Source organism: Melanotaenia boesemani, chromosome 19 (assembly GCF_017639745.1).
Source record: "Melanotaenia boesemani isolate fMelBoe1 chromosome 19, fMelBoe1.pri, whole genome shotgun sequence".
Lineage (NCBI taxonomy): Eukaryota > Metazoa > Chordata > Actinopteri > Atheriniformes > Melanotaeniidae > Melanotaenia > Melanotaenia boesemani.
The window spans coordinates 18753157-18873091 of NC_055700.1; the positions used below are offsets into that span (position 1 = coordinate 18753157).

The window sequence follows — 119935 nt, forward strand, 5'->3', positions numbered from 1 at the left end:
TTTGTTCCCTTTTTTCTTTACCTTATTTTTAACATGTGAATTTTGTGAACGTTGTCATTTAAAGGCTGGTGAAGATGACAGTTTGCAAATAATCTCATCTTATAATAAAGCATAGCCATTTAAATGTTTAAAAGTGTCCAAAACTGTTTTTATATACAATATTTAAATCCAGCTCATTTCAGTCTACAAAATTACTCAAACACAAAATGTTAATAATCTGATATAATAGAATAAAGCCTTATAAACATCTCAAACAAATTCTGGTATTAATGTTTTCAGGGTAGACATTCTGCAGGTAAACCTACTGTAATAGACTAAATGTTAAATTGGCATGGCATGGTGAAACAGAACTCTTTAATACCTCCTTTTGTCATGAGTTAATTCATTCTTTACACTAAAAGGTTGTAATTACCTATAATTCAGTTTTCCATTATCTTCAAAACCAAACTAAATCAAAGATTTTACATTTTATGATAGTCATAATGGTCACAGATGATTTTATCTAGCAACCTACTTCAATTCCTGGAAGCTCTATTTGTGATACCCCCACCGGTGTCAAACACGTCTCTCATTTTGTTTGTAAGGATTTTATTTTGATAAATACTTCCGGATATTGAATTGGCTACTGTGTCTGACTTGGGGTGCTCTCGCGCGCGACACAACTGCACGCAGCTGGCAGCTGCCGCTTTCATTTCTTCGTGCTCGAGACTCAACGGCGGAGCTCGCGCTTCTCGCAGTCAGGGGAATCCTACCTTAGCTGGACTGGAGATAGAGAGAAGAGTCACATCTCTTACTGGAGCCCCGAATGTGTTTGTACCAAGTTTTTCTTTTCTTCTTCTCTTCTTTTTTTTCCTCTAGAGGAATAAAGTGCTCTGATGGTCTCAACTGTTTCCACCAGCGCCGGTTTTCATGTGTTCAACAGTGAGGTAGACTAATTCGGTGACGTTTTACAGTGTGGGCTTGCGATTTATCTCGTGGATGCGGCGCTCGGGGTCGATGTCTGAGCCCTGCAGGATCAGCCCGTCATAGGGCATCATGATTTCTCTGGTTCTTCAAAAGTTGATGAGGAATATTTCCCCTGAGATGCTGCTGTTGGTGCCGATGTTGTGTTTTCTACCCCTGACTGGAGGGGCTCCTTCTCTGACTCCCGAGCAGCTGGACATGGGGGTGGTAAGTTTTTTTTCATTTATTTTTTTATTTATTTATTTTTTTTGCCTTACCTACTTGCAGAAGTTTCCCCACCTTGTCTGGTTTTTTCTTTTTCGTTCTTTCTTTATTTTTTTATCATGCTGTTAGTAGGTCAGCAGGTTTTACCTCCTCTCCTATTTAGGTTTCTCTTGAACGTCCAGTAAAGAGCAAATTCTGTCCTCTCCAAATACTTGCTCTGAATTTTAACATCGCTCTGCAGTCCATTTCACAAGGCAGAGTGGCAGTACAGCATACAAACAGCAAGATTAAAAACAAAGAAAAGATGTTCACTCGTTCTCATGAACAGGCATCATCTCATTAAAGCGTGAATACCAAATTGTCTGTAATAAATAAATGCATGTGTAGGGATTTGTTTTGTCCTCAAAGGCTATTCTAACATGTCTCAGGCTACATAGACTAAATCCACGAAGGATACTTTATTAATTCTTTATCAACCCCTGGAAAGGTTTAAAATAGAAAATCCACCACTGCTGTCAATAATAAAAATCAGAATTAATTCACACAAACAGGCAGCTTCATCACTAGAGGATGCATATAAATCCATTTGAGCTGTGACTGCTTATGTAAAGACGTTAAACTTATTCTTACCCAGTAATTCTTGCTCTAAAATGCATTATTAATTACGATGCATTATATTTTTATGTACATATTGGTGATGCAGTGTGAAATCCTCTGTGCACCGGACTTATATCACAAATCATCACAGAATAACTGCATGCATGGTATACAGTCAAGAGTATTTGCAGTGTTTTGATGGACAACACGCAAAGCTGGATGTAATTCTGAGAGTATGTAACACTTTTATTGGAAAGGAGTCCATTCAAGTTGTTTTTTCCCCAGCTGTAGTATTTTTCTTTGGTGTCACTGCTGGGGGCACATGAATTTTTGCTGCTACTCATTCCAACTGTAAGATGTCTTGCTTTGTCTCGGTTCTTAAACCTTTCTTTTTGACACTTTTGCTTGGGGATTATGTATTGTTTTTGTATTTGTTTTGTTTTTTTTTTCCCTTAAAAGCACTGGAATAGATCATTTTATACTTTATTACTGGAGGTTTTGCATCATTTATTTTTACTTTTAAGCATTGTATCATTCCTGTTTTTATTTGCTGTCTTGCTTGTTTATGCATCATACACATTGTCACAAAAACAGTTGTAGTGTAGATCTATTTAGGTCCTCATTTCTACCATTAGAAGGTAAGAAAATGAAATTTTAACTAGCCCAAATACAAGGTAAGTAGGCGTTCTACAGTAAAACCTGTAAATGCAAACAGCACACACGGTAGACCTGAAAGCTCACATTGCCCACATTTTCTCACAGTTGAGACATGTAACGGGAAACATCAAGCTATGAACTGTTGGAATTTAGCTTTGAATCAGTTGCTTCCAGAAGAATGAATGAAATATATTTTCTTTACATTTCCTTTTCCTTCATTAGTGTTTTAACTCCTATAAATTTAAGACTGAAAGTAGTGAAAGAAGATATTTATTTTAGTGACACAAAGTTGACTAAGAATTAACATAAAAAGTGAGGGGAAAGTTAAGTCTATATGTAGGTGGTGCAACTTGTAGTCAACCGCTTACGGCTGCACAGTATCTGTGATGCACATGTAATTTGCAGGATCATATCAGTATCACTTGCAATATATCATTCTAATGTATTTGCAAGGGCTTTTTATTTCACTTTTACACCTGTGCATGCTAGTTTATTGCAGAACAGTGATTCCTCTGGGTGGAGAGTGACACAAAAACTGGTAGGGAAACAGCAATGCTGGTTTTCTTATTTTAAATGCATCTTCCTCCTCATGCTAAAATACATGTACATGAAGGTGAAATTGGGTTGCTGGAGTTTCTTTCATGTAACTTGTATTCTGACTTTATGAAAAGGATGCAAATTTTGGCAACCTTAACACGAGCACTGCAGAATATGAGATGTGATCATGACAAAATAATTTAATCATCATTATGACAGGTAGACCAGCTGTAAAGTTGCATCACATTTTTAAACCTCATTTTGGATTCATTTTCCAGAAATGACTGAAATGCTGTGCCAGAAAACTCAGAACAGAAAAATCTCAACTTTTAACATGTACGGATGAAGTGGACAAAGACTGTGTTACAGGCTGGAGCCGCTCTAAACAGCCCCTCAGATAACGTATTGAAATTGAAAAGCTACAAAGACGTAATCCACCTCAGAAATGACTACAACCATGAGGAGATTCTGCTTGTTTAGCTGTGCTCGTTCTCACGATCGGCATGCAGTTCTCCGCATAACACTGGAGCAGGGGAACTATCGGAGGGAGTGTGCTTTACTTTGTGTGCATGCACATGCATGTGTGTGTGTGCATGCATTGGGGTGGGAAGACAAATTACATGCTCTTGTGTGAATGAGACAAATGACATAAGACGGTTGAGTTTTTCATTTAAAGTATAAACCTGTTCTAGAGGAAAGATAACCTTAAATGATATCTGCTATGATCTGACACTTTATGAAAAATGAAATAAAATTGAAGTTAACTTGATCTTTATGGGGACCATGCAATGGACTGGTGACATGTCCAGGGTATTTACTCTGTAGGGTTGATGAAAAAAGTCTTTTAGATGCATCGTGATTTGGACGATTCTGAATCGATGTATAAATGTTCCTCATCATTCATTAAACTGTTATGAACAACAAAAGGGGGAACTCGAAACTGCGAACCTGCAGTGCCAGGACAGTCTGTGACGTGCACATAACAAGCACGAAGTCTAAGCATGAAATCCAACTGATGCGGATCAAAGAAGAAAACTCTGGTTCACCTTCAAATGCATGTGTAGGATGGCAGGTGGCTCTGGCTGGGAAAAATGGCTCGCGGTCAGATGTGGAAGAACGCCGTTAAAGTTCTGATGAGGACAGGACTGCTGAGATTTGATGCAGCTCCAAGTTTCTGAGCATGCTTTAGCCTTTTTCACACTGGAAGTCCAAATAATGTCTGGAGATTCGAGGCACAGTGACATTTATGTGGCGAGCAATAATTGAAACTGTTGACCTTATTCTTATCAGGTTAAAATTAGAATATTTTTGTTCATATAAACACACTCACTTGTTTGCCGCTGCATTTTCTCCAACACACAGCAGAAGATTATCCAACAAATGCTCCAAAATAGTAGCTCCAGGGAGGAGAGCACAGGACTCAGGGTGTGACAAAAAGTATACTGAGGGAGTCAGAATGGCACAAGAAATGTTTCCTTTTATCATCATTATCTGCAATGTTATTAGTTGGTATGCTTGCTTTATGTGAATCTGCCTGACAGTTACCTTCTCTTCTAACACATAGCCTTTTTAAAATTTTACTCCAGGGAGCTGCAGGGTAAAGTCATTTGCATTTTATTTTATCCACACCGCCTCTGAATAACATCTTGAAAATGTCATAGCTGGAGTGCATGCAGTAAAACAGCAAACACATCATACTGGACGTTGTTGTCTTTATACTTAATAGCTGTTGACTTAATAATACCAGACCAGTTTTGTGCAGAAACTCTTAACACAAACTCAACGGGAGAAGCGCAACAATGACATGAAAAACACACCCGATATGAAGCTGTTATCATAGCAGAGAAAATAATAGTGGAAGCTTTTCTAGATGTTTAGATGGAGGGGTTTGCTCTGCAGCCTGTAGTCAGAAGGGCTTTGCTCTTGCTGTGATATCTCAGTATTGCCAGTAAAGTAAATATGTTCATATATGCTCAATGGACTTGCAGTTAATATGCCTCCAGGCAGAGTTCAGGCAGATCATGCAATAGAAATGACTATCTACTTGGTCTGAAACCACACACAGCTTCTTGGCTAATGAAACTCTAGCCAACCATATATTTTGGATGCTGTAAAGGTTGGAAGTTATTGGATGTTTTTAGCTAATTATTGCTTATAATGTTGCTGTTTGTCTTTATTGGATTTTGTCATTCATGTACATTCAAAACTAGTTCCAACAGTTTAAAACTTTAGCATCCAACTCTCAGTCAAGTTTGCAGGTGGTACACCGCTACTATACATCTCAGTCTCCTCTTTTGGCTCCTTTTTAAATATACATTTATTTAAGTCTGTCATCATGATGGGATGTATGTATGTTCTTGGCCTATTTCATGTTGACTCCTTCATGTTGATGTCCTTAAAAAATTCATGTGGGAAGGGGCAAAACATGCAAACTCCACGCAAAGGACTGGTGTCTGGTATTCTGTCCCACAGTTCCTTGCAGCAGCATGTTTCAAAGTGATGCTTTGTTATTTCCATAGACTTTCTTTGTGAAATTCATACAAATAGGTATGAGGAATGAAGGGTGTGTGAGCAGCCTGTGACAAAATCTTTTAATTTTGTGGCTTTTTAAAAAAAAAAAATCTTTCATTTATCAACCTTCATCATCAGGTTATGTTTTGGATAAGATCAGATCATTTTTATTTTTTTTATGTTTATGTTTTATTTTTATGTTAGATGTAGCACCTAATGTGCTGCTGCAAACACACACCATATCTTAGTGTGAGTGCAGTTAGGTTAATGTTTTAAAATAGTTGTTCTTTCTTTCTTTCTTTCTTTCTTTCTTTCTTTCTTTCTTTCTTTCTTTCTTGCTTTCTTTTTTTTTTTCTTTCTTTCTTATTTTTGTGCCCCAGGCATCTTCCTAATATTTGGTAATACTGCTCAGTGTACCACCGTGCTGCTGAGAGTAGCAGATGTGGAGACAATAAGAAAACTACCATTTTTTATTAAACTAAATTTCCCATGTTTATATAGCCAAGTTCAAAGTTCAAAGCACTGCCTTTATTCTTTCCTTTGTATAGCTTTATATATCACTTTTGGATAAAATAACTTTTCTAAGGATCACATCTCTTATTTTCCAAAACTTCTGCACTTGAATTCCGCATCTTGTCGTTTTTGCTGTTTTTCTCTTCTGTATTAGTGCAGCTGGCTAGGTTGACGTTGTGATGTGATGTAGTATGAGGACAGATGGGTCAGTCTGAACTGCTTGTAATAACAATATGATGGAGTTTATATATTAAGGGTTGCAAGAGGTGAAAGCTAAGCTGCTTGTGGGCAAGAGGCGGGGTAAATCCTGGAAAGGAGGTTTGGTCACCAGTGAAGGAATCACTTCAAAATACTAGTATGTTGCCAGGTGGCAGCAACTTGTAGTAGGTCAGATCACTGTGTTGATTTCCTAAAAGTTGCCAACTTTTGTGAAGACAATCCACTGACTTACAAATCTTTTAGAGACTTTTATTTATTTATTTTTTAAACGCTGGTTTAGAAGCTGTGTTACTCAGGAAATAATCGTATTTTTTTCCACATCTATGACGATGAGTATCCATAGCAACAGAAGAGTAGCAGCAGGATCGACTGTTTGAGCTCTCCAAAATCAAACTAATGGGCAAAATAATGTTCCAAATCTCATGTGAGTTAAAGAGGAAATTAAAGGGATGCAGGGCAGATGTAACCCCCAATTTCCACCGGGTGCGTGTGTGCCTCCGCAGCTATTAGCGGCCATTTTAGCCAATGGCTTGGTTCACACTGGGCGTGCCACGATGCGTGTCAGAAGCATCCCGTCAAGCGCCTTCTCGCTGCTCTCTGCTAAACAGAGTCTCTTTTTGACCAAACACGCATCCACAACACGTCAAACTTAGCAGTCCCCGTGTGTTCAGGAAATCAGACATGGGGGCAATGTAAAAGCTTTCAGTAATTTTCAAAATAAAAGCCCCCGTGCAGATTTGCGCTAGCTGAACCATGTAAACATTACGCTATTAATCGGTCAGGGTGTCTCAGTGGTTTTCTTTTTCATCATGGACGACGAGACGTTTATCCTGGAAGTGGAAAATCACAAGAATCTCCTGTGATTTTGTGATTTCGCGGATCCAGCTAGGGAGGCTTCACTTGTGGGTGCTCCACACATGACACGCTCTTGGTGTGGCTTGACATGCCATGGAGGTTGAAAGAAAACCACGGTACACAGGCACCCAGTGGAAAATGAAGGGTAAAGCAGAGGAAATTAAACCATTTATTCCAACATCTCTGATGAAACGCTTGAGGTCATTACCGTAAAAAATGGACAAGTTCAAAGTGCTAACAAGGACACAGAAGGAATACAGAGAATGCAGTTTTATGTGTTTCACTGAGACATGACTTCAAGAACATTCAGGAACACATTTTCAAGTGTCTCAATGCTACATCAAGACTGTAGGAGTAGATTGAGATATCAAAATGAGTGCAAATAGTAACATGGAGATATTACAGTGTTTATTCACAACAGATGGTGTCATTCTGGATATGTCACTGTAAGTGAGAGTATCTGCACCTGGATCACCAAACGCTTAACTGTGAGTATCTGTCCAGAGACTTTACATGTCATTTTTTTGGTAGTGGTTTATATGATTTGTCCTGTGGCATCATTAGCTCATTGTTGCTGGGTTACAAGCACAACATCCTCATGCATTCATGGCAATCTCTGTAGATTTCAGCAACATTTTCCTCTCTGCTATGCTTCCAGTTTGTCAGTTTGCTCCACCAGAGAAAATAAGATGTTAAATTTATTTTATGCAAATGTAAGAAATGCAAAATTCAGCTTAAGAACAGACTGGAAATGCAACACTGAGGTCATTTTCAAGAAGGAATAGATGAGACTTGTTGAGGAAGCTAAGATCATTTAACGTCTGCACCAGGATGTTGCATATCTTCTAAATTTATAAGCCTGTTGTGAATGTGCAATCTGCTACAGTATGGAGCCATCTGTTGAGGCAGCAGCATCAGAACCTGAGACTTTAGTAAACTGAACAAACTGATTAAGAAGGTTGGATCTGTGCTGGGGACCACTCTGGAGCTGATTGTACAGATGTTTCTGAAGATAATTGAACAACTGTTTGCACCCTCTACACAACACAGCAATGAAAAGAGTGTATTCAGTGAGAGGATTTACCTTTTAGGTATTAATTTGATTGTATTAATATGTTCCTGCATGTTCTTTTCTTATCTTTCAAAGTGACCAAATTGCCAATAACATGCTTGTGTCTAACTTCCTGCATGGCTCATTTGCCCTGTGTGGATGGGCATGGCTTCCCACAAAAATGAACAAGTATTATTGGATCTGAGAGATGCGTCTGGATGCTTTTGAAACTGATTGTCTTGAGTGGCTGCAGTCATCCATGTTGCAGCCATCTCTGATTGAATTCAAGGGTTAGAGTGCTGCATGCGTGGCATGGCCAGTTAGTGATCGTTTGTTTAGCTTTAAGAAAAGATGTATTTCCCAGCACTGCAGCCTATATTTCTCAAAAGACCAGGCACTTTGAAAATAATAATAATAAAATAATGGGAGTAGCTTTCTTCACTCTTATGGTTCACTCTAAAAAGCAAAATGTGGGAACCTCTTGTGCCCAGAAACCACAAAGACTTGAAAGGGCCTTTCAAGTTCATAATTTTGAACCTAGCTCTACAATGAGTAACCATGTGGAAAGATCTTCTTGCAAGTCCAGGACAGGTCTTACATTTTTAGTTTTTTTGGGGTGCTAAGAAACGGTTGAACAGAAACTCTTTCTTCTATTCTCTTGAGAGACCACAGAGATGGAGTCCCTTTGTAGAAACTCTGGAAAAGGGCTCAGTGTCTTTATGCGACTCCCTTACTCTGGAGATTAAGGGGGCAGGAAAAGTTAACATCATAATTTGAACTTGTGCAAAAAGATAAATTAAATGTAACTATGACTTTCAGCATAATTAAAAGGTAAAAGTTGAGGCAATTGCCACAAATTTGATTTTCAAATCTACCAAAGTCATGTTATTGGAGAAAATGTGAATTAGAAATTTTGGCTGTTGCTGGCCACCTGAAAGATGTTTCACATGCACTGTGAAAAAATAATCAGATTTTTGTATTTGATTGTGCGTAACAGTCAATCTAAGCAGTCTAATCTAACTGCAACTACTTATTCATCATGAAAGACAGAGAGTATATCACAGTAGACGGCTCAGATGATTATTAGTTGGACGGTGACTGATTCTTGTCACTGGGGAGCCGGAGGACACAGAGATTATCATTTTGCGCCACTGGAAGGGCCATAAAGTACAGATAATATCAGATGACTGAACATATAAATATTTTTTCCACAGCTGATATGTGTGTGTGTTTGTAAGCTGTGTTAACTCAGAACATGAAAACATTTGTGTAAAAATCAGTCATCTTATGGCAACGATCACTCTGCCCTGTTCCCTTACACTTGGCATTTAGTTAAGAGTGGGTGTTTTATTTATTGGGTGTGTCCTCTCAACAACCACACTTTGAGCTTTTTGGAAACTCAACCATTCAGTCAAGCAAAGATCAGAAGTGTTTATTGTATGGGATACGCTACTATCTAGCTACTTTCTCCTGCTGCATAGCTCTGATTTGTAATTTCAGCACTTGAGGGAACTGAGTCATAACATCTGAAATGTAATGTGCTTTTTGTTCTCCGCACATCATATTGCGTTTCTCTTGAGGAGTATTTTCTCCACCGAAACGTGACTGAGCTTCCCGGAGCAGTTATTCACCCGGAAACACACAGCTTCCCTTTTGATCACAGGGTGTGAACTGATCAGATTGGCATAAAATAAATTCCCTGAATTACTGTATATTCAGTAGAGTTTAAATTAAAGGAAGAAAGCCAAACGTCACACATCTGAGTAATAATATGAGAAATTTAAAGACACAAGGAAGGACTCTCACACCATGCTAAGTACCCCCCCTCCCCAACTTCCTCACTTAAAACATATTGTCCTATTAACACTTTATCAATTACATTTAGGAGCACTGAGAAATGAGAAGTAAAAGTATCTGTACATTTTTAGGAGCAGGGCTGAGATAGAAATCTCTTAATTCATAGTATCAGCTATGATGTAGTAGTATTTCTTCTAAATTTACAGCCCAGCACAGCTATTTTTTGCATGGTTTGAATTTGCATAGTGGTTGGAAAAAATAATAAAAAGGGTTCACTAATATGTATAATGCATTTTGTAATTAGGTCAATTATGTGCCGAATGGCAGCAGAAGCAGAACAATGACTCAAGTGGTGTTTGGCTCCAAAGTGAAGTCGTAGCTTCAAATATATTCATGCAAGGATATCCACTCACTCTGCTGTTTAAATCCCATCTCATTTTCTTCAAGTGCCATTATTCCCCCTACCCAGCAGCAGTAGTTCAGGAGCTTTTAATATAGAAAAACAGATGGAAAATGTTCTTATTAATAATTCAGTTTTTGTTCAGAAAGGGTGTAAAAGGGTTTTTCATTCAACCAGTCTGGCCACCAACAGTTCCTCAACCCTCATTAGCACCTCATTTTCCCGAAATTTGCTCACATTTCCTTTGTCTTAAAGACATCCTCTTCTCTCTGTGTCTCCCTCCTTGCATGGTGCTCCTGCACTTCACATAGCAGAATTTCTTCTGTGCTGCCTACCAGCAAATCATGATTCCTCTGATTACTCTAGAAGCCCAGGGATAGAGGGCTTAAAGACAAAACTGGATGCGGTAAGAGTCAAGGATTGCTGCACTGAAATAAATGAGGGTCAAGAAAAGAAGACATAGACTTACTGGATTTGTGTCTGGAGAATCAGATTGATCAGTGAGCATAATTTCCTAAAATATTTTAAGGCCCTCAGTGACTGATAGTTAACCTAACAAGAGAATGAGTGATGAAAAGGGGTATGTGATAGTGATTCCTTAAAAAGACTGAAATCATACTTAAGGTTTGAGTTGCCATATGATTTACCTTTTATACATCACCTATTAACCAGCATCTTGTTCAGCAATAACAGGGAAATAGTTTTGAAGGTATTCTCAGTTTTAGTTTTTAAGTTCCTGGAAAGCAACCCCAAGGGGGCACAAGCCAGTGCCATCCTTGTTCTGGTACCAAGACCCTGTTATATGCAGAGGGTTGTGTCAGGAAGAGCGTCTGACCTAAAACGTAAACCACATCAATATGTGAATCGGTTCAGTTTCTTGGAGATGAAGATGGAGGCAGATGATTTGATGTGACACCTGAAGGGAACAGCCGAAAGGAAAAGAAGTAATTTCCTGAAAAAGCAAAACAGAAAGACACATCTTTGCTTACTTGTGGCATATACTTACAGTGTGTTTGAGGAACAGTGGTAAGAATTACTGGCATTCAGTGGTAAAGATGGGCATAGCAATAACTGTAAATGCCAAGCAAATGAACGGTGGCCATCAGTGGCCAAAATACTTCCAGACGAAAACATGTTTTAATCAGTGAGTGTATCCAGTGGCCTCAAGTGCAGTGATGACAGCACAAAATTGTGTACATGTGTACTGTCTTCTTCTATGTACCTTTTAAGGCATTACTCCTTCTTAATAACCTATCAAACAAACGATGTACTTCTGTTTTAAAGCTAAGGAGGTTCTCATTTCACACACACAGTTGTTTGTCCATTCAGAAAAATGGTGGCATAAATATGGCAGCTGCCATGTATGTGGAGATATAAATGGCTCATTCTAAGAGAATAAAAACATGCCAGTTATTTTAGTAAAGTGATTAGAGGAGTGACAAGCAGACTCTAAAGTGGCGCCGGTCGAGACCACTTGAATGTTTGCTGGCACCATCATAGTGGTTGCACACTGGCTGCTTCAGCTTTCAAAGTGTGGTACCATGTTATTATGACCATTCTTAAATATGGTTGCGACTAGTTTCTAGGTTCTCGGCACTGATGGATTAGATACCATTAGAAAGTTTGTAATGCTATATTGCATGTTTCTGTCATTTAACATTGCTTTTGTTACCTGCTGCACTTTTAATCAAACACTGTCTTGAGATTTGAATCCCAACCAAGCTTCTTTAGATAAGTGGGTGGTGCTTGATCAGGCCACTAGAGATGACTGGGCAACCTCCCATGGTTTTGCTTTTACAAGAATTTGATATCAAGCTCCAATTAGCTTGCTAACTAATTGCTGGTTATTTTATGGGAACTATAATAGAAAATGCCAATAAATGCACAAATACATTTTTGGAATAAATGCTTTCTTTCTTTTCAATGTCTCATCTGTTATAATTTCTCTTGTCAGAAACTTCAGTATGTCGTGAGCAGGAAAAGATGAGAGAATGAAAAATACTAATGCTAGTTATCACCAGTACCTGTTCGCAGGTAGCTGTTTTTGATTTGGTGATGTCTATATTCCACACTTTTCACTGACCAGTCAGATTTAAAGGGCTCCTGACAAACACTGATTGTAAAAATGATGGAGGTGAGATCCTGGATGAAGGCGGTTTTGTAACCTAGCAACCTTAAGCATTTGAAAAAAATGCACTGAAAATGAGGTCATGAGCGCAAAAGAATGTGTTTAGAGCTCAAGTCTTTGGCACATGAACCTTTAAGTAGCCTTCAGTCCCAGCTCATGATGTATAAAACTGTCAAACATTAAAGCATTAAAAAATAAATTAAAAGATTTTAGTTTCTATCTTAGTCTTTGATAAAAATTCACAGCCTGGATCATTAAGATACTTTTAGAACTGCTGTCCCACTTCCATCAACCAGTGTGACCTCCTGTGTGTAGAAATGCATCATGGGAATCATATTCAGGGCGAGGAGATTATTTCAGGAACAATGTCATGTGGGAGATGATTTGAATATTAAGGAGACATTATTTCTCCATAAAGATTGACAGAGAGGGATTGTTCAGCATGTTTCATAGCACATTTTCAGCTTTGCAGGGAGAGAAAACTGATTCCTTCAATCAGCTCTTATCTAATATGTCACCTCAGCCATGTTCAGTCCTGAAGTTCTCCAGAGATGCACAGGTTTCTGGGAGTTCATGATTTCCTCAGAAATCAATTCAAAAAGGATCTTCGAAGCTCTGACACCTCATTGGGTTCTAGTGTAGGATAGGAGTGTTGAAAGACTTCTGCACATGCTGTCAGACAATGATTACATCAATTTGTCAGTGAAGTTTGGCAGCACGTATCCAGTGCTTAATTAAGTGTTGGCTCAGTCTTGCAAGTTTTCTTGCAAGTTCTTGCAACTTACTTTATATAAAGTATGGTTTTTTCATACACAGCTGGATGTATGCACACCAATAAAGAAATGTATCCTATATAAATGTATTAAAGCAGAATGCACACATAGAATTTATATCTTTGTATTCATCTACTAAAAGCTTTAGGCCATGTTTGTAACTTCCATGATCTGAATTGATCTTACAGGGCAGATACTTTTCTACTTTATTTATTCAAGTCAAGCACAGTCCAGAGGAAGAGTTCAGATGCAGGCAATTTTTTTCATACTTTCATACTTTGATCCCAAATACTTAAAAAAAATGCAGTTAACTCATTTTCATAGATCTTCACTTCTTCATGATGTCAAAGCAGAAACAGATTTTGTGGGGGTGTTCTTGTCAGTGTGTTAAAATCAATAGACTTAAATTAATATAAATATTCAGTCCTTTCACTCAGCACAGCTTAAAGAAGCATGACAGACCTTAATCATTGTGGAACGATCCTGCATGCTTGGCACACCTTTCTTCATGGACTGTTCCTTATTCCGCGTGGCCGAAATGTTAATCTTAAATGAAATTAAATGAGGAACATCTGTTCATAGCTGTGGTGGAGGAAGTAAACAAACACTATAATTAAAAGTGCAAATAAACAGACAAAAATGTACTCTAGTAAAAATATATTAACCTTTTTTATTGAGTAGAAGTATGTAAGTACTTGCTTTTAAATATACTTAAAGTATTTAAAGTAAAGTATTTGCAGAATATGTTGGCTAATCCGGTGGTCTACCCATTAAATATTTCATCATCACCATGTAAAAAGAAACATCCACAAACACATACTCACATGCTAGACATCAACATTTAACCAACAAGCATAAAGAGCTGCAATCACATCATTTATAACCAGATAACCGTACCGGCGAACTGTCAGAAAGTGATAGTGACAGCAGGACGAATTCAGTTGTGTCCTAAGAAAGTGCTAATGGCCCTAAAACATACGATTGAACATATCACAGAATCAGAAACCTTTCAGAGTGGATTCAAGTTTATAATGTGTCACTTGTATAACATGCATGTGACTGCGGCCTGTTATAGCGATTTTACGTTTTCTTATTAGATTATTTTATAGAGGAATATGGGAAAAAAAACACAATTATGCAATTTCCTGATTTTGTATTTTTATCAATTTATGATAAAAGCTAGAGATACTTTTACATACAGACATGCAGTTATTGATACTTTCAGATGCTTGTTTGATAAATTAGAATCACCTAATCTGTGTATCTGGCATCACAAAGTGGAAAAAGGGTTAAGAAAATAAACTATATAAATAGATCATAGTAAGATATATTTTCTGATGTTAATTTTTCCTTTTATTATCTGTACGGTGACCTTGAGTGACTTGAAAGGCGCCTCCAGATGAAATGTATTATAAGACTGTAATCCCTCTTTTCTATTTCACTTATAATGTTACTGTAGTTCACAATCTAAATCTACCTACGTAGATGTGGTACAAGTTTTACTTGGAAGTGGTTTTGTTTTATAAAGAAAAAGAAAAAAAAGAACTTTTGGGGAAAAAAGGCAATAATACACACAATTGATGAGGCCCATTACAGAGATATGAGAAAAGTGTGTTGTTTAGCCAAAGCAGCCTGCTGTCATTTGCATGTGATGTAATTAAAGTAAATTGTTGTGCATAATAACGCAGTGCTCAGTTCTCAGCCTTTTTAAAATTGGAGTCAGTAGATTTATTAGCATCCCTCTCCTGCTGGCTTTAGATGGCTGCTTGGATTTAATCAGCTAATATTATGAAATGCAAAAGTACACAAACAGATGTGAACAACAAAGTACCAACAACCAAATTATAGAACAATACAGACTAATTCTCCAACATTGCTAATTTAACCATATTAAATATTGAACTTTTTGTGTAAATGGACCTTACTGTTGAAAATGGCTGAATGAAACACTTAATTTAGTCTTTAATGAACATTTCATCTTGCCTTTGTGTTTGCTGGAAGTACTCATCTATCTCAAAATAATCAGTGTGTATTTGGTTTTGGCAGAAGCAATGGATTGAACCATGTAAACTGTGTACATGGAGTTACTGTTCAGCCCAGATAAACATGATCCTCTTCTCTTCCTGTCAACTCTTTGTTTTCATGGCTTACTGTAACTTAACTAAACTAACTCCATGTGGCCTTTCTATTTTAACTGAAGCAGCTTGCCCCATTCTCCACATGCTCCAGACCAAATATCTGGTTGCCAGTGCTTTTACTGACTCTTGTAATTATGGTTGTCTCTGGAATTGCATTGCTTGCATGATGAAGTTCAAGTAATCCTGAAATCCTTTAAACCACCACATATTTCCCTGTGGATGAGAGATCTCATGCTCCAACTCAAGACTTGAAAAGAACAGATATATGTACACATCAGGGATCTGGGGACAAAGTTATTCCTCCTGGAAAGTGACTGTTTTATCTTATTGGAAAAAAGTCCTTCCTTATTACTGATATTTGTAAAATGATGGGAGATGATATACAATATATAATCCTCTGTTTTTACCCCACCTTTTTGTTTTTTTATGTTTTTTCATTTGTTTGTTTAGTTATTTTTCTTTTAGTGACTGGTCATTTATTTCCAAGGACTGTAATGGAAATCTCCAATTTTATAATGCAACATTAAGAATCAAATATGTGCTTTTAGACTTAAGGAACTGTGTACTTCCTGTGATTGCTGAAGGTAATACACCCGCTTCTTTTGTGTTTTTAAAGACTTCTTATAGGGCTGGACAATAATTCAATATCAATATATATCGCAATATACTTTGACGGTGATATGAGTTTTGAACACATTTCTGATATTTTGATATACATACAGTATATGATTACAACGTTTGATTCTAGCCGAACAGGGAAATCTCACGATGATCGGGCAAAATCGGGACAAAAACAGCCCAAATATCGTTATGTGTACACCAGGCTTTAGGGACTTTGTCCTGTCCGTTTTCACTCCCCTCTAACGACTTTTTTTTTTTTTTTTTTTAAAGAGACTAGCATCAGATCTAGCGACTTTTTCTTTTGGGGACTGTAACATAGTTTTACTTTTCTCAGCAGGAGATCAGCTCTGTTTTATCATCAGGTTGGAAATGAAATGTACAAAGCTGTTGCTGGCTGATCCCGCGCTGGCTTACTGTCAGATATTAATGTCTATTAATGCAGAATGTGGACAAAAATATTTAAAAAGTTAAAAAGTGTTGACATGTTCCAGACTCCTAATTAAAAAAGAAATTGCACTTACTAAAATTAAACTTAAAAACAAAGAAAATATTGACTGAAGAATTGAGTTTTATTTTATTATATACAATTATATTATATACAAAAAAACAAATGAATTTAAAATAAAAAGCTCCTGATTTTATTATATATATACTACACTGTTGCCTGATTATATGATCAGGCAACAGTGCATCTGAAGCATTTCTACTCATAATATGCTGATTTAGAAGATGAAACATCAATTGTTGCTCACTCTCTTTTTCTGTTTATTGTAGCAGTTCTGAGTACTTTTATTTTTAAGCCTAGTTGAAGCATCGTTGTTAAAATCTTTAGGAATAACATAAGGCTGTATTGTAGTTTAAAGTTAAAGATATTGATACTGAGAAAGATAAAAATTTTATTTGACCTTTGATGGTGATTTCAAATTTCTTTGTTTGAAGGCTAATTTAGCCTTGCTAAATACAAATAAATGGTGAACATTAATTTATTGTACAGTTTTTATTTCTAAAATGTTATACTGGAGGAGTTCCATAGACTAGTTTTACAGGTCTTTGTGGGCATTTTTGGCAATTTTTCTGAACCTTTTATATTGTTTATATCAATATCAGAATTATATTGTATCGACCAAAATTAAGAAATATATTGTGATAAAAGTTTTGGCCATATCGTCCAGCCCTGACTTCTTAGCTCATCAGAACACAGACTTTTACAACAAAAGAGAAACCATCAAATCATCCATCCATTTTCTTTACTGCTTATTTTAATTCAGAATCACAGAGAAGCTGGAGCCTTAGTCATTAGCAGGGTAGGTTGCTAGTCAATCTCTGGGCCAATTAACCTAACATGCATGTCTTAGGATTGTGCAAGCCCAACACAAACAGGTCCCTATTCAAGCAGGGACCTTGGTGCTAACCACCACACCACCATAGTTTCTCCACCAGTGGGGAAACTCACTGCATAGCAACTGGTCCAGATAATGGAGTGTTTGTTAGTTGGTCAAATACTGAAACCTGGAGATGTCACCTGAAATTAAAAGAAGTCTGTACAAACCCTTGGAGAATGTCATCTTTGTTAAAACTAATGCAAACAGTTTTAAATTGTTTACCAACTGCAGGTTGCCTTTAGTGAAAAAACAGCCCTTAAAGGAGAGCTCTCCCATTCCCCATTATTCTCAGGAAAGGGCCATTTTTTGTGAGTTTGACATGATCTATCCTACAGCCTGAGATGCATCCAATCAATGAAAGCCTTACCATGTTTTACTATATTTGTTGTTCATTATCATTGTTATCTTTTCCTTTTATTGGAATTAAAACTAGGGAATGGTTTAATAAGAAGTACAGGATGGAAATCATGCTCTCTAATCATAATCAGATTGTTTTGTTTATTGTGTGTATGTGATCTGCTTATCCCTCATTTTCAACACAAGAAATATAAAAATGGTAGTTTTTATCTGTCCCCTGAATTAAACTTAAAAAAACCCAAAGCCATGAGAGACCTTCAAAGTATTGTCTTGAAATGGCTGAATTGAAAAAAAATAAAATGTGTTTGAATGTGTGCTGGGAATAAAAACATGAGCTGTTTTTCTTTTTTTTTTTCTCTGCAGCAGAATGCATAGCGATTTATATATATATATATATATATATATATATATATATATATAAAACAAAGCTTCAGATGGAGAATGTGAAGTGTACTTTGAAATGATCCTTATAAATCCTATGCTTTCAATTTAAGCAACATTTTCTCTGTGTGAAATGCAGAAAGAAAAAAAAAGACCCAGAAACAATTTGCACAACTGAAAGACTTTTAGTGTTTGGATAATGTCTAAGAAAAATGTGTTTATTAGAATTATAATAAAAGCTTGTATGCAGTAAGCATTAGGGCATAAAACTCTCTGCCACAGAGTCGAATCTCTTCGTCCCACCGCAGTAAACAGTCACAATAATTTGGAGAGTGATGGTTACATTCAGTATTGTATCTTGAGGTGCCTATTAGCTCAGCAATTATTCACTGGCTAATTAGATGTTTGTTAGGTCTTTTTTTTTTCTTTTCCAGCTTTTCCAGCTCAAGGGAGACAAACAAAAAGAGTTATTTTTCAGTATGTCTCACCTCCAGTGACAATTAAACTAATTAGATATCCTTTGCCAGAGAAAAAGTGATTTGGTGATCAGACTTTGTTTTTAAATACTGAGAATTCATTGAAAATCCTGAACAAAGAACGGAAGTGCCAAGCAGCCTTTACACTTACACATAAAAGTAATGACTGTGTTAGTCAAGTGTAAAACAACTGATTATAAATGAAGAGGAGGGAAACACTGGCCGTGATCTCACGGTGATGAATGCTCCCTGAATTGGAAGGATGCTTTTTTTCAAAAGTAATATCTAATCTGAAAAAATGCAAGAACAATTTGCTCTCATCCAGTTTAGTACATCTAAAGAGATCCAAACTGAGGGCACCAAAGATAAATAGATGAATAATTTTGGTGATGATAGCGGGACAACTAGGATGCATTGGGTTATTGCATATATAAATATACACCTGAGACCTGAAACTTTAAAAGCTAAGTTTGGTTTTGTGCACCAGAATTTGAATGAAATCATTTTTTTAATTTAAGGAGAAGGAAAATAGTAGATTCTTGCTTGTGATTCGATCATGATTGATAAGTTGGAGAAAAATTTTCAAACTGAGCTCCATAAGTTCCCCAAGCACATGCTGCAGGCTTAACAGGCAGATACTGAGCACTGTTATTTTTACACCAAGATGAAATTACGTGTAGCAGAGGGAGGCTAACAAAGTTATTAGCCAAAGTAATTTGATGATTGTATAGACAGTCACATAACTCCTTGATCTTGTTTGGTTTAACCGGGTTAAATAAACAGATAATTTCTCTGTGGGTGTTTGTAAGACTTTTTCCTTTAGCATTCATTTCATATGGACAGGTTTTTTTACTCGATTTGAACTGAAGCTAACCCCAGCACACTTAGACAGTGTTAACATTTCCCCAGATCTGCCTTAAAAAAATCAGTAGCAATCAGTTTTGATGTATTTTAGATTTTACAAATTGAAATAGAAAAAAAGGAGCTTGTTAAGAGCCAAGCACGGTGCAAACTGGTTATTGGAATGATATGTCATCATTCCAGCCAACATTCACATCAAACATCACACATTCCCACCTGGTGCTGGAGGGTTTGTCAGTGCCAAGCAGATAATGCTCCAAATAGTGTCAGAGCGCACACTGTCCTTGTCTTGTTGAATATTCACACAGTAGAAAAATATGCTGACTTTTCACTTGGTCTTTCACATGAATTTAAAGAAAATCCATGAATGTAACACAAGCAGCAGCCATGTGTTGTTTATGTAGACTGGCTGTGTACCGTAGTGTGTAGAGCAGAGATCTCCCACGCCGGTCCTTCAGGTTTTAGATGTTTCCCTGCTGCAACACACCTGACTCAATTCAAATTGCCATTAACAGGCTTGTGCAGAACTTCTCACATGTCAGATTATTTTTGAGCATTGTCTGCAAAGATGAGCCATTGTTGCACCTGTTTATGTACTCATTATCCCTAGAAGATGTTTTACATGTTTAGGGTTGAACTTTGATAATATTTTACATTTTACCATCTAAAATTAGTGTTAATTTTATGTTAACTTTTAATAAATTATAGACTTAAAAAGCATCTTTTTTTCAAAAAGCTGGTAATGGCTGCCGTACCTTGAGCAGCTCTGTTCTTCAGTGACCAGATATGTAAAAGATATTTTTATAACATCTGTTGCCGTGTATTTTGTTGTATATATCAACAAGAGGTTGCTGGAGGGCATTGGACTTTTTAATGCATTTTTAATGCATTTTATATTAGAATGAAGGTGCAGCTTTACATCACTGGAGAAACCACCAGACACTGTTTCTAACTGTGTTTGTTTAAAGCTGCTCTGTTGTTTGAAATACTGCTGAGGTTAACAGAAACCATGTAGCTCCATAAATTCTGTGATACTTCTTAGATCTTGATCTGCTTTCTCCCATATATCATATCTAGTGTTCTTATCGCTATTTGTTGAAATGATACAATTATCATCCAGAACTGTAGGCTTTGTCTCTTCTTTATCTCACTTATCCTTCTTTGTTCCATGAGTGCAGACTCTGTCTGAATCTTTTTTTTTTTTTAACCATATGTGCTGTTATCAATCAGCGTACGTTAGATGAGAGATTTTTGCCTAACAGTCCCGTTCTGAAAGGGTTTGTTGGTGAATAAAAGATGATACAGTATGTGCTGCGGCTGTTGAATTAATTAAGTAATTTTGTTATTTTAGCAGGGTTAGGGTTCATGAGAGGAAACAGCAGAAAGATTCATACAAACTAAGTGGTGAATGTGTGTCAGAACAGCCTCACCTATTATTTTATAGGTGAGGTTATAATGCTAAACACTGGCCTCTACGATGGAGTAGCCTGAGTCACTTCCTCACTATTTTCAGCTAATACATTTTGATTAATGGTTTTTTTTTTTGTATTTAAATTTTTCTTTTCTTTTGGCCATATATTTGTATTTGATTTTGAATTTTGTCTTTTATTTTTTTCCACTCTATCTTTATCAGGTTCTGTGGTGCTGGGCACGCTCACACCAGCCATTTGCTCAAAAACTATGGTTCGTATGGGGAGATGTGAAAGTGCAACTGAAGTGTGGTGCGGATCAAATAGGCAAACTCTGGTCCGGCTACAAACATGGTTCTCGGTACATACAAAAAGCCGATTACAACAACCAAAACATATGTGCGTGTAAAACAATGGTTGGCTCTGGCCAGGAGAAATGTCTCGCAGTCAGACCATAAAAGACCGGTAGGATTTGATGGAGCTCCACGTTGTTGTCCTGCATTAGCCAATAGATGAGCAAGTTGTCTTCTATATGTTTGTCTTGTGTTCTCTTTTAGTAATTCTTATTGCAGGGCCTCCTGTGGTGAGGAAGGAAGTACGTTATTCAACAAGTCCGGTTTGTTCCAGTGCAGCATAAAAGCAAACTTAGACCAAAATAATGTCACAACCCCCAAAATGAACCAAGTCCCCACTCGTACCGAGTCTTTGACTATGTGAGTGCGCCCTTACTGTCCCGGATGCCAGCTCCATGTAGATGCTAATAGCTGTGTAAACAGAGCACATGGAGTTAGCATTATGATGGCTGAAGGTAGCAAGAGTAGCAACAAAAAGCGGACACAGAAGAACTCGTGGCTAAACAGCATCTCAGCTACTTGGAACTATTTTGGTTACAAGAGACATGACAAACTACATTCACACGTAACTGTAAGACATGGCAAGCATCAGCGGAAACATGGTTAATCTACACTGCGACATACTGTAAGGTTGTTTTGCAAGTGAAACATTAAAGTGGCATCAAATTTTATTTATTGCAAATCATATTGTCATCTTAACTTTAAATAATCTTATCACATATTATTAAATATTGTGTAGCCCTGCTAGATGGTACATTTTAGTGATGCTGTGGAGTTTAAGCAGACAACACAAAGGCTAAAGTGACAAAAACAAATACATTTTCACTGCACTGGATAATCCACCTCTGTCTGATGTGGGAAACAAGTCAGATTTCTCCTTTTTAGAAAAACTTTTTTTATTAAAAAACAAAGAAAAATATAAAACTGAAGTATAGCTCACCATTCAAGAAATGCCTCCAAGACACTTCTGATTGCAAAAATTGCTGGAAGACAACAAATTTTACAACTGATATTTGATGTTTTTTTTTTCATTATTATTATTAAAATAGGGATGTTAGCATGAGAAAGCATTATCATCAGCTAATAATCACATTTTCAGATAAAATAAATCTTCGCTGCTGCTTACAATGCTAGAAAGCTGTCATTATTTTTATTTACTTATATATCTATTTACTTTAGATATAGGAAATGCAATGCTAACATCACAAAGTAACATTCCTACAATAGTGCTCCTACATTTAAAGTTTAATCTCTGTTGTGTCATAACCTGCATGCTTGTTGTTGTTTTCATTTAAAGTGCATTATAAAACCATAAATCTATCATTTTTGCTGGGTATTTTTAACATTGTTGTAGTCTTGAAACAACAAGGAAAAAAAAAAAAAGAGTCACTGAACCCAAATATTTTCCCCTGACTACCAAACTGTCATGATTGTAACACAAGCTCCAGTTGGATTTTTCGCCTACACAGTTTCATAGCTATGCAGCTGTGTTGTGCTCTGCCAGACAAGCATCTTATTACCTTATGGCATCACAGTGTTCTCCAGAGGAAGTGAGTTGAGAACAAACACACTGCCATCCCCCTGACATCCAGCATGGATATACACCAGAAAGGGAGACATAGAGGAATAGCAAGTATGCAGTAATAAAGTGCATCATTTGGTGGATTATAATGGCAAGCTGCTGGTGTTAGTCTGGACGTTGGAGCATTGTCCCATGCAGGTCAGCAGTATTGCTAGAGTTCAAACTTTGACCCCATTTCCCAGACTACAGCTGGGTTGAATTGAAACACCCACTGCTCCTTATTTTATCCAATTAATCTTTCCATTCTTCAAGTTTGAAGTTCTTGCTTCTTGCTGTAAGAGCAAGTAAGAGCTGTAAGGGCTGTGGAGAGGTCGGCTGATTCTCAGCCAGGGTGTCATTTCATTATAGGCTTATTATTACTGTAGGTACAGTACAGCTCCTCTCTTCTCTAATGAAACAGCACAAACTCAGACACTTCATGTCTTTCTGCAGGTGCGGCACACTTGCGCATATACACACACATACAGCAGCAGCGCCCAATTTCTTCTGCCCCTCTGGTTAATACACTTTTTTCAGAAAACCTTTCAGCAGATTCACAAGAACTGCTCATCACCAAGTGGTGATGTGGGGGTTTCTAAATAGTATCTGACTTCTTTGTTGCTCTATAAAGACCTTTTCTTGTTTTTGTTTTCTTTTTAATGCTGCTCTGTAACAGGAGACAAAGTTTGCTTATAAAGTGAGAGGTTTGTTTGACAGTTCAGAAGATGTTTTGCTTATGTTATCAGACATACTGCAGCTGAGGTGTATGCAAACCTGAAGACAGCACGTGTGAACACACAAACACAACATTGGCTACTTTTGACAGTGACAGCATCCCAAATCGCATGTATAGCTGTGGAGATTTGTGCTAATTGGATTGTTTAATATATTCTTGAAGCTTTTGTAACTTTCTACACTTAAGATTTCCATCAACTAAACAAGGATTTTCAGACGGCTGTTGCACCAAATGCACAAGTGTATTATGCAGGTTGAGGTCGATATCAATGGGGCGTGAAGCTTTGCAAACACGGCACAGTACACTGCCCTGATTTTCCAATGGGCTTTGTGGTAAAAGCTGACCTCCTCTGACTGAGACACCGACAGAAGAATGTCATTAGAGCTGACTTTCTGGAGACTGAGGTATTTCCAGCGCCAGCCCTTCCTTAGCATCCTGTCTTAACAGGGAGGGGGAAGCTTGCACAGACACACCTACTCTAAGCAGGGTCTGTCACGTGGAGAGATGATGATAGGTCTGTTCACCTCAGTCCTCTTGCAGGTATAGGAAGGTATGTAGGACCTTACACAAAAGGCTTCACCACTGTTTATGTCTTATAGTGAGATAAAATAAAAAAAATTTAATACAGATCTTTTCATCACTTGTTCATAGATATGCAAAAAATCTAAGCCTTATGTAATGCTAACAACGTGGTCTATGGTTTTGAAAACAGTTTGAAAATGCTCTAAACTTTTACCAACAACCCTAAAAACCTCCTCTTGACTAGACCTATTATTTCCACCTCCTGACCTAAATGATAAATGGGGTGCCCTGGGATGGACTGGTGCCCTGTCCAGGGTGTGCCCTGCCTCTTACCTGCTAAATGCTGGGTTAGGCTCCAGCTTTCCCACGGCCCTTAATGGACAAAGCGGTATAGATAATGGATAAATGGGGTATATCTTCATACCTACAAGGTCTCTATGTATAATCTTAGTCTCAAAAGAAAGCTGAAACGTGAGATTACTTTTGCAAGTGTCAGAATTAAGATATGAGTAAATTCACTTGGAACACAGTGTAGAAAATATAAATGTAAATGATATCTTCAATATAGAAAATCCCATTGCTTTCAATGAAAATCAGAGGATAGTAGCACCATTCATTTAGGAATTAGAAATAAAATGTCTGATGAGTAACAGTGCAAAAATAGAACCTTAAAAAGTGAACATGAGCAGTTTTAAATATGTTTAAATAGAAATCTTACGCAGGTAAATATCTCAGAAACCAATCGGTCAGTGTTAATAATCAATACCGGTGCCAATAGAGAAAAAGACCCAAAATACAACCTTAGAAACACCATGAGGATCCAGAAAGTGACCCACAATATATTATATCGTGGGATAAGTGAATAAACTAAATTAATTATTAGTTACTATATTAACTACTTGAGCTTTATGAATTATTTCAAACAAAGGCAAAATCACAGGAGAAAACATTAGCAGCATTTTTTTAGAGCTGGAATAAAACTTTTGACAATTGTTATAGTCCAATAAAATTGCCTGGGCTTCGAATTGTGTTTTGTTTGGGTAGTAATGCTTGGTAGAGTCTTTTAGCCAAGTTTCTCCCCATCGTTTTGGTATGCTACATGTGGGGACTGGTGCATCGTCGCATCTGCAAAGATCTGTACTGCATGTATCTTGTACTGTCACCAGTACAGGGGGCTCTAGTAAACAAGAGGTCAACAAAGTTATGAGACTGAAGAATAATACAAATTTGTCTTTCAGTATATGGAAGTTGAGAAAAGTCTTATTTTGGGCAACATGTCATTTGAAGTCTAAACAATTTAAAACACAACCCAAAACAGAAAAAAAAGAGAGAGAGACTTTCGCATTTGTCCTAAAGACTTATCTAACTGCCTGCTCTTTGATCCTACCAGAACTTCAACAATGTTACGGGGACCATGCACAATTATGGTTTGCACATTCTGATGTGGAGCAAACCTCAGTTCTGTGTTTCGACATTTCCTAAAATGGACTTTCTGCTTCATATACTACTAACTGTAACATACCTAAAATACATTTTTAGGTTATAATTTAACACATGGCCATTTTCATTTGCTTATTTTCTTGGTTTTAGGGGAAGGAAAATCCAAAATGGAACAAGATCTGTGTTTATATGAGCAGTTGCCAATGTCCGTGAGCAAGTACTGCACCATTACTTAAACCCTTCAGCCCATAAATCACATACGAGATCCATAAATACACCCATGTATCCAGCAGTTTATTTGAACATGAAGCTGACATAGCTGCATTCTTTCCTTCACATGAAAGCCTTATGATAAACCTACACAGACAAGGAGAAAAGAAACACATCTAACATTAACTTCCCACACTTTGTTCAGACTGAAATCCACTCAGATTCACCCTCTCCAACCTGCACTTAGAAAAAAAAAGTTAGAAGTTATTCTCGGCAGAGAGCTGCACATGTTGACAGTTGAGCAGATCTGTCAAGAAGTCGAGCATGTGTGTCTGCTTATGTGCATATGTATGCGTGTGACTTTGCATATTTCCGTCTCATTGTGGCATGTGAGATGAATGTCTCAGCGGGGACACCAGGCAGGCCTTATTCAGACCTTCTGTTTACGGGCTTTGGCTGAGTGCCATGCCACATTACCGACCACAGAGAGAGGAACTTCAAAGAAGGTTTGGGGGTTTTTTCCCCCCCGAGTGGAGCCGCTGAATCTTCAGCCTGCGAAAAAATAAAACTTCAGTTACAGGGGCATGTCCTAATTGACTAGGAAAAAAAACCTTCCATTTTTTATCTTCAAACCGAGCCTGATTTATTTTTACTGCACGCTCTGTGTGAATCCATCTCGGGGGGCTCACATAAAATATGCCATTCGCTGGATAATTTTGTCCAGCGTTCATCAGAAGTCCACAGGACTCCTGACAGCTGTGGAAAAACTGACACCTCTGTAATGTGGAGTTGTATAATGTTTTCTGTACTTTGATGTGACCTAAGGAACATTAAAACCCATAAATAGATGCTCAGAGTTAGTTTATTGTTTTCTCTTTGACAACTGCACTTTTAACTTTTAATGAAATTCATAATTTGAACTAAAATTGACTCAAATTCTCACTGGGCTTTAAAAAAAACAAACAAGACGGGAAAGGAAAACATGGACAGCAGCACCATCGTAAAGGATTCAGTAAATTGGAAAGCCAACTTTTTTAATTTAAGTCATGTTACTCTGTGAGTTGGATTGGTAAAATAAGCAGCAGTGAAACCAGATCCACTGCCCCAGCTTCTTTTTCTTAGCATATATCAGTGGATTCTGGCTTGATGGAAGGGGGTCTCATCTTAGAATATAACTTCAGACTTCTGCAGTCCTGTACTTGTACTTCAGTCTTGCCTTGCGGAGAAAAGTGATTTTCTTTCTGCCTTTTTTAACATGAGGCCATTGTCTAGACGTCTTTGTCTAACAGTGCATACAGAAGCACTCACACACACTGCTACTGCTGTGCAAGCTAAGCATTGCCTGCTACCCATTTCCATCACTGATTCCTCAGGACGAGACAGTCCTAGCATTTGATGGACACTTGGATGTTCCGTTTCCTGTGTCAACACAGTTGAAGTTTTTAATGATTTGGTACACAGTTCAGATGCAATAGCTTTAGCAGTCATTTCTATGCATGTGAAGCTGTTTTTTAGGCAAACCAATGATGTCTGTCTAGGTTTTTCTATTTAATATCACTCAGGGTGATTATGTGGCTGCAGCTGACTTATATTCAGTGATTCTGACTGATCAGGATCAAAAGTATGATAAAAATTAGAATTTACTTATAGAGTCAACCCATCCACAAAAGAGAAAATATTCATCTGAGTGCTCTTTCCAGATAAACAGAAAGAACGTGAATCACCAACATGAAAACAAAAGCAGCAAAGTGAAACACAAAATTTGAGTCACTTCCAAACCTTTGGCCAGGACCGTGGTGACAGTCTGAGATGATGAGTCAAGAGTCGCTCCTCGCATGGCTGCTTTGTTGCATCAGTATGTCTCTGTCTAAATTATGAACTGTGAAAAGCTTTTTCCTGTAATGCTTGAAAAACATGCATTGGCTGATATGAGTTCCTCTGAGCATCAAATGGAAGAAGATCACAGCAAACCTTTTTTTTTTTTGTTCTTTTTAGTTTTTTTCATAACATATCCAGTGAAGACATCACTCTATCATTGATGTGTTCCTCAGTGCATGTTATATACTACAATGCCCACTGGAAAGCATGACAGAAAGGCAGAGCTGGAGTGATGGCATCTGTGGAGCGAGATGTCCATCAGAGTGTGCTTTAATACTGAACAGGCATCCAGTCTGCTGGAAATCATAATAATAAGAAGCATTGAAAGTTTTTGAATGAAATAAAACAAGAGAATTGTAGAAACAAGGATTTTCTATGACAACAGATAAAATTATCATGCTTGCAGAGATTTCTAAGTTTGAATTAAGTTAAGATTCATTTAACTCATATTTAGTAAAGACAATTTTAGGTACTCTATATATACTAATGTTTACTGTGTGTGTGTACTAATGTGTGCATCTGTACTAAAACACATAAAATGCTTATGCAGCTGATGGTTTGCTGCACAGAACCAGTTGGGTTAGACCTCCTGAAAAACTCTTCAAAAGAAATTATTGCATGGATTAGGATGATGTATTTGTCTACTACCATCACATAAAAATAAAAAAACTTTATATAATCTGATCAGTGAAGCACAAGCAGAGCCAGCAACTGAACAGAAGCTGTCATTAGTTACTGAGGTCACACAGAAAGCTCGACCACCAACTGTGGAACACAACACCAACTGGTCTGAACTGTGCTTTGTAAGGATTCTTTGCTAATCTTGTGTAATTTAGCTGCCTGAGAAACTAAATGTAATGTAAATATTATTTGGGCCGTGTTTTTTTTTTTTTTTTGTATGCCTTTTAACCCTTGCATGCATGAGTTATTTTTAAACAAGTGCAATATTTCTTCACATAAATTATTTTACTCCCAAGGATATTGGTCAGTAGGTACATTAATGTCCACTGAAGTGGCTCGTGTGTAAGCCTACATCCGCATCCATGCATTTACTAAAACAGAGCTTTTGAATTGGTGTCCACTTTAGAGACCACAATGTATGAAAATGTTCCGCTGTAATCATTCTCCAAGAGGAAGAGCTGTGAGATTACATGCTGACAGCCAACTTGCACATGTTCCTATAGAGCACTAACGGGGTGCAGACACAGACATGATCTACACATGTGCCCTTGAAAACATAATGGGGACAGCAAGAAAAAGAGCTCCTTTTGTATTTTAAGTGGTTGTACAAAGGTCCTGGGCTTTTGTTGCTGTTTTTTTGTTTAATGATGTCTCAAATCTTTTCTATTGGTAAAAGGTCTGAACTGCAGGCAGGACAGTTCAGCACCTGGACTAATGCTTTTGTGATGGATGCAGTATGCAGTTTAGCGTTGTCTTGCTCATTTTAGTTATAACTTCAAAAAAAGTCTTATATTTAGAGAGACTTCTTCCTCTTGTTGGAAGTGGGCACGCAGCGATTTGGTGCATCACCGCCACCAACTGGAAAGGAGTGTGGATCAGATTGTCAGATTCTACATAAATAGTGTGATATATCAAATGGATCATACTGCGGCTTTAAATGTAAGGTTTGAAAACTCTAAAGTGAGAAAGATAATGTGGTTTTTGGTGGATTCTGTTCACTACTGTGACAAGGTACCTAAATGCCCCAAATGAGCTTCTCTCACTGAGATAATGGCAAATTCAAATTTGTAACATGGCACGAGTAATAACTTTGTTGTTCGTTTTTGTTGTTGTTAAAAAAACAAACAAATCCCCTTTGCATTAACTTGGTCATTTTAAAAGGAACCCCAATTTGAGAAAAGCTCTCTCCAGCTCCTCCCAAAATGCGCTGCTTTTGGGTGGATGTTGGTCCTTCAGGGAGACAGGCTGCACCGTGGTGAGATGCAGCAGCACAGCTACCCCGTTTGCAGAAAGAGACTCTGCAGCACCTTCCGGGTCACGGAAATCCGACAAAATAAAAATTAAAATCTATTTCTGTCCGTGGGTCATTTCACTAGTTTAATTTCTTCAAAAAAAGTTTTAAAAAGTGCAAAAACAGCCTGGTTTTAGTTTTTTTTTTTTGTTTCATCTTCATAGAAGAATAAAAGAAAAAAGCTGATAATCTATATTTTGATTTTCGATTTTGAATTAAATATAAAATGAACGACTGATACACGGACCCACATTCTGGCATAATGTCAAATTTGAAATTTTTAAGTTTTCATTTCTACGTGATAAATGAATGAAATTTCTCACAAAAAGTGTCTGAGATTTACTTTAATCTAGAATATATAAAAATAAAGTTAGCTGGCAAGACTAAGAACAATACGGTATATTTAAGATTAACAGAACAAACTCCTTCAGTATTACACCCGTTCTAAATATACAAATCATGTTTTAGCTAATTGATATATATATATATATATATATATATATAATTAAAGTACTGTTTAATTAAAACTGACCCAACCCTTTGTCAAAGTGGCTGTGAGAAGTTATCCCCAGTGACTTGGAGGTTTAGGATTTTAGTCACGGGGTGGTCCCTGCCTAATCCTTAGGTCACTTTGCCCTGTGTGCACAGTCATGTCATTAAATGCTTTACATTATATTGGTGTTTCTGTCAGTTACCTCCAACGTGGCAGCCTTAGATCAATCCCCTCTATTACCAAGTCTGCCTGAATCTTTCCATCCTTCCCTCTTTCATTGCTCCATATTTAACAGGATTGACCAAATGGCAAGCTCCATTAGCCAGGCATGTCTAGGTCTCTTAGTGTTGAAGATCTAGAGGGAAAGTGGCACCATTTCTAAATCTTTCCTCACTGTCAGTCAGTTTTTCTCCTCTCCTCCACTGCCTCAGCCAGCAGACTGAAGTTGTGTCTCAGCTCTTTGCAGAACCAGCTGTCTTTAAGCCTTGGATTAAATGATTCACTTAGCAGCCGCATGTTAATCCTCGATGTCATACTCTCGCTCTCACACACACTTTGTTGGCTCACATGGGGGCTCTAAATTGAATAATATTTGCATTATATGAGAGCGTCTACATATAATTAGACGCTGACGTTAGGCTGTGATTGGATACTTTGTGCAAAAAGCATGCACATTTAAGAGAATATCCATACCAAAATTCAGCAATGTGTTTCATTATAATCATGTTAGATGAAGGTACTTGTCTAATGAGGTGACGGAGTGTTTTAACAAGCTGGGGTGTGTGCCATCTGCTTGCAACATAGTGACTTTGAATCCAGCAGATGACTATTAGTGTATCACACTCCGTGGCGGTCTGTTCAGTTTTAATACAACGCATGTAGAGTATTGTGGAGCAGAAGTCATCTTCTTTGTTGTTGTAAAGTTAAAATATTTGGATTTTAAAAACTTTTATGACATTGCACTAGTTTAAGCAAAATGCAGGGGAGACTGTTACAACACATCATATTATTATACTGAAACTGAATATTTTCTTGTTAAAGTGGAAGATAAACACTAAAACTCTTACTCACAGAGATTCTGGTGGCAGTCATGGCAACCACATTGTTTTTGGTGCTTAGTCATTATTTTTCTCTATGCTTTTCCTTAACTCTGTGCCATTACCCTTTGCACATTCAATATAACTTATGACAACTTATGATTTTGTATTGAACCCTAAGAATATTATATCGGTAAAGGCAGCATTTGGTGAGGAGGGATACCAGACAAACAAACAAAAAAAAAAAGATAGCCAGTGCTCCTCCGTGCTGGAGGAAATACAGCTTTCATGAGGTTTTTCTGGCTTTACGCTCAAAAAGCAGCAGCTAGCTGTGGTACACCACAGGATTGTTTGCTCTTACTCCCTCCTGCACTTTTGATTGTGCTAAACGCCTGGCAAAGTTTACCAATGACACAACCCTGCCAGCCTTACAGATGTGAGGCCACTCTATGATATTTGGACTTAAAAAAAAACACACTTACAACCCCTTAGCTTGACCTCTGTAAAAAGGGCTCCTTTTTTTTCAAGACACCAGCAGGTATAAGCTTTTAAAGGGAAAGAGAGACCTTTCATAGTGCGTGGTTGGGATAGGTTGTAGTTTCTTATAGCCTTTACTTAGCAAGGACAAACCACAGTGTGCTGTTGTACACAAGGCAGGGGCCAACCAGCTGCTTACTGCTGAGCTTGGGATCTGCATGACAGCAAAGCCAAGAAATCAGCAAGAAAGTGGTCAGCTGACCCTTTTCACTCGAGAAGCCATCTGTTTTTGAAGTCCCCTCAGGAATATGATACTGTTCTATCTCAGCCAACCAATGTCCTCCACATCCTTATGCCCTATAACACGCTTTATAGCTCAGCAAAGACATCAGAGATGAAATACAGCCCAATCAGTTTAAATTCTCTTAGATGGTGTTTATTCCTATGGAAAGGTAAGAACCCATAACAATGTGGGTCTGGATCAGCTTCCTAAAAGCTGAGCATTTGCCTTAGCAGAAGCTTAGGCTTCTAGCAATTTTTACAGAACAACAGAACACACATGGTCTCCAAATGAAGTAATTCATATGGTTTTCCATGAATTGCATATGCAAACTTTCATCTTTCAAATATGCTTTTAACTAACACTGCAGGCACTTTCACAGCTTCCATTTAAACTGGTGGCAACTGAAGCTGTTGGTTGCATGTGTGAATGTCCCTTCTGGTGCTTTTCTAAGAGACAGTAATCTGACTAGGTCACATCTAGTAACATATACGCATCTCTTCCAACAGCACAAATGTGAACAACTACAGCAACATAAATGGACAGATGCACAGCAGCAGTTGGTTAATTTGACTTATGATCAGCTTCACAGGAATTAAACAGAATGCTTAAATAAATAAACTTTTTGCTCTTTGGTTTTCCAAAGAAATCATTACCTGTAGCATTAAGATGTTTTTATTTCTTAGCGTCTGAGCTAGAATAACTAGAAAAATGACATTTAAAAAAACGTTTTAAAGTGAGCTGTTCTTTTCTCAGTCTGCCATGAGCAATACATGTGAAAAAAGCTGTTATTCCAGTAGGTTTTATAGAGTTTTGTGTGGTGCTGCAGCTCCTCTCCTAATAAACAGCCATGTTATTGGGTTAAATAAATCGTGTTTATCTTAAGTTGATAACAACTACATTATTTCCAATATAAAATAAATGTTCAAAATGCCTAAATGTATCAAAAAAGGGATTCTTTTAGTTCCCTCCATGCAACTTTACAATGCTTTACAAAACCAATGTAAGCTGACATGTTAATAAACAAAAGTCTCTATAATATTATACCAATGTTATTATATTATACTGTACTTTACAGAAAAATAAACATGTGAATGAATGAATAGCATCACTTTAAGAGATTAATAAATATGTGTTTTCATATGTGAAAAGAGCATACTCACAATTATTTTAAGTGGGATTTATTTTCATATTTCCATATAATCAGTAATCACACAATATAAGTCAAGTAAGGACCTTTCATGGGAGTAGTGGTTGGTCTGAACATATGTGCATCACCCAGCACATTGCTAATAATACCTTCCCATCTCTGTTTTTTACTCACAGGAAGGCAGAGGCAGAGCAGTTACTGTGATTATTTGCTTTCTGGTGGCCATTTCTACAGCTGTATCATCTCTGATGCCAACATTTTATTAGATAATGACTGCAATATATCAAATTTGGACCGAGAGCACTATGGCTGCTTACAATCAGCTATCTCTGTACATTCCCCCCAGATTTAATGTCGATAGGCACACCTAGAGATCTTTATATTAATATCCTTCCAACATTCTCTTCTCTGTTTTTCTGCAAAGAACTTATCAGGATTTTCATGTAAATGCACAAATTGCTTGAAAAGAAGTAGAGCTTTTAATAACTTTCACATTTTGGATCCAAAAGTGAAAAAAAGAGAATCCATTAAAGCACCAGAGTTGGGTGCAAACCAAGCAAAGACATCCATATGCCGTTAATGTTGTATAACCTGGAAAAAAAGAAGTGAGCTACTGAAAAAGAAAATGTTTTCATTTAAAAATTTATCTGCTGTTTGTCTCGTAGGCAAGAGAGGATAGAGGAAGGTCAGAAACAGATGTGTATTTTGATTGGATATACAGTATCAACAAATGTGAACTCTGGATGACCCCTAAAATGAACTTTGTGCATTAAAAAGCGCCGACAAAAAAATTTAATTTTGTTAATTATAGCTTATTATTTTCATATTACATTAAAATGATGAGTTTTGTTGAGGAAAAAAAAGCAAAATGCCTTTTTTCTTTATAATGTAAATAACTTTTTAAAGATACTGCTTGCATATACACAGATGTACTGTAACTTGTAATGTATAAAACAGGTTCAGTATTGATATATATTCTTAATGTCATAACACTTGGCACTGATCGCCTGGAAGGGACTTGGGCTCGGATTCGATAAAGCGTGGAACAGGCTCAGAATCAGGAAAGGCATTGATTGAATGGGGAGCAGAGGAGGCGCCAGCTGACCCAGGAGCATCTTTGGTTTGGCTTCAATCCAATGTTACTGATGGAAGGAGATAATCCAAACTAAATTCAGTGTCTCAGTCTTGGTAAACCTTTATTTTAGCATGTCTTTGCTTTGCAAGGATCTAACAGCCATATCCAAGTCAGTGTGTGAGGTTAAGGATGTATTAAATGTTTTATTTAAGTCTGATCAGTATCATGCACATTATGAATGGACTCATAAGTCCATATTTAAACCCTTCCTGAATAAATATCTGACATTATAGCAAGCGATTACCCACAATTCCTTCATTGTGTTCATCTTTTGTGGTGCGATAAGAGCTTTTGCCTTCAATTTGCAGCCCACAGGCAGTGCCACTACCTCATGTTTGCAATGCTGTTTTCAGTAGATAAAGCCAGACAAAGCATCATATATACCTAAATATCCAGTTCTGCACCAAAATATGTTTTTACTCCTTAAATACCTTTAAAAAATGGTTTTTCAGGAGTGATTTCAGTATGTTTTGTCACAAATGGGAGAAAGCTCTTCTTCCATCTACATAAGAATATAAGGTGTGTGTCTGGGGAAACAAATTCCCATTCAGTTTACAACTAGAAAGATGATGTGAGCACCGGACTGAGGGAGTGAACGAATACATTTTTGAAAGTGCAAATATTTTTCTAAAGATGTAACTGACCAAAAATCTGCAGTGCAAATCTGTGAGTCTGCATTCTGTATCTCCTTTTCTCATTCATCTAATAAGTGTGTGTTTTCAACACTTTGATTTTGTAAAAAAAAAACTAGTAAATCTCAGCTTGTTTGCGTTGTACTGCATGAGGCTTAAAGTCCAGTAAACAACCAAAACAGACATTTCTCTGTTTTTTCCTAGAAGCTTGAATAAAGGCAATTACATTTCTTTGCTTGGATCTTGAAGACATTTCTTTAACTCAAAGCAGCTGGTGGGGCGCTTCGGGCTTGTAAGCTGTAGCCATGGCGCACAGCTGTCTATTGCAGCCATGTATAAAGTAGCGTGAACCACCTTTAGATGAAGTTCAGCTCAGTCACTAGAAAAGCAGTTATGTTTGTGATTTTGCTGAGATTAGTTTACAAAAACAACTTGAAGGAGTGATGACTTTGGGCTTTCATTCATATCTCTTTTCACACTTGTTGAGAAATTGCAACCTCAGTCAAAAACTGCATTGGCGCTGTGTCTTAGAGCTAACGTCTCCATCTCGCTTCCCGTTTATTTTGAGTTTATATATATTTTTGAAGACTATGGAGAGAATGCAGGTTTCAGTCTTAACTCTGCTTTACCTTTACACCTTCTCTGTTCCATTTTGACTTTCACATTAATTTAGTCTTTGTCTTTTGGACAGCACAAGCACCACAACTGCCAGCTCACAGGTGAAAGAGGACTGCGTGGCTCTAAACATGGAAAACAAATTTAAATGAATGGTGATTAAAGTAATGGGTAGTGTTTCCATAACAGATTTTTTTTTAGCCTACAGAGTTAAGCAAATTTCTAGGCAAAGTTAACAGGAAGTGTGCTGTAAATTTCAAATACCATTTCCACTTAAACAGCAGACTGCAACTTCAGCATTTATATAGTTATATAGTCCTTCCATGAGCCTAAAGTGGCAAAGTTTAATCTTCCAAGTAATTTATTACAATGTGGACATAAAGATGGTCCCACCCAGCTGATGGTACTGGTTCTCTCCTCTATAGCATATAAACTGTTAAGCTGAGAGGGAAGTGATGCTACTCTTTTTAATTTCTCATTCTGTTTATCCTTAATCTGACATCAAGTATTCAAGTGTGACAGTGAAATACACACACACAGCAACACACTTAGAGTCACATCCTGTTGGAACATCCTGGATTAAGAGTGACCCAGGGATCAAGATATGCTGTTAGCGTGGTGCATGGCACCACTGTTTTAGTCTCTAACCCAGCGCTCTGGATCACAGCTGTAACCAGATGCACACAGAATATCCAGGAGCCTGCTGGGTCTAATGCACTTATTTCCATTTTAAATAGTAATTGTTTTTTCTTAGAATTTATGTTGTGGGTATTTTTAAATGCACACTAACAATGTTGGAGGAGTCTGAAGAATGTAGGTACCACGGAGGGAATAAAATTACTGTGGATGGTGAGATGTGCAGGAGAGAGGATAAATGTAAGGGAGAGGGTATTTTTCCAGACTAAAGCCTGTTTGAATGTTTAAAGATTTAAGGATTTTTGTGACAAGATGATCTTTATTTTATTTTCAGTGTTTGTAATGAAGATTACAAATTACAGAAAATGTCTGATCTAAATGTATTGTCATGTAAAAAGATAATAAACCTCATGTAAAAAAAAGTTATGGTTTAAGCTTATTTTGCAGCCTTTATTGTTTATTAACAAAACTAGTAAAAAAGTCAAGTACAATGGGAAAAATTAATCACACCCTCATGATTATTTTCTGTTTCAACCATTTTGTTGTATATTCACTTGTGTGTTCCAGATCATTTTCCTGTTGCATGATGCAAAGTGGGACAAGCTCTAGCTGTTGGTTGGATGGATCTGTGATATTTGGGGTTTATGGCTGACTTACTGGTGGCAAGGTGTCCAGGTTCTGTGTTGGCCAAATAAACCCAAATAATCGTCCCTTTGCCACCATGCTTCACAATTTGAATGAGGTGTTTGTGTTGATGGTGGGCTGTGTTTGATCTTTTTTTTTTTTCCAAACATGGTGCAGTCTATTGTGGCTAATGTCTGGTCTGTCTAAAGTACATTATATCAGTTTTGGAAGTTTGGAACAGGAGGCTTTCTCCCGGCACTTCTTCCAAACAAGCCCTACTAGTTCCATCGTCTCTAATTTTACTTGCATGAACTTTAACATTAAATATTGCTGACTGAGGCTTGTAGAGCCGGAGATGTAGCCCTCGGGTTTTTTTCTAGTTTCTCTTCACATTGCACGGGCAGACCTTAGGGTGAACTGGCTGGGATGTTAACTTCTGGGTAGATTGACAGTTGTCTTGAATGTTTTCGACTTAAATTGAATTTAAACACATTTTCAATCATTTTTTGTATAAATTAGAACAAAAGACAATACTGAATAAGGGTAGAGTATGGCCAACAATAGAAGTGAGTACAAACAGTGGAGGAGCTATGCTACTGGGTGTATCATTATATTGTCAATAGTATTTAAGTGTACACAACATATAGTAGATAGAAATAGTTTGGTAGTCTTCTTTTAGCTAACTTACTCATACTGTATCTCTGACTGTGTTGGCTTTCTACTGTGTTGTTTTTGGAAACACAGATGGTAGGAATCAGTGGTTTTGGCTCATAGTTACAAGATAGAGATAATTTTGATCAGCAAATTCGTGCTGTAGCAGAAAGTGGATTTTAGTGGCTTGTTTTATTTGTCAGATATTGAAAAGCAAAACAAATAATTTGGTGAAATTTAAATGAAAGGATTTAAATGTTTTTTTTTCATAAATCACCTGAATCAGATGGGATTTTGGACTAGTTAATCAAAACTTTACTTTTTGATCTAAAAATAGTATAAGAAAACTTCCTTTTCCTATTTTTTTCTGTGTTCGCTTATTTGTGTCTTAAAACCATTAAATATATGAGCAATTCCACCAAATCCTTTTGATAAACCACATATTGCATTATGCTTAAAACGCTATAAAACATCCATCTTAATTCCTCTTCATTCTGAATAACAAATGTTAAATACCTCAGTTTAACAGTAATTATGAGGACAATGCTGCTTTTCTGTTGACAAATCAAGAGCTCTTAAGGAGCACCATTGTTTCTAGAGCATTCTCTATAAATATGTAATCAACTGGCAAAGCCCAGCAGGGCAGAGTACATTTGGCTGTGGTGATTTTCACAGCACATGATGATTTATGGGATTATGGATGAGTTTCTATTTGCAGTTAGTCATGTTGGAGTGAGAAAGTAGGGCTGTTGTTCATTTGACTCCAGCTCGGAGAAAAAAAAAGTGCTGTTAGTTTGCAAAGCCTAAGACAACAGGTGAGGAATATTCATCTCAGAAACAGATAATGTCCGGGCTCAGCTTAATTCTTACTGTTTGCTGTCTGGCACTGCAGCTTCTGTCTTCTTGCCTGTGATCAAACATGGTTGTGAAACCATTTCTGTGTCAGCCGCATCTTCCTTTCCATTTCTTATATTCTGTTCCTTTCACACGTTCCGTTTGCACAGGTGAGACCGAATCTCTCATTTCTTCAAGATGTGGTATTTGCTTTAAAAACCCGCCTGTGGCTTTGGTTTTTATGAGGTCTTTAGTCAAACACACAACAAACTGTCACAGCCTGCCTGTTATATCATCCCAGTGTAATACTTTAAGTAAACGATTTCTCAAAATAAGCTGGAAAGCTGGTTCAGCTGCTTTAGAGAATGATAGCATCACTGCTGCTTTTTGCATACACTCTCAGGGTGATGTGGAGAGAAACTGTCTAGAGAAATGTGTTACCCTGAAAGCTGCAACTTAAACTGACATGTTTCTTTCTTTTTTGTTCCGTTTGTGATTTTCTTTTATATAAAGATGTTGATGTTCGTTAGCTGTCATAAGAAATTTCTTAACATAAGTGAAAATTCAGTGTTATTGGGATCTATTGTCCAGTGTGGAACAGCAAACATGATCATTACACAGTAAAAATGAGCTGTAATATGAGTAGAATCAGTTAAATGGAGAAGATTAAGACTTTTATCAAGTGAAATAATCTCTATGTGCTGTGAGATAATTACACTTGGTAAGATTTCCTGAAATAAAAAATATAAAGATGTGAGAAACATCATGAAATAAGTTGTGAAAAAATCTCTTAAGTGAAAAACCCTTGAAACCAGCCTGTTAATACGTCTTTCAGTATTGTTTCTTTCTCACTTTGAGAGAAAAGATCTTCAGATACGATGATTCTTCTTAATTTGAGAATTTATTTTTTTGGCAAGCTTCTTTCTGCAACCAAGTTTCTTTTATTTCTCATATTTGACTCTGTGCTTACAGAAAGCTGCATGTCTATTACAAGCAAAAAACTGGAATAGTAATTAAATTCATTGAAAACGAAGCATCAGCTTATCCTGCCACCTTTAAATTAGATTATTTCGTGTCATAAAGACTTTATCTTGTAGATTAGTCATAGAAAATGAGAACTGTTCAAGGTTTTCTTTTCCTTTGTGGTTTGAACAAAAATACCAAAATGTAGCATGGTGTGATTGAGTTAATCTGCCTTACTTGTTGCACATCCTATGTGACAACTGCAATATCGCACATTCGAAATGATCAGCTATGCAGCTGTATACAACCTTCACTTGAGTGCTAATCTTAAAAGTTATTCCAGCACTTTGCTGTAAGAAGGATAAGTTGTTTGATAAGCTCCTGACAGACAGGAAAGTAGAGGTTTACCTTTTTCCCCTGAGGGACTGAAGAACAATGTAAACCCTAAAGTGGCCACTGATACTTTATTGAGCACTGAGAGACAGTGAGGTCGCGGGGTTAAACGTCTCCTGGCGACTCATTTCGTGTCAGTAAGGCTGCGGTCGGCGGGACTCAGCAGCTGTTCATAGGGGGAAAAAACAGAGATGTTTTTGTCAAATAGAGGATTCCACAAGCAGGAGGATAAAACAGTCAGAGCTTTGTGTGGAGACAGGATGGTAGGGTGAGCATTGACCTCTTGGGAAATCAGAAATAAAATGCATCCCATCTGACAGAAAGTGTTTTATGGCGTTGAAATGACCCTAATCTGTAACAGAAGAGGGAGGAAATGGAGCTGAGATCAATAAAGAATGCTTCGTTTTGTCCTCAACTTCCACACCCTTTGTCTATTGGCAGTCTCTACTTTCATCTCTGTGGGTATTATCAGTCTTATTTTCATCAGGACATTCCACTTTTCTTGAAGCAATGAACAGATATGTCCATGAAAAAAGAAAAAAATGGAATAGAGAGGGAGAAAACAGAAAAAAAACTGAGAGATGAAAGTGAACAACAAATGCATCTGTAGTATTTTATCCTTGGTTGTCTTTACTGCATGATTTACAGGAACCAGGTACGAGCTTTCTAATGCAAACAAATTTAACTCCATAGATAACGCAACACGTCGAATAATAGCAAACACTCTACCGTGATATAATACCCACTTACATGTCATCAGAGACACTGTAAAGCTGTGTGTATAATTTACAATTTACAAATTGTACATTTAAAACATTTTCATTTACAGTAACAAAAAAAATACTACTTACTAAAAACTGACTAAAAGTGTATATTTTAATTTATATTTCAAGTTTATTTAAAATTGTATTTAAAAAATACAATTTCCCTTTGTTGATAAATAAAGTATTTCTCATTTATTACATAAAATGAAATATATATGATGTAATCTACTTTATAAAAAAATATTTACTGGAACTTAAGCACAAAAGTTCAACTACATCAGTCACTACTGAAGTACTTTTAAGTGTTTTAAGTGTTAAAAAGGGCTAGCTTCATTAGTTCTAATGGTGTTTAATATAAGTGTCAATATCCTCTATAATGCAGGTAATAAACCTTTTTGGCTTCTGTCTGTGAACCGAAATAATGCCTATTTACAGCATGCAGTCACACTGAAGCGATCCTCCTTCTTATTTCATATAAAGGCCCATATGCTCCCTTACATACCATAAATAGGGACATCCGTTTCAAATGGTGTCATATGTCGTCATTTTTGCTTGAAGTCTTAGTTATTTAAAGATAATACAACACAAAATATTAAGGAGCTGGTTGTTAGCATCACCACTTAACTTACTGTACAAATTTATTAGCTGAAGAAAAGAGATCCAAATCACACACTGAGCATGAGGCACTTTTTGTGCACAATTACACAACTTAATGGTTTTTCTTTTCAGTTTGACTTGTCCTTGTCCTTATAGCATATGTTTACAAAGCTTTATTTTATGACTGGATCTGTTTTTTAAGACCTAAACTAAAAGCAGCAGTTGCATCCAAAAATGCAGTCAGCCATCCTCTCAAAATCACATTTGTTCAAAGCAAGATAAATGAGCAATTACATGCTGAATGGTCGTGGCATTGCATGTACAGCTTTTTTGCTTTTCCTTTTGTCTGCAACTGCATGCACAGGTAGCTTGCAAAATATCTTGTTTTCTGTTTTGGAGATTAATATACAGTATATAGTCCAGCTCTCTGGTGTAGAGGAGAATAGAATATACTCTCCTGCATCCTGCTATATTGTAGCAGGGTGTTTTACAGCTGCCTTGTGAAAGCTGTAAGTGCATCATGTTAGTGAAGCGATGAGCGGTGTGCTGGTGGCAAATCAGCTGTGTAGTGCTCAAGTTTTACACTCACTGCTCCTTAATTCATTTAAATTGCTGTCTTGTTGATGTCCTTAGCAAATATCAAACGACTTTCATCTTATGCAAATGTAAAATTTAAGGGCTCTACGGTTAAAGATAGGTTACTAAATTATGTAAAGGAAATTATATATGACGACAAGAAAAAAAATGTGTACAAATATGATATATTTTACATATCTGAATCTGTGCTCAGTTCTGTCTTCATTTTACCATCTTTGACTGCTGCTGCTGAAGCTCATCCATATTGATTAAATTTGAAATGAAACAAGTCAGCAAAAACAAAGGCTATCATTGAGAGGTGGACAGGAGTGGCTCAGAACCCTGCGAAAGGGAAAGCAGAGTCTCAATACATGCTACTTTAGCACAGAGCTTTGACTAGTCTCATCTTAATTCTGATCTAAATTCTGATTTTTTACATGCATCATGGTCCCGTGTATGCTGTCTTTAATGCCACATAAAATCGATCTGTCTGACAGTTTGTCACTGCTCTTGTCTGAGTTCCTCTCTTTTTCTTTATCTTGCTGCGAAAAGGCCCAGCTGTCTTTCTAGTACTATTACTAACTTGCTGTTGTGTTCCCATCAATATACCTGTCCTTCCTACCTGTTTCTTTTCTTTCCCCTGTGCCTCTGCTTAGTAAGAAACTGATTGAAAGCATGTCTCTGCTGGCTGACCTCATGTCAAGATGTGCAGGAGCAAAGCTGAATCTGTGTGGGAGGAAGACACAGAGTTAGAAAAAGACAGGTCAGGGAAGAAGGTGAGGGAGAAAAAGTTGGATGGCCAAGGAAGAACTAGTTGTATTTCTTAACATGTTCCTAAGCAGATTTTGTGGTGTGGGTTTGAGATGAAGTGCTGTCTCTATGGAGGGGTGCAGGAGTGTTTAAGTGGGTGGTACCTGTCAAAAGTAGCATCCATATAAATGCTTAAATCCAGGGTTTCCCAGCAGAACATTGCATTATGTTGAAATGATTAATGATGCTTCACCTGATCAGAGTTGTTATAGTGGCTAAGCAGTCGTATGCAGCAGAATAGTAGGACAGCGTGCAACCTGTCCTACTATTCTGCTGCATGATGGATGACCCCTCACATCATCCTCCATCAACTAAAATCTGTCCTTGCAGTGCAAGACTCTGGTCATCCTCTGTAAAAAAGCCAGTTCCTGAGGAGGTACTGTTAGCAAAAACTCAACTTTAAATTAGAAATGCCAAGTGCAAGGTACATTAAGATAAGAAAAAAAGATGCCCATACTTCCTTAATACCAACCTTTCATTATTATAAACACAAGCTACAAGTCACAAGGACGTACAAATCAATATGGAACCTGTCTGCAGGATTATTGAGTGTGCATTTGTTTCTGTATGAGCTACCATACTTGACTGACCTTGCAGCACAATAAGTCAGACTGCAATTAATGGGTAGAAATGTGGCTTCTTTTCACATATGGAAAATAGATTGGTTGTGGCCAGTTAGCAGATTAAGGCATCTATAGATCTGTGTGATATCAGTCATTTTTAATAGTTCAGTTCAAGCAGCACTGTACAACAGGCCTCCAAGTTTTGGAATCAAAACACAGTTTCAAATAAGAATCAAAAAGAAAATATCCAGTACCACATACCCACCAAGCTCAAGCTCTCGTTAGTTCCTTAACACATTAAAAGTTATGTAATTAGTAGAAAGCCCATTGGATAGGCCAATATTTTACATATGTGGTCATAATCTCTCTCTGTGTGTCCTACGATTACACTGAACCTACTAGCATTTGAGATTATGTTCTTAATCAATATTAATGGTTAATGGAGAGGTTTTTAATCAATACAAAAACTAACACTGCTCATCATAAAGATCAGTTTTTTTTAAAAACATTAGATTTTTATTATTGTTTTACCATTTTGGAATCAAAGTTAGAAACTGACACTGATAAAACAGTCAGAATGGATTATATTTAAATGATTCCCAACTCTACAGACATCTGATAAACTACATCATGTTTGAAGTGCAGACTGTAAAGGAATAATACCAGTTATAGCAGGCTACAAGAAAGTCAAGTCAACATAAAGATTTATGAGCAGATGGATTGAAAAATGACTGGCCTGTTTTTATATGTGTATTGACATTGTGTATTTGCTGGTTTGTTACCCACAAGCTGTGTTCTAGTTCTTATTTCTTTCAATGCTGATATGGTTAAACTAGCGGACCTATCAGACACAAAAAGGCTCCTGCTGCATCAGCACAGCCATATTTGATTTGCTTGACTTCCATAAGTAACATTTAGTTTGCTGTGCTTCAGTCTACACTGTTGTAAATTGTTTTTTACATGATGACACCAGCATCTTGTTGATCAGCACATCACTCTATGTTGCACTTGGCTGGTTCAGAGACACAGGGTCTAGCAGTCACACTGAAGGATGATCATCTTAAATTTCTTTGATCGCAAGACTGTGTCACCAGTGGTCTTTGAACATCCCTTAGTGATGTCGAAATACTGTTTTTAGCCGTTATAAAGGTATCCCCAAGATTTTTTACATTGGTCATCTTTTATCTGGGACAGTTGAGAATCACAAACAAAGCTTTATAAACACACATTTTATGCTGCTACTGGCTACCGCACACCTGATTGAACTGAATGGTTAATTCCCAGGTCCTTTCAGAGGCTGATAATGAACTGACCCATTCACTTGAATCAGATTTCTTTGAGCAGAGAATCCTCCAAAGTGTGCAGAGCAGCAGGACCAACATGATGTTATAAGTACTATGTTTTCTTATGTATTCAGAAGCTTATTTCATTTAGCATTTGCAGGTTTTGATTACTTAAATTACATCTGGATGTTCACTAATTTGCAGTATGGAGGATTCATGTTGTTCTTGAGTTGTAAAATCTCTCTGTCTCATGTGGAGCTACCATTTTTAGTCATCTGAAATGAAAAATAACAGTTTATAACAGTGTACATAGTCAAGCAATGTGTCTCTATAATCAAGGGATGATTAACTTTTCGATCTCAGAAAGCACCCTTATCACTTAAAATCTCATAAAATACAGATGACCAAGCTTTCCGCTAGCACTTAATGCAGCGTGTATTTGTGAATCTTTGAGAAGTCCAGACTCGTAAAAGAAACCTCAAAATCTCACATTCACATGCAAACTGATCTGTACACTGGTGTTGTCAGATCTGTGCATGTCTTGCACATGCATTTAATTATTTGAATGCAAAGGATCCTTTTTCAATACAGAAATTAGGTTAAGGATAAGAATCTCTGTGCAAAATATGAATGTTTGTGTAGTTTGTAACGTTTGCATGTACAAATCAATTTTTCGTGTTCAAATTGCTTAATATTTGAGAGTTGATTAATGACATTTGCAAGCTACACAAAATAGTATACACAATTTAAAAATCACAATTTAAAAAAATTCATCATTTTCATATGTATATATATGTAGGCCTATATATATATTTATATAGTTGTCTCTTCACAATTAGTGCTGCAATGATTAGTCGACGTTGTCGACATCAGCCGACAATAAAATTAGATGAATCTACCCGTCGACTATTGTGGACAAACAAAAAAAATAAATAAATAGAAAACACCCTACAGAGTGAAACGTCATTTTATTCCTTATCTCTCCTGAGAGCTGCTCAATGCACATGCACAATAAAACAAAAAAAAAAAAAACTACAAAGTGAGACATTGCCTTCTTTTCTCATCTCTGCTGAAAGTTGCACATGCACAATAAAGTCCGGCAGGGGAAAAATATAGCGGCGGACCAGGGAATAAAATAGCGGCAGAGGACGTCAAAAAAATCTGAAATAACTTCACCTTGAACTTACAAAATAAATTAAATACATGTGAAATTTGTAAAGCGGACCTTGCGTACCATGAAAGTAAGTCTGCAATGCTCGAACATTTAAAGACGAGGCACGTCAGACTTGCATAACAGCCTTATGCAAAATTTCAAAGCTGAAAGTGAAATAAGAACCATTTAATAATTATGAGATACATAATCCGATTGGTCGACAGAGGAGCCAAACACCAGCTGCTGGTTGATAGAACTGTCGTCCGAGAAGGTAGTCCTTACAGAGGGCATTGCACTCCCAAAGAGCAGAAAAACAGATGTTAAGGAGAGCTACAAGTACCTTGGCAAACAACAAGCAAATGGCAGTTGGCGGAAAACAAAATCTGGGCAGTTAACAGTTATGTCTTGCCAGTTATCAGATACCTGGCTGGGATAATAAGTTGGCCAAAGGAGGAAATTTAGACCACATATGTTAAGACAAGGACGTTGTTCACCATGCATGGAGGGTTCTACACCAAATCCAGTGTCCAGATACTATATTCAAGTGCAAAGAGGGAGGCCAAGGACTAGTGAGCATCCCTTGGGGGTCATGAATACATCAGGAAGATGGCCCCAAGGAATGAAGAACTGAGTAAATGTCTTAGGCAATGGAACCTGGAGGAGAATAAAATGAAGGAACTATCATGGGAGGACAAGCCCCTGCATGGGAAGTACCACCGACAGACAGCTAAAGTGGTGGATATGAACAAGTCCTACCAATGTCTAGAGAGGGCTGAACTAAAGGACAACACAGAGGCGCTAATTATGGCAGCAAAGGAGCAAGCCTTTTGGCCTGGCTCAGTGGGTAGAGCGGTCAACTTGTAGCCTGAGGGTTGCTGGTTCGATCCTCGGCCTGTCGAGCTTATGTCGAGGTGTCCCTGAGCAAGACACCAAACCTCAAATTGCTCGTGGTTGAGCGCCTTGCATGGCAGCTTCCGCCATCAGTGTGTGAATGTGCGTGTGAATGGGTGAATGTGATGTATGATGTAAAGCGCTTTAGGTATAATTCCAGGTAAAGTAAAGCGCTATATAAATACAGACCATTTACCATTTACCTGACAATCAAGGCCCAGATCTACCACACCAGGCAGGACCCCAGGTGCAGGCTGTGCAAGGAGGCCCCTGAAACAATCCAGCACCTCACAGTAGGGTGCCAGATACTGGCAGGCAAAGAATACATGGAACACCATAACCAAGTAGCTAGCATAGTGTACAGAAACATCTGTGCAGAATATGAACTGGAGACCCCTAGGTCACAATGGGAAACACCTGCCAAGGTGGTGAAGAATAAGAGGGCTAAGATCCTGTGGGACTTCCAGATACAGACTGACAAAAAGGTGGTAGCCAGCGAACCGGACATTGTGATCATGGATAAGCAGCAAAGAAAAGCTGTAGTGATTGATGTAGCCATCATGAATGATGGAAATATAGAAACTGGGGAAATACCAAGGACGCAAAGAACAACTGTAGAGAGCCTGGAAATTTAAGGTAACAATAGTACCAGTGCACATCGGAGCACTGGGGGTCATGTCCCGCACCCTGGAGAAGTGGCTCCAGCAGATACCTGGAGAAACATCAGACATCTACATCCAGAAGAGCACCGCCCTAGGAACAGATAAGTCCTTGCCATACAGATATATTTATGATTAGAGCAATAGATATTCAGATTTTCTAAACAGATGTTAAATTGGATAATATTCATGCTGTGTCCAATATGTTGGACAATAAAAAAAAAACATCTATAGCTCAAATTCTACCTCATTAAACTTTGAAATATACACAAAAGACATCTGGTGTCTATCAAATGGCAAAAAAACCATACAGCCAAGTTCTTTCCAATCAGTACTTTCTTAGTTTTCATAAATTTTTCCTTTATTAATTCCTTATGTTAATTGTTTTATATTTAGCATTTAGCAAGCCAACTCTCACTTTTAGTGCCAATATGCTGTCTTTGTGTGCTTGAAGAGTGGCTGTTAAAGTCCAGTTTTATAGAGAAAAGGCTGTTATGTTCTGCTTGAATTCATATCGTTGAATAGCAAAACATGTTTTTACAATGGAAAATGCAATAAAATGGCTATAGGAACTCATAAAAAGCAAACTGGCAACAAACTCTTCTTAGAAAACGATCACTTGATATTAAAACCCACCCCAGGAGGTGCAGCTACTGGTTGCACACTGGCCTGCTGTCCCACCTTCCTCTGAAATACTCTGTAAGGTCGGAAACATGGGATGTTCTTTCTGTTTATGCATGAAGTGTTTTTGTGTTTTTCTTCTTTTAACCTATGTTATTGATGCTGCTCATGCATGACTTACATTCACACACTCCTGCTCTATCTTGTGGTGTGTGAAATCACAGTCAAATGGTCTGTTTTGATGTTTACAAGGCTGTACAACAGCAATCTCCCTTGAGCAAAAGCTTATGCGAAGACTCAAGAGGCTTGGTTTTCTTTACCTCACTGTCTTTTTTCTCAGTCTTCCCTTTCCTAAAATTATTTTATCTAGCTGATGTTGCTTTCTTTGTCATTGTGTCACAGTACCATAAGGGTTTTATAGAGTTAACTTGTGACTTTTTTTTGCCCTTTTACACCGTTATGCTCACACATAGTGTATCCTAGCAGTAGTCACAGTCACTGTACAGCTGCTTGTGTAAACGGCAGGCAGCCCTGACAGTTAGATTGATGACAGAGTTTGGGATTGTTGACAGTTCAGAACAACAACCTTGCTCTGTATCCACAAAGGCACAACACATTGATGTACCGCTTTCTAATAAACAGCCCCAAGGGCATGTGCATTTTGGTCATTTCTGCAAAACTGTGCCAAAGTTCCCAGAACCTTCATTTTCTTTCTTCATTCCTAACCTGCTTGCTCTTATTATTTTTTTTACATAGCTCTCAAAACAGGCCTTGGACATTTGTGAGCTTCCCCAAATATCAAACAATGGCAGCTTTTAAAGGTGCTTTACTGTGGTTAAAGCTTACTTAAAAGGTTTGTTGTAGCAATTTTTTGATAGTTAACTAAGCACAATTTAATGCTTTATATTTAAGACCTGTTAGAACAAATGAGGTCAACATGCTGCTGTGCTTAACTAAACAGTTTTACGTTCTTGTTGATATGTGCTGAAGATGGATTAGACAGGTATTGTTATTGAGTCTTCAGACCAGGGGTTGCAGAATAAACACCTGTGGAAAAAGAGAAAAAGATCTCAAAATCTTGTCATGCTTTGTCAAAGTAAACACCAGAATGGCATTATACCGACTGTTTGGTTCAATCAAAATTAGTAAAAAGGGAGAAGAAATTCACTTCTTGCATGACACTGAAGCCAAATCCCATCCACTCTGTATCACTGGTTGAGCTTAAGAGTTGCTTTAGCAGCAGACTCATTTAACTCTGTTCAAAGCAACAGTGCATCATTTCTGCCTGGGGCATCTTTATTAATCTTTATTAAGCAAGAACTTGAAGCACAATGTAACCCAACATACAAACGTTTGCATGCAGAGAAAATCTGCACCAGCCATTTGGCCGTGCAGCTTCAGATACACAGTGAAGCATTTACTAATTTCTGCACTGCCTTCAGAATACATGAAACTCAAGATCCTTGCAAACTACCTCTTTTCAAGTTTGTTGTCTCCATTATTCTTTGGCTCTGCTCTCTAATCCTGACAAGAAATGAGAAAAAAAATCACATTTCTTTGCAAAACACAGTACAGCTGGAAGACTATACAAAAAGTTCTTTCTCAGACAAAGAGCTCGATGAAAGGCAGCAGGCCCAAAGGATTAAATTTCATTTTAGGCACAAGAATATTGGAATTTAGACATTATTTCTTTATGTCATTTTCTCTTTATCTGCTAATAATACTTGATTATAAGACAACCCAAAGTTTCAGCCATTGCAGGCCTACTTTCCTGTGGCTGATCATAGATTTAGAGAATAAACTGATGGGGGGCCTGAGTTCTTGTCATACAAAGTGCTTTCTGTGTTTGCTCTCACCTAAAGCTACCTTTTTCTCTTTTTCCCAATCTCCATTCTTAAGGAACTCCCCAGCAGGCATTTATTCAATGGTCTTGTTCTGAGACTTTAAAAAATGAACACTGGTTTGCACATACTGCATGTTCTTTGTTGCACGCTGTGCTGCAAATGTTTCTCCAGTATTTTAGATCAGCTTCTACTCAGTGGTCTTCTATTAAGTTATGGACTGATTGGTAAGTCTGCCCTTCAGGTGTCTGTCATGAAGATTGAGTAAAACCTTAAACCTCAAATTTCTTATTTTCCTGCTAATTTTTTTATTATTATCTTCAGACATTTAACCATAACGTTGCTTTTATTTAAATCAATGACTGGGTAGTCGTGTAAAACCATTCTTCTACCAAATTGAGCTGAATATTTATCAAGGCCATGCTGTGGCTTCCTTGTAAGACTTGGGGAAATTCTCATTGAAATTGAACAACAGGGATCAATATCAGTAGTTTTTTTTTTCTTGTAAATCCTGCAGAACATTGGTTATGCTGACATATCATTCAGTCTGTGAAAGGTGGATTGCTCTTGAACTTTAAAGTGCTTAGCTAGTAGCTTCTGCTCGGCAGTACCTGCCCCAGAATTGTAATCCTTTTGACCCCGACCACAACTACAGTAGAACAAATGTCAGCTGTATCAGCACCTTGTTCTGGATACTGAATGCGTTTTTATTCTACAACTGTCACATTTCCTGTGGCCTTTTTTTTATCTCCATTGTACATTTTGCTTTTTAACCTTTTTTTTGCAGTGGAAAATGTAGACATGACGTCTTAGTCATTGATCTGTTCTGGGACGGCTGCAGCTACTGAAAGTCCCTTCACCATATTGGCGGTTGCTTTTTGAGCAAATAAATAAAAAAAAAAAAAATCTCCCTTATATTTATTATGTCATTAAAAGATATGGTAGTATACCTCACATTTTAGTGTGGACTCTTTGTCACTTTGTACACATCAGTCCCAGTATTTATTGATTGATTGATTGATTGGTTGGTTGGTTGGTTGGTTGGTTGGTTGGTTGGTTGGTTGGTTGGTTGGTTGGTTGGTTGGTTGGTTGGTTGGTTGGTTGGTTGGTTGGTTGGTTGGTTGGTTGGTTGGTTGGTTGGTTGGTTGGTTGGTTGGTTGGTTGGTTGGTTGATTGATTGATTGATGTGTAATTGCATCTTATTTCCTCCTGTAAGAGGACACATTTCCACCATTATTTAAAGCCTAAGAATTAAAGACAACAAACACAATATTTTAATTTTACTTCACTTCTTTATTCAGATTCTTTTTCTTTTTCAAAACAAAATCAATCTGAATATCTTTTTTTTTAATATTGAAAAACCTGAATATCTAAAGCTGTTATTCAAACTGACATTTTTACTCACAGTTTTGCCAAGTTTCTCAACATTTCTTGTTTTCAGCAAAGAGTTTTCTTGTCAAATATTTGGAATCTGTGAACTCGTCCTTTTAATATTAAAAGTTAATAACAGAGCAAATACCAAAAGAACTGAAGTCAGTTGTTTTAATTGAATTTTGACAGTGTTGCCAATGGACACTATTTGCTTTGCTATTTGTTTTTGTCACTGAAAATAACCAGAAAGTAAGTTAATAAATTAAAATAAAATCTGATTGTCAGGATGGCAAATCAGTGGGAAGGTAAAGCTGGGATTGGTGGAGATCAAGAGATATAAAGAGAAGCAGTGAGACTCAAGTAGGACAGATTTAGATAATAGAGGACAGATTTTACTTGGGATTATGATAATTTACAGGAAGCTAAATTTGGATTTTGGCAATTAAATTTGAAAAGGTTTGGACTAATTCCAAACCTGTTATATTAACTGTACAATTTGCAAGCCACTCCAACCTCTTTTACTTTCTTCTTTTCGACAGCCCTCCTGCACACTTTCATATGTGTAAACATAATCATTAAAATTTGGACATTCATTTGGTGCTACCTGACAAAGTACAGTTAGCAAGAATGAACAAAAGTCTGCTCTGTAACATCAAAATAAATAAATAAAACAAAAATGAGTGTTTTTTTAAGATTAGTTTTTATGCTCCTGTTATAGAAGCACAATTATAATTGCTATAAAGATAAAAAACAAGCACACTCAGTTTAGTTGACAAGGCTCTAAAAGCCCATTACACTGCAGACTGGAAGATTTAATGGAACAAAATAAATCTGCTGCACACGCTCTTCTCCTATATGTATATATATATAGGTTTTCAGATGTGACTAATACCATCCTTTATGGCTCTGTGGCACTTTTAACTGCTATTCTAATGTCTGCCATAAAAAGCTTGAAATAATATTCCATATGGGAAAGTTGAATCAAATCTGCGATCAAATCTTAGAAAGCTTTGAACAAGAGTGGCAAAAACTTTGGGAAAAAAAAGTGAAGAAGAGATTTTGTTTGAATTTGCAGCTTCAGTCAAGCAAACTATCTGATGTGGGAATCAGAGAAATGTTTGGATGTTGACAAGGCAGAAGCAGGGACAGTGTGGATTAAATCAATCTTTAAAATGCTCATATCTATGTGTTTCTGATATTATTGTTTTTAATAAATCTGTGCTCAGGCAACAATTCGAGCCGCTAGCTGATCTGTAGTCTGTAGCCTAGATCTTTTTAGTTTTTATTTATTTTTATTTTGCATCAGTGGAGGGCAGTAATGTGCATAAACTACCTTAGCGACGTTGTATCCACAGACCCTGTCTCAGACTTTTGGGATTCTTATAATCCTTTTAATCTCAGTTGAATTCCATTTTCTTGTCTCCCTTACAGGACTGGCTGAGTAAGTTTGGCTACCTCCCACCCCCTGACCCAGTGACTGGACAGCTTCAGACTAAGGAGGCTTTGACCAAGGCCATCAAAGCCATGCAGAAATTTGGAGGACTAAAGGAGACCGGAGTCTTAGGTTTGTGCTTGTTCTTTATAAAAGACTATAGATGAACATAGCCCTATGCAACTCTGCTTGGTCATTGTGTAAGTTCTGATTATGTCAGTCTAAAGCATAGTACCTGGGGAAGAATATAAGCTTTGAAATATAATACAATCGCACCAACAAAAACACAGAGTGTGGCATTAGAGAGCTGAATCAATATCACTGAGACACAACCCTGAGAGGTAATATTTATTTCAGTTTTATGTATTGGGTAGCATTGCATTGCACAGCTGTCTACACACCACCAGACACCTTGTAAACATAAATCTTACTTGCTGTCACACACAGAGAGAGAGAGAGAAGGTGGAATGACAATGCTGCTGTGTGCCTACTATATGTGATTTATGATGCTTCTATGTGTGAAACAGAGCAGTATATTGATTAGTGTGCCTTCTATTTTCTCATACTCATAATTTCCTGCAGTACATATTGACATTTTCACTCATTCATACCACAGTTCTCCTCTGCAAACACTATCTTTCTTTATTTCTTACATATACAATAATAGAAAGTAGAAGAAGAGGCTGTGAGTGATCATATGAGCGGTGCATGCTTGTAAGCAGGTTTATTGTATTGTGTGGATATCTTCAAGCATGTATATTTTATGATTTAAATGGCTCCTCAAAGTCTCCTTTGCATGCACACAGGCCATATTTGTGCATATAAGGACATGAGTTACACCTGCTGGAGCAGCCATTTTTAAACAGATGTTAAACCACATTGTTTTCCTTAAACATGCACTATGCACGTTTGAACATATTTTGTTTTCATTGAAATGAAGTTGTAATTATGCTCTATCATGTCATTAATTTGCATCCCAATTATGTCCCCTCACCTGTGCTGTCCCTCAGACCAAGCCACTCTAGGTCTAATGAAAACACCCAGATGCTCTCTGCCAGATGTATCTGACGCCGAGGTAACGACAGGCCGCAGGAAACGAAGCGTGAACCCGCAGAACAAATGGAATAAGAGGCATCTGTCCTGGAGGTAGGGAACATTAACACAAACTGAAATGATCACAATGGTAAAGAAGGTAACCCACACAGGATATAAGATGTCCATAATAGTTGAAAACACGCACAAAAAGTTATAGCTTTTTAATGCATTTAGTTATTCTCACAAGGCTTCTAACGAACAACAATAATTTCTGATAATTAAATTTCATTTCACATCTGATAATTTCCATTAAAGGTACAGTGTGTAAGAATTACTGACATCTGGGGACAGACTGGTAATCTGACATACCTGGCATTTTCCTGGTGGGCCGACGGTTTATTTATAGGTCTAATTGGTCCATAAAACTAACACTGGGACGGTCCACTCACATTTTTAAACACCATGATTTTCCTGACCAGCAGCCCATGAAGCACGTTAACATGCAGCCTGTTGGGTCTGTTCTTAACTGACACCAGGCTGAACCAATTAGGTACATGAAACCCCTAATGGTTCAGTACCAGTGGATGCAGCGACCTGTCAGAACCAAGGAGAGAAAGTGGAGCAATTAAAATAAAAAATAAAAGATGCTGCCAGATATCCAAAAATGATTGACATTTGCCGCAGCAGGACCTTCATTAGCTGCCGTGGATGATGATGATGATGATGATGATGATGGTAGAGGCTGTGGTAAGCTGCACTGCTTGCACATCACTGAGGTTCTGTTCTGAGTAATGATACCCATTAAAACCAGTAAGTGTGATTCATACAGGCCAGTTAGTGGGGAAAATGCTAGCTGTTTACAAAGTTATGATCATGACGTGGTGATCTTATGTCAATAAAACAGCTGTTTTATTTCCAAGTTGGTTTGGCTTGTATATGAAAGTAGTTGATGACACGAGAAGAACAGCTGGTTAACTGGCTGTGTTCACTGGCATAAAACAGCAGATCTTAAATTTAGTTCTTTTATGTTTTCCTGAACTAAATCATCTTATCGAAAGTGAGATGATGTTCAACCATCATTCATCAACATTAACAGTGAGTCAGCAGCTTTCTGGTTTTATTTATTATATAGGCAGTTTAGTATTGGTTGTGGACTGACGGCTACTTTTGCGTCACGTTAGAGGTAGCATCTGTGTAGGTGTTAATGGAAGATATATAAGATTTTCTATTTTTTGTCAATATGTTATAGTCTACAGATGCAGCTGTTTGTCTCTTTATCAGAGAATCCAATAATTCTGTACCTGATTGCATCCCTACGTAAAAAAGAAAAGAAAATATCCATTCAATCTTTAGTTGATCCTGGTTGAGATAACATCTCCAGAAGAGGAGAGCAGCAGCAGACACAGACACTGTTTCTACACTTTGCCCAGGAACAGTTTTAAACTGAGGCATCATTTCTCACATCTGTTCAGTTTTCTTTCTTCCTCCAACACAAATTAGGATGAATGCTGCTCTAACAGCCATCAATGAGCTAGAGTATATGTGTCAAACTCACGGCCCACGGGCCACATCCAGCCCGTGAATGAATTGTCTTTGTCATATCTAATCACTATTAGTGCAATCCCGCTGATAGAGCACCCCAAGTCCCAGAATGCACTGGGATGCATTGGTGCCTCCATCAATCTGTATGTCTTCTGTGTGGACACAGTGAGGTTGTAATGAAGGAATACAACGTAAGACACTTTGACATGAAGCACCACGGTAGATCAAACATCTGGACAGAAAACAAAGGCTTAACCCTTTCACCGACAGAGATTTTAAAAGTTTTTAAGGGAAACTGCAAGTGAGAAAAAATATTGAAAATGAACCAGATCAAACATGGCTGGTCTAGTGGCTCTCTGATGTTCTCTGTCTGCTCCTCTTCTCCGTCTCCTGTTTTTCTGTGAATCATAACGGCTGATGGGAATCAGCTGATCGGCTTTTGTGTCGCTATTACTAGGGCTGGGCGATATGAACAAAATTTTATATCTCGATTTTTTTTACCCGAATCATGATATACGATATATATCTCGATATTCTTTTTTTTTGTCACATAGCCAAAGAGACAGTTCTAATTTACAGCCTTCCATGCTAAATATACTTTTATTGAGGATTGGCAGCACATGTGCATTAAAACAGCTGAATTAAATTAAAGTACCTTCATATTAAATTAAATGCTCCTAAAACAAAATAAATTAAAAATAATTTTCAATGACCATAACAAAAAATACAGCTGTGCAAAATGCAAAAGAAAAGATGCTGACAGGTGGCAGAAAGAATTTAGACTGCAGCTATGCAGGGGCGGGTCTAGAAAGTATATATATTTTTTGTACCCATACATACATATTTATGTATGTATGTAATGTATTTTTTTTGTCATTTTTTTAATATGTGACATTTTTAACATTCTGTGGGCTCTAGTGTCCTTTATCATTCAGGAAGATGAGAAAGTGGGTCTGGGAGACCTCAGGATTGAACCGGAGGTGGCTTCTTTGCCAGGTGAACTAAACACTGCGCCCACAATACAAGTTCTTTTCCTTGTCTTTGCCTCTGGTCTTTTTACTCCTGAAGGAACATTTCTTTGATGGTGTAGTAACCTCCACTCTTACCTCCTCTATTGGGAAAAACTCAGACAGAAACAGCTGCTAAGCTTTCCTGCTTCCGCATCCAAATCGAGCTCAGGGGGCGGAGGAGAGGTGATTACTCCTGGGTGAAGCAGCAGCTAGCTCAGGGTTAGCTACCTTCACTTTACATATCAGTGGTAAAGCAGACACTGGACTCTGCTGGAACTAACAGAGCTGTGTGGTGTTTATTACTAGAGCTCGTAGCAAAACATCCACCGCTAAACAGGCAGTTTCTCACAGCGACTTTTTCTGCTTCGACGTCCCCCTCCCCTGCGCTGTGCATCTCCCCTTCTCTCTAGCTCGACCATTCTCAAAGATTCACGCTGGTCTTTTAACATAGCTCTGTAAACAGCACCATGTCTCTGCACATTGACACATAACTTTTGCAATCAGTGTAGTGGTGGCCACTGGTGGCAAGTTTTGACCCATGGGCCACCAGTTGCCGACCACTGTACTAGTGGATCCATTTCCCTCATGTGCACCGAAGACTGCGCTACAGATAACTACTTCAGCGTTGTGTACATGTGTACTGTCCTCTTGTGGCTGTGAGTGCTTTTGAGGCGTTACTTATCCCAATTAGTGCTTTAGCACCTATCAAACAAAGCTGGTACTGCAGTTTTAAAGCTCAGAGGGTCCTCACCTCACTCAGATTTGTTTGTCCACTTAGAGACATCATAATAAAAATGGTGGTTGTATGGCAGCTGCCATGTATATGGACCCACAGCCAGTACAGCAAGATATAAATGGTTCTAACAGAATAAAAGCACAAGTTATGAAAGTTATTTGTAAATATACCAACAGAAACAAGGTTTTTAATGCTATAATAATTGTTTCTGTCATTGACCTTTGATTTTGTTACGCACTGCACTTTTTAACTACTCTTTTACTTTTTTAAGGATAATATTGTTGTATCAGACTCAGAAGTATATCATACAAGCAATTCTGGAAACCCGGACAGTTTGTTCCAGTTTCAGATCTGTAGATAGATAATATTAAATTATCTCTCTCTTTGTGGAAATTGTTTGGTGTCTTGTCTAAATTTACCTGAGAGGAAAAGAACAGAAATGAAGACTGTCTGAGTAAGAAGTTTGACAACCTGAAAAAATAATTTGCAGCAAGGCATTGAATGTTACTCATGTGCACAATAGACTATGTTCCTTGTTTTGAGTTTGTCTTCTTTAAAGTTCAAAAGTTCCTTAGTGTGCCCTCTAGTGGCATCCTCCAGTTAGACCCACGATCCATACCTGAATACACAACAATTATATGCAGCAATTGTGTGTGCAAATCAGTGCCTTAAAAGACTGACTGACTGTAGAATAGAAAAGAAAGAATATATGTGCTTTTGTGTTAGAAGGGAGATGCAGAGAGATATAGAGTCTGGCTGGAATGTGCTGATAAACACCTGCTATCAGAGGGAAGTTAAAAGATAGATGATCTACTGTAAGGTGAGGCATCCACCAGTTTGTGTAATGTGTGTTTACCCATGCAGCATAATTTGATGCAGTGGATGTAAACACACAGGTGCTCAGGAGCAAATGCAAACATACAAAAAAAAAAAAAAAAAACCTTGCATATGCACACATACCCAGGGCATCATGGCAGTGCCTTCAGTATAAATTCTGCTTTTTATTGGATAATAAAATTTATTTCATTTGGTTTACAAAGATGACTAAACTGACTTAGTAAAAAAAAAAATGGTTAAAAGGGTTGAATTGAAATTTAAAGGTGTGCAACTGTTACATGAATTTTTAATGATTAGCCCATGAACTTCTTGGCAGGGGTGTGACATATATTGAGGAAGGGGGTGGCACACTTTAGTCACCTTGAAATCATCCAGTGGTTTGCAGATTTCTGTTCACCCTCAAGCTGGCATGTTGTCCATCACTAGCTTGGTGTATGACATTAGAAGGGGGATAATGACAAATACAGCAGCAACTACAACTTCCTTTATCATCTCTTTATTTCTAAATGGAACCATTACGCAACTTAACGTCAAGTTGGATAAAAGATGATGTGAAACTATCGATTAAAATAAATAATAATAACTGTTGGTCATTAGTAGAGATAACAGATTATTTCCATTCACACTTAGTGGACCAACAGCTAAGAGCCTAACCAAAGTGTGGCTGATTGTATAAAGGAGAGTGAGACCCCAGCAGAGCCAATCATCTGCAAGCTTGCAGCTACCCCACCAACCAACCTTCACACTCAAATCAGCATTCATGACCGTCACGCCTGCAGGATGCATATATTTATGCATTCTTCATTATGAAGAAAAACAGCATAGTTACAGCAGTAGAGTGAATGTGAGCTCAACAAACAGGCGGCAAGAAAACTGAAAATTAAGTCACAAGTTTTATTTTAGCCTGTGGAGAAGAGGGAGACACTAAGGTATAACAGACCGCTTATGACAGAGGAATGATGAAGCAAAGACATAATAGATCTAAGTTCGAACAGAAAGAAGAACAAATCAAGCGAGATGAAGTGAGAAAGCAGGACATCATGGTACTGGAGGATTGAAGTAACAGGTCGATGAGCAGGAACTTTCAGCTGAAGGGGGAAGCTGTTGAAGTGAAGTCAAGCGAGTGAGGAGGTTCTGGAAAGCAGAAGATAATATAAAAACAGATAAAAGATGGTGGCGATCATGAGAAAGTGTGATGAAGGTCCTGTCCTGTCCTAATACAGTGTTATAAGCATATTAAAATTGGTCATTATCATCCCGTCCTGACAGTTTAAGGTCATAAGAGTCTTAAAATGCATCCCTTAAATTTAATGTTTGTTGACTTTGTTTTTTTTTTTTTTTTTCTTTAATAAATAGAATAGAATACTAATAAATTAACTCCTTACATGTAAATGTAAAGATTTCTTTGGCACAGCCATAGTGTGAATTCTACCACTATATAACAGCACTATAGGTGGTAAGATGTAAGTCTTAGAGGCTTCCATAACCTTTACTCTCAGCTTGGCTACTTTAATGCTTTATCACACCTATATGTTGGCATTGGATTAAAAAATGAGGAAGATCATCCAACCCTGATTCCCAAAGGTACAAGTCTGGCTCATCCAGCCAGGATCAGCTGAGCAGAGGGAGTGTTTTCAGCAGCTGCTCAGACTGAGAGTGATGGCTACAGAGGGATGAATCACCTGTCACCAGGGGCTGGATAGTCACGGCCTATTGAAAACAAATTACCTGGACACTTTGTCCCTGTGGCACTGCCTTGTTGAAATAATCCTCTACATCAGTGGAGGCTTTCAGTCAGAGTTTCAAACATTTTTTCTGGGCGCCAGGGTGTGATTGCATGAGGAGCTACTGTATGGTCTCAGCTGACCTGGAAAAAAATAAGGTGGCAGGGAGCCGGAGCAGCACACTGTACTAAAGGTGACCAACCTGCACGCTTCTAAGAGGGTTGGCTGTTTAATAATTAAAATATTTATTATTTTCGTTTATTTTCTTATAACTCTTCTTTTCTCCATGCTGCACCTGCCAACCATGTAGTGTCAATCTCATGACCCACCATCTTCAGCTTAACTCCCTCTATCAACAGCAACTCCTGCTAAAAAGCAAAAAAAAAAATAATAATAATAATATAGGCCTGTTAATCCTTTGTTTTCAAACATTTCATAATAACATAAAGAGGATAAAACATGTTTACAAATTATTATTAAAATGGAAACTTGGTTATTGTTAAAATTGTCAGAATTTTTTCCACATTATTTGTAAAAAATCCTACACAAAGACATTTAAAACACAAAGAAGAACAAAGAATTTAAAACTTACGATTGAATAAGTATATTCCTAACAGATGTGCAGTGTTTATGGAGAATTTGGCTCATTGCTTGGTCTTTGTTTAGTTGTAATGACGTTTCATTGGATGAATATTTTCTACACTGAAAAACATACAAAATACATATATATCAAATCATTGAAGTGCACTTTAAGTGAATGCTCACCTTCAAAACAGTTTCATTTGTATATTCCTCATAATTAACATAAAAATGTAACATATTTTCTTCTTTTTTTCCTTGTCAGAAAAGATTAAAGCTTCTTTATGGAGCACACAGGGGAAAGGATTACACCTCACAACCCTGTTGTTATCGTAATAAATGGAAAATCTGTCACATTAAATAGCAATCCTTTAGCTGCTTTCCGTCCTATCACAATATCCATTATTCCAACTGATGACACATTTGTTTTACTGTGGATTTAACCATTTACAATAATATACTGCAAGCCTACGATCACACAGTCTTCTTTCTGTTGTTTGCTTTAACACCATAAATATACATTGGAGGTAGTTTCATAACATGTTACATATAGATTAATAATATCAGACTTTATGCCTCCTTATTACAAATTATATAAAAACATTAAATATTGATCAAAGATTAAAAAAGGGTAAGTTAAAACTGTGTAGGTAATATTTAGATCAGCTACAGTACAGTAGTAGCGGTTTAAAAGTTCCCATCCAAGCTGAAAGCCAGCCGAATACCTGCCGGCTTCCAGCCCAGTTCCATTCCAGTTCCAGCCAGCTGCCTTCCAACTTCCAGCCGCCAGAGAGGCCCCCTCCTTCTCCTGGGAGTGTCGATGTTTTAATCAAACTCCACCCATTCCTTGTAATATAGGGTAGACCCAGAAGATGGCGCTTCTCTCACAGACTTCTCATCGCCCGTAGTCTGTCAGATTTTATCTGAATTTACACTGACCGGCAGAGGCGCCACTCAAAGCACCTCTGATGGCCAGTCACAATTCATAAAAATGCATAAAACTTAATACATAATCATCGTTTGACGTGGAATGTGAAATTGTAACATGCTTGTGCGCTGCCAATTGTTTTATTCAGAAATGAATGCTAGTAGGTTAATAAAACCTTTCAAATACTGGATCACAGCCCCTAGCTCTATTCTCAATAGGATGTATTTATCATACTGATTAATCTTTTAATATTAGCATTATTAACATAGACAAATCAGATTTGGATCAAGCAACACAGAATCTGTTTGAGGTAGCTAGGAAGGGTTATTTTATTCTCATATTATTTATTTCACCTCCATAAGAAGACAGGGCGACAGATAAAAGCCCCACGCAGGATCGGAGATAATTTCTTCCACTTCAATGTGTCTAATCGCGGGGGGACATCCAACACTCGCTGTGCTGCGACTTCCTGCTCGCCGGGAATCCCGATTACGTCACCCCTCCAGGTGGGCTATTCCCCGACACGCTCTGATTACCATTCCAAAAGGTACTGTATGCAGCCCCCAACTTGAACATGCGCCTTCTTCAACATTCGCACTTGCTCCAGAAAATTACCATCTCTTAGGCTCCTCCACCACCACTTTGACTGTGGATTGATACGTAAATGAGCCGCAATGAGGCAGCTGAACAAGTGACCCAGTTTTGTGATTGTTGCACATTGGGTAAGAGTGGTCAAACGAGTCCAGTTTGTGTTGTCATGCTACCAGAAATTCAGTAGGCTAGTCGGTCCTAATGCAGTGAATTTCCATGTTGATGTTGCCAAATTCAATAGCATAGCAAGAGATGAAAAAAGAAACAACGATATTTCTTCAACATGTTAACCAAAATATTTACCTCTTAAAGCATAAACCAAGTATTTACAACAAGCAGTGTGCTTTTTAACGTTAACGTGTGCCATAGCCTACTGCACCGCTGTTCCTCCTTCCAAGTCTTCTTTTTTATTATATTGTTGTTTTATCATCTGAATATACTACAACAACACAGAGAAAATATATGAAAGTTTATTTTACGCTGGTATTTGCGCAGCAGAGTTTTCTGCCGCCGGATTTGTAGTCCAGGAACGGAGAACACAGCTGCTGCCAGGAAAGGTGGATTACATTTTGTTAAAGCACAGCAATCTCCGAGTAGCCTATTATAAATACCCTCTCAGTGGCAAAATAAAACACACTGGTCTGGTTTAGTCTTCACTCTGAAATGGTTCAGTCAGAGGAATATAAAGCTGTTTTAAAAATGTTGAGCAAGCTTAAAATAAACATTCATAGGCTATCTATGTGTTTTAGATTAACACAATGATAAAACAACAATAGGCTATAATGGAAAAGAAGACTTGAAAGCAGGAGCAGCGGTGCAGCATGGCAATGATGCGTTAATGGCTCGGGTCGCGGGTTAAACATCAGTCTGGTTCGGATTTAAATGGAATAAATACATTGGTGACGAGTCGGGTTCGGGAGTCATTCTAACGGGTTAGAGCAGGTATGCGTAGCAAAACGGAACCGTGCAGGACTCTGCTCTAAGCAGTTCGGACTTGGTTGACCTGGAACCATTTGACAATAAAATCTGGAGCCATCCTGCAACGCGCTCGCTTAGGCGTCCGGTTAAACCGTGTTTATTCAACCAGTCCCTACTTCATTGCATTCATTCTTTCCTCATAGCCTACGTGCACATTTTTTTCAAGATTGTTTATGTCAGTTTTGTTTTGGAAAATGAAAAAGGAGTCTTTGCGCAGAACTTATAACATTATTCTAATCTTGCCACTTGCCTATTTTATTATTGTGTATTTTTGTAATAACATGTAAATTCACTGCATAGGAACCAACTAGTCTACTGAATTTTGTGTGACAACACTAACAGAACTGTTTTGACAATGCAACAATTACAAAACTGCGGCTCATTTACTTATCAATCCATAGTCAAAGTGGTGGTGGAGGAGCCTTGGAGATGGTAATTTTATGGAGCAAGTGCGAATGTTGAGGAATTTAGCCTTTGTTCAAGTTGTGGGCTGCATATATGCAGCCCACAACTTGGTATACCTTTCAGAATGATAATAAACAGAACAAGACACACCAAACCAGGAGCTAAGACCACGAAGTTCAGCATCATGCTTATCTATCTTTGGCGTTTTTACACCAACATTTTTATACACTGGATAATGATAATAATTATCGATTAAAGTCACGGATAAAACTGCTGTTGTTAAAACACCCATCTCTTACAAAATCTAAAATGTAAAACAAAAAAAACAACAAACAAAAAATCTGGATCACTGTAGAAATATCTTTATTCATTGCTGATCATCTGGCCATTGAAGCGTTTTTATTTGGAATTGGGAACAAATATTTTCCACCCTGTTATATTCTGTTCCACTCTGTTATGTTCCATTCCACCCTGTTAGTAAGGTGTTTTTTAATTTTTTTTTTTTTTTTACTAAAAACATTGAGGACTGTGAACCTTGTTGCACCATATTAGGAAGTGAGGAACATTAAATTGATTTTGCTTTTCTGTTCCCAGGTCAAAAGGAATGTAATTATCTCTCATTTGAAATACTTGATTATGCTTTCCTTCTTGCCTTTGTGGAAACAGAAACGTGATAATCTCTCACTTGAAAGCAAGCTGGGCGTACAATAGTGTGATGACGATGAAAACTCACATGACCAATGCTCAATAAAGGGTACATGAAAATGTGAGAAATGGTCAAAAGCACAAATACCGTTTGTGGTGAGTGAAACTATACAGCACAGTTGAAAGCAGAGTATGGGTCCCTACAAGGCTCTTTTCAAGCACACTCCTCCCCCCAAGGAGTATGCTTGAACAGCTAACGGCAGGTAATGGCTGTGTTTACAAATGTAAAGGTGCTAATTGTTGGCCATTGAATTGTTAATTTCAAACCGGGCAGCCTTTTGGTTGTACTCTGGGCATGGTAGAGGGATAAGAAATCTCTGGGTTTTCTAGTGTTAAACACTGGAAGCGCCGCCAGCGGTCTTTTGATGACCGCCAGTCACGCTACCATGCTTATAGTGTATTAAAAACTAAACGGCTGAACCTGGTATTTTAGGACTTTTATTATATAGTTGTTGTCTATAGTTTTACCTGCTTACTTGTTTGGAAAAGTAAACACATCAATATTTACGAGCAGTTTAGCACGTCTAAACTTCCACAGAGCCGCTCAGGGAGACTCTTTCTCAGCCAAACTGTCGTATATAACAAGGCTACGGACTTGTAATAAATGCCCGCCCTACTCTGCTTCTGATTGGCTGTAAGATCACAAACCCTGTGTGATGATAGGCTGCTGGTTCCTGTCATTCCTACCAGCCTTTGCGCATGTGCCTGCTTCAGACAGCGGGCAGGCAGCTGTCCCACCGCTGAGACACAGTTGTATGACGTTTTATCACGTTTTATCACTAGATCGCTATGAATAAAATCCAGGGACACTTCATTTCACAGTATAAACCATTTATTTACTTATCTACTTAGGATAATAGCACTTTGAGGCCTAATTCAGAATATAGGTTGGGCTGGGTCCGGACTTTTGTGATCCCTGCTTTACACATTATCAGTATTATGTTATTTTTACCTGCCGATATTACGTTATGATTTTGTCAATATTCAGTTATGCAGCAGCTGTATCAACCCCCACTGTGAATAACTTACGTTGCAGTCAAATGACCGCTGGCAGCGCTCCTCGGGATGTTTAGAAAGCTCGCTGCTAGTGACATTCACCACTTACCCGACTTGAGGAGGTTGTGCTTTGCCTCATAACACCATTAGCTACACATGTCGGCTTTTTTGATACATTTATTTGACGCCATTTTCAAATCAAATCATTTTTTAAATGTTGGCAAAAATGCAACAAATGAGCGACACAGCTCATTATAAACTGTTTAGAGAGCAGCAAGATCAAATCACTGCTCCTCCCCGTGGACAAAAGAGGGATTGCAGCTGTTTTTTTACTTGGGCTGCTTAGGGGCAGAGCCTCGCTGACGACGTCATTGCGGGGGATTACATTACCCCCACAGACCTGTGAAGGATCGGCCAAGGATCAGTCAAGGACCAGTCAAGGACCAGTCAAGAACCAGTCAAGGACCCATCATGGAAACAGGGGAACTTTTAAACCGCTACTACTGTATATACTTATATACAGTCTTGTATACTTGTATAGCAGTGTCATTTTCTTAGTAATGATGTTTAGCAGTTGTATTCTATATAATGCCAATTCACAACAAAGTCATCTCAAGCCACTCTGAAAACATAGTTCAATTCAGTACAATTAATTGTAGTCAATTTATAAATTTATAACTGTTCATATTAAAGACCAATTCATAAAAAGAGGAACAAAACTGTCAAGTAAATGAAACCAACGGATTGCACTGAATCTTCTCTTTGTTTCTTTTTACTGGCCGGTTGGGGTGGAAGGGACAGGCAATAATGGTCTAAAGCACCATAATTCTAAGCCAGAGATAGCTGTTGAGAAAAATGAACTGAGACCTAACGTGCTCAGTTCATTAGAGGTGACATGTAGCAGCATAGCTAAATGGACGGCTAGGCCATGCTGTTCCTACCTAACATTAGTATTAATGTTTATGGCACTGTGTTTAGGGCAGTTTGCTTGGGTATTGACCACTGCTTTGTGAATGATAGCAGCTCTGGTGTCACCATGCTTTTGGTTACACTTTTTGAAACTTTGATGCACATTTTAAAGTCACTTATAATGATGTTAATGGAAAGTGCAACATTTGGAAAACCTCCATTTTCCCAAGAATGTTTTGCCTCCCTTTAGGTGGTTTGGGGCTTTTTAGATCAACTTTGCATGTACATTAGTGGAGGTGAAAACACCAAATCTGACTGATCATATGAATCATTTGGTTCTGTTTCTGGAGCATTAACATCACATTGTTTATTGCAGCCATGCATCAGAACTTCTCCCACCATCTGTTGCCTGATGTGTATGAACATGTTAGGAACATGCTCTTATCAATAGGATGGAAAGTCATGAAATTCAACTGAAAATACTTTCAGCATATTTATGTATTTATGAACGTTTTGTTTGATTATAGATTTCTACCACAATTTTCATTCCTACTTTGAACTGGTGTGGGAAGTAATGTTTTAGAATTATCCAGCAAGCATTCCAATACATTTTTAACATATTAAAAGGGGCAACAAATGCCCTTTGTTAACTGGGACATGGTTTAAACATCCGATCTATGCATTTGATCCTCATCTGTTGCAGCGGGCTAAGAACCGTTTTTAGTTTTAAATTAAATAAAGATATCCCAAACCATCTACAACATTTGAAGAACAACAATAAGCCAGAAAATTTCTCTTATCTTTACATATTTACACTGCAGCCGACCAAAGAGACTGACCAATATCTGACATTTAAGCATCCATCCATTTTCCATAACCACTACTTTGAATTCAGGGTCGAGGGGAGGCTGGAGCCCATCCCAGCTGCCACTGGATGAGAGGCTGGTACATCCTGGATGGGTTGCTAGTCCATCAGGGCCATGATAGAAATAAGACAAACAGCCACTCACACTCAATTATTCAATGTCAAATCTGAATCAGATATTTGAATAAAGGTATAAATAGAAGAATTCTCAATACCTTTGTGACACTGATTTGCATATTTTATCTCTTTTCTTTTCTCTTTTCCCCTTCACTCCCATCAGCCGCTATCAAAGCCCTTTTTTCCCCCCATCCTTTCAATCTTCTTCATCCCATTTCTTCCTATTCTGTCATTATTTTGCCAGTTAAGCTCCTCTGCAAAATTCTGTCCAGGACTGACTGCTCAGTAGCGTCAAAATGTTCTTTGATGTAAGCAGTTCTTTATGCAGGTATTATATTTGACTGATGTGGAGGCATCCGACAGCACACCCTGTTCTTGGATATTTATTTGTAAGTCAATGATGCGCACTCTGAAGCTTGGTTTCTGCTAAACAGCCCTCCAGCCACTGAACTGATGATGACTCCTGCTTTATGCTGCTGCCAAAATCTCCTGCATCTGCACTTTTTTGTTGACCAAACTGTGCAAGCTAATGCACTCTCTAACTGCTCATAAGTCACGGTCTTAAAATTTCAAGAAAACAGACATTTATGCTGCGATTGTTTAGGAAGAAAAAAAGAGCGCTTGTTGCTGCTTTTAAAAATTTCACCAAAACTTTAGTCTGTAATTATTAGTCAGACTTTTTCTTATGTTTCTTCACTAATGCAGAAACCTAATTTAACATTATAACATTACACAGCTCACAAATATAGGGGTCATTGAATAAATATAGATGCACAAAATGTTTGACATCTCAGCTCTGACCTTGTCTTTCCTCATGCTGTAAGTGAGGAGAGGACGATAATAACTCCCCCTTCGGGGGAAGTGGACTCTTAACAGTTGGATATGAGAACTGAAGTGGAGTTTAATTAGCAGCAGCGGCAACAGCACTCATGCAAAATTTTGAAATGGCTCTCAGGTTATGCTGGAAGCCACTGTAAAAATGAGGTATGCAAAGGTATTGATAACTTAAAACAACAGAATGAGATGGCTGGAAATGTGGTCTCTCCATTTCTTCCTGTGTATGAAAAGAGGGTCAATACCACTGTGGTTTCTGCATACTAAATTTAAAGGTTGAGTTAGTTTGCAGTCAGCTCAGTTTAGCTTGAAAACTGGACAGAAGAAGCTACTCTGACTCAAATTGAAACTTTCACCTTCCCCAAAGCTAACACATCATCATTATCATAACAATAACACCATACTGTGTTTGTTTATGCACAAAAACTCAGTATAAAATGTGTGAAAACCTCAGATTGTCACTTTTAAAAGAGAGTTGTATGATGTAACATAGTTCTTAGGCAGATACACTGATTTCCTGGAGAACTTGCATTAACTTTGAGGTTGTTTAGCACCATGTGTAGAATGAGTTGACATAAAAAGCAGAAAAAGTGTTTTACGTAAAATGTCAAACTATTAAACACCCACAGACTTCAGTCCACTGATTGAATTGTTATATATTTACTTCTCATTTGACAACAGAAACCTAAAGTGCATAATTACGGCACAGTTTTATTTTACCATAGTTATGAATAGAATAATTTTTTAGTCTTGACTTGCCTTGTCCAGGAATAACTGAAGAATAACTGTAAACTATATAAAAATTTAATATCTTTTACTGGTTTGTGAACCACCGTTTTAAACGGCCTGAAGCTGTTGCTATGGTTGCAGAATATTTTGGAAATGTATCGATTTTACAATATCAATATCACGGAGACATTTAACCTAAAATAGCACAAGTAAGTAGAAGAAATCCTGCTTTTGTGTTTGTTTTACAACTAAAGCATGTGAGGTGCAGAAATGGAATGCAGCCCTTGATAATTTGTTATACTGCAGGTCATATTGTCATTGGGATATTCAGCAGTGACATGGAGTGTGGTTACAGGAGGACCCAAATTCAGAAATCAATGCCAAGGAAATGGATAATGAAAAAAACGGATGCTGAAACTAAAAAGGACTTCATTGTCTAACAAACAAAAAGCGATGCAGTGGCCGAAAATCTGAACTAAAAACAACAGTACTGTTGCAAACAGAAATTACTGATAGATGCAGGGAGCCAAAATGAGGATATGGTATTGAACAAAGGAAAACCTGGAGGCTAATTACAAATGAGGAGCAGGTGTGGGCAATCAGTAACTTAGGACCAGGTGTAGGGAAGCAGGGAGTAAACACAACAGAATACATAATGACCTCCAAAATGTAACACTGGAAAAACGACTAGTAAAATATTAAACTGAGCTAGCATACAGAATCTTGAAATACAAGGAATACAGTTTGATACAGAGGAACAGCACAAAATACAAATCATAAAAACACGGAAACTTCCACTTGAACCTAAAGAAACCTAACTGTAAACCAAAGAGCAATCTAAGGAAATACAGCAAGACTAAAAGCAGAAAACCTAACCAGGACTACACCAAAGCCAACACAGCAAATCAAAGAACCTATAGAAAGCAAAGGATCATGTCAAACCCCTGAAACCCAGTTAATATACTACCAAGAACATAAACAGAACACAACAAAACTAAACAAAACCCAGAAATTAAACAAGGTTAAATTGAAAAAAACTGAACAAAACAGAGAAACTAACTGAACAGAGAAAAAATAAAAAGCCAAAACAATCTTAATACAACTAGAAGATACAAAACAAAGCATAAAATGCAAACCAAAAACCCACAGACCATAACAGACATTGCATATTGCATGACTTCTAATACTGTGGCTGCTTTCTTGTCTTTTTACAGCCAGACATGGCATGCAGAGCTGTAACTCCCAGGCACTGGACACTTCCATTTGATGGCTAATCTGCAATTCACTCATGATAAACTCTAAAGTGAATTTAAATGGATGAATTATAAAAAAATTAAGTTGTTACAAAAAGGAAAAATGCCTATAGAGACCTAAACTGTCTTCAGAGCCAACTTTATGCACATTAATTTCTACTTTAAAGTGATTTTATCATCTGAATCCATGTGGACTGAATAGATTTTTGGAGGTAGCAAAAGTGCAGACTGTTGTTTGGTCTTAACATATAACAATTTCAATTATTACTAACCAGCATTTATGGGACAAGTACAAACTGCAGAGTTTGCATGTTGTAAACATTATTTCATATCACAAAAAAAGTTAAATATGTGTTGACTGAAAGTAAAAGTTTACAGTTAAATAACAAAAATAGCTGTAGTGATCAGACCAAGCTGTGTTTTGATTGATTTGTCTACTATTTTGATATAGTCATAAAAGCAGATAAAAACAGCAAGATCATAAAAAAGGATGCTGTAGGCTCGACGGGGACGAGCTGTTTAATAACATCAGATCTGAATGCAGTTAATTGCTTGTTTAGAATATAATCAGTAAGGCAGTTAAAATCATGGCATTTGATTGACACAATGTTAAGATTTATGTCAGGATTTATAAAATGATCAAATTTAAAGGAGCCACCACAGGGAAATGACACCTGCTTTATTTTCCATGCACCTATCGTCGCTGCGTGTGAACGACAGCAGTTCACAGACTCCTCACTTCATCTGAGATGCAGGGCAGGAATCACCTGACCTTGGTTGGCTTACCTGCGATCACATACACATGCACACACTTACTCACAAGGTGATGCTCAGCACATTTAGATGCAGATACATGCCTGCAGCTGACAAAAGCGTGCACCTTTCTTCTCCATCTTTCTCTCTCAAACACTCGAACGCCAAACGCACAGACATACACAATCACCCTCCCTCGTCTGTTTGAATTAGGACTAATCAGCAGGTGAATTGTCTGTGGAGGCTGAGCCATTTGCTGTGACCTTGTCTAAATCAGTGACGGTCAGATACTCAGGCGGTATGAATAAATGGACTGTGCAGTCACATTTTAGCAAACAAATCTAAGCAGGAAAAAAAAATGGTTTCACTGTAAACCACAAGTTTCCCTACAAAATAGATGGGCCAATCAAATTTTGAAGTGGCTTGCTGCATATATTTGCATGTTAATGATGAAACCCAATTTCAAATGAACACTTTGTTATTGCTTTAAGCTAACATTGCATCTAAGCTAATACCGTCCATCTGTTTTGTGACATGTTGATATGGACATGCTTGCAAATTAATGCATTAATTAGCCGCACTAATGAACTCATTTGCATCACTAGATGTTTTCCAGACGTTCTAACAACAGAACACAACAGTAGGTAGCTTTGATGAAACTAAGGATGATGAAAAAGGATGTCATCTGAAAGGGGATTGTTTACTTTTTACACTAAAGAAGTAATTCATTATTGTGACTTGTAAAAATGTAACGTAAAGTTGTTGGTTTCTTTGTTTTAACCAGTAAAATCTTGAGTAAACCAGTTAAGAGCACCTACCCTACTGTAACAATTTGTTGGCTAGCGCTGTAGAAAAGCAAGGAATCGCAGTTGGAAGGAAAGTAGAAAAAATGCAATAAAAGTTAAAAATATTGTGCAGTGTGGGTCTTGAACCAGCAGTCTTTTGCACAACAGTTTTTTAACAATAGCTCAGGGAGAGCAGATTTCACAATCCCTTCCAGTCTTCCCCATACAGCATTTATTAGTACATAAATAAATTGAATACATGGAAAATGGTTGTCATATCGAGATGTATGACATGCTGACAAATGAAAACTTAGGGACTGAACTTAGCTCTCTCCCCAAAAATCCATGCCAACTTGTTATAAGTATTTTTCTACCACTTGGGTGTAGTCTCAGAGGTATCTGACTTATGCTGTGCTATTATTAATGTGCATGCCATTGTTGGTGTTTCAGCTTCCCTGTCAAAGTGGACAGAGATCTGTTTTGTGGTGGAGTGAAACTAAGTGTTGTTAGGTGTTCTAGGACTGCATGTCTGTCCACCGCCACTGAAATATGGCACTCCGGTGAAGATATGAAACAGTTCTCAAGAGAAAAAAATAGTACCAAAAACATAGTAATTCTACAGTTTTTAATAGTCCTAAAACTTTGATATTTTGCACTGCTGACAAATGTCGGATTTTGTAACTAGGGATTTATATGGAACATTTCATACATAAGGCAACCCAAATGTGCTGAACATAATCAAAAGAAACAAAAGAAAACACACAGTGAGTTACTGTAGATGTAAAAGGTGGTTTAGCCAAGAAGAGTAAGACTCTGATTAAATGCTGCTAGAAATCATTGCGTTGGCGTGACAGCTGCTGGGATAAGTTCCCGCCTGAGACCCTGAAAAAGATTAAGTGGGAATAGAAATTGGATGGGTAGATCATTGGACAGTCAGCGTTTGCAGAGTTTATTTATTTATTGTGAGACATTTTTAATGCCCTGGACAAGTCCAGTAGTCCACTCTGCTTTCACCTGTTTCGGCCTTCACCAGCTACTGAAGCTGCTAACGGTGACACTTTTCAGTAAAACCTCCCAATGTGTTAGCCCAGTAACTGCTTTCTTCCAAATGGGTACTCTATGTATAGTATCTTTATAGATTTTGAACTGAGAGAAGGTGTCCGCTGCACTTATCAGGGAAGATGCTAAACAAAAAAGCTGATATTATTGAATAAAAAATGTCCTGTGTAACAATACAAAACAAATGAAATTGCTGTTGCAGGACACATCCTGTTCCAAGGCCAAGGCTCTATTTCACAATTGTAAAAAGAAAATTTTATGGATCCAAACTAAAAGTTCATAGTTCTCATTTCACATTTTAATACAACTTAGCAATGTAGCTTTTGGTTTAGATTGATGAAAAAAAACTGGTAAGTGGCAAAGGAAAGAAAATGACCAAAATAAAAAAGGGACAAAACTGAAGTAGTTTGTAGAATTATATAATAACATTCTAATTCTTATGTTAATCATTTATATTGTGAAATCTGTTGTCTCTCAGAAGGTTTTCTGGTTACTATTTGCAATGTATACAGCTGAATGTTACAACATCCTTCTCACTGGACCTTAAACCACCCCTGATTATGAGGGGTAATACAGTTCACAGCTTTGTTGGACATATATTGATTTGTCTTGACAGGGAGGATGCATCTGTAAAAATCCCATAGGGCAGGGATGGGTAACTCCATTCCTTGTGGGTCATTGTCCTGCAAATTATAGATGTTTCCATGTTTTAATGCACCTGGTTCAAATGAATTTATCATTGTACAGAACATGACAACATGCTGTTGGATACATTTCATTTGAATCAAGTGTGTTGGAGCGGGGAAAAATATAGGAAGTTGTAATCTGTTTGTCGGTCAGTTGGTTGAGCGACTGTTATGTGTGCAGAGGCTAAAAGTCCTCAATACAACCAGCTAGGGCTAGAGTCCTGCCTCTGGTACTTTCTGACCTGGGACACTGTAACATGTTCTGATATTTCCTGCATTTAAACTCGAGGAGTAGAATACTGGCGTAAAGATACCATCATCACATCACACAGCTGCTTTCCTCCAAAAAAGGTGGAAGGTCAGCTATACAACAAAAAACATTTAACTGACGCTAATTCATGCCTGTTACTCCTGATAAATAAATCAAGGAAAAGCATAAATGATTTTAAAATACATTTGTCTTCACTTTTGATGGCAAAACAAAGCGAGATGCAAGGTCACTGCATGTGTGCTTTAATAAAGAAGGGCTGAAAAAGAGCTCGAATCTGTTGCACTGTCTGCCACATTTAACATTCATGTGGCTAATTTGTTTTTTCCCCTAAACATGGAAGAAAATGTTTAATCTTTAAAGGAAGTTACTCAGAATCTGGTTTATGTTTGTAGTTAAAATGGCACTATAGATCAAGTAGGAAGATTGACCTTTATTAGCTGTAGAGGGGGAGAGGGGGGGATTATTTTTAACTTTGTCACTTTTTGTACGCTATGAAAAAGGGCACTGAAGTCACAGTTGCACAGTAAATCATGAATAATATCATCTAAAAGGGAAATGACATTTTGCCTTTCATCTTTAAATGTCACCTTAAAGACAAGTAATGTTTGTATTTATCAATCATTCAAATTCAACTGGTAGTTGTTATACTTCTATTCACCGTAAAATCCTCCTTTTGGTTTTTACAGAGTGAGAACCTTCCCTAAAGATTCGGCCCAACTGGGCAGAGACACCGTCCGAGCCCTCATGTACTACGCCTTGAAGGTCTGGAGCGACATCGCACCGCTAAACTTCCACGAGGTGGCTGGCAGTGACGCTGACATTCAGATTGACTTCACTAAAGCTGACCACAACGATGGATACCCCTTTGATGGGCCAGGGGGAACCGTGGCGCATGCGTTTTTCCCCGGGGAGAGGTTCACCGCTGGAGATACACACTTTGATGATGATGAGGCCTGGACCTTCAGATCACCAGGTGAGAAACACAGTCTCTTAGTGTCAGCTTTATACACACATGCTTGAACATGAATGTATTAAATTACGTTTTAAAAGAGTGTGAATAAAAAGAACCATAAAAAAAAGAAAGATGATATGGTTGTATCTGGAGAACACTGGTGAGAGGACTATAAAACAAGGAGATTGGAGCAGTTGTGTCCAGAAATGAAAAACTAGACTGCTGACTTTACCTGGGAGGCAAGCTGTGCCTCTTTCCCCTTTATTCTTCTTCTGTATTTTATAATCAGTGTTTCATTCAATTGAAACAATAGTGTAGCATCGGTGGCCTCAGTGTGGTGACCAAAGCAGTGCCGATTGTTATCACAATCTTATTAGGAGTCATAAAAGACGCCCTTTCATTTCCTCCAGCTGTCACAAACAAACAGCCTACTTGTATATGCCCGCAGATAGCCATTAAATCAGTTTTTTTTTAGCCATTAGCTGAAGTAATTGAATTTCACTCTCGACTAGCATTGATTCCACTTTATTATGCCACAGGACTTTTTGCTGGGAATGAGTCTATTATATTGGGAAGAAAAAGCACCACATTTATAGTGATTAAAGTGTACATCAGAATCTTAGAGGTCTATGTCTCTAATACCTTTCTATTTTTTTTACAATTTACATATTTATTAGTTAAACTACAAACTGGATTAGCAACAAAGTGCTTGACATTAAAAATACTAATTGACACCATTTAACAACATTACCATTTGCTTCACAATGTGCCAGTCCCTCTCCTGACATCGAAGAGCTCTGACCCATCAAAATGTGGACTCCATTAAAAACCTCTGATGGTATCCTGGATTATCAGACAAAAAGATGTTAGCAGCAGATCCTTTAAGTCTGCTGCTCACATCCGCACTTTTCCAGCACCCCTTCTTCAGATGCTTCATCAGGTTGAGATCTGTTGAATTTTAGAGGCCAAATCAATACTTTGAACTCTTTGAGGTGTTTTGAAACCACTGGTCTTCTTAAAGAAGCAACTACCATCAGGGAATGCTGCTGCCATGAGGGGTCACACGAAGTCAACGATATTTAGAGAGGCCGAAAGTGTCAGAGTAGGATCTATATGAATATCTGGAGTTAAGCTTTACCTGCAGAATAGTGCCCCAAGCAAGCTTTTTCCTCATAGTGCAGCCTGCTAGCATCTCCACTGGTAAACATGTATGCTCCCACACCACTTTCTTCCATCATGACATGGTGGACCTAGATCAACATGGTGGGTAGTAATTGGTCTGTGGTTACGCAGCTCCCTATTCATAATGTACTGCACCGAATTTTCTGTCAGCTTTGTATAATAACCAGAATTAAGATTTTCTGCTGTAGCTCTTCAGCTGGATGGGACCACACAGGCATGCTTTCCTCCCTATGTGCATCATTAAGCTTTGGTTGTCCGTGACCCTGTTTCAAGTTTGCTTTTCATTTTCCGTGAAGCGCTTTTGGATAGCAGTAATCACTGCTTGTCTTGAGTACCAAACAACACCTGTCTATGTGCTGACCCACTCATGTCGCCATTACAGTGTGGTCTTTCATAAGTCAGATCCAGTTTTTCTGCTTCCATCTACTTCAAAACTTCCTGCCAGATCAGTCCTATGTCTTCACAGTTGTTATAGTGATGGTGAAAACTGCATGTATGCATATATTTTACATTCTGCATAAGAAGTCCATTTTAATTTGCAGGACATCTGCTTGTAATGAAATATTTGTACACTATAACACTTCATGAAAAAAGTGATATTTTTTGGAAAAATTCAGAGATGTTTTGTATTCTCATGTTTGTATTTTAAATGACAGCTTGAATAGAAGCTGTCTAGTACACATCAGATACTGCAAATTCTCTATCTGACTCTAAAAAGGGATTTAGCTTAAATCATTTTGGTGGATTTTGGTACTTTTGGGCACAGTTGTTTTTCTTGTCCCTTTGTTTATGGTCTTTATGTTAAGATGTATAACATTCAACAGTCTTGTGCAGACACAAGCGTGGTATTCATTTCTTAGCTTTCAGCCAGAAAGCTAGTAAGTTTGTTAAAATGCCAAACCTTCCTTTGAATATAGGATCTAAATATGCCACCACATGTGAGTTATAACCATATAATAGCCAGGATGAGCTGCTTTCCACATTTTATAGTTTTGAAGTTGGAAAATAAATGTTTATGTGTGATAATACCAAGATGATTGCTTGAGATTTGGATGAAAATACAATTCTTCTCCGCACTCATGTCTCATGTTTATGACTAACATTTGAAAGATAGAGCTGCATACCATCTTTTATTACAGCTTATTTTTTTCAATTGTAACTCAGAGCTGGTGTGTTATAACATGATGGCCTGTGTAGCTGACTGCAGCATTTGTATTGGCATGGCTGTGATTAATTGGAGTAGAGCAGAAAAAGAAGAGGGAATTCAGATGTGTGTTCTTATCAATATGACCCCAATATATTCATCTATTCAAACCACACAATTATCTGACAGTAAATAGACAATAAATAAATAAAAAAAAAAAATAAATAAGAGTGAATAAAGCCTCAAATTACTGAGCAGTGGTGACAGACTGATGGTTTGGTGTTAAAAAAACACAGCCACACACTGTGAATCATCTTCCCTTGTTAGATGTGCTTGCTTTCAAGGCAGCTTTTTCACTTCCTGTGATGAAGGGTGAAATGTGCAAAAAAAAAAAAAACTTCTACATTTGTATGGTATGCGTATGCCTCCTCCTGTGTGCTTGTATTTCATATAGGGGGATTCAAACAGTTTCACATGGCCGGTTACTGCCAATAAAAGCAACCCTGTTCACTGCTGCCTGTCAGCTCTTTTAGAATAAGGCTTTATTAGATAGTTTAGATTTAAATTAGACTGTCTCTTTTATTTGTATGCTGTAAAGAAGATACTGTCTTGCTTGAATATCTGTCTTACTATTGTATTTTGAGACTGTTTACTCAAATTGTGTTTGCAAATTGGGACTCACTTCTAAGTCAAGAGTCTTACTAAATATAGCATTTATGATGCTTTATGTCTCTCTAATGCACTGGAAACGATAATAGTCCACCAATTAACTGTAACTCAAGAGTAATGTGATATCCAAATGTTTCAGCCTGACATTTAGCTAATTATATAGGATTAAAGATGCACTTTAAAGGTAATAAGTGACCCGTTGCGTTCACACGTCCTACTCCACTCAATAAGGAGTGCAGCGAGAGATTGTTGCCAGTATATCATGGAGACAGAGACAAACATCCAGTCCTACTACTGTAATACCCTCAAGAGATTTGTAACAGAAAGTTGTTTTTGCAAACACAGGAGAATGCCAATAAATCAAGTTTGTCTGCATTTTGTTGGTCAAACATGCATAATACAGCAGGGGAGATCATTCTCGTCATGCCTATTTACATATTATGTAAATAAATGCACTGCAAAAATCTTTTTTTTATTTTTATTTTCAGCACATCAATGATCAAACATGAGGTGCCTCATTTTCCTCCAAGAAGGACGTCTTATGTTAATGTATTTAATGCATATCTGCAATAGGAAAATGCCAACATCCACATCTATGCTTGAGAGTACAAATGATTTCTACTGTGTTAACATGAGGGGTTTCTTTTATATATTTCCTTTACGTGATACCCAAGAGCTGGTGGGGTTTTGTACAAATAAAGGTCAGTCCTTGTCTTTTGGACATTTGCATGGGATGCAGCGCATGTGTAACAATAGCTGAAGCACTATATAGCTGTATCTGGACTCACTTGAGGATAGAGGACATTGAAACTCTAATCCAAAAAGATTTTTTTTTTACTTCTAATGATGCATTTCATCTCAGCTAAGTAGTCAAAAATCGAATGTCAGAAGAACAGCTAACCTGGCTGAGGATCAAACCCCACTGATTGTTTAACTTGTTGCAGGGAGATCAGTCCACTCAGGTTCAGCTCCATGCTCAGATCCAATTTTCAAATTCTGACATAAGCTGATTGCTGCACCTCTCACTGGTGGGGAGTACTGGACGTGCATTCCCCTTGAGGGGTCGTTAGCACATAGATTAATGTCAAAGTCACACCAGGTCATACAATTATAATTACACTCACATAAATACAAGGTGAATTAGTTCATGGGAGGATTTTAAAACTGCAATGAAAGTAATCATTTGTCTCATAGATATACCAGGACCAGAATTGTTGAGAATCTTCATAGCATTCAATTATCATCATCACTTCTGCCTCTGTGGTTTTGTCCATGTTGATGCTTTGAGTCATTTATATTAGCATTTTGATTGTTGTTAAAAATTGAAAAGGTTTTATTCTAAATTCAGTAATACAATGTCTGACATTTCCTTTGAAAAGATTATCCCTAATGTTTAAATAATGTCTCTCCCAGCTTTACATTTCTTTTTCTGACATGACATATTAGCTCTTTTGTATATACATTACCTTTGCAGTCAAAAAGCCAGACAGGAGAGTTGTTTCCAAATGCAAATGCAGTTGCTGTTCCCAGAAAAGTACATTTAGTAGCACAGCCTGGCCCAGTACATCGAAATAGAGGGTATTATTGACTGATTATCTGCACACTTCTGAGAAGTAGCAACAAATTGCAGTACAGTGATCTTGAGATGAAATTGATGCAATTTTGAAATAATGTTACTATTATATTTCAGCTAGAGAACACTGAAAAATGTATTTTTACTGTCTCGCTCAGTGTGAATATTAATGACAGTTCTTTATTTAATTTTATGTATTTTAATTCATAAATGAAAGATCAAGAACCAAACTTGTAGCTTGGCTTTGCTGCTTAGAGGCTCTATAGAGTTCAATAAGCTTGGATTAATATTTCAAAGTCTTTTCATTTCTCTGGACACTTTTTTTATATACTTGTAATGATTCAGATCCATTCCTCCTAAGGAATATCAATATCAAGCTTGCAGCTTTACTGGAAACGAGAATAATAATAATAAAGCTTCACCACTCTCCAATCATGTAGTACGTTTTGGTAATGATTCACTCTAAGGGTGAAATATATATATGTATATATATATATATATATATATATATACATATAAATTAATATATAGACATATTAAATGCAAAGTGAGATATTTCAAGCATTTATTTGTTTTGATTTAGATTATTATGGCTTACAGTTTATGAAACACCAAAAATCAAAATCCGAAAAAAATTACAAGTGAAAAGGTTCAATGCTGCAGCCTCTAAGTGCCACACTTTAACCAGCTAATTACCCCCAACACATTTGCAAAGGACTCCTGAGCATTTAAATAATCTCTCAGTCTATTTCAGTAGAATTCACAGTCATGGAGAAGGTTACTGACCTGACAGTTGTGCAGAAAACTATCATTGACACCCTCCACAGGGAGGGAAAACCTCAAAAGGTAATTGCAAATGAAGCTGGATGCTCTTAAAGTGCTGCATCAAAGCACATCAATAAAAGTTAAGTGGAAGGGAAAAGTGTAGAAGAAAAAGGTGGAACAACTAGCAGGGGTGACCGCAGCTTGAAGAGGATCATCAGGAAAAGGCCATTCAAAAATGTGCAGGAGCTTCACAAGGAGTGGACCGAGGCTGGAGTTAGTGCTTTGAGAGCCACCACACACAGACGGATCCTGGACATGGACTTCAAATGTTGTATTCCTCTTGTCAAGCCACTCCTGAACAAAACATGTCAGAAATGTCTTACCTGGGCTGAAGAAAAAGTGAACTGGTCTGTTGAGCAGTGGACGAAGGTCCTCTTTTCTGATGAGAGCAATTTTTTCTTCTCATTTGGGAATCAAGGTCCCAGAGTCTGGAGGAAGAATGGATAGGCAACAATCCAAGACACTTAAAGTGCAGCGTGAAGTTTCCACAGTCTGTGTTGATTTGAGGAGCCATGTCATCTGCTGGTGTTTGTCCACTGAGCTTTATTAAGTCCAGAGTCAACACAGCCGCCTACCAGGAGATTTTAGAGCACTTCATGCTTCCTTCAGTAGAAAAGCTTTTTGGAGATGCTTATTTTATTTTCCAGCAGGACTTGGCACCTGCCCACACTGCCAAAAGAACTAAAACCTGGTTCAATGACCAAGGAATTACTGTGCTTGATTGATCAGCAAACTCTCCTGATCTGAACCCCATAGAAAATCTACAGGGCATTGCCAAGACAAAGAAGAGACACATGAGACTGAGCAATGCAGAAGAGCTGAAGGTCGATATTAAAGCATCCTGTCTTCCATTACACCCCAGCAGGGCCACAGGCTGATAACATCCATGCTACGCCGCACTGAGGCAGTAATTCATGCAAACGGGGCTGAAACCAAGTCCTGAGTTCATATGCATGACTATACTCTTCAGATGGTCGACATTTCTGTATTCAAAATCCTGTTTTTTTTTTGTTTGTTCTGGTTTTTTTTGTTTATTTATATATTTATATATATATATATATATATATATATATATATATATATATATATATATATATATATATATATATATATAGGAGAAGTATGCTTATCCTCTTTTTGCAAAGTTTTATGTCTTTCTTTGTTTTAAAACCTAAAAATAGAAATTAAAATGTGGTTATTTAAAAATGACAACAAATATAGTAGATATTTATCAAAAATGTTAGGTTGTTAACTAAAAGGTAAAAAGTCCTCAGGATGAATTTAAAGCTGTGAACCTGCTTCCTTCTAAACACAGAAGGAACAATATGTGATGAATATCAGCATCAGGTGAACAGACAGAAAGCAGGATTAAAATCTCACAGCTTCGGGATGGTAAGAAGAGAGAAATATTCACATTATGCCCAATAACTTCCATCCATCCATCCAGTGCTTCATTATCCAAATTTTTTGCTTATAAATTCTCTAACTTTGAATTCTTAGCTTGACTGTTAAACTAAACCTCTTGCTCCTGCACCCTCCACCAGGAGTTAAGGGGTTAATATACAGTTTTACAGGTGTAGCGTCAGGTCTGTAAATGTAACTATAAACATGTGTGGTGTCCACAGAAAGTCCAGAATCTCGGCTAACAGCTCAGTAAAACCATTTCTGTGACCACCAAACACAGTAAAGATAACATACAATTAAAAGACCAGGTACACAAAGTCCCAAAAAAGATGTAAACACAAAGTATGTCTTCCCGTGTCCACCCGACGGCTTGAACACGGACAAACAACACCTCTACTGAAAGCACATCTCACAGACCTATCTCTCTATGACCAAGATTTACCAAACCAGAGGCAAAAAAAGGCCCAATTTATGGTTGACTGAGGTGCAATCTTACGAGCATCTTACTGGCACCAGTTAAGCCCTTTTTCTTCAAAGCAATGATGGCTGCAAGTGTTTCCTCTCAAGTGGTTAGAAGAGGAGGAACTATAATGTCAAGCATCACCCTGCTTTCAAAGCATCCAGTCTGGTATTCTAACTTCATCAGCATGACAGACTGATCTCCAGCCTTGTCCTCATCAACACTCACACCTGTGTTAACAGGATAATCACTGAAATTATGTTAGCTGGTCCTTTCGCAGCAGGGCTAAAAAACAGAGGAAATTATATTTGGGGATTAAGTTTAATTTAATGGCAAAGAGGGACTTTGAAATTCATCTGATGACTCCTTGTAACATTCTGGAGTATTTGCAAATTGCCATCATAAAAACTGACACAGCAGACTTTGTGAAAATTAATAATTGCGTCATTCTCAAAACATTTGGCCATGGTTGCATACAAATATATGAATATATATTCATACATATATCTATCTCAACCAATACTTTTCTTTTTTAACAGTTTGAAGAGCACGTCCATGCTGGAGTCTTCTAAATTTGCCTCCTATAAACTTCTAATAGGAGAAATTGTGCCCTACCCTAACCCGAACCTTCATTTTTATTACAATAGTTAAAGTTATGAAATGGTCAAATGTTGATTGCATGCTTTCAGAGTCCCTTTTTACTTACTTATCCATCAAGCTGCAGAGGTTTTATTAGCTTTTTTTTTTTTTTACTGCTCCCTCTCACAGCAAACAGAATGATTTGCTTTGCCAGTAGGGGTTTTGTGGATTTAAGGCTCCTTTTGAATGCTGGTTTTATTATTATTATTATTATAATTATAATTAAAGGAAGAAAGAGGGTTAAGAGAAGGAGAAATTTAAGAAAAAAAATTAAAAAAAAAACAACAGAAAGCAACAAAAACAACTGTATAACCGATACAGAAAAAATACAAACAGAAAACCAGCTGTTACACCTGTAAAAGAAATTAACTGAAAAAGAATCTTTTGGCCTTCATAAAAAAAAGAAATAAATAAATTAAAAAAAAAAAGCAGACAATTATCAGTAGCACCCATAGGAGGAAAAACTGAGCAAATAATTATAAAAAATACAAACAACATCCATGAAAATTATACAAAAACATACCTGTAGCCATTGGCGATTAAACCTGGAAGATAACACATGAACTGTATAAACATGTGCTGGTAAATTTGAGTGTGAATACTAAATATAAGGAAGGAATTGTGTTTAGAAATGATTGTGGATCCCTGTTGGTTGTTTGCATGTTGAGGGGTTCCTTAACCTATATGATAAACATACATGTTTATTCTTTATATTGAGGGTTTCTATTTGTAGATACCTGTAGTTTAAAAAAGGAATTCTTTTTGCATAATTTTATTTAAAGGGGTCATATTTATATTTTGGATTTTCCATTCGTTTAATGTGTTATCTTGTTTTTTCCTGGAGAGAAACCTCTGTTTGGTTTGTGTGAAGTGCCAGAAGGGAAAACAACAGCTGGGGGCTGGGTAATAAAAAAGACAGAAAAATCTTTGTAAGATGAATAAACCAAATGATGCAGACATTTGTGTTTCCAACAAGTCATCCTTCTGGAGCATCTCAGCAACACTTCAGGATTGCAGTTTTTGTGTTTAAAAAGCTAATGAGAGCATACGTTTCTTTTTAAAATACAAGAGATTGTATAACTACTGTAGTTCAGCAAAGCCTTGGACATTTTCTGTCATTTTTCATGTACATACAGACTTTCAAAAAACCTGCTGGAGATACTTCATCATCATCCTCTGAAGATTTCACTTACAAGTACATGAACTTAAGAGAAGCATACCTTGCTTCCTTTCAACATTTTAACGTTTCTTTTTACTTAAAATTTTAAAAAAGGCCACTGTTCATTTCAGATATTCTAGCAAAAATATTAACTCCGGAGTTTTTATGGCACAAAGTAATGGAAGGTCACAATATTACGCACATCAGATGAAAAGGATTGCCCTTGGCTCACTATGTGCCTGCTTCTTTCCATCTTTCATGTAGTACACCACCCTCATTAAACTTTAACCATATGCTGCAGCCTTTTGTTTGTCACACTCTGTTTACATCACGCTATATCTAAGGTAGAGGGGCTCCTTAATGTGTTGTGCATTCACTGCGCAACGTCATGGGATCAGAAATATAGATATCTTACTTATGCCAGTAAAGTTGTGTAGCCTCTTTCCCTCTTTCTTTCTTTTTTCCTGCTTTTACTGGCTAACTTGTTGAAATTTGCTCATCCAGCTAAATCTCTCAGTTCTGACTTTGTCTGCAGGCATTGCTGTTTCTTTCTGTCAACCTCACATGGATTGTAAATATGATTACATGGTAGCTACTTTGCTGTGAAGCCCTGCTCTCTCCCTCGATCCCTCCTTTTACCCACCTTTCCTCTCTCCACCTTGTGCGTCTGTAGATTAGAGCTAGCATTTGGCCTCTGAATATCCCAAGTGTTGTAAGCACAAGTGCACCTCTCCACTTGTCCTTTGTCTTACAGCGGAGCACAGCGCTGAAATGTTCCCAAGTCGAGGCCAACGTGAGGTTAAAGGAATGCAGATTTCATCCAAGCCACTGAGGAGCTCTAAGCTGGCTTGGCCCAACAAAATCGCACTCACATGTTCGCAAATCTAAATCTCAACACCCCAGGTTTTGTCTTCTTTAGCAGAGCCAGACATTCGCCTTTTTCTTTTTAGCTGAACATCCAGGGAAATTTGCTCTAATAGCCTGCAGCTTCTTAAGGTGTCTTTCCACACTTAGGTTTTGATTGGCAGCCCAGGGGCTCAGGCAGTATTACCATAGTTATCTCACTTCACCACATCTCAAACAGCACTCGCAGCCACCAGAGCTGTCTGTCATGCCTCTTAACTTGCAACCTGTAGACTTCATTCAGAAGGGATAGACATGGAAACAGAAGTTCAGCCGGTTCTACAGAAATTCTCTACATTAGTGTGACATTCATCAAAGCTGAAGGTGGTAAAGAGAAGATTTAAGTCTACAGTGAAAGTATTTATGCTTTATGAAAGGTGACATTTTTTGTTGCTTGTTTTAAAAAGTTAATAACATGTTGTTTTTATTAAAAAGAAAAGAAAACAAGCAGTTTCCACAAGTTTCTCTTTGTTTTAGGCCTCTTTTAAATTCCTATCTTTTGAGCCCTGTACCTTTTTTTTTTTTTTTTGGCCTCAAAAATTGCATCGCCACAATGAAAGGAGTTTCTGCAACCAGGTGTTTTTGAGTTTGAATTTTGTAGTCATAGTAAAGGGAACACTTCTTAGGGTGTGTAAATGTCAGTATATGTGTTAGTGATAAAGAATAAATGAAAACAGCACATAGCACAACTAAAAAAAAACAAAACAATCAGGCCTGCCTTAGAAAGCAAACACATTTAGGATGAAAATAAATATCCCTTTGGATTAATGCAGCTGCAGCTCTAAACTTCTATCACATCATAGTATAACAAATATGGCGACATTATTTCGGCAAAGGCCAACCCTGATAAAGTAAACTCAGAGCAAAATTAGAGAGGTTTTATTTTTGAGGTGAAGTCTCCAAAATATCCATGTCTGACACCTGGTTTTAAAAGATTAAGCAGTCCCAATCATGATCCATTTTCAGCTATAACGTGTCAACCTATAAAGACATTTTTAAAGTGTATGAAAAGTGGAATAATGGCTGTTTTGTGTTGTCCCCTTCAGAGTCTCACGGGATGGATCTCTTTGCGGTTGCAGTCCACGAGTTTGGTCATGCCATCGGTCTGGTCCACACCTCAGCCATGGAGTCCATCATGAGACCGTACTACCAGGGTCCTGTGGGAGACCCTCTGAAATATGATCTACCTTACGAGGACAAAGTCCGTGTCTGGCAGCTTTACGGTAACAGGACACATCCATCTTCTTAGTGTGTGTAAAACACAGGGAGAGAGTGGAATTAGGTTCTGTGCAGTGAAGCTATTGATTAATGAAAACACAGTTAATTGGACCTCTTTATGGCATATGACCTTATCACACCATTTCCTGTTGTAGAGAGTAGGAGTGTGCAGGGCAGAGACTAATGATCATGATTGAATTGTAGGAATAAATGCTGAAGGGCAGTGCCTCCAAGAGAGAAAATTAGTTTGAGTTAAATTAAAGACAAATGGACACCAAGAGTAGACTGGCATACACAGTTACCAGAAATCCAATGCATAAAAGGTTTATGTATTTCAGTTTATGTATTTTAAACAAAGGGTTTTTTTTCTATTAAATGTCTCATTGTATGTTCATTTTTAATCTGCAGGCGTCAGAGACTCAGTGTCCCACACCAATAGGCCTGGCAGTCCCTCTCAGACACCTGAACCTCCTGTCCTGCTGGACCTCCCTGAAAACAGATCCACCCTGCTGTAAGAAATCTGCTGCATTTTTCATTTCCTGCCCAAGGCCCAACTGATTCTGTCCAACATCCATAATGATCCACCCACAACTCTTCATTTTCTGCATGTTCTCTCTTGCTTTTTATTTCTGCTGTTTTTCCCAACTTGTCGAGCATTTTCTGTCTGTTGCTTTGTTCAAAATATTTGAGTAGAAGGTTGTAATAAATGCTCCTTATGGTTGAACACAGAAAGCAAAAAGTAAAAATAAAGGGACTCCTTTGCAGAAATGTTGTAATAAGAAGGCTGTGGGAGAGCATATTACAATTTTTTGTCGTATTTAGCCCACGACCCTTATAGTTACATCAAAACAGCCCACCCAGATGTGTTATAATGGATGAAATTTGCAGCTGGATATGATGTATATATTTAGGCCTATTTTGTTGCTATTATCTTAATTTAACTGCAGTTTGTACTGACAGAAGCTGAACATTTAGATAATTACTTACTTTTGGCTTTTTCACTTGTTCTGTTTCTGCCAGTTTACTGAGATTAGCCAACTGTTTCTACATCTCTGCTCACTTAATGGTTTTATTGAACTCAGAGCCACTGTATGTATTGTTTCTTTTTTATCTAATTCATTGTGACGCTATATAAGTTTTCCATCCATGTCAGAGACAAGTTGCCCCAGATAAGATAACTAGAAGAATATAATTATGGACATCAGCTCATTTATTGGTCATGAAATCACCAGAATTAATGGCTCTTCATCTCATGAACGTGAGGATACATTAGGATGCTCACATATGTCATGGCAATGTACTCCTGCAAAAAACTAATGGGTCACGACATAAAGTAATTTTCCAAATTTTGCGACCATCTGGGCATTAACTCATCATTTGGCTTCAGGGTGTCTCGAGAGGAGACATCACACCAGTTAAAATATTCAGAAATAGGCAATGGAGCATGAATATGATTAGTCAGTTTGTATGAATGGAGATTAAACTATAAGATCTCATTAATGTGTTTTCTAAAGTGGTCCAGTTGATAATTCAACATGAGTGTGAAGCTTAAGGAAAGATAGGGCACAGTTGTGATATGATCGAGTATAGATAATTTGCTAAGTCACATATTGTGTATATGCATTGCATTCCTGACTAAGTAATTTCCTCCTGCTTTGTAAAGTGAATTAGTTCATTTTCATTCATTTATTTTCTGAACAATCTTATAGACATGGAAATACAAACACGACTCCCCTTAAATTGACCTTGTTCATTTGCATTTATAATTCTAGTGAAATGATACAGTTAAACATCATTGTGGCATATCCTGCTCAACCTTATGGATAAATTAATTAAAAGTAATGAATAAGGTCTAAAGATCCTTAATTACAAAAGTTCTGAACAGTCAGGAATAGGCATGGTTTTGAATATAAATTACTTTTTACAGAGTGTATCATCTGAAATGTACAAAATCCCTAATACCTACAAACTCTGCCTGGAAAACATAGAATGACAGGAGTAAAAGGACAGATCTGTAAATGAAGAAAGAAAAGAGGGAAGGGAAAAAATTTTCAATATTTTTAGTTTTTATATAATTTAATACAATTTGCCAAACTGCTTATACTGCTATTGGCTCTAGTTTGGTGTCACTTATTGGCAACGCACATACTCAACTCTGCTTCTCATCCCACAAATGCATTTTCCTTACACATGTGGAACCATGTAAAAGGAAAATAAACAGGATTTCCAATTGTATAAAATCCATAGCCAAGAAGCATGGTTTCAACAAAGAAAAAATCCACCAAATTAAACATAAATTTTCTTACATTTTGTGTTAAATTTATTTTTTCTTGTCTTATTTCTTTGCACTTTCATACTGCTTTTTGCTATATGCTTTTGTAATCCTTAATAGTATTTAGAGCCTGTTGTATTTATAAAATTTACATACTTGCAACTTGAAGTCTATATATCTGTTCTTTCCAGTATCTAGTTTGAAGGATTCTTCCGTTTTTGGTAAAACTCAACAGTAAGGCTGGGCAATATATTGAGATTTTCAAATACTGAAACTTTTTCATACAAGATATAGAAAGAGGAAATATCGTTTACATCTAGCTAGCTTGTTCTAAGTTCAAACTATCTTTTCTTTTTGCATTTCGCACCACTGTATTTTTTTATGGCCATTGAAAAGTATTTTTCATTCATTTTGTTTTAAGAGCATTAATTTAATATACAGCTGCTTTAATTTCAGTGAGCTGTTTTAATGGATATGTGCTGCTAATCCTTAATAAAGGTGCATTCAGAACTCAAGGCTGTAAATTGAAAATGTCTCTGGTTACTTTACAAAAAAAAATATTTTGAGATATTTATCGTGTATTGTGATCAGGTAAAAAAATATTGCAATATAAAATTAGGTTCATATCGCCCAGCCCTACCCAATAGCATGGCCAACTGGGTGCAACAGTTTTATATAGAGCAGGGCTACTCAATTCGGTCCTACGAGGGCCGCAATCCAGCAGGTTTTCCATGTATCCCTGTACCAACACACCTGAGTCAAATTAATGAGTCATTGTGTAAAACCTGATTGGCTGTTAGAGCCACCTAATTTGACTCAGGTGTGTTGGTACAGGGATACATGGAAAACCTGCTGGATTGCAGCCCTCGTAGGACCGAACTGAGTAGCCCTGATATAGAGAGTACAAGCAATGTGTAATCTGTAAAATAGGATTTCCTTGCCTCATGTGTCCACCCATGCTTTAGCTGTTCCTGCATTTTTAGGTTCCACATTGCAATGCATCTAAAAATTTGTGCGTACAAGACTTTGAAACTTTACATGGTTGCTTGAAAATCATAGTGTAGTGTCTAGCTAAACTGACCTGTAAGCATTAAACTTTCACAGTGGCACAGCCAAGTGGGAAAATATCAAATGTAACTGGCAAAAAAATAAATAAAAAAAACAGCAGAAGCAAAATTGATACATAATTGCAAGCACAAATAATAGATTTTATTTTTTATTTTTTTAAAAAGCGCCTTTCAAGTCACTCAAGGACACTGTACAATAAAAGAAACAAAATAAAAACAGGAATTCAAAAGAAACACAGATACAGGGATAAAAACAAGGGACAGTGCAGTTACAGAGAGTGTGCTATCTTGAAGAGGTAAGTTTTGAGTTTGGATTTAAAGAGTCAGTATTTCAGATATCCGGTGGGACTGAATTCCAGAGTTGTGTAGCAGAGTGGCTGAATGCACTCCTCCCCATGGTGCTGAGACAGCTGGGGGGCACAGTGAGGTGGATGGAGGAGGAAGACCTGGGGGAGCAGGAGGAGGTGGCAACATGCAAGAGATCTGACAGATAAGGGGGGGCAAGGCTGTGGATGGCTTGAATCTGTGCAAAATAATTTTGAATTCTGTTATTGATTTCACCGGTCATCAGTGCAGCTGCTGTAGGATCTGGGTGATGTGGTGAAAGAAGAGGGTTTTGGTGACGATGCAATCAGCGGAATTCTGGACCATCTCAAGCTTAAATTGCTCTCAAATTGCAATAATCAATTCTGAAAGTGACAAGGCTGTGAACAAGAATATAAGCAGTACGCGTGTTGATGAAGGCGTGGAGATGAGAGATGTTGCGTATATGGAAATATGCAAACCGAATTACATAAATGATATGAGCTTGAAATTATAATGTGCTGTTGAGGATGACACACAGACTCTTAACCTGAGGGGAGGTGGACACTGAGGAGCCATCGATGAAGCGGGAGAAACTATTAACCTCAGAAAGCATAGATGTAGTTCCAAAGGAGGAGGATTTCAGTTTTACTGCTGTTTAGTTTAAGAACGTTGGAACTGAGCAAAGATTTTATTTTTGATAAACAGGTGGTAAGGTAGGAAGTAGGGAATGTAAAATTAGGTTTGCAAGAGAGGTAGAGCTGGGTGTCATCCGCAAAGCAGTAAAGAAGATGTATTTATGGAAAATATTGCCAAGGGGAAAGATAAATAAAGACGAGACGAGGCTCCAGGACTGAGCCCTGGGGCACACCAGTGCCAGAGTTGTGTGGGACTTGCCAATAGAAGACAGTCTATTAGAATAGCTTGTGAAATTGTATAAAAAGGCCACACTCAGGTCAAGGAGGATGAGGATTGTGAGTAAACTGCAACCAGGAGGCCATTGGTGATTTTAATGAGAGCAGTTTCTTTACTGTGGTGGGGGCAAAAACCAGACTAGAACTGTTCATACAGAGAGTTTTGGATCAAATGTGTGTGGAGTTATTTAAAGAAATCTGGAAATGAAAGGTAGGTTAGAAATGGGGTGAAGATTATTGTAGTTCCTGGGATCTAAACCAGGTTTTTTTTTTAGTATTGGGGAGACGACTGTTGTTGTAAAGAAAAGGTTAAAAGCTCCAGTGGTGAGTGAGGAGTAGTTGATGGTAGAAATAAGTGGTTGCAGAGAAATAACAAAGGACTTTGCAAAGACTGTAGGGAGGAGATCAAGCAGACAGGTGACGGGCTTGGACTTACAGATGAGGTCTTAGATTTCTGAAGCATTTGGAAACTGGAGAATAACTGAGAGAGATTGAAACTGTCATAAGAGGAGCCAGATGAGAAATCAAAATTGAGGAGCGGGTGGACTTTTGTAATATTCTTGCTGAAGAACAGCATTAGGGAGTCACAGGTGTCGGATGAGTGCAGGTGAAAACAGTGTTTTGGTATTACCTTCATTGGAACAGATTAGATCAGAGTAGTAGGTGGCTTTGGAATGTGCAGTTAAGTCCTTGTAATACTGTAAATAGGTATTGCACATTTCTTTATGAACAGTGAGACCAGATTTCAGAGGTAAATGGGGGCAATGTGAAAAGGTGACACAACGAGTTTTCACTGGAACAAGATGGTTAAGAATAGTATTCAGACTATTGTTGTAGTAAACAACCAGTTCATCTGGGGAAGAAAATGAGTCAAGGATAGGGATGTTATTGATGCTAGAGGAGAGGGTATCTAGTTTTGGTTGGGAGAGACTGAGTTTAACATTTCGGTTAAGCAGAAACTTACGGTCAATGAGGATATCCTGGATGAGATGTCCCTTGCTCGTGAGTGAGTGGATGTTAAGCAGACCAAAGTTAAGAGCAGTGTTGACCTGTTTGACGTCAGTATTAGCCGACCTAGCTAGGCTAGCTAAAATACTGTGGTTAGCAGCCCTGCCTGAAGTTCTAGGAGGGCGGCGATTGGTGGACCAGATGGACTTGATAGCTGTAGATTTGTCGAAGTGGAAATTCCGGTGAGCTTGGACAGCAATGGCCAGGTGGAGGTGCAGCTCAGCTCAGCTGGAAGGCGCTCAGACAGGTGACTGCAGAGCCACAGAAGCTCAGCAGCCATATACTGGAACAGTCCTGACACAAGTTCATTGACGAGTGAAAGAAGAGTTCAGGTTAGTGTTAACCAGATGTAGAGCTTATTGGCCAACATACTTAATGCAGACTAGCAGGTGGAGTCACAAAGCCGGATGTTGCGTCACGCAGCTAGACGAGCATTAATCCAGTCGTACACAAACATGCAAGATTGACAACTGAAATTGTCCAACGCTGTGGAATATTGGAAGACTGAACTCTCACAAGAGTACAATTACAAAGCCCACACAACCTTAAAAACCCATAAAACACTATAAGTTACCGGTGAGTAGCAGCAGCAATCCACACCAGCGTCCACTCAACCGGATGAATTAGCAAGAATTAACAAACAAAAGCTAACAAGAAATAATTTAAAGGCAAAAAGAAGCTAAAGTAGTAAAGAAATAGACAAAACCAAAAGCAATATAAAATGAAAAAAATAATCATTTTCATTCCATTGTGTCCTTTTATTAATTCCTTTTTATTTTTTCCTCATTCTTTTTCTTATTCCTCTAAAGATTCTTTTTTTTTTTTTTTTTTTTTGGTGCTTCTCTCCTTCCATGCACTGCTTACAAAAAATCTGAATATATCTAAACATTCACACAGTTACGATTTTAAAAAAGATATTAATAATGATTATGAGGATTTGATTAATACATGTAATTTAGTGCTGTTGCAAGCAAACTTTGATCTCTGAACCAATTTAAAAAGAGAAAGCACTTATTATTCTGTCTGGTATCACTGTGTGCACCTCAGCAAGCATGGACTAGAGAGCAAAAAGAATATTTGTCTTAGGAGGCAAGAAAGGAAGTAACTGCACAGCATGGTCAAGGTAAGGCTTTAAGACCATTTATAACCTGCCTAGCATTCCTGTTACCACAGATACTAATATTATTAAACGGTTGTACATTTTAGGATCATTGCCAGAGTCCCTGAATGTGGCTGAACCCAGAGGGAGAGAATGACAGCTGGAATTGTAGAAAATGAGGCTCTGAATAATCTAAATCTTTGGCTTCACATCCAATTATGTATTTTACTGCATATGTCAGTTTTGTTAATCTAGATGGTAAAACAATTTTCATAACATGCATCTGAAAGCACCAAGAATGTTTAATTCATTATTCTAATTCACCTGATTACCACTGGATAAACCTGAATCCCACTGCTGGGAGAAGACACCCATTAAATCTCAGATAATTGGAGCAGTTTACTCAAAAAAGGACCCAAACTACCAGTAGAAAAATCTTATGAAGAGTTGAAATAAGGGCTTGCAGTGATAGCTTTTGAAGGTGGTCTAATGATATAGATTTTCTATTTATGTCTTCCTTCGCCATGCCATTTTTATTTGCTGTAATGCTCTGAAGCGATACTGTGTTACAACAAAAATTAAAGTGTCTGTTCTGTACGAGCAGGCTTAAAGTTAATTATGAATTCTATCCAACATCACAGATTTTCTTTATTAATAAACCATCACTAAGTTATGTTCATTTTCTGTTGTGTGAAGGGTTTCGCATGATTGCTTCTTGAACTAATAGTAAAGAAGAAGGGTAACTTGCTGAGTAATAGATCAAACTGTGCTCCAAACTACATTAAAAACCTGCCTTGTGTATTCTGTTTTTCAAATATTTAAACATTCAAAGACTTTGCATCATATGAAAACTTTACAGGCATATAAAACCCACCATCCATTGTTAATCTTTTCATTTCATTATCTCTGCCCATTTTTCACCACCACCACCTCCATCTTGTTTGTGATGGGTGGAAAAGCTAGATTATGCTTGTCAAAGGTCACAAATGCAGACACTAGGCAGCCGTGCCTTGTTAGCAGAGCTCTGAATAAGGATCTTTGTTGTTAATACCGGGGCTCTCAGCTTCCCACTCACAGTGGAAGGTCTGTGGTGCTGATGGCTTCATCATTGGCAGGCTGACCACGTCAGAACTTTAAATCACTTATTAGCCTAAGGGATAAATGCGCTGGAAGACCCCACCATTTAAGCGTGACAGTATTCACCTCATGTTTAGCCTATTTAATTGAAGGAATTACATGCACATGCATGCACACATACAGACTCTCTCAGTAGGTAAGTGCAGTTATAAAACAATTGTTTTTTGTTTTTTGTTTTCTGTATGTATGTGGATTTAATGATTTCTGCTCCTGCTCCTTACAATGAGCAAGGCTGCTTAATGTATGAACCTTCAATATTGTTTTTTGTTGTTGTTGTTTTTTGTTTTCTTTTCTTTTTTTTCAAAAACTGTAAATTCCCTGTTGTCTTACTTTTTTTTTTTTTTTCCAACTTTCCTTATGGCTTATCTTCTCTCTCAGGCTAGCGCAAGATGCCCCAGACAGATGCACCAGTCACTTTGATGCCGTGGCCCAAATACGAGGAGAGGCCTTCTTTTTTAAAGGTATTTAAACCTTAAAGGAGAGAGTGGGTGAGAGGTGTGTGTGTGTGTGTGTGTTGGGGGGATAGAAATGGGGGGCGGACTCTTTGGGCAGAGAACGCTGAAATGATATTTTATATTATGATAATTTCTGCTGCTGTTTGGTAGTGATTTAGCCATGAAAAATAAACTAAGGGAATAAAAATTATATAACTCTTGATGAGATTTTTTTCATTTTCTCTGGGAATAGATCAAATCAAAAGCAAGAGGTTAAATTTATAGAAAACAACAGGAATCTTTCTGGAGGAAAGTCTGGAGGCATCTTGTGTAGTGACCTGGAGCTCTGGCTGAAACACTGGCACTAAATTAAAAATTGCACAGTGGACTGTTTGATAAGCTAAATGCAGAAAAGTCCTTATGCTGCAGTCAGAATTTAATGACACGCATGATACCTCTCAGACGGTTACAGGCAAAACATTAGAATTTTTGAAGGAAACAGTCTCCAATACAAAGTGTTTGCAATAAGAACTTTTACTAAACCTTATGATTTGTACCAGAATGATTTAGTGAATAAAGCTTTTAAAAATGTATTTGTTTTTTTTTTAAACACTGATAATACTACAAGACTTAATCTTGATGTCAAGCTTTAGTTTTTCCAATAGAAAGCATTTACACACCATAAATTAGATGTCTGTAACCCTAAGAACAGCTTAATGGATAACTACAAAACACCATTTTACTAAAAATATGCCGACAAGGAACAGATGTGTGTGCTCTTCTGCTGTTTTTAAAACCTTTAGATATGAATGACTTACACTATCCAAGTAATGAGATGTTAAGATGAGGAAGGAAATGGACTTTAAAGTAAAAACATTTCTCATTTTAAGTTTTCTTACAAATCGCTGAATATGAATCTCAACAGATATCGATTCACGAGTGATGGAACCTTATTTTTGTGAATGCTTCCTTAATAGTTTGGCTTTGTCATGCAAGAATAGCTATGGTACGCATTTATATTGGTGCGGTGTCATAAATAATGGTGACATCTGCATATTGGTGCACATTTGCTTTAGGTACTTATTAACCTACAGAACTTATAGAAACGGGGCACAACAATGGTCCAAAGTGCTAATCTATGGAGACACAAGCAGTAGAACAACGAGTCTCTGGACACATACCAAAACAAGGCTCCCCACCTCTCCTTACTCCTCTAGTTTTATGTTTCTTTCTTGTTGATATGTGGTTTTTTTTGTTTTGGTTTTGAATGTATTTGAATTGTTTTTATGGTATTTAGTAGTTGTTTTGTTCAGCTACTTCAACTTTGTGGTTGTATTGTTGTATTTTACCATTTTATGGTTGGCTCTGTCATCCTGTTTTTTTTTTATTTAACAGCAAGCTTACACCTTTATTAATAAAGTTGTTCTGAGATTCTTGGTAGTTCTACTATTTACTGGACTTTGATAACTCTATTAAAATTTATTGGAAAAGTTTCACTTGTTATAAATGTCCTGTCTTGTTCTTCTTGTTTGCTTAATTTTTTCTGGATAATTTTCTTTGCTTTGAATATTTGAAGCAAGCTGAACCCCATGAATCTCAATTAAATCACTACTCCTAATATAAACAAAGCTCGGCTGCTGGCAAAATGTAATCCGTCCACTGGTGATTCATCTTCAAGACCAAAGGATGCTGCAGAGGTTTACTGCTAGAATAAGGTGATCGAGACAACATGGAAATAGTTACATCAGAACAGAAGACAAATAAAGAGGTGAATGGAGGGGCAGAGGGCAGAGAGGTGGTCCAGTGATCAATAAAACGTGTGGCTCCGAGATGTAATATGACAAATTCACAAACCATCACATATTCTGCTGCCTAAACAAAATGGTGATCTTGTGACAAGTCTGTAATGTTATGCAGATACTTTCCACTGAATTTAAAGTGTTTTGGTCACTTTGTTCATTTAATCAACATAGTATGCCTCATTCAGCAAAAACAAATATCTTATAGGAAATAATGACTTCTGTTGGAAAACATGACTTTTGCCAGTTACCTCATCTCCCAAAGACAAGATCAACATTCTTATTCCCCATTCGTCTTTTTTACCCAGGTAGCTAAAGGTAAATAAGGTCCTGCTGATACAGCAAACTGCATGCCAACTAACCACCAAACAAAACATGGCTTTCCTTGTATTGTCATATTATGAAGAAGCTCTAACCAAACCTGTTCCTGTCTGTTGCAGGGAAATATTTTTGGAGACTAACGCGTGAGAAACACCTGGTGTCTCTTCGTCCAGCTCAAATTCATCGCTTTTGGAGGGGACTCCCTCCCAGTCTAGACAGCGTGGATGCTGTTTATGAGAGACCAGGGGATCACAAAATAGTGTTTTTTAAAGGTGAAAATCTCTACCTGATCTCATATGGACTTAAATATATTCATTCCAAAGTATTTCCTTTTAATTGTTCCCTCTGTGTTCACACCTCAGGTCTTAAGTATTGGGTTTTTAAAGACAATAATGTAGAGGAGGGTTACCCTCGTCCAATCAGTGACTTTGGCCTTCCAGTGGAAAGAGTGGATGCAGCCTTTGTGTGGCTACACAACGACAAAACCTACTTCTTTAAGGATAGCAGCTATTGGCGCTACGATGACCACCTCCGACGTATGGACCTGGGTTACCCTAAAGATAGCGCGCTGTGGAAGGGGCTGCCACCACACCTGGATGATGCCATGAGGTGGTCTGACGGTAAGTCTAGTCTTTACTTCTTCAACTTTAGCAAACTGATAAACTACTCTAGAGTGGATTACAAATTAAATTTAGCAATAAAAATACATAAATAAATGTAAAAGTGAAATTTAAAAAAACATTCATTCTGTATGCTCTGTAGCTAAAGGATACACAGAGACAGAGAGAATACTTCGAGTTTTACAGATAAGATAAGCAAAACAAACTGAAGGCATAAAATTCCATCTTTGCAGTTGCCTTAGCAAGAAATAAACCAGAGCTGGAAAACTAATCAAAAATAAACGTGAGGAGAGATTGATGGAGTTTCAAGTGGCCCCTAAGGGAACTGTTAAAACTGTGGAGAAATCACAGGTAAACTTGACTTGGACTAACAGACAACATACTTTATAGGAGAATTTGATGAAGCTAGATTTTGGCATCTGTTGGCAGATGAAAATAAATCCAAACCAAAGTGATGTTTTATGTAAAGCAACAATTTGAAGGACGTTTTTAATATTAGGATCAATTTGACCATGACTAACAAATAACAGCACCAAGGTAGGTTTGATTTTAACATTGCTGGGGCATAAAAGTGGCTCACAGTTGTCCCTAGAAGATAAGTAATTTGTTGTAAAATATTCTATTCAGGGATAGACAATAAATTCTTATTTTTTGGTCAAACTAAATACAAGATTGTTTCACGTCATGATTTCTGTAACTTTAAATATGCTACATTCATTGCAATTTCAAAGAGTTTGTAATGTTAGAGAGAATTCATCTTAACATTATTATTATTATAACTTTAATTGAAAAACATATAAGTAATCTATACCAAACATTTATTTGCTATTACTATTACTATCACCATTATTAATTTCTTTATGCCTTAAGCTTAAATGTTGACTTACTAAAATTGCTCATGATGTCCAACTCTCTTTTCTTTGGTGGCGACACAATCACCGTCAGCACCGCTCTTTGCTGCTAGCTAGCACTAGTTGTAATGTAGGATGAAAATATCTCCTATCCAAGTCCAATAGAGAGCTTCTGCAACTCTTAAACTGGATACCATCAGTCGGTCTACTTGATCTGTTCTGACAGATCCATCTTTCAATGAGGCTTTGCCTGTTGCTGCTCCAAAATGAAAGTAAGCCCTGTCTTCCTAAAGCACCCTGTGTGGAACCAGAATAATGACAAGAAAAGCAATGAAAGCAACTCCTGATTTTATTCCTTTTGGGTAGCACTGTATTTCACAGGCTGCACACAGCTCTCAGTTCAGCATCACTTTTTTTGCTGCAGCCATCAAGCTCCACAGCAGCCCTCCCACCACAGCCACATTCACTAACACCAGTATATGCTCTACATAGAGCTGACTGTATGATGCAGATGTGCGTATGAGGACTAGCTACTCAAACAGTAACATTTTTATGCTTGTGTTCTGTGGAGGGACAAAGTAAGATGTGTAAATCCAGTGGAGCTGATTACAAGGCTGAATTAGGCTAATTTTAGTGGGAAGACATCCGTAATAGCTGAATACACTTTGATGTGTGGGCTCCATCCTCACTCAGACCACAGCCGGCAGTTTTACAGCTGGTTGTGGCTGCAGCCAAGTCACCGTTGTTTTCTAAGATGTCATGTGTTGCTGCAGAGCATAGCATTTTGGCATTGTGGGTCCTGCCGTCTGCTTGTATATAATTAATCTGCTTCCAGAATATGATTATCATCTGTGACTCTTCTGAAAACCCATCAACGAGGGAGTCTCAGGGCCAGATGGTTGACAGAAGTATTGTTTTCCTCTAACTAGCACAAATTGGCTCATTGCTTTTATGACACACGATGAACCACTGACCCCCCACACTTGACAGTTACTCGAAAAAATCATCACAGCCACTGATGGCCCCTTTCAAATGTAAATCAGCATATTGCGACCTTTCACTAACTGAGTCAGAAGAGGTCCTTGTTTATGCTGAGGAAGTGCACACTTATGGGACAGTGAGGTTTGGGAGATACTGAAATAACTAATGCATGCAAAACTGTGTGTGGCACAAATTATATTTCATATCTGGTTCAGTACAAAAACCATTCATGGGCTATTCCTGAAAATGTGTGTATAATATAATTTTTTAAAGTTCCCACATTTTGAATATATTGCTTTATTTATTGTCCTCAGATTGCATTTAATGCTACCAGGCATTTCATATAATGCCCAAGTCAGATTTTTACTTTATAGATTGATGCAGCCATCACAGAAACCCCAGCTGGTACACCCACAAGACGCAGGAGATTATACATGTGTGTACGATCGCTTTCCTTTACCTCTTTATGAACTTTCCCCCAAAAATCCCTATTTCTTTTACTCCTTTTGTTTCTCTGAAAGCAGCAAGCTTTAAAGGAGGAGGTGAGGTAAAGTGAACATAACCAGAGCCGTCATGCCTGAGCCTTCAGAAATGTTTACAGACTATGTGCATCTGTGCCTGTAAAACATTCTGGCCCTTTACCCCATATAAAATGTAGCAGTCTAATGCCTTATAAAACCCATATATATACAGTAAGCTTGAACGTGTGTGTATGAGCTCACAGCTGGTCCTGTGTAATTATGTGTTGCAATAGCACGGCATTACCCATTATGATGAGATATTATTAGTTTGTACTGGATAATAATTGCAACAAATAGAAATTTAATCAAAAATATACCATTAAGAACAAGACTGAAAAAAGTGTGTTAAATAAATACACAGGTGTTGTTGGCACAGCTAAAGCATTTGACTTGAATTTAATAGTTTAATTTTTCCAGTCATTTATATTTTGATTACATAAAATATTTGCCACTGCTTTTTTGTTTTTATGTTCTTTCACAGTTCAGAAGTGATTCCTTTGAAACGTAGTTTGACGCTATTTTAGAGCTTAATTTAATCACTGCATTGCATATAAGATTATGGAGGACATAATGGTGAGACTTAATGAGTCAACAAGAAGTAAATCAATAAGGCAGCTGCCAGCAGTAATGAACACTTATGCCAGTGTCAAAGTCACAAATTGAGAATTAAAGAGAAAATGCCCACCTGCTTTAAAAAGCTGCCCAAGTCTGCCTAGAGGAAGTGGTGGTCATGTCAGATAATAGTTTGTGTTAGGTATATTAGTAACAAGTTAACTGGTAGTTAAAATCAATTTAATTTAGCACCTAGCTTAGATTGTTTGTTTTGTGGCTTGTATAACCATATTTAAATATTTAAAAACAAGTACAAATGAGATTATTTGCAAGTATGGATAAGAGCAGCGTAACAAATATACTAGAACAAATCAAATTGTTGCATAAATAATTAGTTAAACTAAAAAGGCAGTATGACGAAGTTCCAGTCCATTGCTCCATCTCTTGTTTTGTCCTGCCATCACAACAACAAGATGCTGAGATACTTGAACTTCTCTGCTTGAGGCAATGACTTAGTCCCAACCTGGAGGGAGTACTCCACTCTTTTTCCAATTAAGACCCATGGCCTCACACTAAGTGAAGTCCCCACGATGCTGAATTGCAGTGAAACCACAAAAGTATTTTAGCAAACCACCCTTTCATCCCCACAAAGCCAGAGGATAGCCTCCATGAAATCGATAATCTCTGAAGCCAGGCACCAAGGTGGATAGGTTTGAAACCTCCATCGACTGTGGTATTGTGCAGACAGCGTAACCACACCGCTAGAGGATATGAAGTCCGTGTGATGAGCGCGCGCCAAACACAGCAACAACAACGTCATTCATGGCCAACTGTGAACCCCTTGGAGGTTTGCTGGGCACATCCTACTTGGAAGGATCCCCAGGTATACCCATTCTGGCCTTGGAACACCTTGAAATCCGCCATTCTTTCTCTGTGGTAGGTTAGCAATTATGATAATTAGATTAATGAATCCAACTGAGCAGTTCCTGTTAAATACATAGAAGGAAAAAGTTTTGTCCCAATGCTAGCGGAAATGTTGCTTTTTTTTACGATGCACCAGATGTTAAAGTAGAAGTTATTTGCCTTGTTTACAAAAGGCAATAATGCTGTTATAGAATTCAAGTCCAAAAAAAGTTTATAAAAAGTTTGTGGGCTGCATGTAGCTAATTAGATACATAGAGGTCAGGGATGAAAGGATCAATATGTTGTTTGCCAATTTCATATATAACAGAGTCAAGCATCAAGCTGTTATTTGACAGAGCTGACATTTAATTTGGAATCACCTGCTGTGATGTTGGAATTGATATTCCTAGTTCAAATTTTCCTGCCTGAGCTGCAAGTATATTGGATTTTCAAAAGATTAATAAATTCATTGGAATGTGAGTCAGAACAAAATGACTAGTCAGAGGAACTTGCAACAAGGTAAAAAGGCCATTACAAAACTAGTAAAAGTTTAAAATGTGCATAAACAGATGGAAGCCAAAAAGCAGACTGTGCCTGAAGGAGTTATACTTGAAATTGTGATTTAAATTTACATTTAGATTTTACAATTGAGCAATGTAAAATGTTGAGATGTGTTATAAGTTGTAATTTGTTCCAGAAAATGCCATATATGAGCTTGTTCCACATCATTATGTGCCTGACTCTCTTGGGATATGGGTGCTAAGGTCCTCCTAAATCTCAATTTTTTGGTCATACTGATGGTGGAAAACGTAGTACTTTCATGTTGAGGTATTTATCTCTTTTGTTCACCCTGCCTCCTTGATGTGCAGGTGCAAGGGGTATGTTTAATCTTTATTTTAAACAGGTGGTTTCCAGGTGGACACATGCCAGAGGGTAAAGAGTGCAGGAAGGTTAAAGCATGTAGCTTCTCATAGCTTAGATTTTAATATAGCATTATCTGTGTGTTTGTGTGTGTGATTTTGTAGTGTGTTTCAATGTATGCAAACTGTCAAACTGACTGGAAGCCCATATGAATGAAAATAAGTGAAGGCCAAAACGTTTAAGATAAAAAAAAATGTATATTTAAACCATTTTCCTTCTTGTAAAATTTGAAATGGGCCAATTTGACCAGGATATCCTACAAGGGCAAGAGCAGAGGAGCTGATGCTTTAGAAAGGTTACCTGTTGTTACTACATAGTTGGGGACATAGTGCACAACCTTCCCATAGAGGTCAGTAAAAATTACTTTGATATCCACTGTTTCAGAAGCCTTAACAAAGCAAGAGCTGACAAAGCAGAATCCCTCTATATCATGTCGCATAAGAGGAGTGGGGAGGAGGATTTCTCTGACAAGCTGTTTAATTTTGCTTTCAAATATGTATCAGCACTGATACTCTTGCAGTGGAGAAAGGTACGTGAGTAAATCTGATAACAAAAACTGTTTAGTGTACCTTGAAGAAAACGCTTGTCCATCTATTGGCCAGTCCAGGCTTTAATAAAGAGCTTGTAGTTGCAACTAGCATAAAAATGTCATTTAACATGAGGTACTTAATCTGAATTTCAAGCTACTTTCAAAACCCTTTTTTTCACTGGTCAGTAACCCCTACAAACTCAGGCTAATATCTGGCTTTAGGGTAGAATTCAGTCTGAATGGTCAACTCAGCAGCTCTGGCAGGTTTTTATCAGTTCAGGCTCGGCATAGCATTGACGGAAACCCAATTATAATTTTTTTTTTTTTTTTTTTTTTTTTGAGAATGCTGCTCACTTTGCAGAAACATGTTTTCCCAGCCACAATGTCTCACATAGTGACTCTAAAACTGACATAAAAAAATCTTTTCTGTTTTGCCGTCCTGCTTCATTATGTGTCTAAAAAATAGGATAATATGTACAAACAGGTAGTTTGCAAAAGTCCCAAATTTACAGGACACAACAAAATACATTATTTATATGAACTATAATACATTATTTAAAAAATGTATGCAATCACCTTTAGGTAGTAGATTGTAAGAGGGGCCACATATCATCTTTTATACGACTTTAGGTTGCATCCACAAACCTCCATAACTGACTGCAAGATTTAAAATCACAGAAGAAGAAAGTATTTAAGCTTAATTTGCTAAATTCAGTCATAATCTCATGAGAGGCACAATTGCAGTGTTATCAGGCAGAGCCTCGCTCTTAACTAACAGTGTCAATATTGGATTTAATCAGTATTATTGATCAACTGCACAATATCATGAAGAGAAACTCTGCATAGCTGAGTAATTACATGCATAACAACATTATACATTTTCAGCCCAAAGCAATCAGTCTGCTCCTCTATCAGCTGTCACCAAGTCCCACACTGGAATTCTAAACACATGTCAAACAGAGACTGACTTCATTAGCTCTATTTATTAGAAAGCCTTAAACACACACAGAGAGTCAGTGTGAGCTGTCTTATTGAAGAACAGGATTTTATTCCTGCAGATTTCAGCACAAAATCTCATAGCCGTTAGAAAATCCAGGTCTCTGACCAAATCGCTCATGCTAATAGCTCATTATGCACACTGAGGTAACAGGCACATTTCCTTCTTGGGATAATGACCATTTTCCACTCATTACTCTTGTGATTTTTCACAGTTTTAGCCACAAGAACAGCTTTTTTATGTTGGTCTCTTTGTAAATTCTCAGCCATTCTTGGTCATTTTCTTTGAGTCTTATTAACGACTTTACTCAGAAACTTTCTGCTAATAAATTGTGCGCTAAAGTTTAAGTACATAAACTCCATGCAGACTTCTTGCCAGTCTTGAGGGAAAAACAAAATTGAGTGTAATTGTTTCCTGCTCCATGTTCTGTTCTGTTACTTACCAACCATGTGCCCTCTCTCCTCTTTCTATCTGTAAAGGTTCGTCCTATTTCTTTAAGGGGAAGGAGTATTGGCGAGTGCCTGGGAGTGACATGGAGGTAGAGGTAGGATATCCCCACCTCATTGCGAAGGACTGGCTGCTCTGCACTGAGATGCAGTCGGACTCTCCAGACACGGAGACCAAAAGCACTGAGACGAGAGTCAACGTGCACCGCCACCCAGACCATGCAGAGAACGGATACGAGGTGTGCTCCTGCACTTCTGACACTGCATCACCTTTAGGTGCCCGTCCCTCCCCATCTGCAGTCTGGCTGCTGCCACCTCTCTGGACACTTGCATTGGCTCTCCGCTCTGAACTGCTATGATGCTAAAGCATGGGACTGATTTCTCAAACTGGGAGAAAGACCCTCTGTGAAGGGCAAGTGGATGCTGAGCCAAAACAAGCTGGAATAATTTGTTCATATAAATATTAATTGGTATTATTTTTGCTGTTATTTATTTCACATGCCATTTAATGGTCTCTAAAAGCGCCTTGTATTATGGGTACTTCAGACAGTTATCATCCTATCAGTCTCAAAAACACCTGGTAGAATCAGTTCATTGACTAATGCTGTGCTTTACAAACACAACTTATATCTCTTACTTTTTGAATGGCTACACTGCTTCATTGTTATTTGGGGTGCTAAATGATTAGCACTGTTTAAACACATATTTAATCTGGAAATGGGCACTGACACAGTAATTGGTATTTTAGCTTATCACCAAACCATATTAAAGTTATGAATTGTATGAACATGAGCTTTGAGTGCAAATTCTCGACTTAAAATGAAGAGATTTCACATCCAAACTGATATTTTTTTTTTTTATGAATGTTTTTGTTTTGTTTAGTTTTTTTTATAATTAGACAAATTAACATGTCTCTAAATAAAATGTTTATTTTTAATAGGTTGTGAAGAATCTTTTACAGAAAGCAACTGAAGTCTGGAGCCCATCAACCTGTGGGTGTTTGCTCCTCTGTGATGCTTTGCCAGGCCTTTCCTGCAGCTCTCTTCAGGTGTTTGTGGGTCTTGTCTGTCATTAAGCTTGTTACATACTTCATGAGAAGCAAGAACTCTGTTCCCGTTCTTGAGGCTGCAAGAACAAGAACAAAGTTTGTATTTGTCTGGTCATTTCATACTCCAAGAAAACCTTCGTCCATGACGGGGTGAGGATTACTGCTCGGGGGACGTCTGTTTTTTTATGTGCAATGAACAGCTGATCGGGTTATTTCTTATTTTACAAACGTTTGTCCGTGTGCATGTGGCAGTCTTTAAATCCCACATGTATACGTTTTTGTACTTTCTCACCACCTCAATCAGCTGTTCATTAAAACTATCCATTCAACCTCGCATCAAGGGAAATGTGGAGGCCACAACTTTCCACTTCATTTTTTCCGTTAACAACGCCAACTTCAAATGTCCGACCAATCTCATAATACTTCTCGGAGCCAAACGAGAAAAAGTTCTACTCGGTTAATGTGTCAAGAACAAGCTGTCCCCATTCACGTCCTCGAGAACAAGAAAAAAGTTCTTGCTTCTCATAGAGTATGCAACAGCCTTGAGTCTTGTCTTCAGCAAGCGAAATGCAACCTGATGAGGCTTGAAATCAAGGGATTGACTCAACCACTAATATCACCTGGTTATTGTCTTTCTATATCATGATGCACCATCCAATCGGTTGAGCTGCATTTGGTTGAATGTAAACAGATTAAATATGCAGATGTACTTCAAAATCTTCTGTCACATCATCAATAAACACCAGTAACTCATTGCCATCGGAAACCATTCATGCCTGTGCCAGGGGTTAAATTGGGAATAGGCTGTCTCTCGGGAATCCAGCTGGTGCTGGATCATGTGTCATTAAGCAATAAACCTTCCTCATGATTTTTAGTTGTGAATAATTAAAACCATGTTTTGAACAATTAAGATAAAGAAACTCCCTTGTGATTCATTTCCTGCTGTGAAATACCAGATTGATCTGATTAGATCTCTAGTGATTGAAATTCCTAGAGCACTGCGCTGATACACCACGTTGTTTTTCCCCCCTTGATGCTGTCACTTGTCAGTCAGTCTGAGTCAGTTACAGGGATGACAGGAAAATAACAGCAGGGATGTGGTGTTATTGAAAAACAGAGCTTCACCTAGTAAGTAGTTAACTGTCACCACTTAGAAAGGAGAAGAGAGCTCAGCTAGCAACAGACGTCTTACAGGTTAATGTTAAAGTTAACATAAAGCAAGCAGGATCACTAATATTGAAAATGAACCAGCTTTTGTCTTTATCTGCTCAGAGGCGGACCTAGAAATATTTTGATGAGGGGGGCATGAAGGCACAGAATGGAGAAAGGATAACAAATATGAATTAGTAAATAATTAGTAAATGGGGGTGGGGGTAAGTAAAATGATTATCAAAATAAAATATAAAGCAAATTTCGTGAAAGTAAACAGCCAATGGTATTTTTTCAGTCGGTCGTTTACTTAGAAAAATACTTAGAAGAAAAACTTTGAACCAAATCACATGGATTTTCAGACAATTAACTTTCCACAGTTGGTGAGATAATTTGTTTTGAATGTTGGATAGTCGGATTTTAGGGCTGATTTGTGATGTTAGTATCACTGAACGCTTAATATCTACATAAAAAATAATTATGTCATCATCTTTTTTAGTATTGTAATTAGAGCCAAATATTTACTTTATGAAAAAGTCTTTACATGGTAGGTAATGTGCATACGCCGCCTTTCCCACTTAACAAATCCCAGTTTAGCCCCTGGCCTGCTGTGATGGTTCAGATAATGAGCTGTTCCCAACCCAACAAGTTTCACCTTTCTAGTTTCTATCTTTCTATCTGAATGTTGTTTCACATCTCTTCAGAGTTTTTAAGATTTTTGTTTTTTTTTTTGTTTTTTTTTACAAAGTCCTTTCAACCTTTCTATTCTCAACACTTGTAAATGGCTTGGACCCTGTGGGGAACCCTCTCCATTTGCTTTTTGTGAGGTTTTCTGTTTCTGGTAGACTTGGATATCAATAGAAGGAGGATTTTCTTTATGGCCTTTCTGCAGACATCCCAGTTTTGTCATGTTACCAAAGTCATCTTCTTTATTTATTTCTATTTTCTTTCTCAAAACATACAAAAATGTTTATTTGATGTTCATCCACTGACAGTTTTGAGTCTATAGATGGTACTTACGCTAAGAGCTTTTTTGACCATATGTCATGTATTCACAGCAAAACCACACATCTCCAGACTTTTTACTTCCTTTAGTAAAGAAAATCACCAAAAAATAGCCCAAAACTTTCCATGAAAAACGTTTTTAGACACGTCTACATTTTAGCAAACGAAAAAGAGGGTCCTACAATTTAGAGAAATGTAATGCCTAAACTCTGTTAAGTATTAATATTCTTAAATTAAAGCCCAATCTGCGTTGAAAGCCCTGAGTCAGGTCAAGTGTACAAATAGTTTTGGTTCTACATGCATGTTCACATGAAATGTTAAGAAAACGAGGGAAAATTAAGTCTTGCTGAGAGTTACATGATAACTTGGATACTTCTTCCATATCTGGACAGTAAACAATTCAGCTGTAACTAATATTAACTATTTCTGGTGGAAATATCAAGGGACAGCTTGTGTGTCTCTTCAAAAATGCCACATTACTCATTACATCATCCATACAAAAACATTAAAGTGTATAAAGAAGATATTTTTCCATCAAATTGAGAGTTTTTCAGTCAGAAATTGGGATAGATCCAGAAAGACTCTACATGACTAACCCTTTTTTTCCCCATTTAACTCTCAGCAAGAAAGATGAAGGATATCTCCAAAACTTGTCAAATTATTGCTTCAAATAAAGCCAGAAAGCCAAAACTCCCTGCCAGGCTTCAGATGGCTCTTAGTTTTTGGCCAAGTTAAAATCACACTTGTGGCCACAGTTGGAGTTTGGGTCCACCAATCCTACAGGAAGATACAGGATAGTTCCAAAGCCACATGTAGACTCACACCAGGGTAAAAAATTATCTTCTGAGTTATCGTAGGTAGACATTTGATTGACACCATTGTCCCTGTTTTTGCAGACAGGTGCCAAGCACCCTGAGATGTCGTGTAGACGGATAGTTAGGTTTACAGATGCATAGCCCCATGGGAGCCTGACAAAAAGACACATCAATGGCATGCTGGATGAATGACATTTAGGCTTGTAAAGAGAAAGACAGGTGACCAAGAAAATGTCACAATGGGTGGTAGGAAGTACGAAAAATGAATGTTAGACTCTGAGACTCCCACTGATGCTTACATCTCACATCCTTCAACTACTCTCCCACACTCTTTGACAAAGTGATCCTCACATATCCACACAAATCATAACTTTCACCAGATGTTTTCCCTGCCATTGCCAGAGGTAGTACTGGTTTGTTGTCATTATTATTATTTTTCTTTTTTTGTAATAAATATGGATATATTGTGAGTCCAATTTGCTTTGAGATGACAGCTTATGGAGCATTTCCTACACCAGTTTAAGCTCCTAGTGGTGACGTCCGTCGCAGATTCACAAGGCAGCAACCAGATTTATAATTGTTGCTGGTATATTTACCTAAAATTTAAATATAGACACATATATTTGAGTCCAGATGTTCCACGGTTACTGCAAAGCAAGTGGACTGTGTATATTTCAAGCTGTGTTTTCTAATGTAAAATATTTTTATAGCAAAAAATAAAGTATCTGAATGACTTTACTGGCTAATTGTGGTCACATGAATTTATAATAAGATATAAGTTTAGAGTAGTCTGTCTTATGGCTGAGTGGGCTGAGTGTGCAATTATTTAGCACTACTGGAAAGGAACCCAGGCTTAAAGGCAGATGAAGGTAACATGACAGCTCGCAGATGCCAACTGGGATCTGCTGTCTATCTCTGGTGTTCTTAAGCATGTTTTTTCTCTTGTAATGGTCATTCTGTTCACCAGGAAAGCCATTATATCATCACACCCCCCCTCTGAGTCTGCTTTATAAAGACAAACACTCACAGAGGATTATATGACTTTTTAATGAACTTCATCTCTTACACTGTTTTGCTGAAGTCTTGATCGAGCTCTCATTTGTTTATCTGCTGCTAGGAAATCAGAAAATATGCTCAGCCACTTATTAAGAAGGCAAAAAAAACAAAAAAAAAACCCAACTTTGTTCATTTGTGAGAAGCTTGAAAGTTAACGTTTATAAGCTTTCTTGTCATTTCTTCATAGTAGCACAGCATAACTTTAAAATTCTGTTCTGACTCATTTTGATGGCACAGTGAGATTTATTATGTACGTTTCTGGAGACATCACTGCCCAGCAGCATCCCAAGACTGAGAGACTGCACTTCACATTTTCTTTCCAGCCCGTCGTGTCACTTTACAGCAGCATTTTGCCTTACAGCACCCCATCACACACTGGCTATTAAATAATACACGTATTGAATGCTCACTATGGCTTATTTAGCAAATAAACCCAAGAGGACATTATTGGAGGAAGCAAAGAAAGCAAACAGTGAAAACAATAACATCAGACTAACTTTTACTTAATGGACAGAGCTCAGAGAAGGGGATGCTAAATGGATGCTGAATTAGCTGTTGTTAGGAGCGACTCAGTGAATGAAATCTGCCAGAGTTCAGTAGTGGAGCTTTAAGTTGTCTTCAGGAACAGTTCTCCAGTCTTTATGAGGAACGTTTCAAAGCTCTCCTTTCAAATGTTTTCTGTCTTTTGTTTTCTCCCAAGATCATCCCACATTGCTTCAATAATGTTGCAGGATCATCACTCCAAAAGACTTGTGGAGAATGGGCCTATACAAATAATACCGAACTGAAGTTAATTGCAAATTGAATCTTCAGCTAATAACACTTTCAGAATTACCCTGTTGGTGAAAAAATACTATCTTATGCTTTTCAAAGTGTGTCATCTTTTTCATCTTCTACAGATGCAACTCAAAAATTTAAGTGGTGCCGAAAGATAAACAATTTCAAGCCAACACTAGATTTTTCCTTTAATTGAAAGACTTTTTCCACACTGGAATAATTACACGGTCACTGTTCAATTAAGAACTGTATATAAAGATTTTTGTCAATTAATGCATTATTATTCTTTTTGCACAAGCCTTTGGTAATGCCTCGTAGACTGGGGTGTGACACCACTAAAGTAGCTTTTTTTTTTAATTATTCCTCGTCCTCCTGACACATTTGAGTGGTGTTAATTAACTGGTGTGTTTCACTGACCACCAGGAGAGTGAATACTCCCTGGAGCAATTACAGCAGCAGGATGGGTCAGTCCAGTCGATCCACTCAGATGGATGCTAACTAACTCAACTGTTTGTATATGTTGTAGGTATGATTATTATGAATTAAATATATATATATCTATATATATATATATAGATATATATATATATATATATATATATATATACACACACATATACGTATATATATGCTTTTTAACAGAGAATTTAACATGAACACTTTCCACATGTTGTCTTTTTTCTTACTATTACTAAATTTATTAATTTTTTTTAATCTATATTTTTAACTTTATATTGTTTTTCAACTTTTATTTATACAGACAATCTCATTGAGATGCACAAACAAAACCAACCTCACAGCATGATGATGCCTTCACCATGTCTGACTGCAGAGATGACAAAAACTTCCCAGGGTTTTGGGACATGTGAGCAAATAGTTCAAACTTTGTGTCATTAAATAATAGGAAATCCCCCCTGATAGTCCGAAGTGCATTAATGTGGCCTTTGGCAAACTCCCAGCAGCCTGTTATTTGACATTTAGATCTATGCGTTGACACAATTCTGTCTCGCAGGTCTCTTGACAATGGTTTCAGCCTCATGACTTAGCTGTCACACTGACACACACCATCAACTATCAGACTGCTGTTTGCCCTGTTAATTATGACTAAGGATTTCATCTGGGCACAAGTGAAGTTATAGAAACCTCCCAAGATCTACTGATTGAAATGAGGTGCACCAGACCTCAGATGTGTTTTTAAAAAAATCTGAACATCTAAACAAATGTTATATAATTCACTTCAATAGATTAGGAAAGCTCTCCAATAATCTGCGTTTATGCTGGTACTTTTCAAAAGAACAATCAAACAGTGAGCCATAATCATCATATTATGATGAACATCTGGATGATGTTCACTGATACACTTTCTACAGATGATAAGGGATGAGTTATACAAGGAGTAATTCAGAAGGAAAAAAAAAAAACATAGACAGCTGGACCAACAGATGGAAAGACTTTTATACTGTTGCAGCTAACATGTGGACAAAATATGGTAAATTAATCAGAAAACTATCCCATGGAAACTGAAAAGTTTCTACTGTGTGTTTATGTGATGAGTGCTAAACATCATTTCTGTCTGATTGGTAGACAGATATCAAGCTCACAAACTTTAAGTTGCACAGTGAAAAATATTATGCAGAAAAACCTGAGCCATGAGTCTTCCGTTAAAGAGCGTGTCTTTGTAGCTGTGCCACTGCACTGAGGTGAGGCGGTGCTGTCATGGGAGTGTCATTGGGGAGAGCATCTGCAGAAGGAGCTTGCACAGTGAGAGAATCATTTGGCAGACTTGTCAGACTGGGCTCTGGCAGCCCTCTGCAGTCACATTCCACTAAAGGTCATATTGGTTTCAACTCCTACCCACACACAAGCCAGGAGATACAGAAGGACTCAGTCCAAAGCAGAAGTATCACCTCCACTGTGACGAAGTGACAGTGACGGACAGAGAAGTCTTCACCTTAATGGAAAATGTGTGCACCAGTGTTGTAAAAATAGACACAGACACAGCTTTCCTCTTGTGGACAAACTGACGTATTTAATCCCAAAATAAGTGCATGATGCTCCTGAGATACAACCAGAGCAGAGTCAAGGGTGATTAAGTGCAGTGGGCCACAAACTAGCTCAGCTACGTAGAATAAAAGCTTTAATGCTGTTAGAGATGCCTGTGCTTTTCCTGCTCTGACAAGCCAAATCATCTGCTGAGGAAGACGTCTGTTAGACTTGGAGCTACTTCATGCTTCAGAAAAGTTACACATCCGTTCTGTGAAAATAATAAAAAAATCCTCCCCTGAGTATAAGACTTCTTTGGTTGTATTACAGAGTATTGAATTTCCTTGAGATTCTCTGTTTAATTATCTGGCACGACCTATTGGAAGGGATCACAAGCTTGAGCGCAGCAGTGCTGTGTGCAAACTACTATGCTGATCAAGTCTTGAAAGTGCATTTCAGTGCAGAGGTGGATTTGCAAAAGCATTGACCTTCATGGCGAGATTAGTAGCCATTCGTCTGCATGAGAGGCTGAAAAAAGATGAGCAAGGCATAACACCAAACCATGAGTGGCCTTAGAGGAGGCAGCCATCCTCTGACTAGCAATCAAGGCCAGAAAGCTAGTCATAATATTCCCAGACTTTTTTTATAATGCACAAGGTGGGCAGCCAAAGACTTCTTGCAATTAGAAAAGTACCTAACAACATCACCACAAAGAATTATGGTCTTTGACATCTACATTGTATAATACAGTGAGGAAGTTCAGTGTCTAGGGAAATCCTAGTTCATAAAGGCCAGTGATGGAAACCACCGTTAGATGTTAGTAACTTTTGATCTGCAGACAGCACTGCACAAGAAATCATCATGCCGCTATGATCAGCATGACACACAGACTCAGTGGACAAGAACTGTCACTCAACACAGTCCAGCACTGCTTCAATAAGTGTATCACTAAAAACAGAAGCCAAATATCAGCCAAAAATCAACTTTTGTGGGCACAAACTTATCTCAGATGGACAGAAAGACAGTGTACATGTTTCCACAAACTATGCAGGCTGATATAAGCAAAATATACCCAAGCCAACATCAGTGATGGTCCATCAGTGTCCTTGCATGGATTACTTGCATACATGTGCAAGCGCCTTTTCCTGGGAGGTAAGTTGTTAGTTCATCAGGATGACGCCAGACCTCGTTCTGCATGATGAAGATACAAAGTAAATGTGCTTCACTGACTTGCTGGCTGTCCAGATCATCTCCTATTTAAAAATGTATGCTGGATCATGAAGAGAAGGATTAGACAACAATAACCTGGATTGCTGAGTAGCTGAATTTTTGTATTAGTTTAATAACAAGTAGTCTAAGAAGAGGCATCAATGCTGGCTGAGTATTTTCAAGAAAACAAATTAAAATCCGATGTGACATTACTTACAATGCCATGTGTGGTCTTCACAGTGGTTTACAAATGTAAAAACTCCATTGACACTGTGGTTTAATGGGCAAACTGACCTATTTGCATGTAGTGCACAGAAAATGTAGGAACACCACTTACTGAGAAGTCCCGTTCTTTAACTACAATAAACACCTGAAGGCCTTTGCACGAAACTGACACAAACAAAACTTAAAGTAGGCCAGAAACAACCGATCAATCATTCTGTTGGAGACGCAGAGCTGCAAAAATAGTCAAAATCAGAGCAAACTGCAGCCGAGTGTACACCCGTAATGTTGTCTTCTGTGTAGCCTTCAGCAGAAAACATCAACTGTCTTGTTGTACATTCAGACTTTCTGACAGTGAAAATGCTGAAGGCCAGTAGAGTAAAAACTGAACATTTCTTTACTATTATATGAACACATCACTGCATGCACCTGACTGCAGCCTGCTGTCAGTGGTGCATCATTATACCTGACCTGCACAAGTTTTGGAAATGTTTTCTGGCTGAGAGGATTAAATAAGGCTGCAGCAGTTTTACACAATAAGTAGCTTGAACTCCCTATTAAAGGTGTGATTATTCTGATAATGAATTAAAACCATTATAAGATCATTGGCTGTCTCGGGTAATCTGCAAACACCGTCTTTTGGATTCTCTGGAAGAGTTTTCCCAATTTTTATTCCATAGAAATATCACACATTGCACTCCCTGAGTGAATTCTGTCACTAAATATTCGACTTTGTTGGGAGGGAAAAGTGACATTATAATAAATGCTGCAATGTGGCCTAAAATTCTTATTCTTTTATATGTTTTCACACATGTCTTTACAACAGTGGTAAGGTTAGCATTTATTCTTTTTGCAGTCCTCTACTGCCCTCATCTGGTGTTTAACAGAATGTTCTTTAAATATTTCAAATTTAACTCCTGCAAAAGTTGTATCAAGGCTTTGGAAAACTGCACTGCTGATGGTGTCAGGAGGTTCATGACAGCTTTGTTCCTCCTATATTAAGTGCACTCTGCACCTGCTTACTCTTTATTCTGAATTCATGTCAGCTTTTTTCTGTGGTCACATTTATTTTTAAGTAATAAAGGTATTTAAGTTAAAACTAACTTAAACATATATGAAAGTGGAAAATTATGTGAACCTTAAAGATAGATGGATTAGGAGCCTTAATTCAATAATGGCAATCAGATATAAGGAGAAGCCATGTTTTTGTTTTGTTTTTAATCTCATGAGGCTAGAAAAAGTTACTAAACCATCTCCAGAGTTTTATCTGAGTCAGTCTTAACAGAAAGTGGGTCATGCAACAACAACTCCACCCACATCAAGTTGTTTTACCAAAGTGAAAACATAAGAGGGTGGATGGGTGTAAACATTAAAAACAGGCAACAACAAACCTGGCAGCATCCCTGAGTTGAAACTATTCTCCCCAGTTTATTAGACTAAAAGTCCTGCATTAGCTGCACAGTCCATCAACAAAAGTCCTGCTCAACACACTGATTACTTAAAACAAAGATTGAGACATTTTTATGACTAATAAATATTTTGTATTTGATATAATTTCTTAATAAATGAGTGGGACACATTTTTTCACTCATTTGTTTAAAGAATTTTTGCATTTCTGTTTATGTTTCAGGTTATCCATCCATACTTCCTTATGCAGAGGCAGGCTTGCAGGGGCCTTTCCCAGCAGCAATCAGGCAATAAAGACAGAGTATGTTTGAGCTTAATTATGCAGAAATTCACAAATAAATACTCATCAAACTTTGGTTTGGGTAGATGTTTCTTCTAAGAAAAACACCCAGTATGATAACTGAGTTTACTACATTCAATAATCAAAATGATCCACTGTGTAAAATGTACTTAAAACAGAATGCAATGATTTTCAAATCTTATAAAACCCTAATTTATTCCCAGTAGAACATATACAGCATATCAGATGTTGATGAGGAACTAAGACATTTTAACATTTCATGAAAAACAATAGCTTATTTTAAATTTAATGGCATCAGCACATCTTTAAAAAGTTGGAACAGGGACGAAAAAAGGCTGGAAAAGTTTTTGACACAGATGAAAAACAATTGGAGGAATAATTGACAATTTGGTTAATTGACAACAGGTCAGTGACATGACTCATAAAAGGAGTATTTCAGATATCTAGCGCCTCTGCCATCAAATTCAAAATGAGCTCATATTTTCCATGAAAATTAAAAAAATTCTCACTTTCAACATCTAATATGTTTCTTACAATGCCAGAGTGGCTAATCAAGAGGTTTGATATTTTAGTTTCACACACAGGAATGATGCGCAGTTTGATGTGTGTGTGCAAAGACCACAAACCTCCTTAAACGTTTGAGAACCAATCATAACACAAAAGCAGAGTGATGAGGAACTTAAGACAGAAGGACAGGTGCTAGTAGGGTAGAAATAGATGTTACTTTGAGGTACTATCCAGGTATTATCAGAGAGAAAAGGTGGAGCTGTTGGATTGCTGTAGTACTGTCACTGGTTTCTTGTGGAAGTGTTTTAAATCTGTCTGCTGCTTGGTTTATGTTTTTGTGCTGATATTTAAACAGGAGTTCAGTGCAATTTTAGAACTAACACTTCCTGTTATGGTCAAATGTGCAGTAATAACTATGGTTATTAAATAAATAAATGTAAAAAATAAATAGTTGCATGCATTCATCTTGGGAGTAATATGTCCCGGAGATCACAACTCAATTCAGCAGGCCTAGATTCAATCAGGTAAGATTACCTGCAGAGTAGACCAGTACTTAGACCAGGTTCAGTACTGGGAATAAAACAGCCACTGTGAGCTTTTAAAGGAAAAAAAATACTGAGAAATATTTAACAGATAAGAAGGAGAATAACAAATAAGTCTAATTTGTTTTGACTGATGGTTTAACTTAATAATAAATATATGTAGGGATGAATGGCTGCTGAGGTGTACGTCCCTGTGTTGTTTAAAACAAACTAAACTGACTGGTTTCATTCTACCCAGTGCAGCTACTGACCACAGAGAGATGTGTTTAGTTATTCCAGAAGCATCTAGAGGCTCCATTTAACATAAAAGGAAACAGCAGAGTTTCAGTCTCGCTATAGTAGATGTATGTATTTCTGAAAAAAAAATTTTTTTCTGTACTTGATGAAAAACATTGCAGTGGGTCCAATCTAAAATCAACTCAGACATAAAGAGAAACTAAGGAAAGTGTAAAAAAAGAAACTTTAAAATAAATATCTTTGATGCCCTCTGGTAGAAGAGACGGGTGAGGAGACAAGATGTACAGATGGAAGAAGATAGCAAAACAAAGAGGACAGAGTAGATTTGTGGTTTGTGTGAAACATTCGTTCCTCCCATTTAAAGATAAATTTTTGGTCTTTATTTTGGTGTCTTGCCATGTGTGAGTGATAACAGTCACGGTCCTTTCATAAAGGGAGGCATGTAAGCATGAAAACTCATTTTTAATAGTATTTTTCTAATCGGGTGCATCAGTGCAAGAAATTAGGCTTTTAATGTTTTTATTTTCACAATAAAAACTGCAGGATTGTAAGTAGTGAACAGATGTTTTATTTATCCAGTTTACTCCAGATCAGAGAGGTGGGCTGGTCTTGAAAACTCCCAGCCTGAAAACTGGTTTCACTCCAGCCCTGGTTGCTTATGTTAAGAATATGTGTTTATAAAATTTGTAAAGCATTCTGTTTTTATTTACAGTTTACATATTGTTCCAACATTTTTAGAAATGGGGTCATACATCCAATTTGAATGCTAGGGTCTTCTGTTTCAGATTTTTTTTTTTTGTTTGTTTGTTTTTGACAAGATCTAATCATTAGATAAATGAATCTTCAGATAACATATGGTCATAATCTAAAAAAAACAAAACCAAAAAAGTACAAAGTAACTGCACTGCGTCACACAGCAGCAACTTGATATCAACACACTGGACATTTTGACCCGTGGCTGATTTATAAAAAGAAACAAGAGGACATTATAAGAGGAAGTAGGAAAAAGAAAGATGGAAAGAAACGGAGCAAGATTTAACATTGGAGTGACTTTCACTGGCTGGAGAGAGCTTAGAGAGGGAAAAGCATGTATCTGCAAACCTGGAGATGCAGATTCCTACCTGTAGTTGCAGACCCCCACTTCTGGGCCCCTTGTTTTGTCAAAACAGCCCCTTCGTTTCCTTGCAAACCAATATGGATGATGATCGGAAAAGGGAGTATTGAACATGAATCTCAACTTTTGTTCATTTAATGCCATCAAACTATTTTGTCAACTTGAATTTGAAAAAAGAAATGAACGTTTTATTGTGAAAAGTTTAAAGTGATTTGACGCTATTTACCATAAGTATTATTAATCTAGCTTAAGCTAGTAGTTAATAGTTTTGCTTGCTGGAAAAGAATGGTTTGACCCACACAGTTAGTTTCATGTAACCAAGTCATGACAAATTAAACATAAACAAATGATTAAAGTAATGAAGTGGATGTCATGAGACAAACATGTATATGTTTATATAAGAGTATTAAGCTGTTTACATTACGTACAGGTACAGAAACACATTAAAGTTACCTGTTTTATTGCTTATATTTAGTTTTTGCCATTAAAATCTAAATTACAAAAATATTGACTCTGACTGATAAAGCACTCTCTAATTAAGGTGCACATAACAGTCCAGACAGGACGAACCTTGACCGGCTTCGACAAATATATATATATATATATATATATATATATATATATATATATATATATATATATATATATATTACACATATATATACTGCACAAAAAAAAGGGGGAACACTTAAACAAGCATGGAGGCGCTACCAGGAGACAGGCCAGTACATCAGGAGATGTGGAGGACGCCGTAGGAGGGCAACAACCCAGCAGCAGGACCACTGCCTCCACCTTTGTGTAAGGAGGAACAGGAGGAGCACTGCCAGAGCCCTGCAAAATTACCTCCAGCAGGCCACAAATGTGCATGTGTCTGCTCAAACGGTCAGAAACAGACTCCGTGAGGGTGGTATGAGGGCCTGACGTCCACAGGTGGGGGTTGTGCTTACAGCCCAACACCTTGCAGGACGTTTGGCATTTGCCAGAGAACACCAAGACTGGCAAATTCGCCACTTAACAAGTTTAGCAAGGCCTGTGGAGACTGAGATGAAGCTCTTGGGTTTTTGCAAATTCTCTAAGCATTGTGTGTTCTGTCGTTGGGATTTTATCAACTCTTGAGATGATAAGGAACTGTGTTCTTCACAGATGAAAGCAGGTTCGCACTAAGCACATGTGACAGACAGGATAGAGTCTGGAGACGCCGTGGAGAACGTTCTGCCGCCTGCAACATCCTCCAGCATGACCGGTTTGGCAGTGGGTCAGTAATGGTGTGGGGTGGCTTTTCTTTGGGGGTCTGCACAGCCCTACATGTGCTCGCCAGAGGTAGCCTGACTGCCATTAGGTACTGAGATGAGATCCTCAGACCCCTTGTGAGACCATATGCTGGTGCGGTTGGCCCTGGGTTCCTCCTAATGCAAGACAATGCTAGACTTCATGTAGCTGGAGTGTGTCAGCAGTTCCTACAAGACGAAGGCATTGATGCTATGGTCCGTTCACCAGACCTGAATCCAATTGAGAACATCTGGGACATCATGTCTCGCTCCATCCACCAACGCCATGTTGTACCACAGACTGTCCAGGACTTATCAGATGCTTTAGTCCAGGTCTGGGAGGAGATCCCTCAGGAGACCATCTGCCACCTTATCAGGAGCATGCCGAGGCATTGTAGAGAGGTCATACAGGCACGTGGAGGCCACACACACTACTGAGCCTCCTTATGACTTGTTTTGAAGACATTACATCAAAGCTGGATCAGCATGTAGTGTGTTTTTCCACTTTAATTTTGAGTGTGACTCCAAATCCAGACCTGCATGGGTTAATAAATTTGATTTCCATTGATAATTTTTGTGTGATTTTGTTGTCAGCACATTCAGCTATGTAAAGAACAAAGTGTTTAATAAGAATATTTCATTCATTCAGATCTAGGATGTGTTATTTTAGTGTTCCCTTTTTTTTGAGCAATATATATATATACTGTATATATATATATATATATATATATATATTTATATATTTATATATATATATATATACATAAAACACAGCAACCAGACCATCATTCTTTTTGCTCCAATGCTGGACAGGACAAGTTTTTTAAAAAATGCCGTTGTTAGAAGAGACTTAGCTTCATCAAAATCACTTGGGGGCACCAAAGTGTAGAAATCTGCCAAAGTTCAGTAGTGTTGCTTTAAGGCCCCACCCAAGCAATCCAGTCTGGTTAGGGTTTAGACTTTGAACAGATCACTGTAACTTCTGAACTGTATCTTTTTACAGCCATTCTGTAGTAAATTCTCCTTCATGTCTGGGATAATTTTCCAGGACTCAGTTTTAACCAAGCTTTAGCTGTCTGACAGATGGCCTCATACTTTAATCTAGAATACTTTGGTATGCAAAAGAGTTCATGGTGGACTCACTGACTGCAAGGTGTCCAGGTCACATAGCTACAAACAAACCCATATAAATAGCTTTTCACCACCATGCTTGACAGCTGAAATGAGGTGTTCTTGTGGTGTATACTGTGTTTGGTTTTCAACCATGCAGCTGTGCATAATGACTTAATGTCTCCATTTTTGTCTAGCCTGTCTAGAATACATTGTTATAGAGATCCTTCAGGTCTACAAACCAAAGCTGTGCTGCCATGTTCTTTCAGAGAGACAATACAATGCATTTTACTTAGATATCATGTGAACAGTGATACTTTGTTTTGTTCATTTGATAAGCAATATTTGATTGTTACCATTGCTCAGGCATCTCACTCAGATGTCTGACTCAGGATGATGAAGAACCAGGTTGGTGTGTACCAGATAGAAGAGGACCAATGCACAGAACACTGATAATTACTGATAAGTGTGTATACTATGCTGAGACCTACAGTTCTTTGTGTTATAAATTATGTGACAAGGAGAAGATTCTTGGGGGCAAGTATCACAGAGGGCAGGACAAAAGACTTTTTTATGCTCATCTCCTGATCAGTTGTGTTAATAAATCTCATTCACTATGGTTTTATTTTGTAATACCACATAATTCCACTCACATCTTCCAAACAGGCCATTCACCCAATTTTTTAACTTTAAAATTTAACACATTTAGCAAGGCCTGTGGAGACTGAGATGAAGCTCTTGGGTTTTTGCAAATTCTCTAAGCATTGCATGTTCTGTCGTTGGGATTTTATCAACTCTTGAGATGATAAGGAACTGACTTGAATGTTTTCTATATGTGAACATTTTTTTTAACTATTGCATTATCATTGCCAAATAGTTTAATAACAGCCTTATAATCCTTCCAGGACTGATAAACAGCCACAGCTGAGTCTCTAAGATCATTGATGATGTCTTTCCTCCTTGGCATCATGCTAACACACTTGAATGCTCCAAACCAACAAAATACCAAAACCTCTGCTTTAATGGTAGCGGTCACTGTCATGGGGTAATCTCCACCCCTTTTGATGAGTAGGTTGCAAACAGTTTGTACACAAAGGTGAAGGGATATGCATTGCTAAGTATTTTTCCATCTGGCCAGCTTATGGAATTACAGTATGTAGCTTAGGTTTCCTGGTTAGGCATTTAAACCAGAATGGAGGGTCCAAATGCTCTCATAGGGCAAGTGACATAGCACGTAGGCACTTCACAGGGGTGGTCCTATCAACGTAACAGATTCTCTTTTGAGAGATATATAATATTTTGTGTATTGAATTTATGGGCACATCCATGTTTTGTGCATTAATAAATTGATATTACATAATGAACATCTTAACCATACCAGTAGGTCAGCAGGCTTAATTTATTGGCTTTTCCCCTTTTCTCGTTTGTATTCTCCCTCATTTATCTTTCAGCCATGACTCTTACCAAGATGGATAGCTTGATTCTAAAGATAATTATATTTCTGATGATTATAATAGTTCTCTTGTAGTGATAAGCTTTGTGGACACAGAATTGTAAAGCCACCATTTATGAATGTTTTTCTGAAAAGCTCTGAATAAAAGCATCTGACCAAAATTTTTCAGCTACAAATACCGGGGAAATCCACATTACCGACCGCCTCACCTGAGGCAAAAACACTTCCCATCTGGTAAAGAAAACCTACCAACATCTCTTCCTTGTTTGCAAGCTGAACAGAAAAGAGCTTAACAGGTCAGCCCTGGCAGCTATCTGCTGGGGTGCTGTGGAAAGTCTTCTCACTTCCATCAGGCTAAGCAGGAATTGTTACCCTGATGCTGTAACACTATTAAACTCAGTCAGTAGGTCAGCAGTCTGTGCATAATCCCACCAGCTAGTACAACATGCTGTGAAATGGCCCAGTTATAATTATGTGCAATATCTCACAAATCACATCTCAATACCTCACTCACAACTTCTTTATTTGTATTTGTTTCTATTTTATTTTAGTATTTCACTCTCTTTTTTTTTATCATCTTTTATGCCTCACTATTAATCCCGTTGATGGTAATTTCGTT

The 119935-nt window shown here is 37.6% G+C and overlaps 1 protein-coding gene across 2 annotated transcripts; it reads left to right on the top strand.

Moving 5' to 3' along the window:
• Positions 1-716: 716 nt before the first annotated feature.
• On the top strand, positions 717-106868 carry mmp17a (matrix metallopeptidase 17a). 2 transcript variants are annotated; one of them, XM_041970847.1, is made up of 10 exons: positions 717-1170; positions 51983-52115; positions 52994-53129; positions 72997-73283; positions 84267-84443; positions 84847-84949; positions 92617-92699; positions 94912-95064; positions 95155-95412; positions 102147-106868. In XM_041970847.1, exons 1-10 carry the CDS (start codon positions 1036-1038, stop codon positions 102470-102472), a joined length of 1791 nt encoding a protein of 596 aa, XP_041826781.1. In that variant the 5' UTR covers positions 717-1035; the 3' UTR covers positions 102473-106868. The 2 variants fall into 2 exon arrangements, with proteins under 2 accessions (XP_041826781.1, XP_041826782.1); XM_041970848.1 differs by lacking the exon at positions 102147-106868 and adding an exon at positions 99062-99117.
• Positions 106869-119935: the final 13067 nt, after the last annotated feature.

Excerpts from the sequence above, each read along its gene's own strand:
- mmp17a (XM_041970847.1), top strand. The coding sequence starts at position 1,036 with ATGATTTCTCTGGTTCTTCAAAAGTTGATGAGGAATATTTCCCCTGAG. Across the intron at positions 84,444-84,846 it reads CCGTGTCTGGCAGCTTTACG|GCGTCAGAGACTCAGTGTCC; the intron begins GTAACAGGACAC and ends TTTAATCTGCAG. Across the intron at positions 92,700-94,911 it reads AGAGGCCTTCTTTTTTAAAG|GGAAATATTTTTGGAGACTA; the intron begins GTATTTAAACCT and ends TGTCTGTTGCAG.